Below are 144179 nucleotides of genomic sequence, written 5' to 3'. Positions count from 1 at the left end.
CTCAGGCACCAGACGTATCCCTCGGTAGTTTGGGCACAGCTGTTGGGATTGTCTACTAGCGTAGTACACAATCTCTCACCAGAAGGAGGTGCTGTACTCTGTTGTAGAGTAGAGAATACACGTGCTTGACGAAATGTTTTGATTGCCCAGTTTTCTCTTCCTCTCCTGAAGGTGCTGACTCGCACAGCAGTACGGTTCCATAATGCCTCGTGTGTGAGTCGTGACCATTTGACCAGCCCGATGTTCTCAACCAAGGTCCACCCTGGCCAGCCTCCCATCCTTGCAACCCTCCGTAAACTCGAGCTCCTCCCAGATCTCTGCGTTCTTCCAATTCTGGCTGGCTGCCTGCACACCCCACGGTTTCCATCACCACCATTGGTGGCTGTACCTTCAGCAGCCACGGCCCTCAGCTTTGGAATTCCCTCCCAATTTTTTGACTCGCATCTACTGGGTTAGCTACCTCACTTGAGAGCAGATCCCCTTTTCCGTGGTTGTATCTCCCAAATTGTATTTTCAAGTGTGGGGGACCCTGGCTGATTTCTCCATCCACCACATCCCCCCCCCCCCCCCTCCATCTACCCTAGCTCAGGAGTGCTGGGACCATTTGCTGTCCCCCAACTGCTACTTTGACTGAAATTTAAAACAGAAAATGCTGGAAACTCTCACGCAGCATCCGTGGAGAGAAAAACCGAGTTAGCGTTTTGTGTCGACAACCCTGCATCGGAACTGGTTCTCCCTGAATGAAGTGCAACATCCCCACCGACACCTAACCGCCCTAAGTGGAGGAAGTGCATCCGGGAGGTCGCTGAGCACCTCGAGTCTCGTCACCGAGAGCATGCAGAAATCAAGCGCAGGCAGCGGAAGGAGTGTGCAGCAAACCAGACTCCCCACCCACCCTTTCCCTCAACGGCCGTCTGTCCCACCTGTGACAGAGACTGTAATTCTTGTATTGGACTGTTCAGCCACCTAAGAACTCATTTTTAGAGTGGAAGCAAGTCTTCCTCGATTCCGAGGGACTGCCTATGATGAGGTTGACCATTGAACCAGGGACTTTCCTGCTGTGCTCACTGCGCAATCGGGCAAGGACGCTTTGTGGAGAAGTACTTGATCTCCACTCACCACTTTGCTCTCCCTGAGCGCACTGCTGCCGTTGAGGAACTGACTGCGTGGGAACTCGCGGCCACAGACTCATTTCTGTGATGTCTTCTGGGCCGCCTCAAGATATTATCAGGCAGTCTAAATGCCCACATGGTGAGTTTCAAGTGAGCATGTTGGCAGAGATGAGAGAGGTAGAGGCGGAGGTGAGATGTATCCTCCTACACGCTAGAAATGTGGACAGTTTCAGCAGAGCTGCTTCTGCACATCTCCCGAGTGCATAGGTCTTCAAATTGGGCTCCATATAAAAAAAGACATTTATATAGCACTTTTCACGTCATCCCAAAGCACTTTGCAGCCAATTTGTACTTATTTTATTTGAAGCGCTGTCACTATTGTAATGTAGGAATCGTGGCAGCCGATTTGCGCACAGCAAGCTCCCACAAACAGCAATGTAATAGTGACCAGATAATCCGTCTTAGTGGTGTCGGTTCAGGGAAAATTGCTGGCCAGAACACAAGGGATGATTTCCCCAGCTCTTCTTTGAAATATTGCCTGGGATCTTTTACATCTACCTGAGAGAGCAGACTGGCCTCAGTTTAACATCTCATCCGAAAGACGGCACCTCTGAAAGTGCAGCGCTCCCTCAGCACTGCACTGGGGTGTCAGCCTGGATTATGTGCTCAAGTCTCTGGAGTGGGAATTGAACCCACACCCTTCTGCACTTGACGTGAGAGTGCTACCCACTGAGCCGCAGATATGTAAATCTATATTGCCTAGCAACCAAAATTTGGCCGTGTGCATGAAATATCTGGGCTAGCATGCCACAAGCCGAATCCTTATACTATTGGGAAATGCACTAGAAATAGTACCGGATACTGCCCTGCACTCTTGATCTTTGAACTGGGAGAAAAATGCCACAGTAGTGACTGTAATTCAGGCTAAGCTGCTAATCAAATTTATTATAAATTGAATTTACAAAGACCAAAAAATAAATCCGGTTCCAAGGACCTTTGAAACACGAGTCTATACTGATCTGCAAGTATGTAGGAAGTGATCTTCAGGGAGTCCCAACCTAGTGGCACAGCAAAATAATGAACTGGAGCACAAAGACCAGTAGCCTAGCTGTATAACTCTTTGTTTGCTGGAATATTAAAGCTGGCGGAAAGGAAGGTTAAAAAGGCATCCTTCACAATTAGACAAAGCTGTCTCGCTCCAATGACCTCTTGCAACGACAGACAATAAACAGACAATAGGCATCAGCAGCTGTGAACAACATTTGCTTCAATTCCATTATGGATCTAATCATTTATTTAATCTCCATTTACGGCCCATAGATAGCAACAATTTGCATTAAATGTAATAAAATGCCCCCAAGGCGCTTCACAAGAAATGTTATCAAACAAATTTTGACATCGAGCCACACAAGATATATGGGCAGGTGACCAAAAGCTTTGTTTAAAGGGGTGGGTTTTAAACCAATAAGAATACAGCAATTAAAGCCATACAATATTTGTCATTTAATATGTAACCCTTCTATCAAGTAGAACATGGACTGATAGTGAAGTGTATGCTGAGAATCTACAATTCAATCAGCAGTAGTTTAAAGGGCAATTCAGGGTTCAAAGCAGATGACCTGTCAAGCTACAGAAACAATAATTTTCCACAGAGAATTAGTTTCAGATCCCAGGGCATGGGACCAGCTAAAATTGCATATGAAACGTTAAAATATAGAATTTCTTACAAAGTGATACAGCATGGGTCCTGGGATCGGTCACTCATATTAATAAATTGATAAAGGGTCTTGCTCAAAATGGATTCTGACAGGCCTGCTGGGCCTTTCGATCATTTTCTGTTATTTTTAATATAAAGTGCTGTGACAGCAGCATGCAGTTGTAAGTGAACCTACTGGTCTGACGGGAACGCCTGCGACACCTTCCTGAACGAACTCAGCAAAGCATTGCATAACCATTCCGGTTGTTTATTCAATTCTACAATAATTGGTGCTGTTGTCCTTGAGGGGGTTTTGATTACATCTCGATGCGAGGAACTGGGTGGTGCTTTGTGCTTAGAACAGTGGCCATTCATCGCTGGGAACGGGATCTGAATCCCAGCCAGATAGGGATGAAGGTCACCTGTCTCCAGTGGAGGAGTGGGTGGTACATTGTGTGAGAAAGCTTTGTCCTTAATACAGCCTTAGAGAGAGTACCCAGCGTCAAGAACTAATTAAAAAAAAATGTTGGCATTACATTGTAGGACAATAATTCACATTTGTATGAAATTTCTTTCTCCACTTTATATCCAGACTCAACTATTCTAATGCTTGTCCAAAAGTAAAATACTGCGGATGCTGGAATCTGAAATAACCATCTTATTTTTGCCCATCATCCCTTTTTGTCTCTCTCATCTCTCCTGCCTTCCACCCTATCACAGACCCTCCCTTTTGTTCTTTCATCCCCTCCCCCTTTCCCTGCCCCTTAAGAATCCTTAAGAATCTGTTTCATCTTGAACTTTTCCAGTTCTGACAAAGGGTCGTCGACCCGAAACGTTAACTCTGTTTCTCTCTCCACAGATGCTGCCTGCCCTGCTGAGGTATTTCTAGCATTTTCTGTTTTTACTCCATTTATCTATCATTGCTCCCTATCCTTTGATATTCTTGCCCAACAAAAATCTATGCATCTCAGACTTTCAAATTTCAATGGACCCAGTATCCCACAGCCTTTTGGGGAAACGAATTGTAGATTTCCACCACCCTTTGCATGAAAAACTGCTTCCTGATTTCACTCCTCAATGGCCCAGCTCAGATTATGCCCTCCTGTTCTGGATTTCCCCAGCAGATGACATTGTTTTTCTGCAGTATTTTGCTTTTGCATTAGTTTCTCTGGGCTGGATTTTAGGCTTTTATGTTTTCGGGGCGGAAAAGTTAGCAGGCGGGAATAGTTTGCATCTTAGTTAAGTTTGGGTAGAAACATAGAAAATAGGTGCAGGAGTAGGCCATTCTGCCCTTCATGCCTGCACTACCATTCAATAAGATCATGGCTGATCATTCACCTTAGTACCCCTTTCCTGCTTTCTCTCCATACCCCTTGATCCCTTTAGCCGTAAGGCCATATCTAACTCCCTCTTGAGTATATCCAATGAACTGGCATCAACAACTATCTGCGGTAGAGAATTCCACAGGTTAACAACTCTGAGTGAAGAAGTTTCTTCTCATCTCCGTCCTAAATGGCTTACCCCTTATCCTTAGACTGTGTCCCCTGGTTCTGGACTTTCCCAACATCAGGAACATTCTTCCTGCATCTAACCTGTCCAGTCCCATCAGAATTTTATATGTTTCTATGAGATCCCCTCTTATCCTTCTAAACTCCAGTGAATAAAGGCCCAGTTGATCCAGTCTCTCCTCATGTGTCAGTCCTGCCATCCCGGGAATCAGTCTGGTGAACCTTCGCTGCACTCCCTCAATAGCAAGAACGTCCTTCCTCAGATTAGGAGACCAAAACTGAACACAATATTCCAGGTGAGGCCTCACCAAGGCCCTGTACAACTGCAGTAAGACCTCCCTGCTCCTATACTCAAATCCCCTCGCTATGAAGACCAACATACCATTTGCCGTCTTCACCGCCTGCTGTACCTGCATGCCAACTTTCAATGACTGATGTACCATGACACCCAGGTCTCGTTGCACCTCCCCTTTTCCTAATCTGCTAATCAGATAATATTCTGCCTTTGTGTTTTTGCCATCAAAGTGGATAACCTCACATTTATCCACATTATACTGCATCTGCCATGCATTTGCCCACTCACCTAACCTGTCCAAGTCACCCTGCAGCCTCTTAGCGTCCTCCTCACAGCTCTCACCGCCATCCAGCTTAGTGTCATCTGCAAACTTGGAGATATTACATTCTGGTATCTGGACCCTGCATGAGGGGGCTCAGCGCTAAGGGAGGCATTGTACACCCCTCTTGGTGCTAGGATGAGAAACTCCTGAGCTAAAGAGCTGGGCCTGGAGCGCTCCGAGAGAGGCCTTGGGGGGGGGGGGAACTTAAATTCCCAAAACATTGCCCACGTCACTGCAACACAAATCGCACAAGAAAATTAAAAGAAAAAACAATCCCACTTACTTAGACCATTACCTTCCTCTGCGTCGCCGGCTATGATTTCCCAGGCGGTCGTTGCGGGCGTGCTTCCGGGCGGACAGGTCAGGCAAAACTCGCACCGGTGTCGCAACCGGGGCGTTGCACACCCGGCGCGGCTCTTCCCGGCAGAGCTGCTCAGCGCCGCCGCAAAACCCGACGGGAGGATCGCGGCGGGGTGTGGGAGACCTCTCCGCCGCCTTACCCCCCCCGCTCCGGGGCGAAACCTGGAGCGCAAAGAACCGAAAAATCCAGCCCTCTGTATCTACCCTATTGAATCTCTTTATCATTTTAAACCCCTTGATTAGATAACTCTTAAATCTGCTCAACTAAAGGGAATACAAGTCAAGTTTATGCAATCTGTCCTCATAATTTAATCCTTTAAACCCTAGTATAATTCTGGTGAATCTACACTGCACCCCCTCGAAGGCCAGTGTATCTTCTCTGTGGCTCCGATCCCAAACCTGCAGCTGGAGTGTGACCAAGGCTCTATAACTGAAACTTCACTTCCTCATTTTTGAATTACAACCCCTTTGAGATAAAGGCCACCATTCCATTAACCTTTGTGATTACGTTTTGTACCTGTGCACTAGCTTTTAGTGATTTGTGCACCTGGACATCAAAATCGCTTTCTCCCTCCACAGTTCCTTGTCTCTCAACATTACAAAATTTGTCTTTCTCGGTTCCAAAGTGCGTGACCTCACGTTTTGCCATAATGAGCTCCCGTCTGTCATAATTTTGCCCCCTCACTCAGAATATCTGTGTCGCTTTGTAACTTTCTGCCCTTACCTGCATCCTACTATGCCTCCTAACTTGTCATCTGCAAACTTGGATACAGCCGTGGCTCAGTGGGCAGCACTCTCGCCTTTGAGTCAGAAGGTTGTGGGTTGAAGTCTCATTCCAGAGACTTGAGGACGAAAAATCTAGGCTGTTTGGGGTGCCGTCTTTCAGATGAGATGTTAAGGTACAACTCCGTCTGCTTTCTCAGGTGGGTGTAAAAGATCCCAGGACACTATTTCGAAGAAGAGCAGGGGAGTTTTCCCTGTTGTCCTGGCCAATATTTATCCCTCAATCTGGTCATTATCATGTTACTGTTCGTGGGAGCTTGCTGTGTGCAAATTGGCTGCTGCATTCCTTGCATTACAGCAGTGACTACACGCCAAAAAGTACTTCATTGGCTGGAAAGTGTTTTGGGATGTCCAGTGGCTGTGAAAGGCACTATATAAATGCAAGTCTTTTTAATTCCTTCATCCATGTACAGTGTATATTATATACACATACACACACATGCACGTATACACACACATAAGTATACATATAAATAGACATGGTTCTTACAGCTGACTGGATCACAGACCCAGTAGAATCTGTCAGAAACCATTTCCTTACTCGGCCTAAAAACGAGAACGTAACTCATAGAGATCAGTCTCCCAAAATAAGCACAAACACGAAGGTTATGATCGCAAGCTTCCCTTTGTAGAGAAACTAAATATGCACGGTGACTGGTGAAGAGGATTTCCGGTGCCTATTAACTTACATGGCTCGTGAGTCACTGGTTGGGCAAAGACTGAATGTGTGGATTCTGATCTTTCATTGTTATCAGAATCCTATGGAACCAGTGCCCAGTGGAAATTGTCATATATGTATAATCTGTGTGTATACTATGCTGGTACCACTAGAGGGTGCAACTGTGGGAGGCCCAGGCAGGAGCTGTATAAAAGGCTGGTCACCATGTTGATGCCTCACTCTGCAGTTACAATAAAGAGACTAAGGTCACAGCAGTTCAAGCACAGCACTGGGCCTCGTGAAGTTATTCTACAGATAAGTAGAGACATATTAGAAATAATTGAACCATCTGGTGAACCAGTAAATGGGTGAATTGGGAGGGGTCACTAGAGAAAGTGGGAGAAAACACCAATCGATGGGGGATTGGAGGAGTCCACCAGTAAGTGAGGGAATTGGAAGAGGGGACCAGTAATTGGAATTCATAGAATCATAGAAAATTACGATACAGAAGGAGACCATTCGGCCCATCGTGTCTGTACCGATCGAAAAAAAAGTTAGCTAGCCTAATCCTATCTTCCAGCACTAGGTCCGTAGCCCTGTAGGTTATGGCTCTTTAAGTGCACATCCAAGTATATTTTAAATGTGATGAGGGTTTCTGCCTTTCAGGTAGTCAGTTCCAGACTCCTATCACCCTCTGGGTGAAGAAATGTTTCCTTTTCTTCCCTCTAATCCTTCTACCAACTACTTTAATCTATTCCCCCTGGTTATTGACGTCTCTGCAGAGGGAAATAGGTCCGTCCTATCCACTCTATCTAGGCCCCTCATCATTTTATATACCTCAATTAAATCTCCCCTCATCTTCCTCTGTTCCAAGGAAACCAATCCCAGCCTATCCAATCTTTCCTCATTGCTAAAGTTTTCCAGTCCTGGCAACATCCTCGTAAATCTACATCCACCCTATTGAACCCCTTCATAATTTTAAAGAATGGTGAGGGTACAACTCCATGAGCCTCTTTTTCCTCCCTTTCCCTCTCCCTCGCTCGCTTTCTGTCTATCATACTCTCCTCCTCTATCGCTTTCTCCTCTGCTGAAAGCGTTAACTTTTCGAAGGGTATTCAGTCACCCAGGTGGCCTGTTCTTCACCTGCGAGCTTGGACTGCGGTATTGGCAAGCTGTTCAAAAATGGGTGTTGCCATCACAGCTGGGGCTCAATTCTTGGCTCACCCCAACATCCACACATGGGTACTCACTCCCTTTCCAGCAGGGGCCGTTATCTCTCCCACCCCACATCATCATCATAGGCGGTCCCTCGAACGAGGATGATTTGGTTCCACATCAGAAGGGATGAGTTCACAGATGTTTCAATGAAGGACTCGATATTCCAGTCCTGAACTATGGGGATGGAAGATGCCTGAGCGTGGATTTTTTTAATGTGTGGTGACCGTTGCACATCAGCCACCACACGGGCTTGACGGAGCTAGGCCTTTATCCAGTGGCAAGGGTTAACCCGGACGACTGGAGACCTGATCTGCTGCACGGACCTAGTGCGCACACATATCGCAGTATGGGCTGACCCGTGCTGCCCCTGGGCCCTTGGCTCTTCTGGGCCCCGTACTCTCATTCACTGCTCCTCCGCCATGATTTCTCGCTGTTCCTCTGCCACAAAACACTTGCCGCACCTCTGCCACGATGTCTCGCCACTCCTCCACCATGATCTCTCGCTGTTCCTCTGCCACAAAACACTTGCCTCACCTCTGCCACGATCTCTCATCGCACCTCTGCACCAAACATTCGCCGCACCTCCGCCACGATCACTCGTCGAATCTCAGTCACGATCCCTCAACGCCCCTCTGACCCGATCATCCACCGCATTTCTGCCTCGATCTCTCGCCGCTCATCCGCCCCGACCTTCCCGCTCCTCTGCTGTACCTGGGCCATGACCTGGACATCATCAAAACCCAGGTCGCCGTTTGGAGCGTGGGCAAGAACCCACCCCACACCCCACGCCCCGGGACATCAATGCCAATTGTAGTTCCACAATTGCTGACACAGCTGCGATCGGCTAACTAGGCACAGGCTAGGGATTGAACCTGAAACATGTGCCAGCTCATTTAGAATATCCGGGGGAGCAGTGTAGCACAACTTGCGTTTCCTGTCTGGCCTGCAGCTCTCCTCCTCAAATTAAATGAACGTGCATGTCATCTTTTTTTCTTTCTCAGCACTTGATACTTCAGCGTTGCGCTTTCAGTTATGACGCTGTGGGAGCTGTTGTCCTTTCACAGTCTTCGTTGAAATCGTGGGAGTTGAATTATAAAATAAACCTGCAGAAATTGCCACTGTGAAACAGACAGCGGGCGAAAATTTAAAGCATGCACGGATAGGCCAAAACACGGGTATGATCAATGAAAACTTGGCACTCTTTTACAGTCCTTTTATGGTCATTGGTCATAGGTTTATATGTAACCTTCAGGGGTGCTGACCGAGGGCCGTGTGGCTCTTTGTTGGCCGGCGCGGACACCATGGGCCGAAATGTCGATTTCTATGTTTCTATTGTCCTCTGCAGGCTTGCAATAAAATACTCGTGATCTGATCCACGACTGTCCTTTGCAAATCATAGGTGCAAGCTTTTTGTCTTCAGTATAGGTTGTTATTTTCGTATCTTCATGCTCCTCCTTCGGAGAATTGAAGTATTGGAAGGATTTGCGGGCTGATTAACAGTCTTGACAAGTCGTGATGTGAACGCTCCTTCCATGGCCGTAACCATCTCTATACCAGCGGACTGGTGGGGTTAGTAATACGGTAGGGGGATTTTATGAGCTCCTGAAACCTATACCATAAGAGGCTACCACCCCACACCACCAGATGCGAGTAAAACAACAACTTGCATTTATATAGCGCCTTTAACATAGTAAAATGTCCCAAGGCGCTTCACAGGAGAGTTATCAACAAAATTTGACACCGAGCCACATAAGGAGATATTAGGGCAGGTGCTTAGTCACAGAGGTGGGTTTTAAGGTGCGTCTTAAAGGAGGAAAGAGGGGTGGAGAGCTTTAGGGAGGGAAGCGTTGAGCTTAGGGCCTTGGCAGCTGACGACACGGCCACCAATGCTGGAGCGATTGATATCGGCGATGCTCAAGAGGCCAGAATTAAAGGAGCGCAGAGATCTTGGAGGGTTGTAGAGATTAGAGATAGCAAGGGGATGTCAACCCAGGATTCAGAGCCAGAGCTCTGGTCTCCACTCACTGGGACTATCTGGAGCGGGTCTCGAACCCTCCACCTTTGACTCAGAGGTGGGAATGCTACCACTAGGCGAGATGCTCACTCCATTTCATATAAGTGTGTACCATGGGGGCTTCGCAGGCCATATCTAAAGTTTAAATTCATGTATCTATTGATTTGTGCACATCTTAAGCTGCTGATAGCAACAGATCTCCGTGTTCTGATTTAAGATTTTCCCACCAGTGAGGCAACAGCACCAAGAACAAGCCCCTACCATGCCCACAATGTTACAGACAAAGATGACAGGCCGGAAAAGACCGGTTGGTCCTTCAAGCCTGCCCCATTCCCATAATGGCTGGTGTATCATGACTGACATTCCCTACCCGCCACCCACCCATAGCCATGTAGAGTACTGGGAGAGGCAAAAAAACGGCCAATTTTCTCTCCAACCACCCCCGCTCCCCCCCCTACCTCAGGCGATCAAAACCAGTCCGGGACCTCATGCGACTGTTCAAACAGGATAAACCAACGAGTAAGAAATATAAGGGAAAACAGGACTGAGTTGCCTGGGCTTTAAGAACAAAGAACATAAGAACTCGGAGGAGTCGGCCATTTGGCCCCTCGCGCCTGCTCCGCCATTCAATAAGATCATGGCTGATCTGATCATGGACTCAGCTCCATTTCCCCGCCCGCTCCCCATAACCCTTTATTCCCTTATTGTTCAAAAATCTGTCTATCTCCGCCTTAAATATATTCAATGACCCAGCCTCCACAGCTCTCCAGGGAAGAAAATGGGCGGCCCCTTATTCTAAGACTATGTCCCCTAGTTTTAGTTTCCCCTATGAGTGGAAATATTCTCTCTGCATCCAACTTGTCAAGCCTCCTCATTAACTTATAAGTTTCAATAAGATCACCTCTCTTTGTGGGCACAATTGCTGGGATTCGTGGGGTGGGCGGGGGGGGGGTGCAGATTCAATATCCTGTCCTAAATCACTGCACCACACCATTGTAAGATATTTCCCCAACCCTTTCTTGGAAGTTCTGATTCAGTGACTTTACTGGACGGGCAGGATGTATAATAGACATCTGATCCAACATTACCTGTTTTACACCATCGCCAAAAGTCAAAATGACTTCCAGTGACGTCGCACCCACGATCAGAAACTCACCATATGAGGAACTATAGGATGACAAAGTAGCCAATGATTTTGTAACATGGAGCTTGTTTTGCATGCCTGGCCAGGAACACCTTATTTTTCAGATCTAGCATCCTGTGATCCAGTCCCACACTATGTGCTGCTCTCCCAATACTTCTGTCCTCGCAAATCAACACTGTCCCCTTATATTTATTACTTGTTTTTTGGAAGCGATGGAAAAAGCATGTCATGGCGGGAGTGCTACTGAGTCATAAAGGAACATGACCAGGAGTGCTGTGTTTTGTTGTTTCTCTCGCGAAGGAGATGTAAACTGTATGGGCTAGAAACGTAACTCATTTGCACCTCCCGTCAGCGAATCCGGGGTCGGGGTAGGGAATTTCAGGCATAAAACCGGTTGCCTATTGTGACGCCACTATTATAGCCAGAATGGAGATGATTGGGTGATTTCCCCATTGCTCAATGTGACTGCGATTGATCTTACGCACATAATTTACATTGTGCAACTATCCTCCCCTCACTGTGTTTTCCTGGAGGAATAATCCTGTTTTTATCAGAAGTTGCTGTAGTTTTTATTTTCTGTAGGCACTCTAGTGATGACTCCACGAGGCAAGGTATTGTACTTGAACTGTGGTGACCTTAGTCCATTTATTGCAGTTCCTGAGTGAGGGTACAGTATGGTGAGCTCCCTTTTATACCTGGTTACCTGTCGTGTACAGGTGACCCCTAGGTCTCCACCAGTTGCACCCTCTGGTGGTACAGGCATAGTGTACATCAAGTAGTCTTATGTAACTGTACATTGAGTGTACAGGGAGTATACTTATATTGTACATACACAACAGTTTTGGTCAGGAGATCAGTTTGTTGTAGTTCATAGGGACTCTTTTTGAATAGACTCCTTCCGTGGTCCGCTGTGAGACCGCAGATTACAGTCAGAGCAGAGGTTGGAGCACGGAATTGGTCTCAGCACCCCTGGAAGAGGGGGGCAGGAATCATGCCCAGATCACTATCTGGTGGGAAATGGGCACACTGGCATCGAGTGAGGTCAAGGATGCCTTCCAAAGGCTAGTTCAGGCCAAGATTCATTGGGTGCAGCTTGCATGACCAGTCACTTACTGTGTGGTCTCTATTGGTGGCCCCCTGACTTGCGAGAGAGCAGCTCCGCAGTTCGGGAAGTACAAGAGCTCGAGCGGCGTACCACTTCAACCTCCAGCGCGAGCTGCTCCAAGTGTGCGACGTTTTTGAGATGGGCGACTGGGTGACGTCATCAAAACCCTGGATGCCGTTTTGAAGCGTGGGCAGGAACATCAGCAGGGCCCTGGTACAGAGGAGTGGGAAGGTCGGGGCGGATGAGCAGCGGGTGTTTGTGGCGAGATGCGGTGAATGTTTATGGCGGAGGAGCGGCGAGAGGTCGGGCGGAGGTGCGACGGATGAGGGTACGGGGCCCAGAAGAGGCGAGGGCCCAGGGGCAGCACGGGCCCAGCCCACACTGTGCGATGTGTGCGCGCACTAGGTCCGTGCAGCAGAGCTGGTCTCCAGTCTTCTTGGTTAACCCTTGCCACTGGACCAAGACCTAGCTCTGTCAAGCCCCGTGTGGTGGCTGGTGTACAACGGCCACCCCACGTTAAAAAATTCACGCACGGGCATCTTCCACCCCTTCAATTGGAGTTCAGGACTGGAACATTGGGTCCTTCATCGAAACATCTGTGAACTCGTGGAAGCAAGTCATCCTCGTTCGAGGGACCGCCTATGATGATGATGGTCTCTAGGTGTGATTGACAGGGGAATTATCCAATGTTAGATGGGCACCAGAGGCTGACTGTGCCCATGGGTGCTGTACTCCAGCAAATAGTCAAAACCTTTAAGGAGGGGAGAAAATGGGAAAAATAAAGGCTACACTGTTCACTCAACAATTAAATTTAAACTCCTCATCTTTAGATCCCACCCCCCAGCCTTGCCCAATTTGTCTCTGCAACCTCTTCCAGCCTTTTAATCCCCACGCTCTCTACAGCCCGTATCCAGTCCTCAGACTTTGGTCTCTCATGTGTCCCCTCCCTTCACCCACCATTGGAAGGGCGAGCCTTCAGCCGCTTTCGCCCACTCTCTGCAGTGTCAGCTGTGGCTCAGTGGGTAGCACTCCCACCTCTGAGTCAGAAGGTTGTGGGTTCAAGTTCCACTCCAGGGACTTGAGCACATAAGTCTAGACTGACACTCCCAGTGCAGTACTGAGGGAGCGCCACACTGTCAGAGGTGCCGTCTTTCAGGTGAGACATTCCGAGGCCCCGTCTGCTCTCTCAGGAGGACGGAAATTATCCTATGGCACTAATCGAAGAAGAGCAGTAGAGTTCTTCCCGGTGACCTGGCCAATTATTTATCCCTCAGCCAACATCACTGAAAACAGATTCACTGGTCATTGCTGTTTTTGAGAGCCTGCTGTGCACAAATCGGCTGCCGTGTTTCCTGCTTAACAACAGCGACCACACCTCAAAAAGTACTTCATTGGCTATAAAGTGCTTTGAGACGCCCTGAAGTTGTGAAAGACGCTATATAAATGCAATTGTTTCTTTGTGCAGTGTCAGAAAATATGATCTTGTTAGTTACACTGATCTCTGTAAGACAGGATATCTGTCTGATCGCGTGTGGTTACTGTTTACCTGGAATGTAACTTAGCCAGCTTGAGAGAAAAGGGAAGTAGTTTGAGATTTGAGGATATAATTGTAACCAGTAATCTTGCTTTGATACATTTTACAGAAGTGATGGGATATGCAAGGAAAAGCTTCTGAAAATCAAAACTCGTGGCTCCATCTCTTACTGTATGACCTTCTTAAAAATCTTGGATGTAAATTGCTTTTCATCTCACTCCATCCCATTCTCCCTTCTGGCTTCTTCTCCTCTCTCGCTAGCTGTTGCTAGGGTACAGTACAACACATGGAGGCCAGGGTTAGAGTACCACAGATGGACCCGGGGTAATATTGTGTCTGTAAGCACTCTAGTAATGACTCCACGAGGTATGTTGTGACCGTTTATTGCAGCACCTGAATGGGGTTACAGCATGGTGAGCTCCCTTTTATACTTGGTCACCTGCAACGTGCAGGTGACTCCTAGGTCTCCACCAGTTGCACCCTCTGGTGGTACAGGCACAGTGTGAAGATACACTCAGTGGTCTTATGTAACTGTACATTGAGTGTACAGCGTATATTCATACACAACAGGTACAGTCCCAAAAATGGACACAGAGGCTGAACTCCAGGACATAGTCGACGTATTTACTGTGGCGTAAGAAAGCATGGGCCTCATGCTGGACATCCGTAAGACAAAGGTCCTCCACCAGCCTGTCCTCGCCGCACAGCACTGCCCCCCAGTCATCAAGATCCACGGCACGGTGCTGGACAACGTGGACCATTTCCCATACCTCTGGAGCTTGTTAACAACAAGAGCAGACATGCGGAGGAACTTCTTCACCCAGAGAGTGGTGAACCTGTGGAATTCTCTACCACAGAAAGTTGTTGAGGCCAATTCACTAAATATATTCAAAAAGGAGTTAGATGAGGTCCTTACTACTAGGGGGATCAAGGGGTATGGCGAGAAAGCAGGAATGGGGTACTGAAGTTGAGTGTTCAGCCATGAACTCATTGAATGGCGGTGCAGGCTAGAAGGGCCGAATGGCCTACTCCTGCACCTATTTTCTATGTTTCTATGTTGATGGCGAGATTCAACATCACCTCCAGTGCGCCAGTGCAGCCTGCAACCGCCTGAGGAAAAGAGTGTTTGAAGACCAGGCCCTCAAAACTGCCACCAAGCTCATGGTCTACATGGCTGTAGTAATACCCGCCCTCCTGTATGGCTCAGAGACGTGGACCATGTACAGTAGACACCTCAGTCGCTGGAGAAATACCACCAGCGATGCTTGCGCAAGATCCTACAAATCCCCTGGGAGGACAGACGCACCAACATTAGCGTCCTCGACCAGGCCAACAGCCCCAGCATTGAAGCACTGACCACACTCGATCAGCTCCGCTGGGCAGTCCACATTGTTTGCATGCCAGACACGAGACTCCCAAAGCAAGCTCTGAACTCCTTCACGGCAAACGAGCCAAAGGTGGCCAGGGGAAATGTTATGAAGGCACCCTCAAAGCCTCCCTGAAAAAGTGTAACATCCCCACTGGGAATCCCTGGCCAAAGACCGCCCTAAGTGGAGGAAGTGCATCTGGGAGGCCGTCGAGCACCTCGAGTCTCATCGCCAAGAGCATGCAGAAATCAAGTGCAGGCAGCGGAAAGAGCGTGCGGCAAACCAGTCCCACCCACCCTTTCCTTCAACCACTGTCTGGTCCCACCTGTGACAGGGTCTGTGGTTCTCGTATTGGACTGTTCAGTCACCTAAAGACTCATTTTTAGAGTGGGAGCGAGTTTTCCTCGATTCCGAGGGGCTGCCTATGATGGTGATGACAGTACAACAGATGGAGGCCAGGATTAGAGTACAACAGATGGAGGCCAGGGTTAGAGTACAACAGATGGAGGCCAGGGGTATAGTCCCACAGATGGACCCAGGGGTACCTCACACAAAGGGCCATTTTCTTTGTGTGCCTTCATGGTGAGACTTGACAGAATATTCAGCCTCGATCGCCGCCATGTTTGATCCTGCCCACATTCAGCATCTGCCCACACTTCTAGCAAGTGTTGCCAGATAGTGTTCAGGAGTGGGAACATTTGCCGATCATAGAATCATAGAAGTTTACAGCACAGAAGGAGACCATTTCGGCCTGTTGTGTCCGCGCCGGCCAACAAAGAGTTATCCAGTCTAATCCCACTTTCCAGCTCTCGGTCCGTAGCCCTGTAGGTTACGGCACTTCAAGGGTACATCCAAGTACCTTTTAAATGTAGTGAGGGTTTCTGCCTCTACCACCCTTTCAGTCAGTGAGTTCCAGATCCTCACCACCCTCTGGGTGAAGAAATTTCGCCTCAAATCCCCTCTAAACCTTCTACCAATTACTTTAAACCTATGCCCCTTGGTTGTTGACCCCTCTGCTAAGGGAAGTAGGTCCTTCCTATCCACTCTATCTAGGCCCCTCATAATTTTACACACCTCAATCAGGTTTCCCCTCAGCCTCCCCTGTTCCAAAAAAAACAAACCCCAGCCTAGCCAATCTTGCCTCGTAGCTAAGATTCTCCAGTCCAGGCAACATCCTCATAAATCTCTGCACCCTCTCTAGTGCAATCACATCTTTCCTGTAATGTGGTGACCAGAACTGCACGCAGTATTCCAGCTGTGGCCTAACAAGTCATCTCCCTGATCTTGTATTTCTATGTGTCGGCTAATAAAGGCAGGTGTTCCGTATACCTTCTTAAGCACTTTATCTACCTTCAGGGATCTGTGGACCTGCACTCCAAGGTTCCTCTACACAATGTTTGGTTTTTCTTCCCATCCTCCCCTCCTCAAAACAGAGACATTTGAGGTGAGTTCCATCACTTTTGCTGTCTCCTTTGCTGAGAGAGTAAAAACCTCACACAGGACAGGGGGTGGAACCTGATCTCTGTTAAGTATGCAATAAAGGTTCAAACTGAGTACTGTTTAACTAAGCAAGGTACAACCTTGGCTCTGCTTTATTTAGGCCCAAAGTGCCTGACTCTCAAAATGGCTGACCTTTTATACCAGATCAGCACCATGTGCGAGCTGCTCAGTGGCCTCCAACAATAACGCCATCTGGTGGCTACAAGCAGAATGTACATACATGACAATGATCTCCTGTTCTATATGACCCAATGAGCCACCGAGGTTACTGTGTGGGGTACTTCACAACTTTGACCAATAGTGTCACCCTTCCCCCCCCTCCCCCCCCCCCCAATCTGCATATTCCTTATTACATAATTGTGCCACATAGTCCAAGGCCAACAACAAACACTTGCATTCATATAGCGCCTTTAACCGAGTAAAACGTACCAATGCGCTTCACCGAAGCATCGTCAGACTAAATTTTCACACCAAGCCATAAGGAGATATCAGGGTAGGCCTTGGTCAAAGGTAGGTTTTAAGGAGCATCTTAAAGGAAGAGAGAGGGGCGGAGAGGTTTAGGGAGGGAATGCCAGAGCTTTGGGCCGAGGGAGATGGAGACATGGCTGCCGATGGTGGTGTGATGAAAATTGGGACTGCACCCAGTTCTGTTACACTTTACTCGGTGTCTATTTGACACCACCGTGCCAGCCAACGAGTTGAAACAAATTGGAAGCAGGACAAAGAATTTCAATTATTTATCTGTCATAGAAACATAGAAACATAGAAAATAGGTGCAGGAGTAGGCCATTTGGCCCTTCTAGCCTGCATCGCCATTCAATGAGTTCATGGCTGAACATTCAACTTCAGTACCCCATTCCTGCTTTCTCGCCATACCCCTTGATCCCCCTAGTAGTAAGGACCTCATCTAACTCCTTTTTGAATATATTTAGTGAATTGGCCTCAACAACTTTCTGTGGTAGAGAATTCCACAGGTTCACCACTCTCTGGGTGAAGAAGTTCCTCCGCATCTCGGTCCTAAATGGCTTATCCCTTATCCTTAGACTGTGACCTCTGGTTCTGGACTTCCCCAACATTGGGAACATTCTTCCTGCATCTAACCTGTCCAACCCCGTCAGAATTTTAAATGTTTCTATGAGGTCCCCTCTCATTCTTCTGAACTCCAGTGAATACAAGCCCAGTTGATCCAGTCTTTCTTGATAGGTCAGTCCCGCCATCCCGGGAATCAGTCTGGTGAACCTTCGCTGCACTCCCTCAATAGCAAGAATTTCCTTCCTCAGGTTAGGAGACCAAAACTGTACACAATACTCCAGGTGTGGCCTCACCAATGCCCTGTACAACTGTAGCAACACCTCCCTGCCCCTGTACTCAAATCCCCTTGCTATGAAGGCCAACATGCCATTTGCTTTCTTAACCGCCTGCTGTACCTGCATGCCAACCTTCAATGACTGATGTACCATGACACCCAGGTCTCGTTGCACCTTCCCTTTTCCTAATCTGTCACCATTCAGATAATAGTCTGTCTCTCTGTTTTTACCACCAAAGTGGATAACCTCACATTTATCCACATTATACTTCATCTGCCACGCATTTGCCCACTCACCTAACCTATCCAAATCGCTCTGCAGCCTCACAGCATCCTCCTCGCAGCTCACACTGCCACCCAACTTGGTGTCATCCGCAAATTTGGAGATACTACATTTAATCCCCTCATCTAAATCATTAATGTACAGTGTAAACAGCTGGGGCCCCAGCACAGAACCTTGCGGTACCCCACTAGTCACTGCCTGCCACTCATATAAATGTGGTGCAGTGTAATCCAGATTTACCTGTATAATCTTTTTACAAACTGCGTAGGCATTTGTTTATAAAGGAAATAATTTGCATTTTGTACAGCGCCTTTCAGGATCTCAGGACGTCCCAAAGCACTTTATAGCCAATGAAGTATTTTTGAAATGTAGCCACGGTTGTAATGCAAGGGAAACGCGGCAGCCACTTTGCACACAGCAAGATCCCACAAACAGTAATGAGATACACGACCAGATAATCTGTTTATAGTGATGAGTATAGAAGATTAAGGGGTGATCCAGTTGCGATGTTTGATGATTAAAGGAGTTGATCGGGTAGACAGAGCGAAACGATTTCCTCTGGTGGAGGATTCCTGAGCCTTAAAATGAGAGCTAGGCCGTTCAGGGATGATGTCAGGAAGCACTTCTTCACGCAAAGGGGAGAGGAAATCTGGAACTCTCTCCCCCAAAAATCTGTAGAGGCTGGGGGTCAATTGAGAATTTCAAAAATCAGATTGATAATTTTATGGGGGGCTAGGGTGTTGAGCGTTACAGAACCAAGGCGGTAGATAAAGTTAAAATACTGAATGGCGGAACAGGCTTGAGGGGCTAAATGGCCTACTTCGAATATGTTCGCTATTCCAGCATCATCCTGAATGCAAAGATAACCCCTGCTTCTCTTCTCCACTACACTGGTGGGGGAGCCTAGAACTAGATGGCATGATCTTAGAATAAGGGGCCGCCCATTTAGAACTGAGATGAGGAGAAATTTCTTCTCTCTGAGGGTTGTGAATCTGTGGAATTCGCTGCCTCAGAGAGCTGTGGAAGCCGGGACATTGAATAAATGTAAGACAGAAATAGACAGGTCCTTAAACGATAAGGGGTTATGGGGAGCGGGCGGGGAAGTGGACCTGAGTCCATGATCAGATCAGCCAGGATTTTATTAAATGGTAGAGCAGGCTGGAGTATGGCCTACTCCTGCTCCTATTTCCTATTTCTTATGTTCTTATATTAAACCTCTTTCCCCTGCCTCCTCTACCCTCGCCTCCAAAAACAAGTGTGAGGAGGTCATGGACTTCTTTATCATAGCAATTGAGACCATTTGTTCAGCTGCCTCTGAGGCTTCCCCTACCCACTAGGCCAAACTTCCCCTAAGGTTCTCCCCTGCCCTAGCCCTGAACTTGCATCTTTCTCTAGTTTCTCTCCTAACTACTCATCATGTCTTCTCCAAGCTCATCTTGTCCACCTCCTGCACCCTCAACCCTATTCCCACCAAACTGCTGACCATCCAACTTCTCTTCCTGGCTCCCATGTTAGCTGATATTGTTAGCCTCTCCTCAGGTACTGGCTCTACGCCCTTCAAATCTGCCGTCATCACCCCTCTCCACAAAAAACCCACCCTTGACCCTCTCTGTCCTTGCAAACCACCTCCAACCTCTCTTTCCTCTTCAAAGTCCTTGAACGTGTTGTCACCTACCAAATCCATGGCCATCCTTCCTGCAACTCCATGTTTGAAACCTGTTGTGTCTTTAATACTCTTATGAATGACTCCACGAGGTCTAGTATTGTACTTGAGCTGTTGTGACCTTAGTCCCATTTATTGTAACTCCACAAGCATGGTGGGCAGCCTTTTATACTGGGCCCTGCACACCTATGCAGGTGATCCTCGGGTCTCCCACCGCAGTGCCCTCTGGTGGTGCACGTTATGTGACTATACAGTTAGTATACATGGTCTACATACATGACAAAACCCACTGCTTTTTGTTTCCACCCTTACCAAAGTACTGAAACGGCCCTTGTCAAAGTCACAAATGACATCCTATGTGACTGTGACCGTGGCAGATTACCCCACCGCATCCTTCTCGACCTGTCTGCAGGCTTTGACATGGTTGGCCACACCATCCTCCTCCAATGCCCCAGCATCATTGTCCAGCTGGGTGGTGTAAAGTCCTGACCCTGCAGTACAGACTTACACGAGGCACATGCTGAAGTCAAGGTCACTCAGGACCTGCACCTTTATTTCACAGCTCTGGAATGCTACACTTGCCTGAGACCTGCCTTTATATACCTATGTGGGACAGGTGTGCAGTGTCTCCTGCAAGTGCACCCCTGGTGGTAAAGTATGCTTGTGGTTACAGGCCATATCTGGTTACAGTCATGTATAGCATGGTAAGATACAGATATATACAGTGGTGTGAGATACATGACATCACCCTCCCCCTATGTCTTATTGTCTTTATAGATTCAGTCTCTCAGGTGGTCTATGCTCTCGCGTGGAGCGTCTTAGTTGTGGTTCAGTTGTTTGCCTTGGTGCCTGTTTTTCTTTCAGTGTGATTGCTGGTATCTCGCCTGGGCTGTCTGTTTCGTTCAGTATGATTGCTGGTCTCTCGCCTGGGTTGTCTGTTGAGACTGCCCTTTCCTCAGGTTGTTCCCTCTGTCTGTCCACCAGGTGTGGTGTGAGTTCCACATTGTAGTCTGCCTCTGGTTCTGCGGTGTTGTTGGTGAATCTGCTTTTGACTTGGTCCACATGCCTCCGACAGGTTTGGCCATTGTCCATTTGTACAACCAGTAGCCTGTTTCCTTTCTTGCCTGTTACTGTCCCTGCAAGCCATTTGGGAACCCTGCCATAGTTTAGCATAAACACTTTGTCCCCTATCTCATTCCACCTCCCCCTCAAATTTCGGTCATGGTACTCAGTTAGCTTCCGGCGCTTTGCCTCAACAATTTCATGCATAACGAGAGCCTAGTCTTTAAGGTCCGTTTCATCAATAGTTGCACGGGGGGAACCCCAGTCAACAAATGTGGACGAGATCTGTATGCCAGCAGCAGTCACGACAGGCGGCTCTGCAGCATGGGACCTTGGATTTTAAGCATGCCTTGTTTAATTATTTGTACTGCTCGCTCCGCCTGGCCATTGGAGGCCGGCTTGAACGGTGTCTTCTTAACGTGATTTATGCCGTGGTCAACTATAAAATCTTGGAATTCTGCGCTGGTGAAGCACGGACCATTATCACTGACCAATATGTCAGGAATTCCGTGCGTTGCAAACATGGTTCTAAGGCTCTCCACAGTGGTGGAGGTTGTGCTCGAGTTTAAAATGGTGCATTCAATCCACTTTGAAAATGCATCGACAACTACGAGGAACATTTTGCCCATGAATGGGCCCGCATAGTCTACGTGCACCCGCGACCACGGTTTGGTGGGCCAGGGCCAGGGGATCAGGGGGGCCTTCCTGGGGGCATTGCTGAGTTGGGCACAAATGGTGCACTGTCGGACACAGAGCTCCAAGTCCGCGTCAATGCCAGGCCACCAGGCTATGGTCTTCATGAGAAGGATCCCCGGGTGCTCATGGTGGAGCTCCCGGACAAACGCCTCTCTGCCTCGCAAAGGCATGACTACTCGGCTGCCCCACATCAGGCAGTCTGCCTGTAGTGATAGTTCATGCATGCGTCTATGGAAAGGTTTGATCTCCTCGGGGCAGGCATCGCGAGCCTCTGCCCAGTAACTGGTTAAAACACATCTTTTGACTAAGGATAACGTGGGGTCGCTGGTCGTCCAGGCTCTGATTTGGCGAGCCGTCATGGGCGAACCTGTGGACTCAAAGGCATTGATTGCCATGACCATCTCACAGTCCTGTTCGTCGGACCCTTCTGTGATCGCCAGGGGTCTGTGCCTGGTCTGTGCCTTATTGTGTAGTCGTAAGACGTCAGCATGAGTGCCCACCGTTGAATGCGCGGTGAGGCGTTGGCATTTATTGCCTTGCTCTCGGATAGCAGGGATGTGAGGGGTTTGTGGTCGGTTTCTAATGCGAACTTGGCCCATCTTTGGTGCATCTTTTTGACACCGTACACGCACGCGAGCGCCTCCTTCTCAACCATACCGTACCCGCGCTCCGCCCGCGAAAGTGACCTGGAGGCATAAGCACCATTGACATGCTGTAAAACGCACCCGACCCTGTATGCTGACACATCACATGTAAGAACTAGCTTTTTACCTGGGTCAAAAAAAGTCAAAACACTGTTGGAACATAGAAGGTTGCGTGCCTTATTGACGGCGCGTTCTTGGGCGTCCCCCCAAAACCAATCGCACCCCTTTCTGAGTAGCACGTGGAGAGGCTCCAGCAGCGTGCTCAAGTTCTGCATAAAGTTCCCAAAGTAATTGAGTAGCCCGAGAAAGGCGCGCAGTTCCGAGACATTCCTGGGCCTGGGTGCCAGACGAATTGCTTCGGTTTTGGACTCTGTTGGGCGGATTCCATCAGCGGCAATCCTTCTGACAAAAATTCAACCTTGGGTGCGAGAAACAGACACTTGGATTTCTTAACTCTTAGGCCTATCCGACCCAATCGCTTTAGTACTTCCTCCAAATTGCGGAGATGGGAGTCGGTGTCCCTGCCCATGATGAGTATGTCGTCTTGAAACACAACCGTCCCCGGGATGGACTTGAGCAGACTCTCCATGTTGCGCTGGAATATAGCGGCTGCCGACCTGATGCCTAATGGGCATCGATTGCACATGAAAAGGCCTCTGTGTGTGTTGATGGTGGTGAGTAGCTTAAACTCTTCGGTCAGTTCTTGCGTCATATACACAGATGTGAGATCTAGTTTCGAGAAAAGTTTTCCTCCAGCCAATGTGGCAAATAGGTCCTCCGCTCTGGGCAGTGGGTATTGATCCTGTATGGAGACTCTGTTTATGGTAGATTTGTAATCCCCACAGATTCGTACGGATCCATCAGGCTTCATGATGGGGACGATGGGACTTGCCCAATCGCTAAATTCCACGGGTGAGATAATGCTTTCCCGCAGAAGCTGGTCCAGTTCATGTTCAATATTTTCCCCCATCACATAAGGCACAGCTCTAGCCTTGTGATGGACCAGTCTAGCATCCTGTGTGATGTATATTTTAACTTTAGCCCCTTTGAAGGTGCCCACACCTGGCTGAAAGAGATGTTCAAATCGACTTAGAACTGTTGAGCAGGAGGTCTGTTCCTCTGACGACATGGCGTGAACATCATCCCATTTCCAATTTAGTTTTGCCAGCCAGCTCCTCCCCAACAGGGCTGGAAGATCCCCGGGGACAATCCACAGGGAAAGTCGGTGCACCATCCCTTTGTGTGTGACTGAGAGCATGGCGCTGCCAAGGACTGGGACGATTTCTTTGGTATAGGTCCTTAGTTTGGTGTCGATCCTTGTGAGTTTTGGTCTGTTGCTTTTGTGCGGCCACAGCTGTTCAAATTGTTGGACGTTCATGAGAGATTGACTCACTCCCGTGTCCAGTTCCATGTTGACGGGTATCCCGTTTAGTAGGACCCCCATCATTATTGGAGGCGTCTTGTTGTAAGAACAGTGGACATTGATCGTGTTGTTGCAGTGTGCAGGTGACCCTTAGGTCTCCACCAGTAGCACCCTCTGGTGATACAGGTATAGTGTATAAAACGTGAAGATACATTCAGTGGTCTAATGTTACAATACATATATTATGCATACACAACACATCGAAAACTCCTGTATCCTGTCTCCCACCAACAACCATTCACCCATTACCTCTCTGATCTACATAGGCTCCCAGTCAGGCATTGCCTCAGTGCCCAGCTGCCTGGCCCCTAAGCTCTTGAATTCCCTCCCTAAACCTCTCCGCCTCTCTCTCCTCCTTTAAGATGCTCCTTAAGAACATAAGAAATAGGAGCAGGAGTAGGCCATTTGGCCCCTCGAGCCTGCTCCGCCATTCAATAAGATCGTGGTGTCCTGAGGCCTGCGTTCAGGGTGTTTAGAAACATAGTTTGGGGGCTGTCGACTGTTGTTGGGCAATGCAATAGAAACAGAAAGTGCTGGAAACGCCCGGCCGGTCAGGCAGCATCTGTGCAGAGAGAAACAGAGTTAATGTTTCGGGTCGCTGACTCTTTTGTAATGATATGTAATGTTTGTTAATAAATATATACATTTACCCGAATGTGGTGTGTATCTGTGTGTGGCGTTGTCTGCTAAAGTCAGCGTGTGAGGTTAAAACAATGTCATGGTAGCCACACCTCTGGTTGGTCAGCAACACTTCTCTCTGTATCAACTATTCAGCCTCTGGCCTCCTTACCGTGCCCAATGTGATAGTACAAGGAGCGGTGAGCGGCGGCTATGGGCAGCGTGAGCTGGTGCAGGAGGGCGACGGCTGCGAAGAGGGACATCATCAAGGTCCAGGTCAGTGATTGGAGCGCGGGCAGGTACAGCAGGAGCGGGCGAGGTCGGGGCGAAGGAGCAGTGAGAGACTGTGGAGGGACGTGATCGGGGCCCAGGAGAGGCGAGGGCCCAGGGGCAGCACGGGCCCAGCCCACACTGTGCGATATGTGCGCGCACTAGGTCCGTGCAGCAGAGCTGGTCACCAGTCGCCTTGGTTAACCCTTGCCCCTGGACCAAGACCTCGCTCTGTCAAGCCCCGTGTGGTGGCTGGTGTGCAACGGCCACCCCACGTTAAAAAAATCCACGCACAGCCTTCTTCCACCCTTCGGGATGTAGTTCGGGATCCGGAATATTAGTTCCTTCATTGAAACACCTGTGAACTCAGTCCTTTTCGGCTTGGAAGCAAGTCATCCTCGATACGAGGGACTGCCTATGATGATGATAGCTGATCTGATCATGGTCTCAGCTCCACCTCCCTGCCTGCTTCCCATAACCCTTTACTCCCTTTTCGCTCAAAAATCTTAAATATATCCGAATGACACAGCTTCCACAGTTCTCTGGGGTAGAGAATTCCAAAGGTTCACGACTCTCTGAGAGAAGAAATTTCTCCTCAGCTCAATTTTAAATGGGCGGCCCCTCGTTTTAGTTTCCCCTATGAGTGGAAATATCCTCTCTGCATCCACCTTGTCTAGCCCCCTCATTATCTTATATGTTTCGATAAGATCACCTCTCATTCTTCTGAACTCCAAAATGTAGAGGCCCAAACTTCGCAACCTGTCCTCATAAGTCAACCCCCTCATCTCCGGAATCAATCTAGTGAACCTTCTCTGAACAGTAAGTATATCCTTCCTTAAATACGGAGACCAAAACAATACGCAGTACTCCAGGTGTGGCCTCGTCAAAACCCTGTAGCAGGACTTCTGAGCCAGAAGGTTGTGGTTCAGGTCCCACTCCAGGGGCTCGAGCACAAAACCTGCCTCTTTGTCCAAGCGTTTGGCCATCTGTTCTAATATCTCCTTATGTGGTTCAGTTTGATAACGTTTTCTTACGCTCAAGCCAAGTAGTTGTTCCTGTCGTTGTTCCAATGTTGGTGGAGGAATGAATGTTTGCTTCACAACTGCCTTGTCCAGAAAGATTAAGGGCTCGACTTTTTTTTGGCAGTTTTCTCGGCGGTACAGCTGTTTTTTAGATGAAAACCGCCCTCGAAAGTTTCTTCTTTGTTGTTTAAAAAGTTCCGCCCATATTTTGAAAAGACCGCCCACGTGCACCGCCGAGAAAACTGCCAGGATCTAAGTTTTGCCTCAACAGGGACCCATACACACCGCCGAGGAAATCGCCCACGAAAAGCTGCCGGAAATAGTACGGTGAGTGAGTATCCTGCAAAGAAAGGTAAGTTAAATTTTTTAAATTCTAAAACGCCGATTATGTTTAAAAGTGTCATAAGAAATAGGAGCAGAAGTAGGCCCCTCGAGCCTGCTCCGCCATTCATGGCTGGTCCACTTCCTTGCCCACTCCCCATAACCCCTTATTCTCTTATCGGCTAAGCTCGTTATAGGATTTAAAATATACTCATTCCAATTACAGGGCCTCGAAAGAGTCCTGTCTTGAGAAAGTTTTATAACTTTTTATTTTTTGTTTAACTGAAAAAATATTTTTTGACTTTTCCCCCCCTCCCAAGGCCCAACCGCAGCCTAGGACTAAATTTTAATGATTACCGCCCATTCCAGTAAGAACCGCCCGTTTCACCTAGTTTTGCCTTTAACCGCCGAGAATATTGGTGTAAGATCCATTTTCTCGCCGGGCGATATTTCTTACCTTAATTATGGAAAGTTTCACCAGCGTTAGCTGCAGAACGATGGCGTTTTTTTCTGGGCTGCAATCGGGCGTTGAGGGGCTTTAGGAAAGGCCTAGCCCTGCTGGTTTCACATTGGATCTATTTCAATGAGTTGAATTGAGCCTCTGAAGGCACAATTCGTTATTGCACTGTTGAGTATGGCACTTGTTATGTATGAATAAAGAGTCTGACCAGATACTGTGAGCTCAAAGTAAAGTGTGACCGTAGTCTTTTATTACAGGTCTCCAGAGTGCACCTCCAGCCTGTGAGGCCTCCGTAAATACCTGTGCTCCCAAGGGATTGTGGGATCCCTTGGGACTCCAGGGGATGAGCCCTCTGGTGGTTAAACAAGGTATTTACAGATTTACATCTATAACAGTACTGAGCCACACAGAGTACTTTCTTCTGAGCCAGAAGGTTGTGGTTCAGGTCCCACTCTGGGGACTCAAGCACATCATTTAGCAGACGTTTCAATGCAGTGCTGATGGAGTGCCACATTGTCAGAGGTGTTGTCTTTTGGATGAGGTGTTAAACCCCACTTGCCTGTTAAGATGGATGTTGAGGATTCCATGGCACTATTTAATCAGGGAGTTTTCTTCCAGCATTCCTCCCTCCCCCAACACAACATTAAAAAAAAATCAATTATAAGAACATAAGGAACAGGAGTAGGCCATGGTGGGTGGGGGGGGGGGGGGGAGGGGGTGGCACGGTCTTGTGATGGGGGGGTGGGCTGTTTGGGGCTGGGATGGGGAGAGATTTCTTCACTCGGGGAGTTGTTGGCCTGTGGGGTTCCCTGCCACGGAGAGTTGTTGATGCAAGTTCGAGAGGGAGTTGGATGTGGTCCTTGTGGCTGGGGGGGTCGGGGGGTGTGGAGGGGGCGTGGGGGCGGGGGGTGCTGGGGTGGGTGATCAGCCATGATCTTGTTGAATGGCGGTGTAGGCTCGAAGGGCTGAATGGCCTACTCCTGCACCTATTTTCTATGTTTCTATGTTTCTATTCGGCCCCTCGCGCCTGCTCCGCCATTCAATAGCATGGCTGATCGGATCTTGGCCTCAAAGCCACTTTCCTGTCTGTTCCTCTTCTCCCTTGACTCGCCTATTGTTCAAAAATCTGTCTATCTCAACCTTGAATATATTCAATGACCCAGCCTCCACAGCTCTATGGGGTAGAGAAATCCAAAGATTCACGTCCCTCCGAGAGAAAAAATTCATCCTCATTCCGCCTTCGATTATCTTGTTATCTATTACTGTTTCTTCCTGTGGGATCTTCCTGTGTGCAGATTATCTTCCTGGATGGCCTGCACAACAATATGCTACTCCAGCAAAGATTATTTCAGCAGGCATGCAAGACAGAGCGGAAATACCAGCATTGAATCGCCCACATAGTCTGTCTTATCTGACCACTGTCAGTGCACACAAACCTCAAGAGAAAGTCCCGTTTGCCTATCAACTCTTCCGATCTGCATTTTATGAGACCTCTTGTGCTAAGTCATTCTTTTTAAAATTTCTATATCATCTGAGTTAAATACGGACTTGGCATATGCCTAGCACCTTATCAAATCCACAGAAGACCCAAAGATAGATTACGTATGATTATTCATGTGTTAGCTGTGGCTCACTGAGTAGTGCTCTCGTCTCTGAGTCAGAAGGTTGTGGGTTCAAGTCCCGCTCCATATTCTGCACACAATCCAGGCTGACACTCCCATTGCAGTTCACTGGAGAACTTCCTTGTTCTTCAAAATCTTCCTTCCTAAAGTGTGGTGTCCAGAATTGGACACAATCCTCTAACCAGGGACTTGTAATGGTTTAGCAAAACGTCTTTGTTTTATATTCAATGCCCCTATTTACAAAACCCAGTACCCCATACGCTTTCTTAACTACCTTAGCCAGGAGTGTGATGGATAACTCTTCACTTGCCTGGATGAGTTGCAGCTCCAACAACACTCAAGAAGCTCGACACCATCCAGGACAAAGCAGCCCGCGTGATCGGCACGCTACCCACCACCTTCAACACTCACTCCCTCCACCACCGGCGCACCGTGGCTGCAGTGTGTACCATCTACAAGATGCACTGCGGCAACTCACCAAGGCTTCTTCGGCAGCACCTCCCGAACCCGCGATCTCTACTGCCTAGAAGGACAAGGGCAGCAGGCGCATGGGAACACCACCACCTCCACGTTCCCCTCCCAGTCACACACCATCCTGACTTGGAAATATATCGTCCGTTCCTTCATCGTTGCTGGGTCAAAATCCTGGAACTTCCTCCCTAACAGCACTGTGGGAGCACCTTCACCACACGGACTGCAGCGGTTCAAGGCGGCGGCTCACCACCATCTTCTCAAGTGCAATTAGGGATGGGCAATAAATGCCGGCCTTGCTAGCGACACCCACATCCCAGGAAAGAATAAAATAAAAAAATTATCAACTAGCCCTGCCATCTTCAAGAATTTGTGAATATGCACCCCCAGGTCCATCTGGTTTGCCAGCATCCTCAAAATAGCACCATTTAGATGATACTGCCTCTCCATGTTGTTCCTCCCAAAATACATTATTTCACGCTTATCCGCATTAAACTGCATCTGCCATGAGTCTGCCCATTTCCCCAGTCTGTATATGTCCTCCTGAAGTCTGATACCATCCTGCTCACTATTTACTACATTGCCAAGTTCTGTATATCTGCAAACTTCAAAAATTGTACTCCCGATACCCAAGTCCAGGTCATTTATATACAACAAGAAAAGCAAAGGTGCCAGTACCACCTCCTGGGGGGACCCAACTGCGTACTTCTCACCAGTTAAGAAAAATATCCGTTCACCTCCTATCCCATAGCCAGTTATGTACCCAGGTTACCACCGTCCTTTAAACCCACATGCTTCTATTTTCCGAATAAGTCTGTAACGTGCTACTTTTATCAAATACCTTTTGAAAGTCCATATATACAACATCCACTGCATTACCTTCATCGACCGTCTCTGTTACTTCATCAAAGAACTCAATCAGGTTAGTCAGGCACGATTTGCCTTATAACAAATCTCTGCTGGCTGTCTGTCCCCTATTAACCGTTGGGCAGGCCACATGGTCCGCATGCCCGACACAAGACTCCCAAAGCAAGCGCTCTACTCGGAGCTCCTACACGGCAAGCGAACCCCAGGTGGGCAGAGGAAACGTTTCAAGGACACCCTCAAAGCCTCCCTGATAAAGTGCAACATCCCCACTGACACCTGGGAGTCCCTGGCCAAAGACCGCCCTAAGTGAAGGAAGATTATCCGGGAGGGCGCTGAGCACCTCGAGTCTCGTCGCCGAGAGCATGCAGAAACCTAGCGCAGACAGCGGAAGGAGCGTGCGGCAAACCAGACTCCCCACCCACCCCTTCCTTCAACCACGGTCTATCCCACCTGTGACAGAGACTGTAATTCCTGTTTGGACTGTTCTGTCACCTGAGAACTCACTTTTAGGGCCCAAGTTTCCACACAATAAAAAACGGGCGCCCCTCCGAGCTGGGCGGACGTTTTTCGCGCCTAAAACGGCGCCTAAAAGAAAAATCGCAATTCTGGAGCGTTCTGCAGCTCCTTGTCTGCCTGGCGCGGCGCCCAGGAGGGCGGAGCCTACACTCGCGCCGATTTTGTAAGTGGGAGGGGGCGGGTACTATTTAAATTAGTTTTTTTCCTGCCGGCAACGCTGCGCGTGGGCGTTGGAGCGTTCGCGCATGCTCAGTGTGAAAAAAACATTGGCACTCGGCCATTTTTGTAGTTCTTTGTAGCTGTTTAATTTTTGAACATTTTTAAAATAAAAACACATTGCCATCAGCGCATCAGCACTTGCAGCCTTCTCACTGTCTCCTTTCTCCCCCTCCCCCCGCCGCGGGAAGAACGGGCGCCTCCTCTCCCCTCTCCCCCCACCCCCCCCCCCCGCGGGAAGAACGGGCGCCTCAGGCTGACTGCAGAATTCTCCGTGCCTGAAGCACTTTCACACAGGTAGGAAAATGGTTTATTTAATCTTTTCTTTGCTTATAAATGTTTATTCAGGTTGGATTTATTTGTATAATATTTGTAGAAGTATAAATAAGGATTTATTATAGAATTTAAGGAGTTCTCTTCCCCCCCCCTCCCCTCCCACCTCGTTCTGGACGCCTAATTTGTAACCTGCGCCTGATTTTTTAATGTGCAGAACAGGTTTTTTCAGTTCTACAAAAATCTTCACTTGCTCCATTCTACTTTAGTTTGGAGTACGTTTTCACTGTGGAAACTTTCAAATCAGGCGTCAGTGGCCGGACACGCCCCCTTTTGAAGAAAAAATTCTGTTCCAAAGTAGAACTGTTCTACCTGATTAGAACTGCAGAAAAAAAAATGTGGAGAATTGCGATTTCTAAGATAGTCCGTTCTCCACCAGTTGCTCCTAAAAATCAGGCGCAAATCATGTGGAAACTTGGGCCATTAGAGTGGAAGCAAGTCTTCCTCGATTTCAAGGGACTGCCTATGATGATGATTAACCCATGTTCCTCTAAGTGATAATTAATTGTGTCCTTGACAATGGTCTTTGGTAGTTTTCCCACCATTGACGTTAGCCTGATTGTTCTCCAGTTACCAGGTTTATCCCGCTCGCCTCTCTGATACATTATAGCACGTGTGTGTCTTATAGACAGAAAGACTTGCATTTATAGCGCTCCTTTCACAACCTCAGGACGTCCCAATTAAGAACGTTGGAAGTGTAATGTAGGAAATGTGGCAGCCTATTTGTGCACAGCAAGCTCCCACAAACAAGAAAGTGATAACTTTTGCCATTCCCATTTGAATTGGGGCCATCATCCCTTTTATCTCTCTAATCTCTCCTGCCTTCCACCCTATCACAGACCTTCCCTTTTGTTCTTTCCTCCCCTCCCCCTTTCAGTGTTTTTTAAGAATCTGTTCTTTTCGAACATTCGCCAGTTCTGACAAAGGGTCGTTGACCTGAAACGTTAACTTTGTTTTTTTCTCCACAGATGATGCCTGACCCGCTGAGATTTCCAGCATTTTCTGTTTCAGATTCCAGCATCCGCAATTATTGCTTTTGTGGTCCATTATTGACCAGTTATCTTGCTGGTTGAGGGATAAATATCGGCCAGGGCACCAGGGAGAGTGCCCCTGCTCTTCTTCGAATAGTGTCCGTGGGATCTTTCCGTCCAGCTGAGAGGGCAGACGTGGGCCTGAGTCTCATCTGAAAGACGGCACCGACAATGCAGTACTCCCTCAGTACATCATCATCATAGGCAGCCCACTCTTAACATGAGTCCTTAGGTGGCTGAACAGTCCAATACGAGAGCCACAGTCCCTGTCACAGGTGGGACAGACAGTGGTTGAGGGAAAGGGTGGGTGGGACTGGTTTGCCGCTCACTCCTTCCGCTGCCTGCGCTTGGTTTCTGCACGCTCTCGGCGACGAGACTCGAGGTGCTCAGCGCCCTCCTGGATGCCCTTCCTCCACTTAGGGCGGTCTTTGGCCAGGGACTCCCAGGTGTCGGTGGGGATATTGCACTTTATCAGGGAGGCTTTGAGGGTGTCCTTGTAACGTTTCCTCTGCCCACTTTTGACTCGTTTGCCGTGAAGGAGTTCCGAGGAGATGCGGCCCGCCCAGCAGAGCTGATCAAGTGTGGTCAGTGCTTCGATGCTGGGGATGTTGGCCTGGTCCCTCGGCTCTGCACTGGGCGTGTCAGCCTAGATCTTGTGCTCAAGTCTCTGGAGTGGGAATTAAACCCACGACCACGTAACTCAGAGGCGAGAGTGCTACCCCCTGAGCCACAGCTGACACATAGCTGCTGTCGTATTCGTTAATTACACAGCGGCCTGAAAGGCAACGATTGTTGATTCTGATTATGACTGACATTACCCGAGGCAACAAATTGGAGGCTCATTAAAAACTCAACACGCATCCTGTTGGGTGAGGACAACGTTGCCGACAGGAACTGTCACTATGGGCCTTGCTGGCGACGCCCGCATCCCGTGAACGAACTTTTAAAAATTATTGAGGCTCGGAATGAAGACTGTCAACCTGTTGCATAACATTCAGTTTACAACAACAACTTGTATCTATATAGCGCCTTTAACGTAGTAACACGTCCCAAGGCACTTCACAGGAGTGCTGTAAGACAAAACAAATAAATTTGACACCGAGCCACATAAGAAGACATTACGGCAGATGATCTAAAACTTGGTCAAAGAGGTAGGTTTTAAGGAGCATCTTAAAAGAGGAAAGAGAGGTCGAGAGGAAGTTCTAGAGCTTAGTTTAAAAGAAATTGTCTTAATAAGCAGAATTGGAGACTTTTGTTAGCAAAGAGACCCCTCCTTACAACATGTACCCAAAAAGGAAGTTGTATGATTTCATTATTGACGTTAACACAACTCGGTTCCTAAGTCCCTCCGACTGTTATTGCCTGATTATCACGGCACTGCCGGTGGCAGATATGAGGCCCCCACTCCCACTTGACTTTTTCTTTAAAAGGGTAGGGTACAACTTGAGGAAGTCACGTCACTCTGTCGGGACTTTCCTGTTGTCAAACCTTTTTCCACAGTTTGTTCAACACGATCCAGAATCGAGGAACGCCCCTCAAACAGGAAAATCGAGTCATCCCTTTAAAAAAAAAAAATTACTCATCACAGATGTCGATACAGCGCGAGGTTGTTTGTGGTTGCCAACTCTCCAGGATTGGCCTGGAGTTTCCAGGAATTAAAAATTAATTTCTCGGACGCTGCGAGAAGCAAAACACCAGGGAGAAAAAAAATCATAGGGGCGTTAAAAAACAAAACGGTTTTTCCCATTTTCTTTTAACACTTTTGTTTATCAGTTATAAAAATATCGAAGCTGGTGGGGTGGGAATAAAGGCTGTTTGACGGACTCTCAGTTATTATCCAATTAGGTAACGAGCAGTGCGTTCGCTTTCCACTTGGTGTGGGAGGGTGGGATGCTGTGAGGACGGACATGTTGGCAAACCAATGGCGGGCGTGTGGGGGCCAGGGCAGCTGGAGCCGAAAGGTCACATCATGAAACCTCCAGGAATACGTCCAACCGGAGTTGGCAACCCTATTTGTGGCTGCCTCCTCAAAGCCTCCTTGATAAAAATGCAACATCCCCACCGACACCTGGGAATCCCTGGTCCGAGACCAGCCGAAATGGAGAAAGAGCATCTGGGAGGGCACTGAGCACCTCGAGTCTTGTTGCCAAGAGCATGCAGAAACCAAGCACAGGCAGCGGAAGGAGCGTGCGGCAAACCAGACTCCCCACCCACCCTTTCCCTCAACGACTCTCTGTCCCACCTGTGACAGGGATTGTAATTCCCAAGGCGTATGAAATCATGGGCCTGACGCTAAACATTAGTAAGACAAAGGTCCTCCACCAGCCTGTCCTCGCCGCATAGCATTCCCCCCAAATATCAAGATCCACGGCGTGGCCCTGGAAAACATGGACCACTTCCCCTATCTCGGGAGCCTCCTATCAACAAGAGCAGGCATTAATGATGAGATCCAACACCGTCTCCAGTGCGCCAGTGCAGCCTTCGGCTGCCTGAGGAAAAGAGTGTTTGAAGATCAGTCCCTCAAAACTGCCACCAATCACATGGTCTACAGGGCTGTAGTAATACCCGCCCTCCTGTATGGCTCAGAGATGTGGACCATATACAGTAGACACTTCAAGTTGCTGGAGAAATACCACCAGCGATGTCTCCACAAGATCCTGCAAATCCCCCGGGAGGACAGACGCACCAACATCAGCGTCCTCGTCCAGGCCAACATCCCCAGCATTGAAGCACTGACCACACTCGATCAGCTCCGCTGGGCGGGCCACATCGTTCACATGCCAGACACGAGACTCCCAAAGCAAACGCTCTACTCGGAACTCGTCCACAGCAAGCGAGCCCCAGGTGGGCAGAGGAAACGTTACAAGGACACCCGCAAAGCCTCCCTGATAAAGTGCGACATCCCCACTGACACCTGGGAGTCCCTGGCCAAAGACCGCCCTAAGTGGAGGAAGCGCATCCGGGAGGGAGCTGAGCTCCTCAAGTATCGTCGCCGAGAGCATGCAGAAAACAAGCGCAGGCAGCGGAAGGAGCGTGCGGCAAACCTGTCCCACCCACCCTTACCCTCAATCACTGTCTGTCCCACCTGTGACAGAAACTGTGGTTCCCGTATTGGACTGTTCAGCCACCTAAGAACTCATGCTAAAAGTGGAAGCAAGTCTTCCTTGATCCCGAGGGACTGCCTATGATGATGATTGTGGCTGCCTCACTCTAAACGCATCCCGGCACCGTGACTTGCCTTTAACTCGGGTTCAGTTTCCTATTGAGAAACCAAATTTGAGTGTCGCAGTACAGGGTGCCAAGCTTGAATAAAAAAGGCAGGAGAGAAGACCAGGTCACAAGAGAAATGGGTGATAACGAGAAGGGTTTTTTTAAAGGTTTTTGGATTGCAGGAGGAAGTGACGACTGGAGATGGTTTGGGATTGTGGCAGCATATGGGACATCTGCAATGGGGATCCCTCTGAGCCGACAGCTACGTACACACCACACGGGCCTCCTCCGATTCTAATGACCTCTTCCAGACCCATTCCCAGTGTCTCTCTCGCCCCTCCTCTCTGATGCATGCATCAAGCCGGCCGGTAACAACAACAGCTTGCATTTATGTAGCACCTTTATGTTAGCGTCCTCAACCAGGCCAACATCCCCAGCATCGAAGCACTGACCACACTGGACCTGCACCGTTGGGTGGGCCACATTGTCTGCATGCCCGACACCAGACTCCCAATGCAAGTGCTCTGCTATGAACTCCTGCACGGCAAGCGAGCCCCAGGTGGGCAGAGGAAACGTTTCAAGGACACCCTCAAAGTCTCCTTGATAAAGTGCGACATCCCCACCTGGGAATCCCTGGCCAAAGACCGCCCTAAGTGGAGGAAGTGCATCCGGGAGGGCGCTGAGCACCTCGAGTCTCGTCGCCAAGAGCGTGCAGAAAGCAAGCGCAGGCAGCAGAAGGAGCGTACGGCAAACCTGTCCCACCCACCCTTTCCTCCAACCACTGTCTGTCCCACCTGTGACAGAGACTGTAATTCCGGTATTGGACTGTTCAGTCACCTGAGAACTCATTTTTAGAGTGGAAATAAGTCTTCCTTGATTTCGAGGGACTGCCTATGATGATGATTAACATAATAGAACATCCCAAAGTGCTTCACAGGAACAATTATCAGACACATAAGGAAGTATTGGGACCGGTGACCAAAGAGATAGGTTTTAAGGAGCGTCTTAAGGAAGGAGAGAGAGAGGTGCGGTGCTACTAAAGATAAACGTAACTGTTCCTCGCATACTCGCCAAAGCAGCTGAGACTCTGCTCACGGCGGGTCTCCCGAACTCCAGCTGATTCCTGGCTCTTCCCGGAGAGTCCCGTACTTGCGCTGAACTTGCTGCGTTAGGAATTCCGCAGATGTGAGAATGTCCTGGCAAGTGCCTGAGCCTTCCGCCCCATGTGTTCATTGAAAATAGTTCAGGCCCAGCCCCAGGCACGCATCCTACCATCATCATCATCATCATCATTGGCAGTCCCTCGAAACGAGGATGAATTGCGCCCACGCCAAAAAGGGATGAGTTCACAGGTGTTTCAATGAAAGACCTAATATTCCAGGTCCTGAACTACATCCTGAAGGGTGGAAGATGCCTGTGTGTGGATTTTTTTAACGTATGGTGGCCAGTGCACATCGGCCACCACACGGTCTTGACAGAGCGAGGTCTTGGTCCAGTGGCAAGGATTAACCAAGACGACTGGAGACCTGCTCTGCTGCACGGACCTAGTGCGCACACACATCACGTGCTGGCCCTGGGCCCCTGGCCCCGAACTCATGCCTCTCTTGAGGCTCGATCATGTCCCTCTATAGTCCCTCGCCACTCCTTCACCCCGACACACCCTATAACGAAGGTGAGGCTGCAGTCTATGAAAGAAAGAAAGACTTGCATTTCTGTAGCGCCTTTCATCACCTCAGGCTGTCCCAAAACACTTCACAGCCAATGAAATACTTTTTGAAGTCACTGTTGTAATGTGGGAAACGCGGCAGCCAACTTGCGCACAGCATGATCCCACAAACAGCACCGTGATAATGACCGGATAATCTTTTTTTTATTGATGCTGGTTGAGCGATACATATTGGCCCAGGGCACTGGGGAGAACTCCCCTGCTCTTCTTCGAACGTGCCATCTGATCTTTTATGTCCACCTAAGAGGGCTGACAGTTTAATGTCTTATCCGTAAGACGACACCTCCGCTAATTAGGTGCCAGCCGTGGCTCAGTGACACTTTCAGGCATAAAACTGGTTGCATATAGTGACAGCACTGTTATGGCCAGAATGCAGATGATTGGATAATTCTCCTGTCAGTCACATCTGAAGCCCGCACTGCTGTAAGTGACCGGAATTTATTTTACGCTTATAATTTGTATTGTGTAACTATCCTCCACTGACTGTATTCTTCTGGAGAAATCACCCTGCTTTAATCTGGAGAATTTGCTGCAGTTTCGCTCATGAGTTCTGGTTGCTGCAGTTCGTAGAGACTCTTCTTAAGTAGACACTGTAGACTGTTTGATGCAGTGCGCTGTTTAAACAGACTCTGTTTACAGAGTAAGTAGACTGCTTGAGTCCTGTCATAAATCCCGCCACGCCTCCAAGTCATTGGTTGGCACAGTGGTGTCTCCGCCAGATCCTGCAAATCCCCTGGGAGGACAGACGCACCAATGGTAGCGTCCTCGATCAGGCCAACATCCCCAGCATCGAAGCACTGACCACACTTGACCAGCTCCACTGGGCGGGCCACATCATTCGCATGCCAGACATGAGACTCCCAAAGCAAGCGCTCTACTCGGAACTCCTTCATGGCAAACGAGCCAAAGGTGGGCAGAGGAAACGTTACAAGGATACCCTCAAAGCCTCCCTGATAAAGTGCAACATCCCCACTGACACCTGGGAGTCCCTGGCCAAAGACCAGTCCACCCTAAGTGGAAGAAGTGCATCCGGGAGGGCACTGAGCACCTCGAGTCTCGTCGCCGAGAGCATGCAGAAACCAAGCGCAGGCAGCGGAAGGAGCGTGCGGCAAACCAGTCCCACAACGACTATCTGTCCCACCTGTGACAGGGACTGTGGTTCTCGTATTGGACTGTTCATCCACCTAAGGACTTACTTTTAGAGTGGAAGCAAGTCTTCCTTGATCCCGAGGGACTGGTGTCAATGGACACTCGGAAGGAATTTACCATTTTTTTCTGAATTTCTGTAGTTTTAAAAAAAATTTCGCCTGTACCTGGAGGGAGCGGAGAATGAAAGGATGGCGAAAGAGGTTGCAAGGTTGGGGTGAACTTAATGAGCTACTGGTCCTTTCTTGTCCTTTTCATATGTTGTTCAGAGTGTGTAGAGATTAGCCCAACTTATTCACATTCCACTTGTTCCATCAATTCAAAGTATCTTGCCTGGGAACTTTCTACCCTGGGAGTGCAATTTTTATGTCCGTCAAGCTGAAGAAAGCTTGCGCTTAAGGGAATCAAGGGATATGGGGATAGTGCAGGAAAGTGGAGTTTAGGTCGAAGATCAGCCATTATCTCATTGGATGGCGGAGCAGGCTCGAGGGGCTGAATGGCCTACACCTGTTCCTAATTCTTAGGCTCTTGTGTTTTGTCATGTATGTACTTTTGGGATCACTAGCCACTAGATGGCATCACTGTTGGAGGCCATTGGGCTGCACATACCTGTGTGCAGCCCAAGTATAAAGGGCCAGCCATTTTGTATATTAGTCACTTTTGAGCCTTAATAAAGCAGAGCCAAGATCATAACTCTTGGAGTTAAACAGTACTCACTCTAACAGTTATTGCATACACAACATTTGGCGACGAGACAACAAGAATCTTTGCATGCAAAAATGAGCACAATTGGATTGTTGGAGCGATTCATGGAAGGAGAAGATTGGGCAGACTTTGTGAGCCGGTTGAGCCAGTTCTTCGTGGCCAACAAAATGGAGGAGGTCAGCGTCGCAGATGGGCGCGGGGCGGTGTTCCTCACGGTGTGCGGTCCAAAAATTTATGGTCTGATAAAGAATGTACTCCTGCCTGTGAGTCCAACAGAGATGACATATGAAGAATTGTGTAACTGGTACAGGACCACCTTAAGCCAGACGAAGGCATCATCATCTCGAGATACATATTTTACACGCATGTTCGCTCAGAGGGCCAGAATGCGTCAGAATTTGTTGCCGACCTGAGACGTCTAGTGGGATCGTGTAAGTTCAGGGCAGTGTTGGCAGACATGCTGTGGGACTTCTTTGTAATCGGTGATCCTGCTTAAACTACTGGCGCTGGAGACGTTGGACTTGAACAGGGCCATCACGATCGCTCAGTCATGCATGACGATGGATAGAAGTCTAAAGCAGATATCAGTGAAAAATTGAAACTCTGCAAGTACTGTAAATATGATTGATTCAATGTTTGGCAGAGCGGCACATGGCAAGGCCTACCTGACTGCGTACACAAAACCTATGGCTGCCCAAAGTCCGCCAGTGGGAATGCATCCGATTTCTCCGTATTGGCATTGTGGGGGAAATCACCGGCACCAGCAGTGCCGATTTAAGCAATATAGTTGCAAAGGCTGTCTGAGAGTGGGGCATCTCCAGCGCAAGTGTCCGCAGATGAGCAAGCGTGCTGCGACACACCACGTGGAGGATGGTGGTCAGACTAGCGTGGATCCGGATACGCAATCCGCGATACCAGAAGAGGAAGTGTATGGACTGTACTCATTCCTAACTAAGAGCAAACTGATAATGATCAATGTAAAATTTAAAGGGGGCGAGTCAATCGATAATGAGCCAGAGGGCATTCGACAAGCTGTGGGATACTAAGGCTGTGAGGCCCAGGCTGAGTCCAGTCTATGCCAAGTTGCGCACGTACACCAAAGAACTCATAACGTTGATTGGCAGTGCCACAATTAAAGTGTTGTATGACAGTGTGGTCCACGAGTTACCACTATGGATTGTCCCAAGCAATGGCCCAACGCTGATTGGCAGGAACTGGCTTGAAAAAATCAGATGTGATTGGAACGACATCAAGGCGTTGTCATCGGAGAAAGATACATGTGCCCAAGTACTGAGCAAGTTCCCCTCGCTGTTCGAACCAGGCATCGGCAACTTCACAGGAGCCAAGGTGCAGATCCACGTGGACTCAGATGCAAGACCCGTCCATCATAAAGCTCGGGCAGTTCCGTATATGATGAGGGAGAAGGTCGAAATCGAACTGGACAGACTCCAATGTGAAGGGATCATATCACCGGTTGAATTTAATGAATGGGCCAGCCCCATTGTTCTTGTGCTAAAAAGTGATGGCACAGTCAGAATCTGTGGCGACTACAAGGCTACGATCAACAGGGTTTCGGAATACTATCAGTACCCGTTACCGAAGACTGATGACTTGTTTGCAACACTAGCCGGGGGTAAGTCGTTCATCAAACTGAACTGACACAGGAACTGGTTGAGATGTCGAAGAGACTTACGTGTATTAACACGCATAAAGGATTGTTTATTTATCATAGATGCCCTTTTGGAATTTGCTCGGCTGCAACAATATTTCAGAGGAACACGGAGAGTCTACTGAAGTCCATTCCCAGAACCGTCGTGTTCCAAGATGACATCCTCATCACAAGTCGTGACACCGAGGAACATCTGAACAACCTGGAAGAGGTTCTACATTGTCTGGACAAAGTGGGACTCAGACTGAAACGCTCGAAGTACATCTTCATGGCACTGGAGGTCGAATTCCTGGGGAGGAAAATTGCTGCTGATGGCATCAGGCCCACGGACGCGAAAACCAAGGCCATCAAGAATGCACCCAAGCCGCAGAATGTGATGGAGTTGCGTTCGTTCCTGGGTCTACTTAACTACTTTGGTAACTTCCTACCTAAATTGAGCACCTTATTAGAACCACTGCACATGCTGCTAAGAAAAGGCGACAACTGGGTGTGGGGCGCGTCTCAAGACAGAGCTTTTGAGAAAGCCACTAACAAGCTCTAACAAGCTGCTGGTACTTTATGACCCATGTAAATGTTTAGTATTGACCTGTGATACTTTGTCATATGGAATTGGTTGCGTACTCCAACAAGCTATTGAGTCGGGTAAACTTCAATCAGTCGCATATGCTTCAAAAAGTTTGTCCAAATCGGAAAGAGCCTACAGCGCCTACCTCTGGATGCGGGATGAAGCATTGCTATTGACACCTTTGTTTTCAGAGAACAGTGAAATGATAGGTATGGTAGAGAAAGAAGCACTAGTCTGTGTGTATGGGGTTAAAAAGATGCATCAGTACCTGTTTGGTCTTTAGTTTGAACTGGAGACAGATCACAAGCTGCTCATTTCACTGTTCTCTGAAAACAAAGGTATCAATACCAATGCTTCACCCCACATCCAGAGGTAGGCGCCGACATTATCCGCTTATGATTATGTCATTCACCATAGACCTGGCACCGAGAATTGTGCCAATGCTTTGAGCCGTCTGCCGTTGCCCACATCGGAGGTGGAAACGCCACAACCAGCGGACCTATTGTTGGTTATGGATGCTTTTGAGAGTGAAGGAACCCCTGTCACGGCTCAACAAGTTAAGACCTGGACCAGCCATGACCCGATTTTATTGGTGGTAAAGAGTTGCATCCTCAAAGGTGATTGGTTTGCCATACCCAAGCAAATATGCGAGGAGACCAAACCTTACATTTGTCGCAAAGACAAACTGTCTATTCAGTCGGATTATATACTGTGGGGCAATCGTGTTGTTATGCCCAAGAAAGGGAGAGAGAAATTTGTACGTGAGCTACATAGCTCACATCCCGGCATTGTAGATGTCATGTATTTTACATTATTGTATATAACTGTATCCTAACATGCTATACATGACTGTAATAAGATATGACCTGTAACCACCAGCATACCTTACCACCAGGGGTGCACTTGCAAGAGACAGGTATATAAGGACAGTTCTTAGGCAAGTGCAGCATTCCAGAACTGTGAAATAAAGGTGCAGGTCCAGAGTGACCTTGACTTCACGACATGCCTCGTGTGAATCTGTACTGAGGGGACAGGACTTTACAGTGGCGACGAGGATGGGATCGGGTGCGTTTTGCAACATGTCAATAGTGCGGGCAAATTACAACTGTGCCGACGCGCTCAGCAGGCTACCCCTGGCGACCACGGAAGGGTCTGATGAACAGGACTGTGAGATAATCATGGCAATCAATGCCTTTGAGTCCACAGGTTCGCCCATGACAGCTCGCCAAATCAGAGCCTGGACGGCCAGGGACCCCACGTTATCCTTAGTAAAAAGATGTGTCCTAACCGGTGACTGGGCAGAGGCTCGCGATGCCTGCCCCGAGGAATTAAAACCCATTCACAGGCGCATGCATGATCTATCACTACAAGCAGACTGCCTGATGTGGGGCAGCCAAGTATTTGCGAGGCAGAGAGGCGAGCACCCGGGGATCGTTCTTAATATGTCCTTACTACACATTATAAATGCACACGAGACCCATGCTTGAGAGAAGGTCAGTCTGTGACCTTCAAGTGATGAAGGTGGGTGGAGCTTCCCCTTTTATACCTGAAGGTCCAGGTTAGGAGTGTCTCCCAGCTAGTGGTCAGTGTTCTCACGGTGTACAACTTAGGTCAGTTTATACATGGGTTACAATGCTGGTTGAATATATGACATCACCTCCCCCCCCAAAGTCTTATTGGGATCACAGGTTGAGTCTCTCTGGTGGTTTACGCTCCCTTGTAGAGCGCCTGAGTTGGGGCTCCGGTTGTTGGGCGCTGGCCTGAGTGTCTGCTGTTTGCAGTGCCTCAGGCCTGTCCGGACTGCCCACAGTGACTGGGCTCTCCTCCCTTTGGTTCCGGTGTTCGGTCACCTGTGGTGGAGTGAACTCTAAATCGTGTTCTTCCTCTGCTTCTTCTGTGGGGTTGCTGAACCTCCTTTTTGTTTGATCCACATGTTTGCGGCAGATTTGTCTATTGGTAAGTTTAACTACCAGAATCCTATTTCCCTCTTTGGCAACCACAGTGCCTGCGAGCCATTTGGGCCCTGCAGCGTAGTTGACGACAAAAACAGGATCATTTACATCAATACATCGCGCCCTCGCATTCCTGTCATGGTAGTGATATTGTGACTGGCGCCTGCTCTCGACAATTTCTTTCATGGTGGGGTGTATAAGGGATAATCGGGTTTTGAGCGTCCTTTTCATTAGTAGCTCTGCAGGTGGAACCTCTGTGAGCGAGTGTGGTCGGGATCTATTGGCCAACAGGAGGCGTGATAAGCGGGTTTGTAGGGAACCCCCTTGGAATCTGAGCATCCCATTTTGATTATCTGCACTGTTCGTTCTGCCTGGCCGTTTGAGGCCGGCTTGAACGGTGCCGTTCTAACATGGTTAATTCCATTGCCTGCCATGAAGTCCTGGAATTCAGTGCTTGTGAAGCACGGGCCATTGTCGCTGACCAAGATGTCTGGTAGACCGTGGGCGGCGAACATTGCCCGTAGACTTTCTACCGTGGCAGAGGATGTGCTTGAATTTAAAATGTCACACTCGATCCATTTGGAGTAGGCGTCTACTACAACCAAAAACATTTTCCCCATGAAAGGACCTGCGTAGTCCACATGGATGCGTGACCAAGGCTTGGTGGGCCAAGGCCAGGGGCTAAGGGGGGCTTCCCTGGGGGCATGGCCCAGCTGGGCACACGTGTTGCACCTGCGAACACAAAGTTCCAGATCTGCGTCTATCCCTGGCCACCAAACGTGTGACCTGGCAATTGCCTTCATCGTGACAATGCCCGGGTGCCCATTGTGAAGTTCTCTGATGAACTCCTCTCTGCCCATCTGGGGCATGACTACGTGATTTCCCCACAGTAGGCAATCGGCCTGAATCGAGAGTTCATCCTTGCGCCTGTGAAATGGTTTAAATTTCTCAGGGCATGCCCTGTACGTGACTGCCCAGTCCCTATTCAGGACACATTTCTTGACTAGTGACAATAGCGGGTCTCTATTTGTCCAGACGGGCTGTCACGGGTGAGCCTTCGCTTCCGAAAGCTTCAACAGCCATGACCATCTCAGCACCATGCTCGGTAGCCCCCTCAGTGGTGGCTAGTGGGAGCCTGCTGAGTGCATCGGCGCAGTTTTTGGTGCCCGGTCTGTGCCGAATTGTGTAGTCATAGGCAGCTAACGTGAGTGCCCACCTCTGTATGCGGGCCGATGCGTTTGCATTTATGGCCTTGTTGTCGGCTAAAAGGGACGTTAGGGGTTTGTGATCTGTCTCCAGCTCAAATTTCCTGCCAAACAGGTACAGGTGCATTTTCTTTACCACATATACACATGCGAGCGCCTCCTTTTCTACCATCCCGTAGCCCCTTTCTGCCTGGGACAGACTCCTGGAGACATAAGCTACCGGCTGTAACTGACCCTTGGCATTGACATGCTGCAACACACACCCGACACCATAGGACGACGCATCGCACGTTAACACAAGTTTATTACATGGGTCATATAGCGTTAACAGATTGTTGGAACATAACAAATTGCGTGCTCTATTAAAAGCCCTTACCTGGCTGTCCCCCCAGACCCATTCGCGACCTTTGCGTAAGAGCACGTGTAGCGGCTCTAGCAGCGTGCTCAATTTGGGAAGAAAGTTACCAAAATAGTTCAGGAGCCCCAGGAACGAACGCAGCTCCGTCGTGTTACGGGGTCTGGGTACTCTCTGGATCGCTTCCGTCTTGGATGCAGTAGGGCTGATCCCGTCTGCTGCTACCCTCATCCCCAGGAATTCTACCTCTGGAGCTAGGAAGACGCACTTCGCCTTTTTCAGTCGCAGACCTACCCTGTCCAGTCTGCGTAGCACCTCCTCCAGGTTGTGGAGGTGTTCTTCAGTATCGTAACCCGTAATGAGGATGTCGTCCTGAAAAACCACCGTCCCTGGAATCGACTTGAGGAGGCTTTCCATATTTCGTTGGAAGATCGCGGCGGCCGAGCGAATCCCGAACGGACATCTGTTGTACTCAAACAACCCCTTGTGTGTCGTGATGGTGGTCAGCTTCTTCGACTCACTCGCCAGCTCCTGGGTCATGTAAGCTGAGGTCAGGTCCAATTTTGAAAAAAGTTTGCCACCGGATAGCGTCGCAAAGAGGTCCTCCGCTCTCGGTAGCGGGTACTGGTCTTGGAGTGACACCCGATTGATGGTGGCCTTGTAATCGCCACATATCCTGACCGACCCATCTGCCTTGAGCACCGGCACAATCGGGCTCGCCCAGTCACTGAATTCGACTGGCAAGATGATGCCTCCCCTCAACAGGCAGTCCAATTCGCCTTCTATCTTTTCCCGCATCACGTACGGCACCGCTCTGGCCTTGTGGTGTACTGGTCTGGCATCCGGGTTTATGTGAATCACTACCTTGGTCCCCATGAAAGTGCCAATGCCAACCTGTTCTCCGAATCTTTGTGGGTCACGACTACCGTGGCGCTGCCTAGCACCGGAATGATCTGCTTTGTGTAAGTCCGTAGCTGTGCGTCAATCGGCGATAATTTTGGCCTCCTGGCCTTGGATGCCCACAACTTTTCGAACTGTTTGATACCCATCAGGGACTGGCTGGCATCCGTGTCTAACTCCATTGATACTGGGATGCAATTGAGGAGCACTTTCATCATTATCGGTGGCGTCCTGGTGTATGAACTGTATACGTGCTCCACATGAACTCGCTGAACTTCAGCTTCCAGCGATTTTCCCCAGTGTCCATTTCTGCAATTTCTGCAGGTATTTTGCTCATCTCTGCAAACTCTGGCTGAATGTATGCCTCCACGCCTCCAGCATGAGTTGCGGTTTGAAACAAAAGGTCCCTTGCCAGTCGATCGTCCCTGACTGTTCCTGTTATTGTCCTTGAGTGGACCATTAACAGGTGTTGATGGCCCCATTACTGGCCGCATTGTCCCTTCAATGGCGTGAATCGCTGTTCAGCTTGCCATTGTCTCTGTCGAACTCCCCCTCTGGGTTCGACTACATGTTGGGGCATGCCTGACTGCCCTTGTCTGCCTGGAGAACTGTGTGCTGCTTTCACAATGTTGAATCTCTGTCCCAACCATTCCTTAACACAGTACCTCTCGTCTGTTCTGCTAGTGGCCATGCTCTCGTGGTTTAAATCCCAGTTTCTTGTCGCCATTGATACGTCCTTACTACACAGTATAAATGCACACGAGGCCCATGCTTGAAAGAAGGTCAGTCTGTGACCTGTCCTTTATTCCTTAGCACTCAAGTGATGAAGATGGGTGGAGCTTCCCCTTTTATACCTGAAGGTCCAGGTTAGGAGTGTCTCCCACCTAGTGGTCAGTGTTCTCACGGTGTACAACTTAGGTCAGTTTATACATGGGTTACAATGCTGGTTGAATATATGACAGTTCTCATGAAGGCCATAACCAGATCCCACGTCTGGTGGCCTGGTATTGACGCGGACTTGGAGCTCTGCATCCGAAGGTGCACCATTTGTGCCCAACTCAGCAATGTCCCCAGGGAGGCTCCACTGAGCCCCTGGCTCTGGCCTACCAAACCGTGGTCGCGGGTGCACATAGACTATGCGGGCCCATTCATGGGCAAAATGTTCCTTGTAGTTGTCGATGCATTTTCAAAGTGGATCAAATGCACCATTTTAAACTCGAGCACAACCTCCACCACTGTGGAGAGCCTCGCAACCATGTTTGCAACGCACGGAATCCCTGACATATTGGTCAGTGACAATGGTCCGTGCTTCACCAGCGCAGAATTCCAAGACTTTATAATTGACCACAACATAAATCATGTCAAGACGGCACCGTTCAAGCCGGCCTCCAACGGCCAGGCGGAGAGATCAGTGCAAATCATTAAACAAGGCATGCTTAAAATCCAAGGTCCCACGCTGCAGGGTCGCCTGTCGCGACTGCTGCTGGCATACAGATCTCGTCCGCACTCACTGACTGGGATCCCCCCCGCGTAACTGTTGATGAAAAGGACTTTAAAAACAAGGCTCTCATTAATCCTCCCATACATGCACGAAATCATTGAGGCAAAGCACCATAAGCTGACTGAGTACCATGACAGAAATTCGAGGGGGAGATGGAATGAGATAGGGGACAAAGTGTTTGCACTAAACTATGGCAGGGGTCCCAAATGGCTTGCAGGGACAGTAATGGGCAAGGAAGGAAACAGGCTACTGGTAGTACAAATGGACAATGGCAAAACCTGCCGGAGGCATGTAGACCAAGTCAAAAACAGATTTACCAACAACACTGCGGAACCAGAGGCAGACTACAATGTGGAACTCGCACCACACCTGGTGGACAGACAGAGGGAACAACCTGAGGAAAGGGCAATCCCAACAGACAGCCCAGGCAAGTCAACAACAATCACACCCAAAGAAAAACAGACACCAAGGCAAACAACTGAACCACGCGAGAGCGTAGACCACCTGAGAGACTGAACCTATAAAGACAATAAGACCTTGGGGGAGGGTGATGTCATGTATCTTACATTATTGTATATAACTGTATCCTAACATGCTATACATGACTGTAATAAGATATGACCTGTAACCACCAGCATACCTTACCACCAGGGGTGCACTTGCAAGAGACAGGTATATAAGGACAGGTGCAGCATTCCAGAGCTGTGAAATAAAGCTGCAGGTCCAGAGTGACCTTGACTTCACTACATGCCTCGTGTGAATCTGTACTGAGGGGACAGAACTTTATAGTAATGATGAAAGCCATCGCCAGGTCTCATGTATGGTGGCCGGGAATTGACTCTGAGCTGGAATCATATATGCATCAGTGCAACACTTGTATGCAGCTCAGCAAAGCACCAGCGGAATTGCCGCTGAGTCTGTGGTCGTAGCCATCCAAACCATAGCCCAGGATCTACATAGAATTTGCAGGTCCCTTCCTGGGGAAGATGTTTTTAGTTGTGCTGGATGCATATTCGAAGTGTATAATCATGTCATCCAGCACATCCACAGCTAGCATTGAGAATCTCAGTGTCATGTTTGCGACACATGGTCTGCCTGACATCATTGTTAGTGATAACGGATCGTGCTTCACTAGTCAGGCGTTTCAAGAGTTCATGAAACTCAATGGTATTGATCATGTAAGGTCAGCACCGTTCAAACCTGCATCCAATGGCCAAGCAGAATGTGCTGTCCAAATCGTAAATCAGAGTATGAAGCGAGTAACTCAAGGGTGACTGCAGACCCGCCTGTCATGCATACTGCTGTTACAGGACAAGACCACACATGCTTACCGAGGTCTCGTCTGCTGAACTAATGATGAAGAGAGGTCTTAAGACCAAGCTATCTCTTGTACACCCTGACTTGAATAACCATGTTGAATATCGAAGACAAAGTCAACAAGGATATCACGATCGTGCAGCTGTGTCACGCGATATTTCTGTAAATGATCCTGTATATGTTCTGAATTATGGTCAGGGTCCCAAGTGGATCGCTGGTACTGTCATGGCCAAGGAGGGCAACAGAGTATTTATTGTCAAGCTCAAAATTGGGCAAACATGCAGGAAACATGTGGATCAGACAAAGCTGCGGCACACAGACAAACGGAACAGCCGGAGGAAGAGACAATCGACGACCAACCAACCTACCCACAGTCATCAGAGGACTCAGTGGTCATCAGTGAATCGGGATTGAAAGTCAATGAAAATGGACTTTCAGTCCCTGACATGTCACTCCTATCAGGTCAGCCACCCAGCCACCAGTCACAACAGACTCACCCAAGGCTGAAGTTGAACTGAGACGGCCAACCCGAGAGCGTAAAACACCGGACCGTCTCAATTTGTAAAAGACTGTGTTAATATCTCAGAGTGGGGTATTGTCATGCATGTACTTTTGGGATCACTAGGCACTAGATGGCGCCACTGTTAGAGGCCATTGGGCTGCACGCACGTGTGCGCAGCCCAAGTATAAAAGGCCAGCCATTTTGTATATTAGTCACTTTTGAGCCTTAATAAAGCAGAGCCAAGGTCATACCTCTTGGAGTTAAACAATACTCAGTCTAACAGTTATTGCATACACAACATGGTTCTAAATGCCTGTTGAGTAAAAGAATGTTTCTGTAACTCAGAGGAATATATTCCCTCGGGCTGCGGGGAAAAAAATTAAACATTGAAAACCAAAGGATGCAGTGCCAACCAACATGTGCATCGTTCCTGTAGGCGGGCAAACCCCTACCCTCCATGCCCTCTGGCAACTTGCCCACTCTATGCGCCTAGCTCACATCTCATCCGTCGTCCCTCGGTGCATCACGAACAACCCTGGATCCTATTTGTTGGCGAGAACCTGTCTAGTTCTTTGTTGGAACCCATTAAGATTTATGTTCCAACACCTACACTGCATGCTTTTAGTCAAAAAAGTTCTTCCAGCATTTCATAGAATCATACAATGATATAGCACAGAAGGAGGCCATTCGGCCCATCGTGACCTGCCAACTGTTTGGTCAAGCTATCCAATTAATCTCACTCCCTTGCTCTTTACCCAGAGCCCTGTCATTTTTTTTCGTTCGTGACCGCTCATAATTTTAAACACCTCTTTAATATCCCCTCTCAGTCTTCTTTCAATCTTTCCTCATACGTCAACCTCTTAAGTTCTGGCATTAACCATTTAGCTCTGCTCTGAACCTCCTTCAATAACTCAATATCCTTTGTGAAACGGGGAGACCAAAACTGCATGCAGTACTCCCAACGTGGTCTCGGCCACGACTCTCGCCTCTGAGTCGGAAGGTTGTGGGTTCAAGTCCCACTTCAGAGACTTGAGTGCAAAATTTAGGCTGACACTCGCAGTGCAGTGCTGGGGGAGTGCCGTCTTTTGGTTAAGATGTTAAACCGAGGCATTCTCGGGTGGACGTAAAAGATCCCATAGCATCATTTCAAAGAAGAACAGGGGAGTTCTCCCCAATGTCCTGGCCAATTTTATAACCAGCAACAAATATCACGAAAACAGATTGTCTGGTCATTATCACATTGCTGTTCGTGGAAGCTAGCTGTGTGCAAATTGGCTGCCATATTTCTTGTGTTAAAACCGTGACTGCACTTCAAAAGTACTTCATTGGCTGTAAAGCGCTTTGGGACCTCCTGATGTCATGAAAGGCGCAATATAAATACAAGTCTTTTATTCTTAATACTGAAATTGACCCTGAAATGAGCTTCCGACCATATATCCATGGCATAACTAAGACCGCCTATTTCCATCTCCGTAACATTGCCCGTCTCCACCCTTGCCTCACCTCATCCACTGCTGAAGCCATCATCCATACCTTTGTTACCTCTAGACTTGGCTATTCCAACGCACTCCTGGCTGGCCTCCCATGTTCTACCCTTTGCAAACATGAGGTGATCCAAAACTCGGCTGTCCGTGTCCTAGCTCGCACCGAGTCCCGCTCACCCATCACCCCCTGTGCTCGCTGACCTACATTGGCTCCCGGTTAACCAACGCCTCAATTTCAAAATTCTCATCTTTATTTACAAATCCCTCCATGGTCTCACCCCTCCCTATCTCTGTAATCTCCCCCAGCCCCACAACCCCCCGAGATATCAACGCTCCGCTAATTCTGCTCTCTTGAGCAGTCCCTGATTATAATCGCTCGACCATCGATGGCCGTGCCTTCTGTTGCCTGGGCCCCAAGCTCTGGAGCTCCCTCCCTAAACCTCTCCGCCTCTCTACCTCTCTTTCCTCCTTCGAGACGCTCCTTAAAACCTGCCTCTTTGACCAAGCTTTTGGTCACCTGCGCTAATTTTTACTTATGTGGCTCAGTGTCAAATTTTAAAATCTCATAATACTCCTGTGAAGCGCCTTGGGACATTTCACTACGTTAAAGGTGCTATATAAATATAAGTGGTTGTTGATATAAAAAAAACTTTCAATATTATCAGGATGATGAAAGGAATCTGTGCTTTTAATCAGATTGGGAAGAAGTCAGTGCAATAAATCTGTAGGAGGCAAAATCCTATCTCCTGAAAGATAGAGAGAATTTATTTCTGCTGGTTGGAGATTCTAGGACTAGGGAACATCATCTAAAAACTAGAGCCAGACCTTTTAGGACTGAAATTAGGAAACACTTCTACACACAGAGTTTGGAACTCTCTTCCGCAAACAGCAATTGATGCTAGATCAATTGTTAATTTTAAATTGGAGATTGATAAGATTTTTGTGAGGGACTAAAAGACAAGTGGCCAATGGAGTTAGGTCGCAGATCAGCAGTGATCTCATTGAATGGCAGCACAGGCTCGAGGGGCTGAATGGCCTCCTCCTGTTCCTATCTCTGAGTGTGAGAACCAAGAACAAAGTCCGCCTGATCAGCACTCATTGGCTGCGACAGACACAGGGCCCGCCTGCATGAGGACACGAGCAGACTTTTTGAATGGCTGGAGCGCTGTCTGTCAAGGAAGGGTCCGCCCCCTCTGCATAATAAGCTAATAAGTTATTGAAGAAGTCACAGAGGGCTGGGTGAGTGACAGGGTGTTTCCTGTTTTTATATTTGACGCCATTTTGTTGCTTAAAAGCATCAAAACAGAGTGAATGTGCAGCCGGGAGACTGTTTGTAAAGAAAAGGTTGCTTTGATGTAGTTTGAGGCAGTTTCTGAAGTTCCTTTGTGAATTTCTGCCTCGCCTTTCAGCCCCCATTAATTCTTTTCGTCTACCCTCCCTCCTGCCTGGCTCTGGGAGTCTCTGTCACTGGGGGTGCAGGTGATGAGTTCCGTGCCTGTTGCCTGTCCCTCCAGCCCCGCCACCCCCCCGGGACCAGGGCTCGGTAGCCCCTACACCCCAGGCTGCCTGGGCACCTCGTTCATCATCCAGATCGGACTGACCAGGGAATCGGTGCTGTTGCCAAGCTGTGTGGACAGCACCTTGGCGAGAGTCAAGGAACTCGCTTGCTCCATCGTGGACCAGAAGGTAAGAGACCAACTTGCTTTTTACAAGAAGTTACCAGACACTTGGGATGAGAAAGTTGGAGACATAAACAACGTTTTGTATTAAAATACAACTTTAAAACAAAAGGCAACTTCGGACTGGTTAGATGTGTCAATTTCACTTTGAAACTTACTTGAAAAAAAGTTTCCACGTAACTTGCAGAAAACTTTTTTTGTTTCACGTAACTTTTTTGGGAGGGAAGGGGGGCTTGTGTGTGTGTGTGTGTGTGTGTGTGTGGTTTGGGATCTTACTGAGGCTCTCGTGGCGTGTTTGGCTGGAAACTTGTCATCTCGCAGTCGCTAAGCGAGGATTTGATTTGCTCTGTTGGCAATTTTCAATCATTTCCTGACACTCCGCCAGTCAATTAAGGATCTAAACGCTGCGTGTGCGTGAGAGTTTCCAGTTGTTGTTCCAACTCGATTTGGCTTTTTAAAACAATGTATTCCCGATCTCTGCCTGGAATGTATGTGCTGGCGTTTGTAACTTCCAATTCTGTTGGGCTTTGTAAAGAGTTCAGTCTCTGAACGTAAGACAGATCCAGGATTTGAGATAAAAGATTTTTTTCCTCAAACAAACTTTTTAAAACAGTTCTATAATGTAATTCAGTGAGAAATACCTTTCCATTGAGATCTGATTATACGTTTTAAAAGTCTATATTTTCACACACTCTGCTGACAATCGCACGCTACGTTAGCGAGTGGGTTTGTAGGATGGGTTTCAAGTTGAATGGTTACAGTTGATTTCTTGCCTGACGACTGCGAGATGACAAGTTTCCAAGTAACACAGCGTCAATCGATCCCGGGTTGTCGGCAGGAGATGGGGAGGGAGGGAGGAGGGGGTTAGAAGTTGATGATGAATCTCTACACTCAGGTCCTGAAACGTGGGCTCCATGAGGTGATATTTGGTGGTGACGCCTATTCTGAGCAAGCACTGGGCACAGCCTTCCTGCAGCTGTTGATCTCAAATGCAGAGGGCTGCAGACACTCTTTTAAAAACAAAAGATAAGCAAAAGGACCAGAGGGGGAGATTTTTTTTTAACGCAGTGATCTGGAACACGCTGCCTAAAAGGGCGGTGGAACCAGATTCAGTAGTAACCTTCAAAAGGAAATTAGATAAGTATTTGAAAAGGAAAAATTTGCAGTTATTGAAAAAAAGACTTGCATTCATATAGCGCCTTTCACGACCACCGCACATCTCAAGTCGCTTTACAGCCAATGACGTCCTTTTGGAGTGTAGTCACTGTTGGCATGTACGAAATGTGGCAGCCAATTTGCGCACAGCAAGCTCCCACAAACAGCAATGTGATAATGACCCAGATAATCTGTTTTAGTGATGTTGATTTGAGGGATAAATATTGGCCCCAGGACACCGGGGAGAACTCCCCTGCTCTTCTTCGAAATAGTGGCCGTGGGATCTTTTATGAGAGGGCAGACGGAGCCTCGGTTTAACGTCTCGTCTGAAAGAAGGCCCCTCCGACAGTGCGGTGCTCCCTCAGTACTGCCCCTCCGACAGTGCGGCGCTCCCTCAGTACTGTCCCTCCGACAGTGTGGCGCTCCCTCAGTACTGTCCCTCCGACAGTGCGGCGCTCCCTCAGTACTGTCCCTCCGACAGTGCGGCGCTCCCTCAGTACTGTCCCTCCGACAGTGCGGCGCTCCCTCAGTACTGTCCCTCCGACAGTGCGGCGCTCCCTCAGTACTGTCCCTCCGACAGTGCGGCACTCCCTCAGTACGACCCCTCTGACAGTGCGGCACTCCCTCAGCACTGCACTGGGCGTGTCAGCCTATGGGGGAAGGAGCAAGGGAATAGGACTAATTGAATTGCTCTTTCAAAGAGCCGGCACAGGCACGATGGGCCGAATGGCCTCCTTTTGTGCTATATGATTCTAACGGCTGTTAGATTTACAAAAACTGCTTTTAGCATAAACCGGTTTAATTTCTTTTTGAAATTAATTTTTTTTTTCTTTCTGTTTTCTTGCTGCCTCCCCTTTAAGGCACAGACCCCCGACAGAGCTGCACTTTCTGGCCGCCTCCTCAAACGTTGCCTGTTGCTTAGGTGAGCCTAGATAGTGAGTGTTGGCAAGCTATTCAACCGTGGCATTTATTTGGCACCTTAATCACCATCGTGCGGACTGTCGCAATGCGCTTCACAACAAATTAATTATTTTGGAGTGTTTCGCAGGGAAAGGTGGCAGCCAGTTTGCGCACAGCAAGATCCCACAACAACTTGTATTTATATAGAGCCTTTAATGTAGTGAAATGTCCCCAGGTGCTTAACAGGAGTATTAAGCGACTTTTAAAAAATTGACACCGAGCCACGTAAGGAGAAATTAGGGCAGGGACCAAAAGCTTGGTCAAAGAGGTAGGTTTTACGGAGCATCTTGAAGGAGGAGAGAGAGGCGGAGAGGTTTAGAGAGGGAGTTCCAGAGCTTGGGGCCCAGGCAACAGAAGGCATGGCCACCGATGATTGAGCGATTATAATCAGGGATGCTCAAGAGGACAGAATTGGAGGAACGCAGACCTCTGGGTGGGGAGGGGAGTTATGCTGGAGGAGATTACAGTGATGGGGAGGGGTGAGGTCATGGACCCACAGATAACTGAGTTAATGTGCTGTTGGTTGAGGGGGAACCTTGGCCTGGACAGCCAGAGCACTTTGCTGCTGCTCTTGGTGCTATGGATCTAAACAGTCAATCAAGATTTTTATTTAGTTTCTTGTCCGAAAGATTACACCTCTGACAAAAAGAAGGACTTGCATTTATATAGCGCCTTTCACAACCTCAGGATTTCCCAAAGTGCTTCACAGCCAACGAAGTACTTTTGAAGACCAAATAATCTGTTTTTAGTGATGTTGGTTGAGGGATAAATATTGGCCTAGGACAACAACAATACCCTGTATTTATATAGTGCCTTTAACGTAGTATAACGTCCCAAGGCGCTTCACAGGTTGACACCGAGCCACATAAGAAGCAATCAGGTGACCAAAAGTTAGGACACCAGGGAGAGCTTCCCTGCTCTTCAATATATTGACCTTGGTCGTTTTGTGTCCACCTGAGAGAGCAGATGGGGCCTCGGTTTAACGTCTCATCTGAAAGATGGCACCTCTGACAGTGCGGCGCTCCCTCAGCACTGCACTGGGAGTGTCGGCCTGGATTTTTGTGCTCAAGTCTCTGGAGTGGGATTTGAACCCACGACCTTCTGACTCCGAGTCGAGAGTGCTCACCACAGCTGGCGCACAAGGGCATCACGGCCGAGCCTGCGTCAACTGTCTGTCTGTCAGTGTGGTCACTGGATAATGAACGGCATCGAGGCCCAGCTCTGGGGGGGTAGGGGGTGGCCAGGGCTCACCGTGGCCGCTCAGTTGCAGCCCTGCCTGAGGTGAGCGAACTCTGAACCTGGCAGGGGTCTGAACTGGGACCCGTGGTCTGTTTTAAGTTCTGCGCCAGATAGTGTCCTTGTCGCTGGGGGAGGGAGGTGGGGCTTTAAAAAAAATCTAAGATAGGTTTATTAAAACCACACCTCAGAACTTGCTGCTGCACATAACTGCAACACCCTGTTCTCCCTCACTGTGTGTCTGCCTGTGTCCCTCACTGTGTGTGAGTCTCTCTCTCTCTCTCTCTCTCTCTCTCTCGGAATCTGTGTGTCTCTGTATGTGTGTGTCTGCCCGTGTCCCTGTCTGTCTGCCTGTGTGTCTCTCACTCGCTCTCTCTCTCGCGCTCTCTCTCTCTCTCAGCCTCTGTGTGTCTGTGTCTTTCACTCTGTGTGTGTCCCTCTCTCTGAGCCTCTGTCTGTCTGTGTGTGTGTGTGTGTGTGTGTGTGTGTGTCTCTATCTGTCTCTCTCTGAACTTGTCTGTCTCTCTATCTGTGTGTGTGTGTCTCTCTCTCTCTGTCTCAGCTTCTCTTGTCTGTCTCTCGGTCTGTGTGTGTGTGTGTGTGTGTCTATCTGGCTCTCTCTGAACTTGTCTGTCTCTCTATCTGTGTGTGTGTGTCTCTCTCTCTCTGTCTCAGCTTCTCTTGTCTGTCTCTCGGTCTGTGTGTGTGTGTGTGTGTGTCTATCTGTCTCTCTCTGAGCTTGTCTGTCTCTCTGTCTGCCTGTCTCTATCTGTGTGTGTGTGTGTCTCTCTCTCTGTCTGTGTGTGTACGACTCTGTCTTTTTCTGAGCCTTTGCCTGTCTGCGTGTATGTCTGACTGTCTCTCTGCGTGCGTTTCTCTCTTTCCCTCTCGGCCGTTAACCATTCTGTTCCATGTCACTATCGCATTCTGGAAGTGTTCCATGTTTCCCACAAGGACGTGGTTCAAATTGGGTGGAAGGGAGCAGGGGCATGGAATGGAGACACGATTGGCATGACCCAAGTTCCCCCCCTGCTGCGTGTCAGCTGATCAATCTTGCATTGAAATTTAGGCTGATATTTTTTTAATGCCCTGTCAAATGAATTACCTTAATTAATCACCTCTCCCTGGCCCTGCAGAATTTTGCACAGCTCACTATCACATTCTGGAAGTGTCCACGTCTTGCCTGAGTTGTACAGGGTGGGACCTCTATTGTGTACCATCGAAGTATAAGGGAGAGACTTGCATTTATATAGCGCCTCCAGAGTTCCCAAAGCGCTTTCCAGCCAATGAAATACTTTTGAAGTGTAGTCGCTGTTGGAATTATCTGCCGGGCAATCTCGCAGACGGGTGAGGCTAACTCGGCACAGTCTTGGGATTGAACCTGGAACTTCCCTGATCGCAGCCGTGGTTCAGTGGGCACCCCTCTCACCCTGGTGGTGCGATAGTCCAGAGACTTGAGCACATAATCTAGGAGGCGGACTCTCCCAGTGCAGTGCTGAGGGAGTGCCGCACTGAAAGAGGTGCCGTCTTTCGGGGCGAGATGTTAAACCGAGGCCCCGTCTGCTCTCTCAAGTGGACGTAAAAATCCCAGGTGGCTGATGGATGGGTTTGATCCCGTGCAAAAAAAAAAAAATTTACACATTTGCGGGTTTGTAGGATATTCATCCTGCGGGTGAACCCAACTGAAGCATGTGAAAGATTTTGATAGAGAGAATATTTCCACTTGTGGGGAAGAGCATAACTAGAGGCCATCAATATAAGATAGTCACCAAGAAATCCAATCAGGAATTCAGAAGAAACTTCTTTACCCAGAGAGTGGTGAGAATGTGGAACTCGCTGCCACAGGGAGGGGTTGAGGCGCATAGTATCGATGTATTTAAGGGGAGGCTGGACAAGCGTATGGGGGAGAAGGGAATAGAGGGTTATGCTGATAGAGTTAGATGTGAAACCTGTGGAATTCTCTACCACAGAAAGTTGTTGAGGCCAGTTCGTTAGATATATTCAAAAGGGAGTTGGATGTGGCCCTTACGGCTAAAGGAATCAGGAGAGAAAGCAGGAATGGGGTACTGAAGTTGCATGATCAGCCATGATCATATTGAATGGTGGTGCAGGCTCAAAGGGCTGAATGGCCTGCTCCTGCACCTATTTTCAGTGTTTCTATGTTTCTATGAGGAAAGACTGGAGGAGGCGCGAGTGGAGCATAAACGCGAGCATAGGCTGGTTGGGTTGAATGGCCTGTTTCTGTGGCATATATCCCGTGTTATCTTATGATTTCTGATCTAGCCATTAGGTCAATATTGGATCTAAAAGCTTAGTGGTGCGTGCTTTTTCATTTCCAGCTTGGGTTACACTTTACATTGACTCAAAACAGCATAAACACCCTTGTTCTGTTGCGGTTTCGGTTGCAACTGTAGCTGTGTAGACACTTGGCTCATTTAAGTATTGGTCGCGATATGCGGTAGTCAGACTTTCTCATCTGTGGCTCTCAGTAGACTTGTTGCTTCATGCGCCTCTGTGTTTGGTGTCAGTCGTGGCTCAGTGGTCAGCACCCTCGCCTCTGAGTCAGAAGGTCGTGGGTTTAGGGACTTGAGCGCAAAATCCAGGCCGACACTCCCAGTGCAGTGCTGAGGGAGTGCCGCACTGCTGGGAGATGCCGTCTTTCAGATAAGACGTTAAACCGAGGCCCTTTCAAGTGCCCTGTCAAAAGATCCCGCGGCACTATTTTGAAGAAGAGCTGTGTCCTGGGGCCAATAGTTGTCCCTCAACCAACATCACTACAAACAGAGTATCTGGTCACTCGTGTTGCTGTTTTGTGGGAGCTTGGCTGTGCGCAAATCGGCTGCCGCGTTTCCCACATCACCGCAGTGCCTGCACTTGGGAAAAGTACTTCATTGGCTGTAAAGCGCTTTGGGACGTCCAGTGGTCGTGACCGGCACTATATAGATGCAAGTTTTCTTTTACTTTCCCTTCAATCGTGGCTTAGTCTGGCCGTGAGATGCTGATTTTGTTTGCCAGCAAAGGGTGTGGTCAGCACCCAGGGGAAAAGTGACTGAGCGCTGTTAATTAGAACAGTCCCTGACTATCTGCTTGGCTTAAAAGTAGCGCTCCCAGCTCTGTGTCAGAAGGCTGTAGGTTCAAGCCTCACTGACAGACTTGTGCTCATAACCTCGGCTTTGTGGTCATTATCCACGCTGTTACGCAACTGTTGGCAATGCTGGGAGGAACATTAAATTGACCATCAGCCTGTTCAGGTGGATGTAGAAGACACACTGTGTTTGCCTGTGAAACAACAGTGGCCACGATTCAACAAAACCAATGAGCACAGGGGTGAGCGGGACTTGGTGCAAGTTAGGACACAGGGCAGCCGAGTTTTGGATCACCTCTCGTTTACGTCGGGTAGAATGTGGGAGGCCAGCCAGGAGTGCGTTGGAATAGTCAAGTCTAGAGGTAATGGAGGCATGGATGAGGGCTTCAGCAGCGGATGAGCTGAGGCAAGGGTGGAGACGGGCGATGTTACGGAGGTGGAAATAGGCGGTCTTAGTTACGCTGCGGATATGTGGTCGGAAGCTCATTTCCGGGTCAAATAGGATAGCAAGGTTGCGAACAGTCTGGTTCAGCCTCAGACAGACGTTGGGGGAGAGGGATGGAGCCGGTGGCTAGGGAACGATTCTGATGCGGAGAGGTTGTTTCCCTGGCTGCAAAGTCTAGAACTAGGGGGTCACAGTCTCGGGATAAGGGGCCGGCCATTTAGGACTGACGTGCGAAATTTCTTCACTCGGAGGGTGGTGAATCTTGTAGAAATTCTCTAACCCAGAGGACTGTCAGCCGATGAGTATATTCAAGATTGCAATCGATAGATTTATGGGCACTAAGGGAATCAAGGGAGTATGGAGATTGTGGTAGAAGATCAGCCATGATCTTATTGGATGGCGGAGCAAGCTCGAGGGGCCGAATGGCCGACTCCTGCTCCTAATTCTTTTGCGTTTCTTAATTCATTGGCTGCGGAGCACTTTAGGCCATTCGCTATAAAAATGCCATCCTTTTTTTCTCATGGGGAAGTCAGTGAGTGGCCTGCCCTTTGCTAACTGCGCTTGGTGGTGGTAGGCCGTGAAGTCGGGAGCCCGCTGTGTGGGGAATTGCAAATCACGGAGCGCACTGTCCCATCAGTCTATGGTTGCGGCCGCTTGCAATATTCCTGAAAACAGCCTCGTCAGCACCTCCGCCAAATAGTAGCGAGTGACCCACCCTGAGCTACAGGAACAGGATTCTGCGTGCTGTAGTGATACCTGCCCTCCTCTGACCATATACAGCAGACACCTCAAGTCGCTGGAGAAATACCACCGACGATGTCTCCGCAAGATCCTGCAAATCCCCTGGGAGGACAGACGCACCAACGTCAGTGTTCTCGATCAGGCCAACATCCCCAGCATTGAAGCACTGACCACACTCGACCAGCTCCGCTGGGCGGGCCACATTGTCTGCATGCCAGACACAGGACTCCCAAAGCAAGCGCTCCACTCGGAACTCTTACATGGCAAGCGAGCCCAGGTGGGCAGAGGAAACGTTATAAGGACACTCTCAAAGCCTCCCTGATAAAGTGCAATATCCCCACCGACACCTGGGAGTCCTTGGCCAAAGACCGCCCTAAGCGGAGGAAGAGCATCCGGGAGGGTGCTAAGCACCTCGAGTCTCGTCGCCGAGAGCATGCAGAAACAAGCACAGGGAGCGGAAGGAGCGTGCGGCAAACCAGACTCCCCACCCACCCCTTCCCTCAACCACTGTCTCTCACCTGTGACAGAGACTGTAATTCCCATATTGGACTGTACAGCCACCTGAGAACTCACTTTTAGAGTGGAAGCAAGTCTTCCTCGATTTTGAGGGACTGCCTGTGATGATGATGCTACAGGAACGGGATTCTGCGTGAGGCGATTAAACTTGAAGTTGCTCTTAGTGCTGCCTCTACTCGTGGTGGATCGAGAACACACCAGTGCTTCACCCCAGTGCAGTGTTGTGTGTGTCCTGGCTAATTGGGAATCCAGTCGTGGCTGGCTAATTGGATTTCTGAATAGCAAATAAGAAATGAGTAATAGACGGCGTCGTTGAAAGAAAGACTTGCATTTATATAGCACCTTTAACGACTACTGGATGTCTCAAAACGCTTTAAAGCCAATGAAGTAATTTTGGAGTGTCGTCACTGTTGTAATGTAGCAAACTCGGCAGCCAATTTGCGCACAGCAAGCTCCCACAAACAGCAATGTGATAATTGTTATGTATTTAACCCGCATCACACCTGACCACCAGAGGGCCTACCTGTTGGAGTCCCAAGGGATCCCAGCATTCCTTGGGAGCACAGTATATAAGCAGACCACCCACGAGGTACCTGCTACTGGATAAAGGAGCTAAGGTCACACTTGCTCATTACACACAGTACTCAGTCTCACTATTTATTGAGTGTTACAATAATGACCAGATGTTCTGTTTTTGTTATGTTTGATTGAGGGATAAATATCGGCCCCAGGATACCGGGGATAACTCCCCTGCTCTTCTTTGAGATAGTGTCACTGGATCTTTTACATCCATCTGAGAGAGCAGACGGGGCCTCGGTTTAACGTCTCATCTGAAAGGCGGCACCTTCCGACAGTGCGGCACTCCCTCAGCACTGCACTGGGAGCGTCAGCCTAGATTTATGTGCTCAAGTCTCTGGAGTGGGACTTGAACCCACGACCTTCTGACTCAGAGGCGAGAGTGCTGCCCACTGAGTCACGGCTGATGCAGCACATTGGACCGATGATCTCAATATTCTAAAGAGTCCCGAAATTCTCCAGAGCCAGCACGGGCACGAAGGGCCGAATGGCCACCTTCTGTGCTGTAAGATTCTGTGTTCACACGGTGTACGTATGTGAACTTTAACCTCTGTGCGTTTGTTGGTAAAATGAAAAGCAGAGTGAGTGAGTGGTTGTGAGTGCTTTACTTCCTTGGTTACTGACTGGCGGTAAATGTTTGCTAAGTAAATATGTACATGTGAAGTATGATTACCTGTAGTGTGAGAGTGTATGTGAGGCATTTTCAACTAAAATAAGCACATGTGGCTAGGTCAGTAATCTCTATTGTACAACACTGACCTAGAGTTTTATCAACAAGGGCAGACATTGACAACGAGATTCAACGACGCCTCCAGTGCGCCAGTGCAGCCTTCGGCCGCCTGAGGAAAAGAGTGTTCGAAGATCAGGCCCTCAAATCTGCCACCAAGCTCATGGTCTACAGGGCTGTAGTAATACCCGGCCTCCTGTGTGGCTCGGAGACATGAATCATGTACAGCAGACACCACAAATCGTTGGAGAAATACCACCAACGATGTCTCCGTAAGATCCTGCAAATCCCCTGGGAGACGCACCAACGTTGGCGTCCTCGACCAGGCCAAGATCCCCAGCATCGAAGTACTGACCACATTCGATCAGCTCCGCTGGGCAGGCCACATTGTTCGCGTGCCCCGACACGAGACTCCCAAAGCAAGCGCTCTACTCGGAACTCCTTCATGACAAACGAGCCAAAGATGGGCAGAGGAAATGTTACAAGGGACCACCCTTAAAGCCTCCCTGATAAAGTGCAACATCCCCACCGACACCTGGGAGTCCCTGGCCAAAGACTGTCCTAAGTGGAGGAAGAGCATCCGGGAGGGCGCCGGGCACCTCGAGTCTCGTCGCCGAGAGCATGCAGAAATCAAGCACAGGCAGCGAAAGGAGCGTGCGGCAAACCTGTCCCACCCACCCCTTCCCTCAACCACTGTCTGTCCCTTCTGTGACAGGGACTGTGGTTCTTGTATTGGACTGTTCAGCCACCAAAGAACTCATGTTAAGAGTGGAAGCAGGTCTTCCTCGATTCCGAGGGACTGCCTATGATGATGAGAGTTCGAGCCTGGGCCAATTGATTTACAGAGACTGAGCTAAAGAAAAGAAAGACTGTGCATTTATATAGCACCTTTGATGTCCCAACGCGCATTACAGTCACTGTGTAATGTACACACATCAAGCTCCCACAAATACTAATATAATTTGTTTTTGGTGATGTGGGCTGAGAGTTAACTCTCGGCTGGGACACTGGGGGAAAGCTCTATCGGAATAGTGCTGCGGGATATTTTACATGCACCTGAGAGGGCAGGCGGGGCCTTGCATTAACACGTTATCCGAAGGACGGCATCTCCGACAGTACGGCACTCCGTCAGTGCTGCACTGGGAGTGTCGGCCTGGATTATGTGCTCACCTCTCTGGAGTGGGACCTTCTGACTCCGAGGCAAGAGTGCTACCCACTGAGCCACGGCTGGGCCTATTTTGAGGTAGTCAAATTCTTTTATCATTGCATCAGATTCCCAAGTTCTTTTTTCCGACCAATGTTTTTGGAATTGAATCTGCAGTTTTGTCCATTTTGCTTAAATTTCGGTGGAAACTGTTCTTGGTAGCACTGTGCAAAGTAATCTCTCCAGGTGCAAACCTGGCCTGTCACTCCAAGAGATATAAGTGTGTTGTTGAGAAAGAGGCTTCTGCAGTTCGAGTGGACACTATGAAAGTTTCAAAGCCACCATTGCGTTTTACTGAATCTGTACTGACAACGTGGGGCTGGGAGCATTTTAATTCGTAAGTTTATGTTTCCTGTTGCTAGGGGAACATTTTGTCAATGATGGGATTGTGGCTAGTGATGGGGAGTGGGGGTGGAAGAAAGACACCCACTCTAGCTGTATAAGGAGACAAAATGTTCGTCTGGGCTGACCGCTTTGGCTTCCCTACACACTTTTTGTTGATTGAGATCGCTTTGGTCCTTTTATTAAAAAAAAAAAATTTGTTCCTGGGATGTGGGTGTCGCTGGCAAGGCCGGCATTTATTGCCCATCCCTAATTGCCCTTGAGAAGGTGGTGGTGAGCCGCCGCCTTGAACCGCTGCAGTCCGTGTGGTGAAGGTGCTCACACAGTGCTGTTAGGGAGGGAGTTCCAGCGACGATGAAGGAACGGCCGATATATTTCCAAGTCGGGATGGTGTGTGACTGGGAGGGGAACGTGGAGGTGGTGGTGTTCCCATGCACCTGCTGCCCTTGTCCTTCTAGGGGGGTAGAGGTCGCGGGTTTGGGAGGTGCTGCCGAAGAAGCCTTGGCGAGTTGCTGCAGTGCATCTTGTAGACTGTGCACACTGCAGCCAGGGGGCGCCGGTGGTGGAGGGAGTGAGTGTTGAAGGTGGTGGGTAGCGTGCCGATCAAGCGGGCTGCTTTGTCCTGGATGGTGTCGAGCTTCTCGAGTGTTGCTGGAGCTGCAACTCATCCAGGCAAGTGGAGAGTGTTCCATCGCACTCCTGACTTGTGCCTTGTAGATGGTGGAAAGGCTTTGGGGAGTCAGGAGGTGAGACACTCGACACAGAATACCCAGCCTCTGACCCGCTCTTGTTGCCACAGTATTTATGTGGCTGGTCCAGTTAAGTTATTGGTCAATGGTGACCCCCAGGATGTTGATGGTGGGGGTTTCGGCGATGGTAATGCCGTTGAATGTCAAGGGGCGGTGGTTAGACTCTCGCTTGTTTGAGAGAGTCACTTTTGTGCGCCGCGAATGTTACTTGCCACTTATCAGCCCAAACCTCCTACACTTTCTGAGGAATTGCGAATGGCACTGAACACTGTGCAGTCATCAGCGAACATCCCCACATCTAAGATGGTGGGGAGGCCATTGATGAAGCAGCTGAAGATGGTTGGGCCTGGGATACTGCCCTGAGGAACTCCTGCAGCGATGTCCTGGGGCTGGGATGATTGACCTCCAACCACCACAACCATCTTCCTTTGTGCTAGGTGTGATGCTGGTGCGATACTGAGGCGGTTGGGCCAGGAGAGTGCCTGGTGGGGCTCGCTGGTTTGGATGGAGCTAGCTGAGCTGACACCAACCAAGGTAACAATTGGCAGAAAGCAAGGGCTTGCTTTTGTCCCATAGATTGCATTGAGATAATTTACCATATAAACTGCTTTTTAGGGTTAAATATTGGCCAGAACATGGTGGTGGTGGTGCAGAGCAGGGGGAAGAGAACTTTCTTGCTCTGAAATCTTGTCTGACACTCCAGTGCAATGCTGAGGGAGTGCCGCACTGTCGGAGGTGCCGTCTCTCCGATGAGGCGTTAAACCGAGGCCCTCTCGGGTGGATGTAAAAGATCCCACTGCACTATTTCAAAGAGAATCAGGGAGTTCTCCTCAGTGTCCTGGCCAATATTTATCCCTCAACGAACATAACTTTACATTTTATTTTTAAATGCGCAGATTATCTGGTCATTCTCCCATTGTGGGAGTTTGCTGTGCGCAAATTGGCTGCCGCGATTCCTACATTACAGCAGTGACTATACTTAAAGTATTTAATTGGCTGTAAAGCACTGTGGGACATCCTGAGGTTGTGAAAGGTGCTATATAAACACAAATCCCCTGGGAGGACAGACGCACCAACATTAGCGTCCTCGATCAGGCCAACATCCCCAACATCGAAGCACTGATCACACTCGACCAGCTCCGCTGGGCAGACCGCTTCGTTTACATGCCTGACACGAGACTCCCAAAGCGAGCGCTCTACTCGGAACTCCTACACGGCAAGCGAGCCCAAGGTGGGCAGAGGAAACGTTTCAAGGACACCCTCAAAGCCTCCCTGATAAAATGCAACATCCCCATCGACACCTGGGAGTCCCTGGCCAAAGACCAGTCCGCCCTAAGTGGAGGAAGTGCATCCGGGAGGGTGCTGAGCACCTCGAGTCTCGTCGCCGAGAGCGTGCAGAAAACAAGCGCAGGCAGCGGAAGGAGCGTGCGGCAAATCAGTCCCACCCACCCTTTCCCTCAACCATTGTCTGTCCCACCTGTGACAGGGACTGTGCTCTCGTATTGGACTGTTCAGCCACCTAAGAACTCCCTTTGAGTGGAAGCAAGTCTTCCTCGATTTCGAGGGACTGCTTATGATGATGAATATAAATGGAAGTTCTTTTCTTTGTGGCTGTGTATTTACACAAACATTCATTGACCGTTGGGGTATACCGTCTTCTAGATTACTGGTTTTCAAACATGTGTTATCGTGGGCAAGAGACCTTTGCAGCTATTGACCAAGTCCCGGGACCCATTGTCCTAGCTTCTGTAAGTTAACAGTCAGATTGCCCAAAAGTGAAACGGCGGATGTAATGTACCTGTACGCAGCAATGAACTAACCTGCAGGTAACATCACCAAAGCAATTTGTTAGAGCTCGAGGACTCTGTCTCTTGATCGTTACCCAGAGACCGCTGCCCCCCCCCTCCCCACCGCTCCTCTCCCTCCGCATGTATGCGATGACAGAGTTGGGCGCAGCAGCGATGCTCACTGTTGTCGAACAGCCCAAGCTCACACCCAATAACAACGTCGTGGGTGAGATAGCGGAGGGGCATCTGGCTCCTGTAGTCAATGCCTTCGAGAGGAACAAACGGACTACGAAAATCGAGCGACTAAATGAAGCAATCTTCGGGGTTGGGTTGGCGGGGTGGGGGGGGGGGGGAGAGGTGTGCATATAAAGGAACAGAAAACATTTCGCTTTCAATCCTGAGAGTTAAATATTAAGCAAAGTGCTTTAGCGTCAATGAGGAAATAATAAGTACCTCCTGTACATGACGGTAAATATGCAGCGCTCACATAAAATTTACAGCCCGTGAACTTAAAGGGACCTGCACCAAATCCATTGTGAAAGGGGCCTGAAGGCGCCCCTTTAAGAAAGTCCCAACTTTCAAGGCAGGGCTCCCAAGTTACATTTTCAACAAAGGGAGGATTTGACACCCAATTTGCGTGAATCGTTAGCCCAAGTAAAGGGCTCACTCGATCACTGTGTCAGCCGTGGCTCAGTGGGTAGCACACTCGCCTCTGAGTCAGAAGGTTGTGGGTTCAAGTCCCACTCCAGGGGCTTGAGCACATAAATCCAGGCTGACACCCCCAGTGCAGTGCCGAGGGAGTGGCGCACTGTCGGAGGTGCCGTCTTTCGGATGAGACGTTAAACCGAGGTCCCGTCTGCTCTCTCGTGTGGACGTAAAAGCTCCCACTGCCACTATTTCGAAGAAGAGCAGGGGGAGTTCTCCCCGATGTCCTGGGGCCAATATTTATCCCTCAATCAACATGACAAAAAACAGATTATCTGGGTCATTATCACATCGCTGCCTGTGGGAGCTTGCTGTGCGGCAATTGGCATTACAAAAGTGACTACACTTCAAAAGGAGTTCATGGGCTGGAAAGCCCTTTGAGACGTCTGGTGGTTGTGAGAGGTGCTATATAAATGCAAGTCTTTCTTTCGAAAAGTTGTTCCATTCTGGTCTTACTGACGTCATTGCTGAAACGGCGAGAGGGTTGCTCCTGTGCAAAAGGAGCATGAAATGAAACAATAAACCGGAACACCTGCTCTGCAAATGGGCACAAGGGCAAGCCATGGATCACTGTGTTCCACGACGTTATACACCAACGGGCAAACGAAAAGGTGTGCGGCTGGAGAACACACAGGGTGATCACGGCAACAGGCCTCGGCTTGTTCAACTCCCTCCCTCCCTCCCTCCCCTGCCTCCCATCTCGCACATTGGTTCACAACTCAGGGTGGCCAAGGCTCCAACAATCCAGGATTGGGCTGGAGGCTCCAGAACACCGCTGCAAGCAAGCCCCGGAGGAAATATCAAAGGCGCATGTATTTTCTTTTTTAAAGTATGTTTCACCCCCACCCCCTCCACTCATTTTCTTTTAATACTTCTGTTTGTTAGTTATAACAATCATCATAGGCAGTCCCTTGAAGCGAGGATGACTTGCTTCCACGCCAAAAAAGGATGATCTGTATGTAAACTTTACTCGTGTGTAAGACTTGCCACCAGGGGGCGCACCTGTGGGAGACCCAAGGATCACCTGCACACCCTGGGCAAGCAGGTATAAAAGGCAGTCTACCATGCTGCCTTCTCACTCTGGAGTTACATTAAAGAGACCAAAGTCTCAACAGTTTGAGCTTACAGCATACAGTCTTGTGGAGTTATTCTGAACATAACAGATAAGTTCACAGGTGTTTCAATGAAGGACCTAATATCCCGGATCCCGAACTACATCCTGAAGGGTGGAAGCTGCCTGTGGGTGGATTATTTTAACGTGGGGTGGCCGTTGCACACCAGCCACCACACGGGGCTTGACAGAGCGAGGTCTTGGTCCAGTGGCAAGGGTTAACCATGGCGAAGGGAGACCTGCTCTGCTGCACGGACCTAATGCGCACACATGTTGCAGTGTGTGCTGCCCCTGGGCCCTCGCCTTTTCCGGGCCCCGAACTCACGCCTCTCCTGGGCCCCGATCACGTCCCTCTACAATCTCTCGCCGCTCCTTCGCCCCGATCTTGCCCGCTCCTGCTGTACCTGCCCGCGCTCCAATCACCGGCCTGGATCTTGGTGACGTCGCTCTCCGCTGCCGTCGCCCTCCTGCACCAGCTCGCGCTGCCCCCTGATGTGGTCTGCACACTGCTCCCGGGAACGCTCGCTGCTCCCGGGAACGCTCGCCGCTCCTTTTGTGGCCCCGACCTGCCGCTGGGGTTGTCACGCAGGTCGGGGCCTCCAATAATATTGGAGATGTGGCAGTGGAGGGAGAAATGGGCTGTTTGGCCAACTGTCAAGACTCATCCAATTGGCTAACGAGTGTTTGTTTTCCGATTGGCCGAGGCGCCGTGAGTTTGGACGACCAAAGGCGGGAAACCTCCAGCAATGCACTCAACCCGGGTTGGCAACCAGCTCGACGATCTCAACCAGGTGAGCAGAGTCCAGATTATCAGACCTCTGTCTGCAGTTAGGAATACCACACAGCGTCTCAGTAATTTTGGGAGCTTGCTGTGTGCAATTTGGCTGCCGTGTTTCCTACATTACAACAGTGACTACAGTTCAAAAAAAAAAGTACTTCATTGGCTGTAAAGCGCTTTGGGATGGCCTGAGGTTTTATTTTTTAAAAATTCATACATTTAAATTCATATATTTAGTGTCAGCCGTGGCTCAGTGGGCAGCACTCTCGCCTCTGAGTCAGAAGGTTGTGGGTTCCAGTCCCACTCCAGGAACTTGAGCACATAAATTCAGGCTGACACTCCCAGTGCAGTACTGAGGGAGCGCCGCACTGTCGGAGGTGCCGTCTTTCGGATGAGACGTTAAACCGAGGCCCCGTCTGTCCCCTCAGGTGGACGTAACCGATCCCGTGGCCACTATTTCGAAGAAGAGCAGGGGAGTTCTCCCCGGTGTCCTAGGGCCAATATTTATCCCTCAATCAACATAATAAAAACAGATGATCTGGGTCATTATCACATTGCTGTTTGTGGGAGCTTGCTGTGCTCAAATTGGCTGCCGCGTTTCCCACATTACAACAGTGACTCCACTCCAAAGGTACTTCATTGCCTGCAAAGTGCTTTGAGATGTCCAGTGGTCGTGAAAGGCGCTATATAAATGCAAGCCTTTTCTTTCTTTACATGGGATGTGGCCGTCGCTGGCAAGGCCGGCATTATTGCCCATCCCTAATTGCTCTCGAATGTGGTGGTGAGTCGCCTTCTTGAATAAGTGGAATTTCAGAGGGCAGTTAAGAGTCAACCACATTGCTGTGGGTCTGGAGTCACGTGTAGGCCAGACTGGGTAAGGGCGGCAGATTTCCTTCCCTAAAGGGACATTAGTGAACCCGATGGGTTTTTAACCACAATCCGATAGTGTAATGGTCACCATTACTGACACTGGCTTTTTAATTCCAGAATTATTTGATTAACTGAATTTAAGTTCCCCAGCTGCCTTGGTGGGATTTTGACACGTGCCTCCAAATCATTAGTCCGGGTCTCTGGATTGCAAATATAAAAACCGAAAATGCTGCAAATCTCGGCGGCATCTGATGGAGAGAAAGCAAGAGTTAGCCTTTCAGGTCAATGACACTTCGTTAGAACGGTCTGGATTACTAGTCCAGTAAAATAACCGCTATGCTAACGTACTCCTTGAGGAGGTGAAAGATGCTAATATAAATGCAAATTTTAAAAAGTCTTTTTACAACTGGAAAATCTGTGTTGGGGGTAAAACTAGGCAGAGCTGTAACAGGATTCAACACCGATATCAGAGTGTCTGGATTAAACTCTCACCGGTGGTCGATTCTGACTAGAAAGCAGATTGTGTGCTAGTTTTTTAAACTTTCATTGCTGCATTCCTGTGAAGGGGGAAAGAGGTGGAAGTGTTTATGGAGGTCACTTCAGAGAGGCTGTGTTTACAATGTTCTGCATTCCACGAGGCAGGCTGCGGAGTTTTGCTGGAGGCTGTTAACTCTAGGAGGGCAGGAAACTGGGCAGGCAGCTTCACGCTGCAAACACAAGGGAGCTTTTTGTAAGGAACGGCCGAGGTCGGAGAGTCACGTTCCAAAGCCCACTGCTGGCTCCTGAGCACAGTTTTCCAGTGATGTGGGGAATGTGGGTGAACAATATGGCGACATTGTCTCTGTCCCACTAGGCCACACGCACAGCAGGAGTAGGCATTATGGCCAATATTTATCCCTCAATCAACATAACAACAAACACAGATAATCTGGCCATTATCACGTTGCTCTTTGTGGGAGCTTGCTGTGCGCCCGTTTCTCGCATTACAACAGTGACTACACTCCAAAAGTACTTCATTGGCTGTCAAGCGCTTTGATATGTCCGGTGGTTGTGAAAGGCGCTATATAAATGCAAGTCTGTCTTTCTTAATATCTCTCTCTCTCCCTTTCTTTCTCTTTCTCTCTCGCGTCCCCCTCTCTCTTGCCTCCCTCTCTCTCGCCTCCCTCTTTCTCTTGCCTCACTCTCCCTCTCTCGCGTCCCCCTCCTCTCTCTCGCGTCCCCCCCCTCTCTCTCGCCTCCCCCCCCTCTCTCGCCTCCCCCCCCCTCTTGCCTCCTCCCCCCCTCTCTCTCTCGCCTCCTCCCCCTCTCTCTCTCGCCTCCTCCCCCCCTCTCTCTCTCGCCTCCTCCCCCCCCTCTCTCTCTCGCCTCCTCCCCCCCCCTCTCTCGCCTCCTCCCCCCTCTCTCTCGCCTCGCCCCCTCTCTCTCGCGCCTCCCACCCCCTCGCTCTCGCCCCCCCCCCCCGCTCTCGCTCTCGCTCTCGCTCTCGCTCTCTCTCTCTCTCTCTCTCTCTCTCTCTCTCTCTCTCTCTCTCTCTCTCTCTCTCTCTCTCTCTCGTATCCCCCCCCCCCTCTCTCTCTCTTGTCCCCCCCCCCCCACCTCTCTCTCTCTCTCTCTCTCGTCCTCCCTCCAACCCACTGCCGAGGACAGTTACTCTGGGCGAAGGCACCATGGAGACCCTCCAAATGCAGCGCTCGAGTGCCACGACAGCGAGCTTTGGGAAGTGCTATTCAACTAGTGAGCATCGCAGTCCAGCCCGAACTTGCCCAATGGCCACAACACCTGCCCTTTACAGCAGTAAATCATAAGTAATAGGAGTAGGCCCTATGGCCCCTCGAGCCTGCTCCACCATTCAATGAGATCATGGCTGATCATCGACCTCAACTCCACTTTCCCGCCCGATCTCCATATCCCTTGCTTCCCCTAGACTTCAAAAATCTAGTAATCTCAGCCTTCAATATATTCAGAGACTCGACATCCACAGCCCTCTGGGGCAGAGAATTCCAAAGATTCACCACCCTCTGAGAGAAGAAATTTCTCCTCATCTCAGTCCTAAATGGCTGACCCCTTACCCTGAGACTGTGCCCCCTGGTTCTAGACACTCCAGCCCGGGGGAAACAATCTCTAGGCATCTACCCTGTCAAACCCCTCGGAGTTAGTATGCAGGTACAGCAAGTAATCAGGAAGGCCAATGGAATGTTGGCCTTTATTGCAAGGGGGATGGAGTATAAAAGCAGGGAAGTCCTGCTGAAACTGTATAGGGTATTGTGAGGCCACACCCAGAGCACTGCGTACAGTTTTGGTTGCCGTATTTAAGGCAGGATATACTTGCATTGGAGGCAGTTCAGAGAAGGTTCACTAGGTTGATTCCAGAGATGAGGGGGTTGACTTATGAGGAGTAGGTTAGGCCTATACTCATTGGAGTTCAGAAGGATGGGAGATGATCTTATTGAAACATCTAAGATAATGAGGGGCTTGACAAGGTAGATGCAGAGAGGATATTTCCACTCTGAGGGCAATCTAAAACTAGGGGGTATAGGCGGCAAACCAGTCCCACCCACCCTTTCCTTCAGCCACTGTCTGTCCCACCTGCGACAGAGACTGTAATTCCCGTATTGGACTGTTCAGTCACCTGAGAACTCACTTTTGGAGTGGAAGCAAGTCTTCCTCGATTTCGAGCGACTGCCTGTGATGATTATGTAAATCCAAGTCTCTTTACTCCTGCTCCTATGTTCTTATGTTCTTGCCTAACCCTCGTGGCCCTGAGAAAGCGCTGGTGTGCTACTTTCTTGAAGCAATTGTACGTGCTTTTTAGAAGGCATTAAAAGTTGGCCAGACTCTTTCGGAGGCAGCAAGTTCCCTTCCCTGAAGGGCATCGGTGAATCAGTTTGGCTTTCGCAATTTTCAACCACGGCATTTGAATTCACAACCTCGGGGTTGCCAGAACCAATTCTCTACGGTGTCCCATAGAGACTGTTGGCTTGAGTTGCCTTGGGGATATGCGTCACGGCGATATTGGGTTTAAAGCTGCGGAGATGCCATCCTTCAGAAGAAATGTGAAACCGAAGGCATGTCCAAAAAAAAACCTTAAAAGACTTGCATTTACAAAGTCTCGGGACATCCTCCAGTGATTTGCAGCCATTGATGTACTTTTTGAAGAACTGTTGTGATGTGCTAAACGCAACGGCCAATTTGCGCACAGCAAGCTCCCACCAACAGCCATGAGATCATGACCCGATCAAGCAAGCAAAATGCTGCGCATGCTGGAATCCGAAATAAAAACCAAAATCTCAGCGGGTCAGGCAGCATCTGTGGAGAGAGAAAAACAGAGTTAGCTTTTCGGGTCGATGACCCTCCGTCAAAACTGACCAGATCATCATCTGTTTTTTTTGAGGTTTTTAAAAATTCGTTCCTGGGATGTGGGTATCGCTGGCAAGGCCGGCATTTATTGCCCATCCCTAATTGCCCCTTGAGAAGGTGGTGGTGAGCCGCCTTCTTGAACCGCTGCAGTCCCGTGTGGTGAAGGTGCTCCCACAGTGCTGTTAGGGAGGGAGTTCCAGGATTGTGACCCAGTGACGATGAAGGAACGGCCGATATATTTCCAAGTCAGGATGGTGTGTGACTCGGAGGGGAACGTGGAGGTGGTGGTGTTCCCATGCACCTGCTGCCCTTGTCCTTCTAGAGGGTAGAGGTCGCGGGTTTGGGTAGTGCTGTCGAAATTACTAAACTACAGGGAATCGGAAAACAACACTCATTTACAGATTCAAACTGCATTTTATAAAGAATAAACCCTGGATTTAAAAAAAGACTTGCATTTATATAGCACCTTTCACCACCACAGGACATCCCAAAGCGATTTACAGTCAATGAAGTACGTTTGAAGTGTAGTCAGTGTTTTAATGTGGGAAACGCAGCAGACAGTGTGCGCACAGCAAGCTCCCACAAACAGGAATGTGGTAACCAGATAATCTGTTCTAGTGATGTTGATTGAAGGATAAATATTGGCCGGGTCTTCGGGGGAGAACTCCCCTGCTCTTATTTCAATAGTGTGTTGGGATCTTGGACTTGCACCTGAGAGAGCAGACGGGGCTTCGGTTTAACGTCCCATCTGAAAGACGGCACCTCCGACAGTGCGACGCTCCCTCAGCACTGCACTGGGAGTGTCCGCCTGGATTATGCGCTCGAGTCTTAAGTGGGACTTGAACCTGTGACCTTCTGACTCTGAGGCGAGAGTGCCATGGCTGTCCACGTTGGTTTGAAGGCTGCTTTATATTGGTATTATAGTGGGCTGTTAGCTGGATTGGTCCCGGGGGCAATGAGTTGTGGATTGTTGCCAGCGCCCTCCACTGCAAATCACATCGGCTTCACTCAGGCGGCCACCAGTGAAAATAAACCTGGCGAGATCTGTATTTTAGGGAGCTTTGGCACAAACCTCAGCACGAACACCAATATAAAGGCAGCTCGAGGTCCCATGACGCTGTCTGATGAGTTCGTCCCTGGCGTCCAGGTCACCATTCACCCTTCAACCAATGTCACCAACTTAACTGGTCACTCATCCGGAGATTAAGGGGTTGACGTATGAAGAAAGGTTGAGCAGGTTGGGCCTTTACTCTTTGGAGTTTGGAAGAATGAGCTTATTGAATCGTTTAAGATTCTGAGGGGGCTCGACAAGGTAGATGCAGAGAGGATGTTTCTCCTCGTGGGAGAGTCTGGAACTAGGGGACATAGTTTCAGAATAAGGGGTCGCCCATTTAGAACCGAAATGAGGAATTTCTTCTCTGAGGGTTGTGAATCTGTGGAATTCTCTGCCCCAGAGAGCTGTGGAGGCTGGGTCATTGAATATATTTAAGGTGGAGATAGATTTTTGGACTACAGGGGAGTCAAGCGTTATGGGGAGCGGGCGGGGAAGTGGAACTGAGCCCAAGATCATATCGGCCATGATCTTATTGAATGGCGGAGCAGGCTCGAGGGGCCTAATGGCCGACTCTTGCTCCTATTCCTTGTGTTCTAGAATGGGGAGCGGGGGACATTCTTCCCGGTATCCTGGTTAATATTTATCCCTCAACCGACATCACTAAAAGCAGATATGGTCATTTGGAGAAGAGAGAGTTGAAGGGGGCTCTGACTGAGGTTGGGGCAGAGTAAAAGGAAGATTGGTCTGTATCTAACCCTTGCATGGGACTGATGGGACATCACAGAACGAAGCTCCCTCTCTCACTCTGCATCTAACTCTGCTATACTTTGACCTGGGGCCTCCACGCTGTCCAGGGACCGCTTGCTGCCTCTTTTATGGCCCCGAACCTGCCGCTGGTGTTCTCACGCAGGTCGGGGCCATAAAAGGAGCGGTCCCTGGAGGCATACTACTTCAGGTCGGGGCGAAGGAGCGGTGAGAGATTGTAGAGGGACGTGATCGGGGCCCGGGAGAGGCGTGAGTTCCAGGGCCCAGAAGGGGCGAGGGCCCAGGGGCAGCACGGGGCCAGCCCACACTGTGCGATATGTGCGCGCACTAGGTCCGTGCGGCAGAGCTGGTCTCCGGTCGTCCTGGTTAACCCTTGCCACTGGACCAGGACCTCGCTCTGTCAAGCCTCGTGTGGTGGCTGGTGTGCAACGGTCACCCCACGTTTAAAAAAAAAAAAAAAATCCACGCACAGGCACCTTCCACCCTTCAGGATGTAGTTCGGTATCCGGAATATTAGGTCCTTCACTGAAACTCCTTTTTTTGGCATGGAAGCAAGTCATCCTCGTTTCGAGGGACTGCCTGTGATGATGACGACCTGAGATCGCTTGGGCAACTCTGTCCTTCAGCCCACCATGGGTGCCTTCAGCCGCCTAAGCCCTCCGCTCTGGAATTTGCTCCCTAAACCCCTCTCGCCTCCTCTAAGACGCTCGTTAAAGACCGACCTCGGTAAATGTTTAGATTCTCGATGACAACTATGAGTAACACCCTGCCCTTTCTCGCCAATGCTGTAAACTTTCTCGTTTATTGAATTTCCAAATAAGTTCATCGGACCGTTCATAAACTGCATAGCGAACATTCCCAGACCATGGCAGTGAAGGCTCAGCAAAGCGAGGCCATTCGGCTCACACCAAAAATAGGCCAAAATCACAACAGCCTCCTCCCTGGCTCCAACTCTCGGCCTGCCTTTTGCACCCGACCTCGTTCCGCAATTCCCGTGACTCCGCCCCGAGGAAATGAGTGAGTGCCTGTCGGCCGTGGCTCAGTGAGTAGCACTCCCACCTCCAGAGTCAGGAGGTTGTGGGTTCGAGTCCAGCTCCAGAGACGCAATTGGGCCAAAAAAACCCAGGCTAACACTTCCAGTGCCAGTACTGAGGGAGTGCTGCACTGTCGGAGGTGCAGTCTTGCAAATGAGACATTAAACCGAGGCCCCCGTCCGCTCTCCAGCTGGACGTAAAAGTTCCCGTGGCACTATTTCGAAGAAGAGCAGTGGCAGTTCTCCCCGGTGTCCTGGGTCAATATTTATCCCTCAACTGACTTCACTAAAAACCGATCTGGTCATTATCACGTTGCTGTGTGTGGGAGCTTGCTGTGCGCAAATCGGCTGCCGCGTTTCCCACATTACAACAGTGAAAAGTACTTCATTGGCTGTAAAGCGCTTTGGGATTTCCTGTGGTCGTGAAAGGTGACATATAAATGCAAGTGTTTCTTCACCAATCTTGGCACACAGCACCCAGGGGTCACTGAATAACATTGGAGGTGGTCAAAAATCCTGACTGACCCCCATTTTTCCCGCAAGCAGCTTTCTGCAGCGGTACTTCAGCCAGATGTAGCAGCGCTCGCATAGAGGTCGGTCTTAACAGCACAAACTGATCATTCGAAGCGGGTTCCTAGCTATTCAGCAATGGAGGAAGACACGCCGTTTCCTGCCGAGAGTGACATGCCTTTCACTCGCTTGATCTGCACCACCGGCGCTCTGTCACCACGGCAACTCCAGCCCGCAAACTAGCCCCCACCCCCCCCCCCCCACCCTCCTACCCCCCCCATCATACTGGGAGGAGGAAGCGGTATGTAGCTCCCTGCAGCAGGAAACTGATTTGAGGTCAGAACGAGGGGAAGGGAGGGTTTGATAAGTTGAGTCGGGCAGCCACATCCTCATGTGGGCTGAGTCTGCTTCTGCCTCCAGAGAACCTGCAGTTAGAACACGAGAACACGAGAACACAAGAATTAGGAGCAGGCCATTCGGCCCCTCTAGCTTGCTCCGCCATTCAATAAGATCACGGCTGATCTGCTTTCTATGCACCGGCTGAGTTAAAGAAAAGGAAAGTGGGCATTCTATTCTCTTCCCAGCTTTCACCCTCCCTCTGCTCATAGAATCCTAAAAGTTTCAGCCATTTCAGCCCATGTCCGTGCCGGCTGACCAAGAGCCTAATCCCACTTTCCCGCTCTCGGTCCGTAGCCCTGTAGGTTACGGCACTTCAGGTGCACATCCAGGTACTTTTTAAATGTGATGAGGGTTTCGGCCTCTACCCACCCTTTCAGGCAGTGAGTTCCAGACCCCCACCACCCTCTGGGTGAGAACATTTCCCCTCATCCCCTCTAAACCTCCTACCATATACTTGAAATCTCTGCCCCCTGGTTGTTGACCCCTCTGCTGAGGGAAATAGGTCCGTCCTATCCACTCTGTCCAGGCCCCTCATAATTTTTATACACCTCAAATAGGTCCCCCTCAGCCTCCTCTGTTCCAAAGAAAACAAACCCCAGCCTATCCAATCTTTCCTCATAGCTAAAATTCTCCAGTCCAGGCAACATCCTCGTAAATCTCCTCTGCACCCTCTCTAGTGCAATCACATCTTTCCTGTAATGTGGTGACCAGAACTGCACGCAGTACTCTAGCTGTGGCCTAACTAGTGTTTTATACAGTTCAAGCCTAACCTCCCTGTTCTTGTATTCTGTGCCTCCTTCTGGGTGGTCCCACTGGCTACCATCCGTCCATCAGAGCCTCATCCAAGTAAACCAGCTTTTGCTTGTGCAGGTCTTGTGGATTTTGGTTTAACATGGCAGCTGAGAGATTCTTTTCTGTAATGTATTTGCTTCTTTGCTTAAGAATTCATAGCAACACATTGCTATTGAGAACTAGTTGGTTTATTAGCAAAAGGTTTAACAATCACACTACACATTACCAGTTCATCCACTAGGCTTACAACAGCATACCTCGTTGTGGATCCCCCGGACCCAACTGGCTGGGGTTTTATTGAGTCTTGTGAACATCATGTGACTGGCTATGCCACTCCCAACTCAACAGCTCTACAACTATTTTTAGTAAAACTATAGATCAAGTGCCCCCCCTTAAAAGGGGGCACTAAAACCGACAAATTCACAAATTAAACTTTGAGACAATAAACGGTCAAATTAGAATTTGGTTGCCAGGGGTGATGATGCACTCCAGTTCCTCCGGCGCCCACCTCTCGCGGAAGGCCGCAAGCGTACCGGTGGACACCGCGTGCTCCATCTCCCAGGGATACCCTGGCTCGGATGTATCAACAGCTCTGCAACCCTGGTGAGCAGGCTCACCGGTGCATATGTTGCGTCTTCCTTCTCCCTAACATCCTATGGTCCCAGCTAGCCATCATTGCATGGTGATCGAGAGCAGGGACTCTGACATTTAGTGACTCAGCTGAGTGGGTAGTGTCTCGATTCTTCAGCATTGAGTCAGAAGATTGTGGGCTCCAGTCCCATGCCACAGATTTGGGCTCAAATTCTAGGCTGACACTCCCAGCGAGGGGGTGCAGCTTTGTCAGAGCCGTCTTTCGGATGAGACGTTAAACATCAGGCCCCGTCTGCTCACTCCATCGTATGAGGAGCGATTGGGTCGACTGGGCCTGTATTCACTAGAGTTTAGAAGAATGAGAGGGGATCTCATTTAAATGTATACAATTCTAACTGGGTTGGACTGATTGGATGCGGGGAGGATGTTTTCCCCGGGGCTGGGAAGTCTAGAACAAGGGGGTCACAGTCTCAGGATACGGGGTAGGAAATTTAGGACTGAGATGAGGAGAAACGTTTTCACTTAGAGGATGGTGAACCTATGGGAATTCTCTACCACAGAAGGCTGTGGAGGCCAAGTCAGTGAATATATTTAAGAGGGAGAAAAATAGATTTCTAGAAACAAAAGGCATCAAGGGGTATGGGGAAAAAGCGGGAATATGGTGTTGAGATAGAGGATCAGCCATGATATTGAATGGCGGAGCAGGCTCGAAGGGCCGAATGGCCGCCTACTGCTCCTATTTTCTATGCTTCTATTGCATGAAAAAGATCAGGACGTCCCAAAGCACTTTACAGCCAATAAAGTACTTTTGGAGTGTAGTCACTGTTGTAATGTTGGAAACCCGGCAGCCGATTTGCGCACAGCAAGCTCCCACATAAAGCAGTGTGATAATGACCAGATAGTTTATTTTAGTGATGTTGATTGAGAGATTAAATATTAGCCAGGGCACTGGGGAGAACTCCCCTGCTCTTCTACAAAACAGTGGCCGTGGGATCTTTTACGTCCACCTGAGAGAGCAGACGGGGCCTCGGTTTAACGTCTCACCCGGAAGACGGCACCTCCGACAGTGCGGCACTCCCTCAGTAACGGCACTGGGCGTGTCGGCCTGCATAGTATGCGCTCAGATCACTGGAGTGGGACTCGCACCCACAACCTTCTGACTTGGAGGCGTGTGCTCCACGGGAGCCCCATGCGCTGGGTGAGAACAGCACGGGCTTTGCTGTGACCGCGCCTGTGCACTCGACGCGCGATGTCCGTGTCGTCAACACTCGGGTGAGCATCGGCGGGGCCCTGCTGCAGCAGAGGAGCGGGAAGGGTCGTGGCGGACTTGCGACGAGTGATCGGGGCGGAGGAATCCCTGAAGGATCGTGGCTGAGATTTGGTGGCTGATCGTGACGGAGGTTCGGCGAATGTTTGGTGCGGAGGTGCGGTGGGAGATCCTGGTGGAGGTGCGGCGAATGAGGGTACGGGGCCCAGAAGAGCCGAGGGCCCAGGGGCAGCACGGGACCAGCCCACACTGCGATATGTGCGCGCACTAGGCCCGTGCAGCAGAGCAGGTCTCCAGTCATCCTGGTTAACCCTTACCACTGGACCAAGACCTAGCTCTGTCAAGCCCCGTGTGGTGGCTGGTGTGCAACGGCCACCCCACGTTAAAAAAATCCACGCACAGGCATCTTCCACCCCCTCAATTGGAGTTCAGGACTGGAACATCGGGTCCTTCATTGAAACATCTGTGAACTCATGTGGAAGCAAGTCATCCTCGTTCGAGGGACCGCCTATGATGATCATGAGGTTCAGGAGAGGAGAGAGTGACGTTTGTGTTGGTCCTGTGCGAGCACAGCAACACACAGGACTTGGTGCAAGAGCAGGGAGGTTATGCTTGAACTGTATAAATCTACAGCTAGGCCACAGCTGGAGTACTGCGTGCAGTTCTGGTCATCACATTACAGGAAAGATATGATTGCGCTGGAGAGGGTACAGTGGGGATTTACGAAGATGTTGCCTGGACTGGAGAATTTTAGCTATGAGCAAAGATTGGGTTGTTTTCTTTGGAACAGAGGAGGCTGAGGGGCGACCTTATTGGGGTGGATAAAATGATGGGCCTAGATAGAGTGGATAGGAAGGATCTATTTCCCTTAGCAGAGGGGTCAACAACCAGGGGGCATAGATTTAAAGTAATTGGTTGAAGGTTTTGAGGGGAAGTGTTTTCACCCAGAGGGTAGGGGGGTCTGGAACTCACGGCCTGAAAGGGTGGTAGAGGCAGAAACCCTCACCACATTTAAAAAGCACTTGGATGTGCACTTGAAGTGCCGTAACCTGCAGGGCTACGGACCGAGAGCTGGAAAGTGGGATTAGGCTGGGTAGCTCTTTGTCGGCCGGCGCGGACATGATGGGCCGATATGGCCTCCGTCCGTGCTGTAAACCTCTGACTCTCTGGTGCTAAGCCGCCCCCTTTTCTCTGGTTTCCGGTATAGTTTGCCTGCCGGCTCGGTGGTTTTCACCTTGGACTAACTCTCTGGTTTCCCGACTGCCTGTTCAGTGCCCGCCTGCGGTTCTGAGTCATCCGCCGTCGCTTTAACTCCCCTTGGCATGAAAGCGAGTCTTTTTTTTTTTTGCGTGTGTTCGTGGAAAGGAAGTGACTCATCTGTTCACTGACGCGATAGTCGACACCTTGTTGCTCGTCGGAAGACCAGGATGTTCCTGGGTTCATTCTGCTCGTTGTGCCCGCTGCAACTGGCATCGGTGCCCCTGGGTGAACATAACATAGGAATTAGGAGCAGGAGTCAGCCATTCGGCCCCTCGAACCTGCTCCGCCATTTAATACGATCATGGCTGATCATCTTCAACCTCAACTCCACTTTCCCGCCCGATCCCCATATCCCTCGATTCCCTTAATATCCAAAAATCTATCGATCTTAGCCTTGAATATACTCAACGACTGAGCCTCCACAGCCCTCTGGGGCAGAGAATTCCAAAGATTCACCACCCTCTGAGTGAAGAAATTTCTCCTCAGCTTAGTCCTAAATGGCCAACCTCTTATTCTGAGACTCTGTGACCCCTGGTTCTCGACTCCCCAACCCGGGGGAAACATCCTCCCTGCATCTGCCCTGTCAAGCCCTGTAAGAATGTTGTATGTTTCAATGAGATCACCTCTCATTCTTCCAAACTCTCGAGAATATAGGCCTACTCAATCTCTCCTCATAGGACAATCTCCCCCCCATCGCAGGAATTTTGCAGTCAAAGAGAGGGACCTTGAGGAACCCTTTGACGGTGGGGAAGAGAGGTGGTGCGGCCGAGTGTGTTTAAGGGGAGTGTTCCAGGGCCTGGGGGACACGGCGGTGGGATGGGGAGGTTGTCCATCGGAACAGCCATTCTTTAGAGATTGCACAGTCGATGGTTTGTGGCCGTGAATATCAGTCAAAGAAAAATGAAGAAAGATTTGCATTTGTATAGTGCCTTTCACGACCACATGATGTCTAAAAGTGCTTTACAGCCAATGAAGTACTTTGGGAGAGCAGTCACTGTTGTGCACAGCAAGCTCCCACGAACAGCAATGTGATGATGACCATATCATCTGTTTTTATTATGTTGATTGAGGGATATATATCGGCCTTGGACACCAGGGATAACTCCCCTGCGCTTCTTTGAATTAGTGGCCATGGGATCTTTTATGTCCACCTGAGGGAGCAGACAGGGCCTCGGTTTAACATCTCATCCGAAAGACGGCACCTCCGACAGTGCGGCGCTCCTTTAGCACTGCACTGGGAGTGTCAGCCTAGATTCATGTGCTCCGGTTCCAGGAGTGGGACTTGAACCCACAACCTTCTGACTCTGAGGCGAGAGTGCTGCCCACTGAGCCACGGCTGACAAGTGTGTTATAATTACAGATTGTTGTTCTTCCCGTTTGGGAACTCAGCAGTCCTTGTGCCGGAGGCCACTGTACTGTCACTGTTTATCTGGGTTTAAAATTTCCTCGGGTCCTGGGTGTGAGGAGGTTCATCTCTGGGACCAAGGCTTGAATTGTGCCTCGAACTGATGGGACAGAGGTCTCCTCTCTGCCGACTCCAAGGGTCCTACACTAAACCATCTCTGGACCTTCTCAACCCAGGACCACACGACAAAGCTGTCACAAATTGCCCCGACAGTTTCTCTGTCTGAGAGGTGAAGTGAGGATGTCCACTGTACCCTCCTTTTAAACATAGCTCTTTGACCAAGCTTTAGCCCAAAGAGGTAGCTTTTAAAGGCATGTCTTAAAGGAAGAGAGTGAGATGGGGAGGTTTAGGGCCAAATTCCTTCCTCCTTTGGCTTGGTGTCGATTTTTGTCCGGTAATGCTGCTGTGAAGCACCTTGGGACGTTTTATTACAACATATCATCATAGGCAGTCCCTCGGAATCGAGGAAGACTTGCTTCCACTCTAAAAGTGAGTTCTCAGGTGGCTGAACAGTCCGATACGGGAATTACGGTCTCGGTCACAGGTGGGACAGACAGTGGTTGAGGGAAAGGGTGGGTGGGACTGGTTTGCCTCACGCTCCTTCCGCTGCCTGCGCTTGCTTTCTGCCTGTTCTCGGCGACGAGACTCGAGGTGCTCAGCGCCTTCCCGGATGTACTCCACTTAGGGCGGTCTTTGGCCAGGGACTCCCAGGTGTCAGTGGGGAGGCTTTGAGGGTGGTCCCTTGTAACATTTCCTCTGCCCACCTTTTATTATTCCGTGAAAGGTGCTGTATAAATGCCAGTTGTTGTTGCAACGTCAGATGGGGGTGCAATTCTGGGGCCAAGTCGCATTGTTTGGCTGGTGTAAAGGGAGCTTTACTCTGCGTCTAATCTACTCTGCATCTCATAACATAAGAAATAGGAGCAGGAATAGGCCATACGGCCCCTCGAGCCTGCTCCGCCATTTAATACGATCATGGCTGATCTGATCATGGACTCGGGTCCACTTCCCTGCCCGCTCCCCATAACCCCTTATCGGTTAAGAAACTGTCTATCTCTCTGTTAAATTTATTCAATGCCCCCCCGCTTGCACAGCTCTCTGAGGCCGCGAATTCCACAGATTCACAACCATCGATTATGTATAGTATAGTGTAGTAGCGGTGAGCGGCGGCCATGGGAGGCGAGACGGCTCCGACCTGCGAGAGACCATCAGCAGCAGGTCGGGGCCATAAAAGGAGCGGCGCGCGGAGGCCCGGGAGCGGCGTGGAGGCCTCTGGGAGCAGCTCTAGCTGGTGCAGGAGGGCGACGGCAGCGAAGAGAGACGTCAGCAAGGTCCAGGTCGGCGATTGGAGCGTGCGCAGGTACAGCGGGAGCGGCGAGGTCGGGGCAAAGGAGCGGCAAGGGATTGTGGGGGGATGTGATTGAGGCCCAGGGAAGGCGTGAGTTCGGGGCCAGAGGCCCAGGGGCAGCACGGGCCCAGCCCACACTGCGATATGTGCGCGCACTAGGCCCGTGCACCAGAGCTGGTCTCCAGTCGTCCTGGTTAACCCTTGCCACTGGACCAAGACCTCGCTCTGTCAAGCCCCGTGTGGTGGCTGGTGTGCAACGGCCACCCCACGTTAAAAAAATCCACCCACAGGCATCTTCCACCCTTCAGGATGTAGTTCGGGCCTGGAATATTAGGTCCTTCATTGAAACACCTGTGAACTCATCCTTTTTTTTGGCGCGGAAGCAAGTCATCCTCGCTTCGCGGGACCGCCGAAATTGATGATGAGTATAGTAGTATTAGGCAGTCCCTCGTATCGAGGATGACTTGCTTCCACACCAAAAAGGGATAAGTTCACAGGTGTTTCAATGAGGGACCTGACATTCTAGGTCCTGAACTCCAATTGAGGGGGTGGAAGATGCCTGTGGGTGGATTTTTTTAACGTGGGGTGGCCGTTGCACACCAGCCACCACACGGGGCTTGACCGAGCTAGGTCTTGGTCCAGTGGTAAGGATTAACCAAGACGACTGGAGATTGTTATGTATGAATAAAGAGTCTGACTAGATACTGTGAGCTCAAAGTAAAGTGTGACCGTAGTCTTTTAATGCAGGTCTCCAGAGTGCCTCTCCAGCCTGTGAGGTCTCCTTAAGTACAGGTGCTCCCAAGGGATTGTGGGATCCCTTGGGACTTCAGGGGATGAGCCCTCTGGTGGCTACATAAGGTAATTACAGGTTTACAATGACCTAACTCTGCTGCACGGACCTAGTGCGCACACATGCTCCTACTATCCATAGATCGCAGTGTGGGCTGGCCTGTGCTGGCCCTGTGCCCCGAACCCTCGCCTCTCCTGGGCCCTGATCTCTCTCCGCTCCTCTGCCCTGATCAAAAATGGAGCAGTCAGAAAAAATACATCAATTAGTCTTCTCTTATCTTGGAGACGCAGACTGTTATGTATCTGAACTGGGAGTGCGTGACATAGAAACATAGAAACATAGAAAATAGGTGCAGGAGTAGGCCATTTGGCCCTTCGAGCCTGCACCGCCATTCAATGAGTTCATAGCTGAACATGCAACTTCAGTACCCCATTCCTGCTTTCTCGCCATACCCCTTGATCCCCCTAGTAGTAAGGACTACATCTAACTCCTTTTTGAATATATTTAGTGAATTGGCCTCAACAACTTTCTGTAGTAGAGAATTCCACAGGTTCACCACTCTCTGGGTGAAGAAATTTCTCCTCATCTCGGTCCTAAATGGCTTACCCCTTATCCTTAGACTGTGACCCCTGGTTCTGGACTTCCCCAACATTGGGAACATTCTTCCTGCATCTAACCTGTCTAAACCCGTCAGAATTTTAAACGTTTCTATGAGGTCCCCTCTCATTCTTCTGAACTCCAGTGAATATAAGCCCAGTTGATCCAGTCTTTCTTGATAGGTCAGTCCCGCCATCCCGGGAATCAGTCTGGTGAACCTTCGCTGCACTGCCTCAATAGCAAGAATGTCCTTCCTCAAGTACCAAAACTGTACACAATACTCCAGGTGTGGCCTCACCAAGGCCCTGTACAACTGTAGCAATACCTCCCTGCCCCTGTACTCAAATCCGCTCACTATGAAGGCCAACATTTGCATTCTTAACCGCCTGCTGTACCTGCATGCCAACCTTCAATGACTGATGTACCATGACACCCAGGTCTCGTTGCACCTCCCCTTTTCATAATCTGTCACCATCCAGATAATAGTCTGTCTCTCTCTTTTTACCACCAAAGTGGATAACCTCACATTTATCCACATTATACTTCATCTGCCATGCATTTGCCCACTCACCTGACGGTAATACTGAGCGTTGGATGCCCAGCTGTATCACCCGTAATCTTGATTAACTCCAACTTCCCTCCCCCGCCCCCTGCCCCCCCCACCCCCCCCCGTACATCGAGAGAATCCGACGGCTGCAATGACGTGCAGATAGTTTCCCGCCAACGCGCCTCCGACTTCGCTGTGAGAGGGCCTGTGATCTTCAAAGGCACAGATTGTTGATGGACCTGTTCCTGAAAGGAATGTTTGTGTGGGAGGGAGTTGGCTGCTCCCATGAGGAGCTCCGTGGGTCACTGCCAGGGGAGATTCCTACACCACCACACCCAAGGCTCTTGCGTTTTCGAGATGCAAACTCGATACAGATCCCTTGTTCAACTTCATAACTTCTCACCAGGTGCAGTGTTGGTTTGGCGGGTAACTGGTGCGGTACAGGGCAGGCGGGCCTAGGTTGGGTCCCCTGGCCAGTGTTTATAGAAAAGTAGGGTATTTTTAAATGCTGAGCGGTTGGTGTTCAGAAGGACCTGGGTGTCCTTATACACGAATCACTGAAAGTTAACGTGCAGGTACAGCAAGCAATTAAGAAAGCAAATGGTATGTTGGCCTTTATTACAAGAGGATTTGAGTACAAGAGTAAACGCATCTTACTGCAATTATATAGGGCCCTGGTGAGACCGCACCTGGAGTATTGTGTACAGTTTTGGTCTCCTTGCCTAAGGAAGGATATACCTACCATGGAGAGAGTGCAACGAAGGTGGTTCCATCAACCAGACTGTTTCCTGGGATGGTGGGATGGTCCTATGAGGAGAGATTGAGTAGACTAGGCCGATATTCCCTCGAGTTTAGAAGAATGAGAGGTGACCTCATTGAAACATACAACATTTTTGACCAGGTAGATGCAGGGAGGATGTTTCCCCCGGGCTGGGGAGTCCAGAACCAGGGGGTCACACAGTCTCAGGATAAGGGGTCGGCCATTTGGGACTGAGATGAGGAGAAATTTCTTCACTCAGAGGGTGAAGAATTCTCTGCCCCAGAGGGCTGTGGAGGCTCAGTCTTTGGGTATATTCAAGACAGAGATCAGTAGTTTTTTGGATATCAAAGGATATGGGGATAGTGCAGGAAAGTGGAGTTGAGGTCGAAGATCAGCCATGGTCTTATTAAATGGCGGAGCAAGCTCGAGGGGCCGAATGGCCGACTCCTGCTCCCATTCCTTATGTTCTTGTGCCACCCAGTTGGATTCATCGTCACTATTGGCGAAAATGCCTTTTTCCCCCCCATCTCCAATATTTTTATAACTAATAAATGAAAGTGTTCAAAGAAAACGCTGTTTTGTTTAATGCCCCGGATGGGTTTTTCTCCTGGGGTTGGGGGGGGATATTGCTGACAGCAGTGTACTGGAGGTCAGTCTTCAATCCCTGTAGCTGGAGACGAGCTATCTTGGCCTCTCCAGTGTTGGGTGGCACCCTGGATCTGTTGTCCAGGCGGTTTGCAGAAAGCTCTTAACCTTTCGAACATGGCCCAAGAAAGGAATTTCTGACGGCAGAGTCTTTGGCGTTACGCCAGGCTGCTATTCTGCAATGTTTTTTGACGTGTTCTCTCCACCCCAAACAATGGTCAGACTTCCCCTCTGCGTAATCTGCATTCTTCAGCAGCCGGCGAATGCGTAGAGCGCACAAAAGAATCCCGACCGTCCCAGGGCTCTGAGCCAGCCGCGAGTGTGAAGCGGGGATCAGGGACCGAGAGCCGCCGCTGGTCACGCGGGCCGACGAGCAGCTCGTACGTCAAGCCTCCGTGAAACGGCTGCCGCTGTCCTCTCTGCTCCGAGCTCCAGGCTCCGGAAATGCGAGGCTGCAAATGGCTCAGGAATTTAACCCCTCGCGGTAAACCGGGAATCCTTCTCGCTTTTATCTCCCAGGGCTTTGGCTCTCCACCACCAGCATTAAATACCAACAACTTGTATTGATATAGCGCCTGTAACAACAACTTGTATGATATAGTACCTATAACAACAACAACTTGTATTGATATAGCGCCTGTAACAACAACTTGTATGATATAGTGCCTATAACAACAACAACTTGTATTGATATAGCGCCTGTAACAACAACTTGTATAATATAGTGCCTATAACAACAACAACTTGTATTTATATAGCGCCTTTCAATGTAGAAAACCGCCCCAAGGCGCTACACAGGAGTGTTTTAAGACGAAACAAATACATTTGACACCGAGCCACTGAAGAAATTGGGGCAAGTGACCAAATGCTTGGTCAAAGAGGTAGTGTCTTAAAGGAGGAGGGAGAGGTTTAGGCTGGGAGTTCTAGAGCTTGGGGCCCAGGCAGCTGAGGGCAACAGAAGGATTTTGATTGGTTCGCCCGCTGCACTGCTGTTTGCGGGATCTTGCTGTACTCAAAATAATCGGCCTCGCTTTCCCGAATAGTAACTGCACGTCAGCGGAATTTGCTGCGTCTGAAACACTTTGCGATGTCTGAGAGACAGGGACAGGCCGCTATATACATACAAGGCCTTTGCTTCTGTTTTCTCTCTGGGCCCCAAGCTCTGGAATTCTCTCCCTAAACCTCTCCTCCTCTCTCTCCTCCTTTTGAGACGCTCCTTAAAAACCTACCTCCTCCTGTCCTAATACCACCTCCTGTGAATTGGTGTCAAATTTTGTTTAATTACGCTCCCCAAGAAGTGCCGTGGGACTACGTTATAGGCACTATATAAATGTAAGTTGGTGTTGATCTTATTCCCCATTCCACCTCAACAATTAGATGAGTTAATACAATGAGAGTTTTGTTCTGAACTTCCTCTCGTGCTAGGACATGTTTCCTGGTTATTTGTTGGTACAGGTCTGTCACTGTTTAACACTGGGTACAGTACTGGTGGGTACAGGTCTGTCACTGTATAACACTGGGGTACAGTACTGGTGGGTACAGGTCTGTCACTGTATATCACTGGAGTACAGTACTGGTGGGTACAGGTCTGTCACTGTATAACACTGGGGTACAGTATTGGTGGGTACAGGTCTGTCACTGTATAACACTGGGGTACAGTACTGGTGGGTACAGGTCTGTCACTATTACACTGGGGTACAGTACTGGTGGGTACAGGTCTGTCACTGTATAACACTGGGGTACAGTACTGGTGGGTACAGGTCTGTCATTAACACTGGGGTGCAGTACTGGTGGGGACAGGTCTGTCACTGTATAACATGGGGTACAGTACTGGTGGGTACATGTCTGTCACTGTATAACATGGGGTACAGTACTGGTGGGTACAGGTCTGTCACTATAACAATGGGGTACAGTACTGGTGAGTACAGGTCTGTCACTGTATAACACTGGGGTACAGTGCTGGTGGGTACAGGTCTGTCACTGTATAACACTGGGGTACGGTACTGGTGAGTACAGGTCTGTCACTGTATAACACTGGGGTACAGGACTGGTGGGTACAGGTCTGTCACTGTATAACACTGGGGTAAGATACTGGTGGGTACAGGTCTGTCACTGTATAACACTGGGGTACAGTACTGGTGGGTACAGGTCTGTCACTGTATAACACTGGGGTACAGTACTGGTGGGTACATGTCTGTCACTGTATAACACTGGGGTAAGGTACTGGTGGATGCAGGTCTGTCACTGTATAACACTGGGGTACGGTACTGGTGGGTACAGGTCTGTCACTGTATAACACTGGGGTGCAGTACTGGTGGGTACATGTCTGTCACTGTATAACACTGGGGTACAGTACTGGTGGGTACAGGTCTGTCACTGTATAACCCTGGGGTACAGTACTGGTGGGTACAGGTCTGTCACTGTATAACACTGGGGTACAGTACTGGTGGGTACAGGTCTGTCACTGTATAACACTGGGGTACAGTCCTGGTGGGTACAGGTCTGTCACTGTATAACACTGGGGTACAGTACTGGTGGGTACAGGTCTGTCACTGTATAACACTGGGGTACAGTACTGGTGGGTACAGGTATGTCACTGTATAACACTGGGGTACAGTACTGGTGGGTACAGGTATGTCACTGTATAGCACTGGGGTACAGTACTGGTGGGTACAGGTATGTCACTGTATAGCACTGGGGTACGGTACTGGTGGGTACAGGCCTGTCACTGTATAACACTGGGGTACAGTACTGGTGGGTACAGGTCTGTCACTGTATAACACTGGGGTACAGTCCTGGTGGGTACAGGTCTGTCACTGTATAACACTGGGGTACAGTCCTGGTGGGTACAGGTCTGTCACTGTATAACACTGGGGTACAGTACTGGTGGGTACAGGTCTGTCACTGTATAACACTGGGGTACAGTACTGGTGGGTACAGGTCTGTCACTGTATAACACTGGGGTACAGTACTGGTGGGTACAGGTCTGTCACTGTATAACACTGGGGTACAGTACTGGTGGGTACAGGTCTGTCACTGTATAACACTGGGGTACAGTCCTGGTGGGTACAGGTCTGTCACTGTATAACACTGGGGTACAGTACTGGTGGGTACAGGTCTGTCACTGTATAACACTGGGGTACAGTACTGGTGGGTACAGGTCTGTCACTGTATAACACTGGGGTACAGTACTGGTGGGTACAGGTCTGTCACTGTATAACACTGGGGTACAGTACTGGTGGGTACAGGTCTGTCACTGTATAACCCTGGGGTACAGTACTGGTGGGTACAGGTCTGTCACTGTATAACACTGGGGTACAGTACTGGTGGGTACAGGTCTGTCACTGTATAACCCTGGGGTACAGTACTGGTGGGTACAGGTCTGTCACTGTATAACACTGGGGTGCAGTACTGGTGGGTACAGGTATGTCACTGTATAACACTGGGGTACAGTACTGGTGGGTACAGGTCTGTCACTGTATAACACTGGGGTACAGTACTGGTGGGTACAGGTCTGTCACTGTATAACACTGGGGTACAGTACTGGTGGGTACAGGTATGTCACTCATGGAATGGGCGCAATTTGAGGTGTTGATTTTAAGAGCTCATATATCAGAACTACTTTTTCTCTCTCTACCGCATTTGCAGAAAATAATACGACTGAAATGTACCCAGGTGTCAGGATTCTGAAGCTGCCAGGATCTTGTAGATTCTGCCCTGCAGATTGGAGGGGGCTGTGCTCTGTAAATTTCCCCGCCCCTGAATTACTGGTCTCATTGTTTGTGTCTCGATCTCTCTCCAGTTCCCAGAATGTGGTTTTTACGGGCTGTACGACAAAATCCTCCTCTTCAGGCACAATGCCACCTGCGACAATATCCTCCAGTTGGTGAAATCCGAGGGGGACATCCAGGAAGGGGACCTGATTGAAGTCGTGTTGTCAGGTAAGAGACCGTCACTGCCGTTGCTCGAACTATGCGGCTTGCATTTCTGTCGTCTCCGAATCTGCCCCCTCGCGCATCCCCCGATTTCCATCGCTCCACCATTGGCGGCCGTGCCTTCAGCTGCTTGGGCTCTAAGCTCTGGAACTCCCTCCCTCAACCTCTCCACCTCTCTCTCCCCACAGTGTCAGCCGTGGCTCAGTGGGCAGCACCCTCGCCTCTGAGTCAGAAGGCTGTGGGTTCCAGTCCCACTCCAGGAACATGAGCGCATAAAGCTAGGCCGACACTCCCCAGTGCAGTGCTGAGGGAGAGCCGCACTGTCGGTGTCGGATGAGACGTTAAACCGAGGCCCCGTCTGCTCTCAGGTGGCCGTAAAAGATCCCACGGCACTTTTTCGAAAAAGAGCAGGGCAGTTATCCCCGGTGTCCTGGGGCCAATATTTATCCCTCAATCGGCTTAACAAAAACAGATTATCTGGTCATTATCACGTTGCTGATTGTGGGAGCTTGCTGTGCGCAAGTTGGCTGCCGCACGTTTCCCACATTACAACAGCGACTACACTTCCAAAGTACTTCATTGGCCATAAAGCACTTTGAGCCGTCCGCTAGCCGTGAAGGGAGCTATATAAATGCAAGTCTTTCTTTAACATAATAAAACATCCCAAGACGCTTTACAGGAGCGTTATCAAAGAAAGTTTAACTCCGAGCCACATAAGGAGATATTGGGGCAGACGGAGGTTGGTTTTAAGGAGCGTCTGAAAGGAGGAAGGAGAGGTTTAGGGAGGGAATTCCAGAGCTTGGGGCCCAGGCAGCTGAAGGCCCGGCTGCCAATGGTGGAGCGATTTAAAATCGGCAAGAAGCCAGAATTGGAGGAGTGCAGAGATCTCGGGGGTTGTGGGGCTGGTGGAGATTACAGAGATAGGGAGGGAGCGAGGTCAGGGAGTGATTTGGCAATAAATGCCTGATGTTTATCACTTGCCCTGCACAGATTCCTGCGCAATGTGTACGCTGGGGCTGTATCTGTCAGCGCTGCTCCATTTTACACACTGTAGTAAAGCTCGGGTTGAAATCTGCAAGTGATAATGGAGCGGAAGAGGGCACAGATCTTACAGGAAACTCCTGCCAATGAAGGGCTGAAATGTTTTTTTTAATGATAATCTTGCCCTCCCCCGACCCCCATGTTAATTTAACGCCAAAGTTAAATCCACTGCTGAAGCCCTCATCCATGCTTTTGTTACCTCTAGACTTGACTATTCCAATGTACTCGTGGTGCCTCCCACATTCTACCCTCCGTAAACTCGAGATGATCCAAAACTCAGCTGTCCGTGTCCGAACTCGCACCAAGTCCCTCTCGCCCACAACCCCTGTGCTCGCCGACCTACATTGGCTTCCGGTTAAACCACGCCTCGGTTTCAAAATTCTCATCCTTGTTTATAAATCCCTTCATGGCCTCGCCCCCTCTCCTTGCACCTCTTCCAGAATCTAACCAGGCCACTCCTACTACCAGCCCAGGCTGAGTTCATGTCCCTGACCACAAGCCCGGAATGTAACACACCATCCTGATCTGTCAGGCCTCTGTGACGGGTGCTGAATGCTAGTCCGACATACCGTACTGTAGCAAGAGGGTTGGAGTATAAGAGTAAGGAAGTCTTGCTACAATTGTACAGGGCCTTGGTGAGACCACTTGGAGTACTTGCACAATATTGATCTCCTTAACTATGATGTCTGTACTGTACCTATGAATGACTCCATGAGGCAATGTGTTGTACTCAAACTGTAGTGACCTTGGTCCTTTATTCCTAACCCCAGAGTGAGGCAGCCGCATGGTGGCTCCCCTTTTATACAGCCCCTGCCACCAGGGCAGGAAACCCTGGTCTCCAACAGTTGCACCCTCTAGTGGTGCCAGCATGTATATACACAGTGTAAACCTTATTGATAGTACATCAGGTATCAAGTCTCCATCTTATACAACTATACAGTGACAACACAGAGAGTATATCTCATCATCATAGGCAGTCCCTCAAAACGAGGATGACTTGCTTCCATGCCAAAAAGGGATGAGTTCACAGGTGTTTCAATGAAGGACCTAATATTCCAGATCCTGAACTACATCTTGAAGGGTGGAAGATGCCTGTGGGTGGATTTTTTTAACGTGGGGTGGCCATTGACAGAGCGAGGTCTTGGTCCAGTGGCAAGGATTAACCAAGACTAACTGGAGACCAGCTCTGCTGCACGGACCGAGTGCGCGCACACATCGCAGTGTGGGCTGGCCCTTGCTGGCAGCAAATAGAGTATAGCTATAGGCTGCATATATCACATTATCTAAGGAAGGATATACTTGCCTTGGAGGCGGTCCAACGGAGGTTCACCAGACTGATTCCTGGGATGAGAGGGCTGTCTTATGATGAGAGATTGTGTAGAATGGGCCGATACTCTCTCGAGTTTGGAAGAATGAAAAATTCAAGATTCTGAGGGGGATTGACAGGGTAGATGCTGAGAGGTTGTTTCCCCTTGGTTGGTGTGTCTAGAACCAGGGGCACAGTCTCGGTATAAGGGGTAGGCTATTTAAGTATTTCATAGAAACATAGAAAATAGGTGCAGGAGTAGGCCATTCGGCCCTTCGAGCCTGCACCACCATTCAATAAGATTAGAACTGAAATGAGGAGGAATTTCTTCACTCGGAGGGTTGTGAATCTTTGGAATTCTCTGCCCCAGAGGGCTGTGGATGCTGAGTCTCTGAATATATTCAAGGTTGAGATCGATAGATTGTTGGAGTCTAGGGGAATCGAGGGATATGGAGATCGGGCGGGAAAGTGGAGTTGAGGTCGAAGATCAGCTATAATCTTATTGAGTGGTGGAATATAGCCTACTCCTGCTCCTACTTCTTATGTTCTTGTGTTCTTACAGCATGGTAATCCTGTCAGACGACATCTAATTCATAACTGATCAATAGTTGTAAATTTTTCTCTCTCGCCTTTTTGATGTCCATTTGCGAAGGCCCTTGATGCAACTAGATGCTTCTTTGGAACAGAGGAGGCTGAGGGGAGATTTAATTTGAGGAGTATAAAATGATGAGGGGCCTAGATACTGTGGATGGGAAGGACATATTTCCCTTAGCAGAGGGGGCATAGATTTAAAGTAATTGGTGGAAGGATTAGAGGGGAGATGAGGAAAAAAAAAATGTTTCACCCAGAGGGTGGTGGGGGTCTGGAACTCGCTGCCTGAAAGGGTGGAGGAGGCAGAAACCCTCACCACATTTAAAAAGTACTTGGATGTGCACTTGAAGTGCCGTAACCTGCAGGGCTACGGACCGAGAGCTGGAGAGTGGGATTTGGCTGGATGGTTCTTGGTCTGCCGGCGCGGACACGATGGGCCGAAATGGCCTCCTTTAGTGTCGTAATTGTTCTATGAAGGAATATTACAACCAATTAATTGAAGTATTTGGCTACTTCAGACAGAGAACGATGGGGAACTTGACTTTGTGTGTGTGTGTGTTTTAAACTGCTGCATTATTCATTAACCCAGCTCCTGATTTACAGTGTGTAATTTTACCAGTTGTCCATGAGATTGGCCCAATTAAGATGCATCGCAGAAAATGCTGCCACGATCCGTACTCAAACTGTGATTGTATTGCGACAAACTATGAGCCTGAGAGAACTTGGGATCTGGCTTTGCTCCTGTATTGGTAAATTATAGTCCAATACTCCGGTTAATTCTATAACCCTCATCCCGCGTCATTAAAAACAACAGATTATCTGGGTCATTATCACATTGCTATGTACGGGAGCTTGCTGTGTGCCAAACTGGTTGCCGCGTTTCCTACATTACAACAGTGACTGCACTTCAAAAAGTACTTCATTGGCTGTAAAGCGCTTTACGATGTCGTGAACGGTGCTATCTAAGAAAGAAAGACGTGCATTTATATAGCACCTTTCACATCCACCGGACAGCCAATGAAGTACTTTTTGGCGTGTAGTCACTGCTGTAATGTAGGAAATGCAGAAGTCAATTTGCGCACAGCAAGCTCCCACAAACAGCAATGTGATAATGACCGGATAATCTGTGTTTTTTTTAATGTTGATTGAGGGCTAAATATTGGCCCCAGGACACCGGGGATAACTCCCCCTGCTCCTCTTTCAAATAGTGCCATGGAATCTTTTACGTCCACCTGAGAGAGCAGACGGGGCCTCGGTTTAATGTCTCATCCGAAAGACGGCACCTCCGACAGTGCGGCGCTCCCTCAGCACTGCACTGGGAGTGTCAGCCTGGATTTATGTGCTCAAGTGTCTGGAGTGGGACTTGAACCCACAACCTTCTGACTCAGAGGCAAGAGTGCTGCCCACTGAGCCACAACTGACAGATGTTGCATAAATACAAGTAGTTGTTCTTGGTTCCTTGAAGGGAGTTTTGAAAAAAGCTCTTTCATTTTATTAACCCATCGAATCGAGGGGGAACAAGATAACAATAACTTGCATTCATATAGCGCCTTTTAACGTGGGAAAACGTCCCATGGAGCATCGCAGCAGCTCTTATCGGACAAAGTCTGACACGGAGTCTCAGAAGGAGATATTGGGACCAGTGACTATACGCTTGGTCAAAGTGGTAGGCTTTAAAGGAGGGTCTGAGAAGGAGAAGAAAGAGAAGCGGATAGGTCTAGGAAGGGAATTCCAGAGTTGGGGCCCACAACCTTCTGAATATATAAAAGCTAGTTCTGCGTGCTGTGCACAGTTCTAGTCTCCATATTATCTAAAAACCGCCGTAGAGGCACTGGAGAAGGTGCAAAAACAAGATTTACAAGGATGATAAGCAAGAGAGAACAAGCCGGGGCTCTTCTCTCTAGAAATATGCAAGATAGCCTCGAATAAATTAAATGGGGAATTCAGGAAAAAAGTCTTTACCGAGAGAGTGGTGAGAATGTGGAACTCGCTACCACAGGGAGTGGTTGAGGTGGATAGTGTAGCTGCATTTAAGAGGAAGTTGAGTGAACACATGGAGCAGAAGGGAATAGAAGGATATATTGTTGGGGTTAGATAAAAGAGGGTGGGAGGAGGCTCGTGTGGAGCATAAACACAGGAATGGCTTGTTTCTGTGCCGCACAGCCTAGGTAATGTTTTCTTTCATGGTTTTTGGAACTATTCTGGCTGCAGGGAGGGAGGGGGGTGAGGTTATTTTTCACTTGCAAATCGCTGCCTTTTTGCTTTGCAGCAGGAAGTCTCTGCTTCCTCTGTCACAAGCGACTTGTTCACTGCTTGCTCTGCACAGTGAAGCTCGTTTGGTTGACTCTGGGCGCCGACAGCGTCACGAGTGAAGGGGTTCAATGGAGGTCGGAGCGAGGAGCCCTTGGTTCCCAGCGACGCGCCTTGAGGTCCAGTTCTGCAGAAAGGTCCCGCCTTCAGTCCCCAGTCCCTGCTGCCTCAGCTGGACACCATTTCTGGGGTGTCATCATCACAGGCAGTCCCTCGGAATCGAGGAAGACTTGCCTCCACTCGTAAAATGAGTCCTTAGGTGGCTGAACAGTCCAATACGAGAGCCACAGTCCCTGTCACAGGTGGGACAGACAGTGGTTGAGGGAAAGGGTGGGTGGAACTGGTTTGCCGCACGCTCCTTCCGCTGCCTGCGCTCGGTTTCTGCACACTCTCGGCGACGAGACTCGAGGTGCTCAGCGCCCTCCCGGATGCACTTCCTCCACTTAGGGCGATCTTGGGCCAGGGACTCCCAGGTGCCGGTGGGGATGTTGCACTTTATCAGGGAGGCTTTGAGGGTGTCCTTGAAACGTTTCCTCTGCCCACCTTTTGGCTCGTTTGCCGTGAAGGAGTTCCAAGTAGAGCGCTTGCTTTGGGAGTCTCGTGTCGGGCATGCGGACAATGTGACCCGCCCAGCGGAGCTGATCAAGTGTGGTCAGTGCTTCAATGCTGGTGATGTTGGCCTGGTCGAGGACGCAAATGTTAGTGTGTCTGTCCTCCCAGGGGAGCGTAGTGGTTATGTTAGTGGACTAGTAATCCGGAGGCCCGGACTCATGAACCGAAGATGTGAATTCATATCCTACCACGGCAGCTGGGGGGAATTTAAATTCAGTTCATTAAATGAATCTGGAATAAAAATTACTATAAGAAATAGGAGCAGGAGTCGGCCATTTGGCCCCATTCAATAAGATCATGGCTGATCTGATCATGGACTCAGCTCCACTTCCCTGTCCGCTCCCCATAACCCTTTACTCCCTCATCGCTCAAAAATCTGTCTATCTCCACCTTAAATATATTCAATGTCCCAGCCTCCACAGCTCTCTGAGGCAGTGAATTCCACAGATTTACAACCCTCTGAGAGAAGAAATTTCTCCTCCTCTCAGTTTTAAACGGGCAGCCCCTTATTCTGAGACTATGCCTCCTAGTTTTAGTTTCCCCTATGAGTGTAAATATCCTCTCTGCATCCACCTTGTCAAGCCCCCTCATTATCTTATATGTTTCAATAAGATCACCTCACATTCTTCTGAACAATGTCTATAGGCCCAACCTACTCAACCTATCTTCATAAGTCAACCCCCTCATCTCCGGAATCAACCTTCTCTGAACTGCCTCCAAATGCAAGTATATCCTTCCTTAAATACGGAGACCAAACTGTACGCAGTACTCCAGGCGTGGCCTCACCAATACCCTGTAGAGTTGTAGCAGGACTTCTCTGCTTTTATACTGACCATGATTGTCGTAAAAACCCATCCAATGTCCTTTCGGGAAGGAAATGTGCTGTCCTTACCCGGTCTGGGCCTACATGTGACTCCAGACCCACAGCAACGTGGTTGACTCTCCTTCTCTCCACCTCCCTCCTCCTTCAAGACGCTCCTTAAAACCTGCCATAATTTCTACTTATGCGGCTCAGTGTCAAATTTTTATCTCCTAATACTCCTGTGAAGCACCTTGGGATGTTTTCACTATGTTAAAGGCGCTATATAAATATAAGTTGTTGTTGTTAACTGCCCGCTGAAAGGGTCTAGCAAACCACTCCATTCTATCACCAACAGACTGCAGCAGTTCAAGAAGGTTCACCAGCACCGTCTCCAGGGCAGTTAGGGATGGGCAATAAATGCCGGCCTTGCCAGTGACGCTGACATCCCGTGAAAGAATAAAGGAGGCTGTACAATGAATAGCACTGACCCAGGATTAGGAAGGGCACAAGGGATTCCCACCCCTGATTGACTACACGGTGGAGTTCGGGTTAAAGACCAGATTGGAATTTCGTGTGCACCCCACATGGTTGAATAGCATGTTGATGCTCACTGTCCCAGTTCACACTTATTGGACACTGGATTCCCTCTGTGGGTCAATGGTAATGGAAGATTACATTTTACCTTAACTCCTGAGGACCATAATGCTCATCCATTTTTCAACTTCATAGGCGGGGCTGTTTCAACTATGGCACAGTATTATTCAGAAGTTACCTTATTAGTTAATATATGTCAATGAAAGAACTTCATTTATATAGCACTTTTCACAACCTCCGGGTGCCCCAACCGTTTTACAACCAAGAAGTACTTTTGAAGTGTAGAAACACAACCATTTTGTGCACAGCAAGCTCCCACAAACAGCAATGTGATAATGACCAGCTAATCTGTTTTTTTTTTTTAGTTATGTTGATTGAGGGATAAATATTGGCCAGGACACCGGGGAGAACTCTTCTGCGCAATAGAGTGATAGGATCTTTTACGTCCACCCGAGAGGGCAGACGGGGCCTCGATTTAACGTCTCATTCGACAAATGGCACCTTTGACAGTGTGGCACTCCCTCAGCACTGCACTGGGAGTGTCAGCCTGGATTATGAGCTCGGGTTCCTGGAGTGGGACTGGAACCCACGACCTTCTGACTCCGAGGCGAGGGTGCTGCCCACTGAGTCACGGCTGACCGCTTCACGGACACTAGGCGAGCAGAATGACACTTAATTACACCACAAAACTGCCAAATCACTTGACCTACAATGATGTGCAGTCACTCAAATAGATGCACTTGGCTGTTTATGGTGCACAGCAAGATGCAACAAGCTCCAATAGAAATATCAGTTGATTCTTAAGCAATATTGGCCAGGAAAGGAGTAGTGGGAGGCATTTTGACCTCTTTACTCTGTATCTAACCCGTGCTGTACCTGTCCTGGGAGTGATTCACGCTGACGCTGTGTGCCGGAAGTAAGAAAGTGTTCCGTACCCGAGCACGAACATCACTCGTTTTGAGTGCAAAATTTTGAAGTGGAGTAACTGAGCGTGTGGGATCTTGCTGCCCGAATCCGTGAGCTAACCACGCTGAATCCCATCTCGCTTCTCCACTGAGCTGCACAGCGAAGGCCCCAGACCCTGGCCTGTTTACTCAGGCAGGCTGTTGAACTGAACGATGCCAAGTAGAATAAAAGCCTCTTTCTTTCCTGCTACCAGAGTCTCCTGTTGTGTCGATGCCAGGAGTGAGCTCATGTTCACTTTCATGTTAAGTGGGTGGGTTTCGGGAATCGGGATACAATCACAGTCTTCGTCTCACCGAAACTCCACTGATTAAAGAATCTGTGGTTAATTTAGCGTGTTTCCTTCTCTCTTTCCCTTTTTTTCCTCTTTCTCTCGCACTCTCGCCCTCTCTCTTGCCCGCTCTCTCTCTCTCGCCCGCTCTCTCTCTCTCGCCCGCTCTCTCTCTCTCGCCCGCTCTCTCTCTCTCGCCCGCTCTCTCTCTCTCTCTCGCCCGCTCTCTCTCTCTCTCTCGCCCGCTCTCTCTCTCTCTCGCCCGCTCTCTCTCTCTGTCTCTCTCGTGCTCTCTCTCGCGCGCGCTCTCTCGCTCGCGCGCGCGCGCTCTCTCTCTCTCTCTCTCTCTCTCTCTCGTGCGCTCCATCGCTCTCTCTCTCTCTCTCGCACTGTCTGTGTCTCTCTCGCTCTCTCTCGTGCTGTCTGTCTTTCTCTCTCTCTCGCACTTTCTCTCTCTCTCTCTCGCTCTCGCTTTCTCTCTCTCTCTCTCTCTCTCTCTCGCACTGTCTGTCACTCACTCTTACACTCTCGCTCGCACTGTCTCTCTTTTTTTCTCTCTCTCTCTCTCTCTCTCTCTCCTTTTTCTCTCTCTCTCTCTCTCTCGCTCTCTTTTTCTCTCTCTCTCTCTCTCTCTCGCACTGTCTGTCACTCAGTCTTACACTCTCGCTCGCACTGTCTCTCTCTCTCTCTCTCTCACGTCTGAGCTGAGCAGCAAAAGGGCCAGACCCTGACCCCTGTCTCTGTCTCTGTCTCTCTCTCTCTCTCTCTCTCTCTCTCTCTCTCTCTCTCTCTCTGTCTGTCTGTGTGTCTATCTCTTTCTGTGTGTGTGTATGTGATAAGTCCTTACTATACAGTATAAATGCACACGAGGCCCATTCTTGAGAGAAAGTCACTCTGTGACCAGTTACCTTTATTACCAAGAACTCAAGAGATTGACGGTGGGTGGAGCTTCCCTTCTTATACCGGAAAAATCCGGGTTAGGAGTGTCTCCCACAAGTTCGCCCCCTGTGGTCAGTGTTCTCAAGGTGTACAACTTAGGTCAGCTTATACATGGGTTACAATGATAGTTGAATACATGACATCACTTCCCCCCAAAAGTCTTAATGGGATCACAGGTTAAGTCTCTCTGGTGGTTTACGCTCCCTTGTAGAGCGTCTGAGTTGGGGCTCCGGTTGTTGGGCGCTGGCCTGAGTGTCTGCTGTTTGCAGTGCCTCAGGCCTGTCCGGACTGCCCACAGTGACAGGGCTCTCCTCCACTTGGTTCCGGTGTTCGGTCACCTGTGGTGGAGTAAACTGTACGTCGTGTTCTTCCTCTGCTTCTTCTATGGGGTTGCTGAACCTCCGTTTAGAATGATCCACGTGTTTGCGGCAGATTTGTCCATTGGTAAGTTTAACTACCAAAACCCTATTCCCCTCTTTGGCAATCACAGTGCCTGCAAGCCATTTGGGCCCTGCAGCGTAATTAAGGACAAAAACAGGGTCATTGACATCAATACATCGCGCCCTCGCATTCCTGTCATGGTAGTCACATTATGACTGACGCCTGCTCTCAACAATTTCTTTCGTAGTAGGGTGTATAAGGGATAACCTGGTTTTGAGCATCCTTTTCATTAGCAGCTCTGCGGGTGGAACCCCTGTGAGCGAGTGTGGTTGTGATCTATTGGCCAACAGGAGGCGTGACAAGCGGCTTTGTAGGGAACCCCCTTGGATTCTGAGCATCCCCTGTTTGATTATCTGCTCTGCTCGTTCCGTCTGGCCGTTTGAGGCCGGCTTGAACGGTGCCATTCTGACATGGTTAATTCCATTGCCTGCCATGAAGTCCTGGAATTCAGTGCTTGTGAAGCACGAGCCATTGTCGCTGACCAAGACATCCGGTAGACCGTGGGCGGCGAACATTGCCCGTAGACTTTCTACCGTGGCAGAGGATGTGCTTGAATTTAAAATGGCACACTCAATCCATTTGGAGTAGGCATCTACTACAACCAAAAACATTTTTCCCATGAAGGGACCTGCGTAGTCCACATGGATACATGACCAAGGCTTGATGGGCCAGGACCAGGGGCTAAGGGGGGCTTCCCTGGATGCATTGCCCAGTTGAGCACACGTGTTGCACCTGCGAACACAAAGTTCCAGGTCTGCATCTATCCCTGGCCACCAAACGTGTGACCTGGCAATTGCCTTCATCATGACAATGCCCGGGTGCTCATTGTGAAGTTCTCTGATAAACACCTCTCTGCCCTTCTGGGGCATGACTACTCGGTTTCCCCACAGTAGGCAATCGGCCTGAATCGAGAGTTCATCCTTGCGCTTATGAAATGGTTTAAACTCCTCAGGGCATGCCCCGTACGTGGCTGCCCAGTCCCCATTCAGGACACATTTCTTAACTAAAGACAGTAGCGGGTCTTTATTTGTCCAGACTTTAATCTGACGGGCTGTCACAGGTGAGTCTTCACTTTCGAAAGCTTCAACAGCCATGACCATCTCAGCATCATGCTCAGCTGCCCCCTCAGTGGTAGCCTGCTGAGTGCATCGGCACAGTTTTCAGTGCCCGCTCTGTGCCGAATTGTATAGTCATAGGCGGCTAATGTAAGTGCCCACCTTTGTATGCGGGCCGTAGCAGTGCGTCAATCGGCAATAATTTTGGCCTCCTGGCCTTGGACACCCACAACCTTTTGTACTGTTTGATACTCATCAGGGATTGGCTGGCCCCCGTGTCTAGCTCCATTAATACTGGGATGCCGTTGAGGAGCACTTTCATCATTATCGGTGGCGTCCTGGTATATGAACTGTATATGTGCTCCACATGAACTCGCTGAACTTCAGCTTCCAGTGATTTCCCCCAGTATTTATTTGGCCTCGTAGGGCTTACATCAGGCCTGTCCTCCTCGTGCATCAACCTGGCTGCAGGCTTCCTGCACATACGCGCCAAGTGACCGCTGACGTTGCAGTTTCTGCAGGTATATTGCTGATACCTGCAAGCTCTGGCTGGATGTTTGCCTCCACACCTCCAGCATGAGCTGGAGGCCCCCGTTGTTGGAAACAAAAGGTCCATTACTAGTCGATTGTCTCTGACTGTCTCTGTAACTGTCCTTAAGCGCACCATTAACTGGTGTTGATGGCCCCATTACTGGCCATTGTCTCTGCTGAATTCCCCCTTTGGGTTCTACTACATGCTGGGGCATGTCCGATTGCCCTTGTCTGCCTAGAGAACTATGTGCCGCGTTAACAATGTTGACTCCCTGGTCGTTTGCCACATTTGAGCCAAGATTTTTGCCATACATCATTCTGGTCTCTTCCTCCCCTGAGATAAATGTCTGGGCTATCAGAGCCGCCGCTTCCAAGGTCAAATCTTTGGTCTCAATCAGTTTTCTGAAAACCCCAGCGTGCCCGATGCCCTCAATAAAAAAAGTCTCGCAGCATCTCCGCTCTGCATGCATCTGGGAACTTACATAGGCTTTTCAGTCGCCGGAGGTCTGCCACGAAGTCTGGAACGCTTTGCCCTTCTCGCCGCCGGTCCGTGTAAAACCGGTGTCTCGCCATGTGCATGCTGCTCGCCGGTTTAAGGTGTTCCCCGATCAACTTACTGAGCTCTTCGAACGTCTTGTCCGCCGGCTTCTCTGGCGCTAGAAGGTCCTTCATCAGGGAGTACGTTCTGGATCCACAAACCGTCAGGAGATGAGCCCTGCGTTTGTCGGCCGAATCCTGTCCCAACCATTCCTTAGTGACAAAACTTTGCTGTAGTCTCTCAATAAAGTCGGCCCAATCATCACCAACACAGTACCTCTCTTCTATGTTGCTAGTGGCCATGCTCGCATGGTTTAAATCCCAGTTTCTCATCGCCAATGATATGTCCTTACTATACAGTATAAATGCACACGAGGCCCATACTTGAGAGAAAGTCACTCTGTGACCAGTTAACTTTATTACTCAAGAGACCGACAGTGGGTGGAGCTTCTCCTTTTATACCGAAAAAGTCCAGGTTGGGAGTGTCTCCCACAAGTTCGCCCCCTGTGGTCAATGTTCTCAAGGTGTACAACTTAGGTCAGCTTATACATGGGTTACAATGACAGTTGAATACATGACAGTATGCGTTTGTCTCTTCTCACATACACACACACACACACACACACACACACGTCTATAGATTGGAAGGTCGTTCATGATGGAATAATGGGTGAAGGAGGTTTGATGGGCCTTTTTCACTCCAGGATTTCTGTACCCCAGGTGCCTTTGTGCTTTAATATGTCCTGCGTTATATATTCTGACCCGGGATACCCTACAGAGCTGCCTCTGCATTGCCCCCTGACCCAGGATATTCTACACTGTCTTTGTGATGATTTAGAAAAGAAAGACTTGCATTTATATAGCGCCTTTCACGACCACCGGACTTCCCAAAGCGCTTTACAGCCAGTGAAGTACTTTTAGAGTGTAGTCACTGTTGTAATGTGGGAAACGCGGCAGCCAACTTGCGCACAGCAAGCTCCCATAAACAACAATGGGATAATGACCAGATAATCTGTTTTAATGACTTTGAGTGAGGGATAACTATTGGCCAGGACACCAGGGATAACTCCCCTGCTCTTCTTCGATGTAGTGCCATGGGATCTTTTACGTCCACCTGAGAGGGTAGGCATGGGCCTCGGTTTGACGTCTCCTCTGAAAAATGGCACCTCCGACAGTGCGGTGCTCCCTCAGCAATGCACTGGGAGCGTCAGCCTAGATTTATGTGCTCAAGTTCCTGGAGTGGGACTTGAACCCACAATCTTTGGACTCGGAGGCGAGGGTGCTGCCCACTGAGCCACTGGCTGGCGCTTCACATTTTTATCTTTTTTGTTTCAGGTGCTGCAACGTTCGAGGACTTCCAGATCCGCCCACACGCGCTGAACGTGCACTCGTACCGCGCTCCCGCGTTCTGTGATCACTGTGGCGAGATGCTGTTTGGGTTGGTGAGACAGGGGCTGAAGTGCGATGGTAAGTAAATGCCGAGATTGCCGACTCCCTCTGTCCCCTGCCGAGCCGGCGGCTGTGCCAGTTTCTAGGGCGGCGGAGGTTCCCGGTTCCCTCGCCCCAAGTGGCTCCTCTTCACAAGTATCGTCCTCTGGGCTCACGACTGCATACCTCATCGTGGACCCAAGTGTCTGTGTGGTTTTATTGGCCCAGAAATGCCTATTTCTTCTTCCCGCGGGCGTTCGACTAAATATAGGAGAGAAGATGCGCACTTACCTTTTGGTCGAATGCCCGCCAGAGATCCCAGACTCGAGGCCTCCTCTTCTTGCGCAGCGGAGCGCGTTCACGTTGGGATGTCCGCAGGAGTCACGTGAGCCTGGACACCCAATCTGTAATAAATGTAATGACTCAAAAGACTTGTTACTGTAAACTGCCTCATGTGTAAACCTGATTCAACTTTATTTGCGCCCAAAGTAACCCATGTGACATGGTACCCGCGCGCTTATACCAGTGACCGCGCACGCGCGTGTACAGCCCAATGACCTCCGACAGTGGCGCCCTCTGGTGACCCCAAGCATAAATACATAACACAATCACAGCTAAGTATTTTCTCATTCATTCATAAGAGTTTCGTAAGTCTGAAGCTCCTATTACTGTGAATGAGAAACACCCCCAAACACAACATAAAACGTGAAAAAAACACCTCACATAAATGCTCTAATAGAAATTAAAGTTGTTAGAAATGTTTTTTAAAGAAAAAAAAATTGCCGATTTAAAAAAAAAAGTATTAATTATGGTTAAAAATAAATGTAACGTAGTGGGCAGTCTTTAAAAATAATGTGTTTTTTTTACTTTAATTTATTTATATTTTTGTATGTTTTTAACCTCGTACGCCTGTGACAGTAGGCTATGTAAATCCCGCAGTCTTGCCCTGCAAGTGTCCTCGCTCCCGACATGTGGGAGATCTGTCAAGCCAGAAACTTGACAGATCGGAAAAGCCGGTTTTCAGCACACTTCCCGGATCCGTAGGCACTCCGTACGGACCAGGGGTGGCCGGGATTTCTGGGCCATTGAATCGTGTGAACATCACGTGAATGACTACGCCACGCACAGTGCAACAGCTCGACAAACGTATGAGCATACTGTATGCTCCTCCTCACATGGGTTCTTTGCTTCAGAATTAATAGCTATTGAGGGCTAATTGGTTTGGGAGTTTCGAGATGTAATTAAGTTTTCTTCTGCTCCCCTAGTGTCCCTGAAGCAGTCAGCTATGGCTCAGTGGGCAGCACCCGCACCTCCGAATCAGAAGGTCGTGGCTTCAAGTCCCACTCCAGAGACTTGAGCCCATAATCCAGGCTGGCTCTCCCAGTGCAGTGCTGAGGGAGTGCCACACTGTCGGAGGTGCCGTCCTTCGGATGAGGCGTTAAACCGAGGCCCGGTCTGCCCCCTCGGGTGGATGTGAAAGATCTCCTGATTCTCTCGCTCAGAAGGGGAATTCAAGGGATGTGGGCATAGTGCAGGAAAGTGGAGTTGAGGTCGAAGATCAGCCATGATCTCATTGAATGGCGGAGCAGGCTCGAGGGGGCGTCTAGCCTACTCCTGCTCCTAATTCTTATGTTCTTGCGTCCTCTGTCTCGCTTCTTTCTCGATCTCTCGTTGTCTCTTTCCCCCCCCCCCTCCTTAAAGACGGAATAGAAGTTCCCATTTAAGCCCCAAGAGATCAAAAAGGACCCCCCCCCCCACTGCCCCCATGAAGGCTGATCTCCTTTCACGTTGAAACAATCCGAATTGTGCGATTAAATAGCAGGCATTTCAGCTCCTTTTAATAAACTCTTAACTGGAGATTGCTGTTTTCTGGTGAGATCTCTGGCACCACCTGCTGGCTGAGTATTGTACAAAAGGTTAATCAATGGAACCCATTGGATAAATAAATCGGCACGTTTTCATCCTGAGGCAAGTGGCCGAAACCTTTTGGGAACCGGCTATTAAGCTCAGCAAGTTCTTTCCAACTCAATCCCTCCACCTTGCCGTCAATGTTCCCCCTCTTTTTTTGGGGGGGGGGAGGGGTGGGGTTCGTGATTCCTTTAATTGGCTGGGGGGGGGGGGCCCATTCAAATTGCACACGCGCGGTTTCTAGCATTGAAAAGCCGGTGAGCAGCCTGCATGGGACCGCCAGACCTCTGCGCGGCTTAACGAAAACGTTCCCTGCCGTACCCCTCCACCCCACCTGCTGCATTGCGCATGCATCACATATCTGAAAGCTTTCAAAGTCTTCATAAAAACATAAGAATTAGGAGCAGGAGTCGGCCATTCGGCCCCTCGAGCCTGCTCCGCCATTCAATAAGATCACGGCTGATCATCGACCTCAACTCCACTTTCCCGCCCGATCCCCATCTCCCTCGATTCCCCTCGACTCCAAAAATATCTCTGTCTCAGCCTTGAATATATTCAGACTCTCAGCATCCCACAGCCCTCTGGGGCAGAGAATTCCAAAGATTCACCACCCTCTGAGTGAAGAAATTCCTCCTCATCTCTGTCTTAAATGGCCGACCCCTTACCCTGAGGCTGTGCCCCCAGTATCAGTAATGGTGACCACGAAATTACCGGATTGTTGGAAAAATCCATCTGGTTCATTAATGTCTTTTAGGGAAGGAAATCTGCCGCCCTTACCCGGTCTGGCCTATATGTGACTCCAGACCCACAGCAAGGCGATTGACTGCCCCTCTGAAATGGCTGAGCAAGCCACTCCGTTGTCATTCATTCGTAGGCAGTCCCTCGAAATCGAGGGAGACTTGCTTCCACTAAAAGTGAGTTCTCAGGTGACCGAACAGTCCAATATGTGAATTACAGTCTCTGTCACAGGTGGGACAGACAGTGGTTGAGGGAAAGGGAGGGTGGGACTGGTTTGCCGCACGCTCCTTTCGCTGTCTGCGCTTGTTTTCTGCACGCTCTCGGCGACGAGACTCGAGGTGCTCAGCGCCCTCCCAGATGCACTTCCTTCACTTGAGACGGTCTTTGGCCAGGGACTCCCAGATGTCGGTGGGGATGTTGCATTTTATCAAGGAGGCTTTGAGAGTGTCCTTGAAATGTTTCCTCTGCCCACCTTGGGCTCGCTTGCTGTGTAGGAGTTCTGAGTAGAGCGCTTGCTTTGGGAGTCTTGTGTCAGGCATGCGAACAGTGTGGCCCGCCCAACGGAGCTGGTCGAGTGTGGTCAGTGCGTCGATGCTGGGGATGTTGGGCCTGGTCGAGAACTGACTTTGGTGCGTCTGTCCTCCCAGGGGAGTTGAAGGATCTTGCGGAGACATCGTCGGTGGTATTTCTCCAACGATTTGAGGTGTCTACTGTACATGGTCCACGTCTCTGAGCCATACAGGAGGGCGGGTATTACTACAGCCCTGTAAACCATGAGCTTGGTGCCAGATTTGAGCGCCTGGTCTTCAAACACTCCCTCAGGTAGCCGAAGGCTGCGCCTGGGATTATTAATGATTCACTCATTTGTACCCAACCGCTAGTCAGCAAAGTCAGCACTGTGGGAGCACCTTCACCACACAGGACTGCAGCGGTTCAAGAAGGCAGCTCACCACCACCTTCTCAAGGGGCAATTAGGGATGGGCAGTAAATGCCGGCCTTGCCGGCGACACCCACACATCCCATGAACGAATAATTAAAAATTGGGTCTTGGCTTGGAAACCACCTGAATTGCGCTAATTTAGTTTTATTTTGCCAACAGGGTGTGGGCTGAACTATCACAAGAGATGTGCGTTCAGTATCCCAAATAACTGCAGTGGTGCGAGGAAGAGAAGATTGTCCAACTCCTCGCTCACCGGATCTATCTCCTCCCGGTTGTCGGTTACGGAAATCGGGCCGGCTTCACCGAGTGAAAGTCAACTGGTAAACACCCGGGATTATTAATGATTCATTCTCTTTTATATTTACTCTGTTGCTGTGTAATGTTCTCTGGTGATTAGCTGTAGAGTCACTTGATTTTACACTACTAATTTCCAATTAAGAAAGCCTTTATATAGCACCTTTCACGACTACTGGACGTCCCAAAGCGGTTTACAGCCAATGAAGTTCTTTTTGGAGTGTAGTCACTGTTGTAATGTGGGAAATGTAGCAGCCAATCTGCACACAGCAAGCTCCCACACACAGCAATGTGATAATGACCAGATAATCTGTGATGTTGGTTGAGGGATAAATATTGGACAGTGCACCGGGGATAACTCCCCTTCTCTTCTTCGAAATAGTGCCGTGTGATCTTTTACATCCACCTGAGAGGGCAGACGGGGCCTTGGTTTAATGTCTCATCTGAAATACAGCACCTCCGACAGTGCAGTACTCCCTCAGCACTGCACTGGGAGTGTCAGCCTAGATTTTTGTGCTCAACTCCCTGGAGTGGGACTTGAACCCACAACCTTCTGACTGAGAAGCGAGGGTGCTGCCCACTGAGCCACGGCTGACACTGTAGGGGCCAGAGGATATTCCAGGGGACCCGATGGCAGTGGATGAGTGCTGTTCGTACATTGTTTCCTTTGCAGTTCATTAAGTATTTTCCGCAATGACCAAGGTTTCCCTTTGGGCAGCCTGGGGAACAGGGAGGGGAGTGAGCAAGATTGTTGGGCGAAGGGAGCAACAGACCGACAGAGCCCCTCTTCAAGGAGAAGAGGGAGAGAGAGGGATAGACTGAACGCCTCGTAAAGGTGGAGAGCAAGAGAAACGGAGAGACAGAATGCCTCCTTGAGGAGGAGAGAGAGAGAGATAGAGAGACAATCTGTGTTGTGGGAATGTAAAAGATGCTGCTTTGGTGTAAGAGGGAGAGACTGAGAGCAGAGGGGGAGAGAGAAACACTTGCATTGTAGAGGGCAGCTCTTGCTCTGTTGAGAGAGGGAGGGGATGGTTCCTATTGGGGCTTAGCAGGCCCCCATTATAAAATGACATCTCTGAATCGCGATGGGCAATGATCCCCATTCTCTACTCTTTTAATACAAGCTAGTGGACTTGCGATAGAGAGACATCTGATGGCTAATCTTTATTGATTAACACATGGCAGCCCATTACATGTAGTGCTCACGAGATCGACGTGAAAATTACTCACGGACAAAGAACTTCTGTACTCTGGGCTAGCAAACTACATCGCAGCTAAGCACTCCTCATAGAAATATCACCCACAGCCAAATACATTGATGTTATGTCAGCAAACACAGTAGCCATTTTACACACAGCAAGATCCCACGAGAGGAGTGCCCAGTGAATCTGAAGCCTCCCCCTTTTTTAAAGCACGGGCCCCTGATAACGCTGCACTTTCCCGGCTGCCCTCTCAAAACTTTACCTCGTCCGTACGTGAGCCGAGATGGTGAGCGTTGCCAAGCTATTCAACTGTGGCATTCATTTAGCGGCTTCTCCCATCCTCGGGGCATCCCAAAGTGCCTCACAGCGAATGAATTCATTTGGAGTGTCGCGTAGGGGGGCAAGTGGCAGACAGTTTGCGCACAGCAAGATCCCACAAACAACTACGAGGCAAATGACCAGTTTGGTGGCGTTGGTCGAGGGAGCAATGTTGGCCAGGAGAACTTCTGCTTGAAGACCACGATTGGATCTTTAATGTCTTTTGACTGGGTTAGACGCTTGGATGGAAATTAAACCCTTGGCCTTTTTTTTTTCTTCTTCTTCTTCCCAACCTTTCTCTCCTTCCTCTCGCTCTCTCTCTCTCTCTCTCTCTCTCTCTCTCTCTCTCTCTCCGCTCTTCTGGTTGTCTCGAAGTGCAGAAGAACTTGGCAGAAACGCTGTCGCTGAAGGAGAAGCGTTTCAATCTGGGCACCTACATTGGGCGGCCAATTGAGCTGGACAAGATGCTGCTGTCGAAGGTCAAGGTACCCCACACGTTCGCTGTCCACTCGTACACCCGGCCCACCGTCTGTCAGTACTGCAAGAAGCTGCTGAAGGGGCTCTTCCGGCAAGGGCTTCAGTGCAAAGGTCAGTATGTGGTTGGCTGCTGCGAGCCTTGTTCATCTCAACGACAAAGCTAGGTGGTGCAATGTATTTGCTTCATGGGTTCTTTGCTTAAGAATTCATAGCAACGCATTGCTATTAAGAACTAGTTGGTTTATTGACAAAAGGTTTAACAATCACACTACACATTACCAGTTCACCCACCAGGCTCACAACTGCAGACCTCATCGTTGATCCCCTGAACCCTGCCGCCATTCAGATAATATTCTGCCTTTGTGTTTTTGCCCCCAAATTGGATAACCTCACATTTATCCACATTATACTACATCTGCCATGCATTTGCCCACTCACCTAACCAGTCCAAGTCACCCTGCAGCCTCTTTGCGTCCTCCTCACCGCTCACACCGCCACCCAGCTTAGTGTCATCTGAAAATTTAGAGATATTACACTCAATTCCTTCATCCAAATCATTAATGTATATTGTAAATAACTGGGGTCCCAGCACTGAGCCCTGCGGCACCCCACTAGTCACTGCCTGCCATTCTGAAAAGGACCCATTTATCCCGACTCTCTGCTCCCTGTCTGACAACTAGTTCTCTATTCACGTCAGTACATTACCCCCAATACCATGTGCTTTAATTTTGCACACCAATCTCTTGTGTGGGACCTTGTCAAAACCCTTTTGAAAGTCCAAATACACCGCATCCACTGGTTCTCCCTTGTCCACTCTACTAGTTACATCCTCAAAAAATTCCAGAAGATCTGTCAAGTATGATTTCCCTTTCATAATCCATGCTGACTTGGACCGATCCGGTCACTGCTTTCCAAATGCACTGCTATTTCATCTTTAATAATTGATTCCAACATTTTCCCCATTACTGATGTCAGGCTAACCGGTCTATAATTACCCGTTTTCTCTCTCCCTTTTTAAAAAAAGTGGTGTGACATTAGCAACCCTCCAGTCCATAGGAACTGATCCAGAGTCGATAGACTGTTGGAAAATGATCACCAATGCACCCACTATTTCTAGGGCCACTTCCTTAAGTACTCTGGGATGCAGACTATCAGGCCCCGGGGATTTATCGGTCTTCAATCCCATCAATTTCCCTAACACAATTTCTTGCCTAATAAGGATTTCCTTCAGTTCCTCCTTCTCATTAGACCCTCGGTCCCCTAGTACTTCTAGAAGGTTATTTGTGTCTTCCTTCGTGAAGACAGAAGCAAAGTATTTGTTCAACTGGTCTGCCAGTTCTTTGTTTCCCATTTATAAATTCACCTGAATCTGACTGCAAGGGACCTACGTTTGTCTTCAGATCGATAGTTTGAGATCGATAGATTTTCGAATATTAAGGGAATCAAGGGATATGGGGACAATGCAAGAAAGTGGAGTTGAGGTAGAAGATCATCCAGGATCTTTGTGCGGCGTGTCCTCAATTTCTGGCTGCACTTCAGTCCCACACTCCTGATCTTTGGGCACCCTGTGCGGAGGGGAGCGGGCAGGTCGGAGGGCCTCCCCCGTAGGACTGCTCCTGGGCAGTCCAGGCAGCGGGCGTTCGAGCGGGTCATTCAGCCCGACTGCCTGCCTCTCTTCCGCGGCTACTTTCGCGCCAGGGTGTCCCTGGAGATGGAGCACGCGGTGTCCACCGGTACGCTCGCGGCCTTCCGCGAGAGGTGGGCACCGGAGGGACTGGAGTGCATCATCACCCCCGACAACCAAATTTTTATTTGATCTGTTAAAGTGTCCTTTAAAGTTTTATTTGGTAATTTGTGGGTTCTAGTGTCCCTTTAATAAGGGAGCACGCAGCTTTACCTGTTTATTTTTAAATAGTTGCAGAGCTGTTGCAATAAAACCCCGGCCAGTTGGGTTCGGGGGACCCACGATGGGGCAGGTGGTTGTGAGCCTAGTGGATGAACCGGTAATGTGTAGTGTGATTGTTAAACCTTTGCTAATAAATCAACTAGTTCTTAATAGCAATGTGTTGCTAGGAATTCTTAAGCAAAGAACCCATGAAGCAAATACATTACACTCCCCAATCTTGATATCCCTTGATTTCCCTGGAGTCCACATAATCTATCCTAGGATTACGTCGGATATACGGCACAGAAACAGGCCCAACTGGCTTTTATGCGCCACTCGAGCCTCCTCCCGTCTTTCCTCATCTAACTCTGTCACCATAACCCTGTATTCCCTTCTCCCTCATATACTTATCTAGCCTCCTCTAAACTATTTGCTTCAACCACTCCCTTTGGTAGTGATCTCCGCCTTGATTCCCTTAATATCCAAAAATCTACCGATCTCTGACTTTAATACTCTCAACGACTGAGCCTCCAAAGATTCACAACCCTCGGTCTTAAATTGCCGATCCCTTATCCTGAGCCTGTGACCCCTGGTTCTAGACTCTCCAGCCCGGGTGAAACAGCCTCTCAACATCTACCCCTGTCAATCCCCCTCAGGATCTTGCATGTTTAATACATAGACCATTCAACTGTTGTGGGGCTTTGATGAAGAGGTGGTGTTTCTGTAATTTAAATATTTTGTTTCTTTATCTGCCTCTTCCTCAGTGAGCTGTGATATAAAGTTGTGTGTGTGTGTTTTTTTTTTCCCTCCCACTTTGTTTTCCCAGACTGCAAATTCAACTGCCACAGACGATGTGTGGAGAAAGTGCCCAACGATTGCTTAGGAGAGTCGTTCATTAATGGAGGTGAGGAGCGACCATTTGCATATATTTTTTTATTAGTTCCTGGGATGTGGGCAAGGCCGGCATAAGAAACATAAGAAATAGCAGCAGGAGTCGGCCATTCAGCCCATCGAGCCTGCTCCGCCATTTAATACGATCGTGGCTGATCTGATCCTGGGCTCAGCTCCACTTCCCTGCCCACTCCCCATAACCCTTTACTCCCTCATCGCTCAAAAATCTGTCTATCTCCACCTTAAATATATTCAATGACCCAGCCTCCACAGCTCTCTGGGGCAGTAAATTCCACAGATTTACAACCCTCAGAGAAGAACTTCCTCCTCATCTCAGTTTTAAATGGCCAGCCCCTTATTCTAAGACTATGTCGCCTAGTTTTAGTGTCCCATATCAGTGAAAGCATCCTCTCTGCATCCACCTTGTCGAGCCCCCTCATTATCTTATAAGTTTCAATAAGATCACCTCTCATTCTTTGAACTCCAATGTGTAGAGGCCCAACCTACTCAATCTATCTTCATAAGTCAACCCCCTCATCTTTGGAATCAACCAAGTGAACCTTCGCTAAATATTTATTGCCCATCCCTAATTGCCCCTTGAGAAGGTGGTGGTGAGGCGCCTTCTTGAACCACTGCAGTCCGTGTGGTGAAGGTGCTCCCACAGTGCTGTTAGGGAGGGAGTTCCAGGATTTTGACCCAGCGACGATCAAGGAACGACCAATATATTTCCAAGTGAGGATGGTGTGTGTGAGTTGGAGGGGAACTTGCAGGTGATGGTGCTCCCTGTTGCCCTTGTCCTTCTATCATCAGTTCACTCTCATCAGCAGGGGACTCCTCTGCCAGTACAGTCCCCCCTTCATTCTCCCTTAAAGGAGGAATGAAAGGATTGTGTACAAGACTGGGGGTCAGAAACAGAATGAATTTATATAGCGTCTTTCACACCCTCAGGATGTCCCAACGCACTTCACGTTCAATGACGTACTTTTGGGGTGTAGCCACTGTTGTTATCCTCACTTGGAAATATATCAGTCGTTCCTTGATCGTCGCTGGGTCAAAATCCTGGAACTCCCTCCCTAACAGCACTGTGGGAGCACCTTCACCACACGGACTGCAGCGGCCAATTTGTGCACAGCAAGCTCCCACAAACTGCAATGAGATAAATGACCCATTCATTTCCTCCTTGGTGACTTTGGTTGAGGGACAGCTGCTGTCCGAGGGAACTTGCTGCTCTTCCTTGGAAAAAGTGCCACCAGATCGTTTGCTTGACAGGGCCTCGGTTTAACGTCTCGTCCGAAAGCTGTCACCTCCGACAGTGCAGCGCTCCCTCGGCACTGCACTGGGAGTGTGGGCCAACATTTGTGTGCTCCAGTCCCTGGAGTGGGGCTTGAACCCACGACCTTCTGGCTCAACTTGGTCAAGCTGATGCTATAAATGGGAAGATGAGGAGTATAGGTCATTCGACTCATGGACACTCAGCCCTGTCCTGCATTAATTCTCCCGTCATGGCGTCTAATTGTATTTTGAATGATCTCAGTATTTTTCCCTCCATGATATCACCTCGGAAACTATCCCAACCATTCCTTGATTTATTTTTCCCAATCTAATGGACTAAATTTACTGAAGGGAGATGGGCTTGCTGGGGCTGATGGCTCTTCACTCTTACGGATAAATAAACCAAATCATATGGTGGATTCTTAAAGCTCATTGTGTTGCGACTGAAATCAGGAGATTACATAGAATGTACAACACAGAAACAGGCCATTTGGCCCAACTAGATCCTGCCGGTTTTTGTGCTCCACATGAGCGTCCTCCCACCCTCCTTCATCTCATTTCATCGACGTAACATAAGAATTAGGAGCAGGAGTAGGCCAATGGGCCCCTCGAGCCTGCTCCGCCATTCAATAAGATCACGACTGATCATCGGCCTCAACTCCACTTTCCCGCCTGCTCTCCTTATCCCTTGATTCACCTCGAGTCCAAAAATCTATCTATCGCTCAGCTTTGAATATACTCTGACTCAGCCTCCACAGCCCTCTGGGGTAGAGAATTGTATAGACTGTGATCCCTGGTTCTAGACTCTCCAGCCAGGGGAAACAACCCTCTCAGCATCTACCCTGTCAATCCCCCTTAGAATCTTTCATTGAGATCACCTCTCATTCTTCTAAACACCAGAGGGCATAGGCCCAATCTACACAATCCACATAACCCTCTATTCCCTTCTCCCCATATGTTTATCCAGCTTCCCCTTAAATGCATCGATACAATTCGCCTCAACCACTCCCTGTGGCAGCGAGTTCCACATTCTCACCACTCTCTGGGTAAAGAAGTTTCTCCTGAATTCCTTATTGGATTTATTAGTGACTGTCTTCTATTGATGGCCCCTAGTTTGGACTGCCCCACAAGTAGAAATAGTTTCTCTGTCTATCCTGTCAGGTCGCCCCTCAGCCTTCTTTTTTTCTAGAGAAAGGCCCTAGCCTGTTCAAACCGAGATGATCATGGTTTCCAATGGGACCATTTTCCCCCCAGATTTTTACGCTAAAAGTTGTTCCTTTTTCTTTTGGGTATTTTTTTTTTCTTTGCCCTAATTTGGAGAAGCGTGAGGTTTGAATCTCCTTCCCTTCCAGATTTGCTGAGCCCGGGTATCGATGTGGACGTGAACATGGAGGACGTGAGTGAGTACGGGGACGGAGACAAGACCCTGACGATGGATGATTTTGACGATTCACCGACGATTCCCGGAGACGACGACGCCAGCAGAATGATGAGGTGATCTGGCCGAGGGGGGAAGAAGGGAAAGAGAGAGAGGGGGTGGTGGGGGAGAAGGGAAAGAGAGAGGGGGGAGAAGGGAAAGAGAGAGGGGGGTGCCGAGAAGGGAAAGCGAGGGTGGGGGGGGGGGCGGAGAAAGGAAAGAGAGAGGGGGGAGAAGGGAAAGAGGGGGGGGGAGGGGAGAGCGGAGGGGGAGGATTGCATTTCTACAGTACACTGGTATGAAAACTACAGCTCGCGGGCCATATCCGGCCCATCAAGTCATTCTCTCCGGCCCGCTGGATGCGAGAGAAATAGAACGCGAGCCGGAGCTCGAGCTGCACATTAGTCTATCCACTTTCACTTGTCACTGGGCAGAAACCGACCCGAACTGCAGCCAAGGCAAAAAACATGGTAATGCGTCATTCGAATTAATAATTTGCAAAAATGATTCCCCCTGGCCAGATCTTAAACGGATCCGTTCTGTGATATGGGGCACAATGGCGGATGCTGTACCCAGAATGCACTGCGTACTTGAATATGCCCTATCCATTTTAGAGTGGAGTCATGGCTGCTCACCTCCCCCAATCTTTTACCAAAGAAAGTGCTGCATCTTTCCTCTCCCGGTACCCAGAGTATGACGGCAGGGGGCGTTCTCATCTGGCACAAATTGGGCCGGCATTCGTAATCTTTGCAGCGGGACAGAAGGACGACTGAGGTGGAGAATTGATGCTGACACAGGCTCTAAAGAGGGTGCAGTTCTATTTCACAGCACTGATTTACAGAGACCAGAAGCTACCGCAATATTTTCAACTTTTAGCTTTGCTTCATTTCTAAGCAGTATCGAATACAAGTTGTGTATGTAAGATAGCATCTGACTGCTAACTGAATTTGTGTTTGTGCAATGTACCCTCTAATTTTTTTCGCGCGTGGTCCCTTTAAATTTGCCGCGCAGTCGGCTACTATGCAGCTGTGCATGCGCGGTATCACTTCCTGCGGCAGGAGCTGGGGAGCGGCCTGCACAGGGCCGCGCGATTGGTGGGCGGTCCGCAACAGCTCACCAACACTTGTTAATTGGCCCTGCAGCCCAAATAACGTCCTAAAGCGCTTTGCAGCCAAAGAAGTCATTTTGAATTCATAAAATCATTGAACGGTCACAGCACGGAAGGCGGCCATTCGGCCCGTCGAGCCCGTGCTGGCTCTCTGCAAGAGCCCTTCAGCCAGTCCCACTCCCCCACCCTTTCCCCATAGCCCTGCTAATTGTTGTCCTTTAGGTACTTATCCCAATTCCCTTTTGAAAGCCACGATTGAGTCTGCCTCCACCACCCTCTCAGGCAGCGCATTCCAGATCCTAACCTCTCGCTGCGTTAAAAAAAAAGTTTTTCCTCATGTTGCCTTTGGTTCTTCTGCCAATTGCCTTAAATCTGTGTCTGTGACCCTTTCGCCAATGGGAACAGTTTCTCTCTATCTGCTCTGTCCAGGGACCTCATGATAACTCCCCTGCTCTCGATTCTTTGGCTTGTCATAAAAACCCATCTGGTTCACTGATGCCCTTCAGGGAAGGAAATCTGCCGCCCTTACCCGGTCTGGCCGATATGTGACTCCAGACCCACAGCAATGTGGTTGACTCTTAACTGCCCCTCTGAAATGGCCCAGCGAGACACTCAGTTGTTCAAGGGCAATTAGGGATGGCCAATAAATGCCAGCGATGCCCACATCCCATGAACGAATAGTTTAAAAAAAGAACCTGACTTTCTCGGGATGGGCAACACTTGTGGTCTTGCCAGCGATGCCCATTTGTTAAGTGCCACCACTGTTTTGTGAGCTGTGTACGGGGTGGGAGGCGGAAGGATATCTGTGCAATCTCTTACCTGCATTTCTGTTTTCCCTTTCAGCGACCCCATGGCCAGCAACATCCCTCTGATGCGCGTGGTGCAATCTGTGAAGCAGACCAAGCGGAAGTCGAGCACGACTCTGAAGGAGGGCTGGATGGTCCACTACAGTAATAGGGATGCTCTGGTAAACAGACCAAGTCCAACTCTTCCCTCCTTCAGTACAGGGATGTTCTCTCGCTCCCTCAATGACCCTCGACTTTAAGAAGTACCTTCCAGTCCTTTGTTGGACCGCTTTCTTGCTCTTTTTCGTTTTGTTGCTTTAAATGTCAGATCACACACACACCATGTTGTAGTAGTGGCAGGATCAGACCTTTATTGAAAGTTCATACGACACAAAAACCAGTGTGAAAGTTACTGAGACATACACTTCCCAAAACCCGTGCGTGCTCCCAGCTCCTGAGACACACAAGCTCTGTTTTCCAGTGTCTCTGCTAAAACAATGTTCGCTCACATCTCTTGTACAAAAGCAGGTTTTTGAACTCTATATTCCATACATATTATCAATAAATCATGGTACAGCAAAAGTCCGTCCAAATACTGACAGACTGACAATGTAAACTAACCAGCCACTCAACCTCCTGAAATTGGTTTATTGCCACAATCAGCTCTTGCCCTGAATTTTATTACTGTGACCAAATTGATGCATTTGAATATGGCTGAATAAACTCTCTCACCTTGTTAGCATCTCCTTTCCTGTGGAGGCATCCTCTGCTTTGATCTAAACTTAACTTTTTAAATCCCTGCTCATGAGAAAAGCTGCTTAAACTTTTAACTCATCGTGTGTCATCTCGGACTGCGTCGAAAGCGAGGTATTCAGGCTTTCGCTCCCCTACCTGCCGTTGACATCTGCTTCAGATTTTGGTTTTGGTCCTGTTTTGTGGAGCACGACAGGGACACGCATCGAATCATGAGCACGAGCATCTTTATAAGCAATGGGGTTCCACTAGATGGCAGTATTCCATTCCGCTGGCTCGACTGTTCGTCTAATGGACCCATCCCTCCCATTCAGTCCCATAGGATGCAGTTACAATGGATCCATCCCTTCCATTTGGATAGGGGGTTACGGCAGCATTGTGGTTATGTTACTGGACTAGTAATCCAGAGGCCTGGATGAATAGTCCAGAGACGTGAGTTCAAATCCCACCATGCCAGCCGGGGGAAAATAAATTCAGTTAATTAAATAAAACTGGAATTTTAATAAAAAAGCTAGTATCATTAACGGTGACCATGAAACTACCGGTTTGTTGGAAAAATCCAACTGATTCACTCATGTCCTTCTGGCCTGGCCAATATGTGATTCCACACCCACAGCAATGTAGTTGCCTCTTATCTGCCCCTCTGAAATAGCCCAGCGAGACGCTACGATAAAGTCAGCGCTGTGGGAACACCTTCACCACACGGACTGCAGCGGTTCAAGAAGGCGGCTCACCACCACCTTCTCAAGGGGCAATTAGGGATGGGCAATAAATGCCGGCCTTGCCAGCGACGCCCACATCCCGTAAATGAATAAATAAGATAAAAAATCCCAATGGATCCATTCCTCCCCGTTCACTCCCGTTGGATAGAATTCTAATGGACGCAACCTTTCTCATTGATTCTAATTGGATAGAGTCCAATGAATTCACCCCTTCCCATTTACTCCCATTGGATAGAATTCCAATGGATCCAACCCCTTCTCATTCATTCCCATTTAGATCCATCTCTTCTTAACCTCTCCCATTGGATAGAATTCCAATGGCTCCAACCCCTTCTCATTCATTCCCATTCAGTGCAATTCCAGTAGATCCACCTTTTCTTAACCTCTCCCATTGGATAGAATTTCATTGCCTCCACACCACCACCTCCTTTCCCATTGGATAGAATTACAATGGATCCACCCCTGCTCGTTCATTCCTATTGGGATGCAATTCCATTAGATCTACCCATTCTGATTTCCTCCCATTGGATAGAATCCCCAGTGGAGCCATCCCTCCCTGGATGAATTGCACGTATGTGAATGTGAAGAATCTCCTGTTTGGTTCCTTGTTGCTCGTGTGCGAGTGGCTGAGCTCATTGGCAAGTAGTCATCTTCTGTCCTTCTCCTTTCAGAGGAAGAGGCACTATTGGAGGCTGGACTGCAAGTGCATCACTCTCTTTCACAATGACACAGGAAACAAGTATTACAAGGTAAAGTCGACTCTCCTCTTGCAAGGTGTGGAGCGGGGCGAGTGGGGGGGGGGGTCGCTCGGTCTGTTTCAAGCCTTCAGGCAGGGGGCTGGTCCTTGTGACACACTGGGGGCGAAATTCCCCGCTATGCACCTCCCGTTACAGGGAGCTTTACTCTGTATCTAACCCCATGCTGTACCTGCCCTGGGAGTGTTTGATGGGACAGTGTAGAGGGAGCTTTACTCTGTATCTAACCCGTGCTGTACCTGCCCCGGGAATGTGTGATGGGACAGTGTAGAGGGAGCTTTACTCTGTATCTAACCCCGTGCTGTACCTGCCCTGGGAGTGTTTGATGGGACAGTGTAGAGGGAGCTTTACTCTGTATCTAACCCGTGCTGTACCTGCCCTGGGAGTGTTTGATGGGACAGTGTAAAGGGAGCTTTACTCTGTATCTAACCCATGATATACCTGCCCTGGGAGTGTTTGATGGGACAGTGTAAAGGGAGCTTTACTCTGTATCTAACCCGTGCTGTACCTGCCCTGGGAGTGTTTGATGGGACAGTGTAGAGGGAGCTTTACTCTGTATCTAACCCCCTGTACCTGCCCTGGGAGTGTTTGATGGGACAGTGCAGTGTATCGAAACCTAACCTGTGCCTGAACCAGACATTGATGGGAGGGGTGAATGATCCCACTTCTAAACCTCTAATGATTTCCCCCCCCCTCTTTCCTGTTTCTGCTCAGGAAATCCCGCTCTCCCAGGTCCTGGGCGTGGACCCCGCCCAGAACTTTGTGTCTGTTCCCCAGGGCGGGATCCCGCACTGCTTCGAGATCCGAACTGGCAGTGTGGTGTACTTTGTCGGCGAGAGTCCGTCTGCCATCCCACGGGCGGCGCCCAACTGCAGCGGGCCGAGTGTCGTTGCGGGGACCGAGGAGGCCAAGGCGTGGGAGAGCGCCATCCGACAGGCCCTGAAACCCGTCATCTTCCAGGACACGGTCAACGCCCAGGGACAGACGCCGCGACGTAAGTGCCATTCATCTGGTCAACCCTTTCTCTGAGTTCCCCTCCCGTCCGCTGCTGAAGACGCTGTCTCGCCCCCAGAGAGTCGGGATAAACTGATCATTTTCCAGTTAGCAAACTGTAACTAGTGGGGGGCCGCAGGGATCAGTGCTGGGGCCTCGACTATTTACTATCTATATTAATGACTTGGATGAAGGAACTGAGTGTAAAGTAGCCAAGTTTGCTGATGATACAAAGATGGGTGGGAAAGCAAATTGTGAGGAGGACACAAAAAATCTGCAAAGGGATATAGACAGGCTAAGTGAGTGGGCAAACATTTGGCAGATAGAATATAATGTGGGACAGTGTGAGGTTATCAACTTTGGCAGGAAAAATAAAAAAGCAAATTATTATTTAAATAAAGAGTGATTACAAAGTGCTGCTATACAGAGGAACCAGGGGGTCCTTGAGCATGAAACACAAAAAGTGAGTATGCAGGTACAACAAGTATTCGGGAAGGCAAGTGGAATGTTGGCCTTTATTGCAAGGGGCATGGAGTATAAAAGTACGGAAATCCTGCTACAACTGTACAGGTTATTGGTGAGGCCACACCTGGAGTACTGCGTACAGTTCTGGTCTCCGTATTTAAGGAGGGATATACTTGCATTGGAGGCAGTTCAGAGAAGGTTAACTCGTTTGATTCCTGAGATGAAGGGGTTGTCTTATAAAGATAGGTTGAGCAGTTTGGGCCTGTACTCATTGCAGTTTAGAAGAATGAGAGGAGATCTTATTGAATCCTATGAGTTTCTGAGGGGGCTGGGCAGGGTCGATGCAGAGAGGATGTTTCCCCTCACGGGGGAATCTCGAACTAGGGGGCATAGTTTCAGAATAAGGGGTCGCCCATTTAAGATGGAGATGAGGAGGGATTTCTTTTCAGGGTGATGAATCTGTGGAATTCTCTGCCTCAGAGAGCTGTGGAGGCTGGGTCATTGAATATATTTAAGGTGGAGATAGACAGATTTTTGAATGATAGGGGAGTCCAGGGTTATGGGGAGCGGGCAGGGAAGTGGAGCTGAGGCCAAGATCAGATCAGCCATGATCTTATTGAATGGCGGAGCAGGCTCGAGGGGCCAAATGGCCAAAGGTTAAATTCCTCCTCATTTCCGTTTTAAATGCGACCCCTTATTATGAAATGATGCCCCCAAGTTCTAGATTACCCCATGAGGGGAAACATCCTCTCTGCCTCTACCCTGTCTAGCCCCCTCACATTCTTGTATGTTTCAATAAGATTTAAGATAGTTATGGAAAAGGACAAGGATAGACCAGGAATAAAAGTTCTAAATTGGGGAAAAGCCAACTTTGCTAAGCTGAGAGGTGATTTGGCCATAGTGGACTGAAACAGCTACTTGAAGGTAAGTCAGTGTCAGAGCAGTGGGTGGCATTCAAGGAGGAGATCCTTAGGGTTCAGGCCAAATATGTGCCCTTAAAGAAAAAGGGTGGGACTAACAAATCTAGAGCCCCCTGGATGTCTAGGGCCATACAGAATAGGATAAAGAAAAAAAGGAACGCTTATGACAGATACCGAGGGGTAAATACGGCAGAACCTCTCGGGAAATATAGAAAGTCCATTGGTGAAATTAAAAGGGATATTAGGAAATCAAAGAGCGAACATGAAATATTCTTGACAAGTAAAATTAAGGCAAACCCAAAGATGTTTTATAAATATATTAAGAGCAAGAGGATAACTAGAGAAAGGGTAGGGCCTATTCGAGACCATGAGGGTAATCTGTGTGTGGAGGTGGAAGATGTGGGTATGGTTCTTAATGAATACTTTGCATCTGTTTTCACAAAAGAGAGGGGCGATGCAGACACTGCTATCGAGGAGGAGTGTGAAATATTAGATGAAATAAACATAGAAAGAGGAGGTATTCAGGGGTTTAGCAGCTTTGAAAGAGGATAAGTACCCAGGCCCGGATGAAATGTATCCCAGGCTGTTAAGCGAAGCATAAGGGGAAGTAGCAGAGGCTTTGACCAGTTTTTTCCAATCCTCTCTGGCTTCAGGTGTGGTGCCAGAGGACTGGAGGACTGCTAATGTGGTACCTTTGTTTAAGAAGGGAGAAAGGGATAGACTGAGTCATTACAGACCAGTCATCCTAACCTCAGTTATGCCCCCTGGTTGTTGACCCCCTCTGCTAAGGGAAAGAGGCCCTTTCTATCCACTATATCTAAGTCCCTCATAATTTTATGCACCTCAATGAGGTCTCCCCTCAGCCTCCTCTGTTCCAAGGAAAACAAACCCAGCCTATCCAATCTGTCTAACGGGACCCCGATTTTAACCCTGTGCAGTTGGCTGCTGGTGCCCAGGATCCACGGAGTTCTGCTTCCCAATACCCCCGGGCCCCTATTACCCATGCTGCGGTAGTCACAGTGACGCCCGGCCCCCCTTCCAGTAGCTGAGCCAAGTGGCCATTCTTCATGGATGGATAGTGAGGGTCTGATGGGCTATTTGACTTTGGAGGGCATCACATTCTTTCCACCACTGCCAGTTAGTAACCAGGAGCTTGGAATCCCGTTCGTCCAGCCTCGAGGCACTGAGACCAACTGCGGCCCCCCGCAGGTTGTAAGTGGCTAAATGGGCACAAACCCGGGAAGCAGGTCTGGAATCTAACTGTGCCAGGGACCACGACGGGCAGTGCCTTTACCCAGCGGGGCCCCACTTGCTGTGTCTGTGTCTGATTTTCCTTTTCTTCCTTTTTGCAGGACAAGCATCCGTTAACTTCTCCGTGGCCAACAGTCAAATCCAGGAGAACGTGGTGAGTGTTGGGGGGGCTCCAACGGGCAGTCAGACCTGTTCACAACATGACAATCAATTCAATCTCCCAGAGAGAGCCCGAGAGAGGGCCATGCCTTGCTCGTCCAGTAGAGGGCGTTGTTCTTGGGTTTGGTTTCACATGCGATAATGGGACAGTGTAGAGGGAGCTTTACTCTGTATCTAACCCGGTGCTGTACCTGCCCTGGGAGTGTTTGATGGGACAGTGTAGAGGGAGCTTTACTCTGTATCTAACTCGTGCTGTACCTGCCCTGGGAGTGTTTGATGGGACAGTGTAGAGGGAGCTTTACTCTGTATCTAACCCCGTGCTGTACCTGCCCTGGGAGTGTTTGATGGGACAGTGCAGAGGGAGCTTTACTCTGTATCTAACCCGGTGCTGTACCTGCCCTGGGAGTGTTTGATGGGACAGTGTAAAGGGAGCTTTACTCTGTATCTAACCCGTGCTGTACCTGCCCTGGGAGTGTTTGATGGGACAGTGCAGAGGGAGCTTTACTCTGTATCTAACCCCATGCTGTACCTGCTCTGGGAGTATTTGATGGGACAGTGTAGAGGGAGCTTTACTCTGTATCTAACCCCATGCTGTACCTGCCCTGGGAGTGTTTGATGAGACAGTGTAGAGGGAGCTTTACTCTGTATCTAACCCCATGCTGTACCTGCCCTGGGAGTGTTTGATGGGACAGTGTAGAGGGAGCTTTACTCTGTATCTAACCTTGTGCTGTACCTGCCCTGGGAGTGTTTGATGGGACAGTGCAGTAGGATCTTTCTCAATTCTCTTTCCCTCATGTACACTGACTGGTGTGTCTCAATCCAATCTCTCAGGGAGATATCTGTACACTGACTGCTGTCTCTCAGTCTAATCTCTCAGCGAGATATCTGTATACTGACTGATGTCTCTCAGTCCCTCTCCCTCAGGGAGATATCTGCACACTGACTGGGGTCTCTCAGTCCCTCTCCCTCAGGGAGATATCTATACACTGACTGGGGTCTCTCAGTCCCTCTCCCTCAGGGAGATATCTGTACACTGTCTGCTGTCTCTCAGTCCCTCTCCCTCCGGGAGATATCTCTACACTGACTGCTGTCTCTCAGTCCCTCTCCCTCCGGGAGATATCTGTACACTGACTGCTGTCTCTCAGTCCCTCTGTCTTAGGGAGATATTCGTATTCTGACTGGGGCCCCTCTCACTCTATTTCTCTCTCACTAGGATATTGCTACTGTCTATCAGATCTTTGCAGACGAGGTGCTGGGCTCAGGACAGTTTGGCATCGTTTATGGAGGTGAGTGTGATTTTTAGTTGAGAGCTGTCTGTGTCTGGGAGCAGGCGACCCTAGATTGAGACGGAGGGCCAGAGTGAGTCCGTTGCTATCCGCTCGGGTTGGGATACTTCTCGAACATCGGAACAGGAGGAGGCCATTCAGCCTCTCGAGCCACTCAATTAGATCACGGCTGATCTGTACCTTAATTCCATCTACCCGCCTTGGTTCCGTAACCCTTAATACCCTTCCCCAACAATAATCTATCGATTTCAGTTGGGAAATTTAAAATTGTCCCACAAAATCAGCAGCTGTTTTGGGGGAGAGAGTTCCAGATTCCCTTTGTGTGAAGAAGTGATTCCTGACATCACCCAACGGCCTGGCTCTGAGTTTAAGGAGATACCCCCTTGTTTCTCCCCCACCGCCCCCCTAACAGAGGCAATAGTTTCTTTCTGTATCTACTCTATCGAATCCTTCAATCATCTTAAACACATCTCCCCTTAACCTTCTATACACACAGGAATACAGGCCCAGTCTGTGCACCCTGTCCTCATAATTTAACCCTTTTAGCCCCCGTATCGTTCGGGTGAATCTGCGTTGCCCCCACACCGAGGTCAAGATATCCTTCCGGAGGGACCAGCCCAGAACTGAACACAGTTACTCCCGACCAGAGCTTAGTACCACTTGCTCCCCTTTGTAATCCGGCCCTCTTGAGCTAAAGGCCAACATTCCATTAGACTTCAGTTCCGTGAGTAAATGTGTCACCCGGGGGTGGCACTGAACCCAACCAACCAAAGGGTCCCGGGCTTTGGACTGATCTCGATGGACCACAGCTTCCCCCCCACCCCGCCCCCGAGTTAGGGAAGAGTGAGATTAGCCAGGCCCCCCCCCCGCTCCTCCCCCGACCAGTACCTCGTGACCCCTGTGGACAGAGGCGAGGAGCTGGAGCATTGAAGACTGAGGTTGATATTGGGTGATGGCATCGAGGGATCTGGAGCAAAGGTGGGCAAATGGAGTTGAGGAGCAAGTCGGCCTTGATCCAATTGAATGGCGGAGCAGGTTTGAGGGGCTGAATGGCCTCCCGCGGTTCCTGAGACTGGGTCAGGCTCAGCCATGATGCCTTCTGCAGTCGAATATTCTACCGCTTTCCACTGGTTGGTCTGGCGCGTGAGGGTTGGGTGAGGTACTAGTCGGGGGGAGGGGGAGGTGGACCTGTGGAACCCAAACTCCAGCGAGGAGTCAGCACCTTAGGGAGAGGCGGTGGGGAGGAATAAACGGGTGGAGTATTAAATAGAAACAAAAAGGGTTTTCATTTAGGGCTGTTCTCGAGGGGCCACTGATGGTGTGCACTGACCGCTGTGGACAGGGGGGGGTTAAACAGAATGAGACTTGAGCCAGCTCTGAGGCAGGGTCGGGGGCCTGGGGGTAGATGACTTGCCTGGGGAATGTTGTCGGGAGTTCAGGGGAGGGGGGGGCGCAAGACTGTGTGTGTGTGTATGTGAGAGAGAGCGAGACTGTGTGTGTGTGTGAGAGAGCGAGACTGTGTGTGAGAGAGAGAGCGAGACTGTGTGTGTGTGTGTGAGAGAGAGCGAGACTGTGTGTGTGTGAGAGAGAGCGAGACTGTGTGTGTGAGAGAGCGAGACTGTGTGTGTGCGTGAGAGAGCGAGACTGTGTGTGTGCGTGAGAGAGCGAGACTGTGTGTGTGTGCGTGAGAGAGCGAGACTGTGTGTGTGCGTGAGAGAGAGCGAGACTGTGTGTGTGTGTGAGAGAGCGAGACTGTGTGTGTGTGTGAGAGAGCGAGACTGTGTGTGTGAGAGAGCGAGACTGTGTGTGTGCGTGAGAGAGCGAGACTGTGTGTGTGTGCGTGAGAGAGCGAGACTGTGTGTGTGCGTGAGAGAGCGAGACTGTGTGTGTGTGTGTGAGAGAGAGAGCGAGACTGTGTGTGTGTGTGAGAGAGAGCGAGACTGTGTGTGTGTGTGAGAGAGAGCGAGACTGTGTGTGTGTGAGAGAGAGCGAGACTGTGTGTGTGTGAGAGAGAGCGAGACTGTGTGTGTGTGTGTGTGTGTGTGTGTGTGTGTGTGAGAGCGAGACTGTGTGTGTGTGAGAGAGAGAGCGAGACTGTGTGTGTGTGTGTGTGTGTGTGTGTGTGTGTGTGTGAGAGCGAGACTGTGTGTGTGTGAGAGAGAGAGCGAGACTGTGTGTGTGTGAGAGAGAGAGCGAGACTGTGTGTGTGTGTGAGAGAGAGCGAGACTGTGTGTGTGTGTGTGTGTGTGTGTGTGAGAGAGAGCGAGACTGTGTGTGTGAGAGAGAGCGAGACTGTGTGTGTGTGTGAGAGAGCGAGACTGTGTGTGAGAGAGCGAGACTGTGTGTGTGTGAGAGAGAGCGCGAGACTGTGTGTGTGTGTGAGAGAGAGCGAGACTGTGTGTGTGTGTGAGAGAGAGAGCGAGACTGTGTGAGAGAGAGAGCGAGACTGTGTATGTGTGTGTGTGTGAGAAAGCGAGACTGTGTGTGTGTGTGAGAGCGAGACTGTGTGTGTCTGTGTGTGAGAGCGAGACTGTGTGTGTGTGTGTGAGAGAGAGAGCGAGACTGTGTGTGTGTGAGAGAGAGCGAGACTGTGTGTGTGTGTGAGAGAGCGAGACTGTGTGTGTGTGAGAGAGAGCGCGAGACTGTGTGTGTGTGTGAGAGAGAGCGAGACTGTGTGTGTGTGTGAGAGAGAGAGCGAGACTGTGTGAGAGAGAGAGCGAGACTGTGTATGTGTGTGTGTGTGAGAAAGCGAGACTGTGTGTGTGTGTGAGAGCGAGACTGTGTGTGTCTGTGTGTGAGAGCGAGACTGTGTGTGTGTGTGTGTGTGTGAGAGAGAGCGAGACTGTGTGTGTGTGAGAGAGAGCGAGACTGTGTGTGTGTGTGAGAGAGAGCGAGACTGTGTGTGTGTGTGAGAGAGAGCGAGACTGTGTGTGTGTGTGAGAGAGAGCGAGACTGTGTGTGTGTGTGTGTGTGTGAGAGAGAGCGAGACTGTGTGTGTGTGTGTGTGTGTGTGAGAGAGAGCGAGACTGTGTGTGTGAGAGAGAGAGAGCGAGACTCTGTGTGTGTGTGTGTGTGTGAGAGAGAGCGAGACTGTGTGTGTGTGTGAGAGAGAGCGAGACTCTGTGTGTGTGTGTGTGAGAGAGAGCGAGACTGTGTGTGTGTGAGAGAGAGCGAGACTGTGTGTGTGTGTGAGAGAGCGAGACTGTGTGTGAGAGAGAGAGCGAGACTGTGTGTGTGTGTGAGAGAGAGCGAGACTGTGTGTGTGTGAGAGAGAGCGAGACTGTGTGTGTGAGAGAGAGAGCGAGACTGTGTGTGTGTGTGTGTGAGAGAGAGCGAGACTGTGTGTGTGTGTGTGTGAGAGAGCGAGACTGTGTGTGTGAGAGCGAGACTGTGTGTGTGTGTGAGAGAGCGAGACTGTGTGAGAGAGAGAGCGAGATTGTGTGTGTGTGAGAGAGCGAGACTGTGTGTGTGTGTGTGAGAGAGCGAGACTGTGTGTGTGTGTGAGAGAGAACGAGACTGTGTGTGTGTGTGTGAGAGAGCGAGATTGTGTGTGTGTGTGTGTGAGAGAGAGAGCGAGACTGTGTGTGTGTGTGAGAGCGAGACTGTGTGTGTGAGTGAGAGAGCGAGACTGCGTGCGAGCATGCGCGAACGAGACTGCGTGCGTGCGAGAGCGAGCCTGCGTGCATGCGACTGGGCAGAGAAGGTTGAGGGGAGATTTAGTAGAGGTGTTCAAAATCATGAGGGGTTTTGATAGAGTAAATAAGGAGAAACTGTTCCAAGTGGCAGGAGGATCGGTAACCAGAGGAGACAGATTTAAAATAATTGTCAAAAGAACTAGAGGGGGAGATGAGGAGAATGTGTTTACGCAGCGAGTTGTTGTGATCGGGAACGCGCTGCCTGAAAGGGCGGTGGGAGCAGATTCAACAGTAACTGGCTAAATAATTGAGAAGTAAAAATGAGCGGGGCTGTGGAGAAAGAGCGGGAGGGGGGAGTGGGTCTAATTGTGGGAGGAGGCTCGTGTGGAGTGTTAACATCAGCAGGGACCAGTGGGGCCGAATGGCCTGTATCTGTGCTGCAGCTGGGATTGGACGGCTCTGTGGGAGAGGCGGGGCACCGGTGCGATGGGCCGAATGGCCCCCTTCCTGCGCGGTGTGCTTCTGTACGCTGACGGTCCCTGCTCTTCGATTCCAGGCAAGCACAGGGAGTCCGGGCGGGACGTGGCTATCAAGGTGATCGATAAACTGCGCTTCCCAACCAAACAGGAGAGTCAGCTACGCAATGAGGTGGCCATCCTTCAGGTGAGTTTTGAAAGAACGAAAGTCTTGCATTTCTATAGCACCTTTCACGACCACCGGACATCTCGAAGCGCTTTACAGCCAATGAAGTACTTTTGGAGTGTAATAGAAGGTTATGCCGATAGGGCGGGATGAATGAAGGTGGGAGGAGGCTCGTGTGGAGCATAAGCACCGGCACGGACCTGTTGGGCCGAATGGCCTGTTTCGGTGCTGTAAAATTCGACCTAAAAGGCGACATATAAATGCCAAGTTGTTGTAAATTAATCAAACGCTTGCAATACAAGCAAATCCCTCCTGGTGGCGATGTAGAGCCACAGCAAGCCGCAGGTCTCAGCAGCACCATCTGCTGGGACAACGCGACACTGCAGCTTAATTCGATTGCAAGCTCCCATTTATTTTGCCTGCCCGTCAGTGAATTAAAGAAAAGAAAGACTTGCATTTATATTGCACCTTTCACGACCACCGGACATATCAAAGCGCTTTACAGCCAATTAAGTACTTTTGGAGTGCAGTCACTGTTGTAATGTGGGAAACGCGGCAGCCAATTTGCGCACAGCAAGCTCCCACAAACAGCAATGTGATAATGACCAGACCATCTGTTTTTGTTATGTTGATTGAGGGATAAACATTGGCCCCAGGACACCGGGGATAACTCTCCTGCTCTTCTTCGAAATAGTGGGATCTTTTACGTCCACCTGAGAGAGCAGACTCGTATCTGAGTCAGAAGGTTGTGGGTTCAAGTCCTACTCCAGAGACTGGAGCACATATTCCAGGCTGACTCTCCCAGTGCAGTGCTGACGGAGTGCTGCACTGTCGGAGGTGCCGTCTTTCGGATGAGATGTTAAACCAAGAGCCTGCTCTCTCAGGTGTGGACATTAACGATCCCAGTTAATATAAGAAGAGCAGGGGAGTTATTCCCGGTGTCCTGGGGCCAATATTTATCCCTCAATCAACATAACAAAAAAACAGATTATCTGGGTCATTATCACATAGCTGTTTGTGGGAGCTTGCTGTGCGCAAGTTGGCTGCCGCGTTTCCCACATTACAACATTGACTACACTTCATAAAAAAAAGTACCTCATTGGCTGTAAAGCGCTTTGGGATGTCCTGAGGTTGAGGTAGGCGCTATAGAAATGTGGGTCAGTGATCAGTTTGTTGTGTATACTGTTGGTGCTAAATGGACAGATGGGACTCCCAGGGGGTACAGTTTTGGGAGGAGGGGGGAGGGGTGGAGCGCCCTTTTCCATCTGAAACCGGAGTCCGAATTCCAGGAAACCAGTTGGTCCGGGAATATAAACACTTATTTCCCAGTCAAAAGTCTAAATTTCTGCCCCGCGCAACCCTGTAAGTTGATTAAATCTGTATCGAGCCTTGGTTAAACCACACTTAGAGCACTGTGCACAGTTCCGGTCTCCATATACCTGGGTTAGACCACACTTGGAGCACTGTGCACAGTTCCGGTCTCCATATACCTGGGTTAGACCACACTTGGAGCACTGTGCACAGTTCCGGTCTCCATATACCTGGGTTAGACCACAGTTGGAGCACTGTGCACAGTTCCGGTCTCCATATACCTGGGTTAGACCACACTTGGAGCACTGTGCACAGTTCCGGACTCCATATTATGTAGACAAAGTACAAAAAAGGTGCACAAGAATGGTAACAGGACTGAGAGGTTATACCTATCAGGAAAGATTGAACTGGGGCTCATTTCTCTAGAAAAGAGATGGCTGAGGGATGACCTGATAGAGGTATTTAAAATTCTGAAAGGGTTTGATTGAGTACATATAGAGAAAATGTTTCAACTTGTTGGGGAGACCAGACCTAGGGGCTATCGATATAAGATAGTCACCACTAAACCCAACGGGGAATTCAGGAGAAACTTCTTTACCCAGAGAGTGGTGAGAATGTGGAACTCGCTGCCACAGGGAGTGGTTGAGGCGAATAGTATCGATGCATTTAAGGGGGAGCTGGATAAACACATGAGGGAGAAAGGAAGAGAGGGTTATGGTGATAGGGTGAGAGGAAGAGGGGTGGGAGGAGGCAGGTGTGGAGCATAAACCCCGACTTGGGCCGAATGGCCTGTTTCTGAGTCTCGATTTTAAAATTCTCATTCTTATTTTCAAATCCCTCCGTGGCCCTCGCCCCCTCCCTATCTCTCGTAATCTCCTCCAGCCCCACAATACCCCCCGAGATGTCTGCGCTCCTCTAATTCTGCCCTCCTGAGCATTCCTGACTATAATCGCTCCACCATCGGTGGCCGTGCCTTCTGTTGCCTGGGCCCCAAGCTCTGGAACTCCCCCCGCCCCCCCCCCCCCCCCTAAACCTCTCCGCCTCTCTACCTCTCTTTCCTCCTTCAAAGCGCTAATTTCCACTTATGCGGCTGGGTGTCAAATTTTTATTGCATAACACTCCTGTGAGGTGCCTTGGGATGTTACACTACGTTAAAGGCGCTATATAAATACTCTGGGCTGGATTTTAGTCTTTTCTGTTTTCGGGGCAAAAATGGAGGCAGGCGGGCGAGTTACCGGCCTTGAATAGTTTGCGCTTTAGTAAGGGAGTTTGGGCAGCTGGGCCCTGTCAGGAGGTGCAGCTCGAAGGGGGGGCGTTGTACACCTCTCGTGGCGCAAGGATGGGAAACTCGAGAACCAAAGTGCCGGACCGGGAGCGCTCCGAGAGAGGCCGGGAGGGGGTGCGTGGGGGGGGGGGGGTGAGAGGAACCTTAAAAAAAAAAACACACGCACATTCCCAAAACATTGCCCATGCCTCCACAACACAAATCGCTGAAAACATTCAAAGAACAAACACTCGCGCTTGCCTCCGGAGTATTTACCTTTCTCTGTGCCCGCCAGCTATGCCGAATGGGGTACTGAAGTTGAATGTTCAGCCATGAACTCATTGAATGGCGGTGCAGGCTAGAAGGGCCGAATGGCCTACTCCTGCACCTATTTTCTATGTTTCTATGAACCGCGCTGGTTTCCCAGGCAGTCATTGCGAGGCGCGATTCCGGGTGGACGGTCCGGGTCCGAGTCCAAACTCCTGCCGGTGTCGCGACCAGAGGCGTCGCGCACCTGACGCAGCTCTTCCCGGCGGTCCTGCTCAGCGCCGCCCGGCAAAACCCGACCGGCGGGACGCGGGAGGCCGCCGCCGCCGCCGCCTTTCACGCCGCTCCCGGGCAAAACCCGCAGTGCAAGGGACCGGTAAAATCCAGCCTGTTGCTACGCCGTTCGGTGCCGTGTTTGCCGCAAGTTAACGTGTGGCCCCTTTCTGTTTCTGGCCCCCTCCCATGTTGTTCCGCCCCGGACCGCAGGGTCTGCGACACCCTGGGGTGGTGAACCTGGAATGTATGTTCGAGACGCCCGAGAAGGTCTTTGTGGTGATGGAGAAGCTCCACGGTGACATGCTGGAGATGATCCTGTCGAGCGAGCGAGGAAGGTTGCCGGAGCGCATCACCAAGTTCATGATCACTCAGGTATCCGCTGGATGGTTCCCGTCCCGCTCTTTATTTTTTTTTTACTTGTTTAAACTGTGCTCCGTAAGTTGCTCTTTCCACATTCTGAGAACTTTATAGAGATGGGTTTTTTTTTTTCCCCAGTTGTGGCTCATGGGCAGCACTCTCGCCTCGGATGTCAGAAGGTTGTGGGTTCAAGTCCCACTCCCAATCCAGGCCTCCACTCCCACTGCAGTGCCGAGGGAGCGCCGCACTGTCGGAGGTGCCACCTTTCGGATGAGACGTTAAACCGAGGCCCCGTCTGCTCTCTCGGGGGGGGGATGTAAAAGATCCCACGGCCACTATTTTGAAGAAGAGCAGGGGGAGTTCTCCCCGGTGTCCTGGCCAATATTTATCCCTCAATCAACATCACATGCTGATAGGGCGAGCTGAATTAAGGTGGGCGGAGGCCTGTATGAATCTTGGACATTTTGGGCCGAATGGCCTGTTTCGGTGCTGTAAAATGCGACCGAAAAGGCAACATATAAATGCCAAATTGTTGTAAATTAATCAAACGCTTGCAATACAAGCAAATCCCTCCTGGTGGCGATGTAGAGCCACAGCAAGTTGCAGGTCTCAGCAGCACCATCTGCTGGGACAAAGCGACACTGCAGCTTAATTCGATTGCAAGCTCCCATTTATTTTGCCTGCCCATCAATTAATTAAAGAAAAGAATGCATTTATACAGCGCCTTTCACAGCCACTGGACGCCTCAAAGTGCTCTGCAGTCTATGAAGTACTTTTGGAATGTAGTCACTGTTGTAATGTGGGATACATAGCAGCCAATTTGCGCACAGCAAGCTCCCACAAACAGCAATGTGATAATGACCCCGACAATCTGTTTTTTGTTCTGTTGATTGAGGGTTAAATATTGGTCCCAGGACACTGGGGAGAATGCCCCTGCTCTTCTTCGAAATATGCTGCGGGATATTTTACATCCACTTGAGAGAGCAGACGGGGCCTCGGTTTAACGTCTCATCCAAAAGACAGCACCTCCGACAGTGCGGCACTCCCTCAGCACTGCACTGAGAGTGTCAGCCTGGATCAGAAGGTTGTGGGTTCAAGTCCCACTCCAGAGGCAAGAGTGCTGCCCACTGAGTCACTGCTGACGTGTGTAACTCTCCACACAAGAGCAGAGCCACCACCCTTTTGTCCCCAGGTCCAGTCTGTGTTGAGTAAATGTGGATGTTGGGGGTTTGGGGCGGGGGAGGAGAAGGGAATGTTACAGTGCGACGGAGAGCAGCGATGGGGGGGGCCTGAGAGAGCATCGATTTGTGGGGGGGGCCTGAGAGAGCAGCGATGGGGTCTCTAACCCCAGCACCTTCCTGATTAAAGTTGCCCGCCATTGACATGATGTCACCTTTCCTTTCCGCAGATTCTTGTCGCCCTCCGCCATCTGCACTTCAAGAACATCGTGCACTGCGACCTCAAACCGGAGAACGTGCTGCTGGCTTCAGCCGAACCCTTTCCCCAGGTAGGTAACCATGGAGTCCCAAGATGGCCGCCGCTGTCGCTGGCCTGTGCCCTCCATCCCTGTGTCCTTTTCCGGCGGTCCTCTCCTAAAGTCTCTGGGCTCCATGGGCACTGCCCGCTCTCCAGTACCTCGGCCAAGTGATCCCGCGGGGCGAGTGTTGGCGGGCTGTTCGGCTGCAGGGGCTTCACGGCAGAGTCCGATCCCGTCCCTCCCACTCCGTGTCCACGCGCTCTTTCCAGCCCGGGCGTCACTGGGGGAGCGATCAGGAGCAAGGAACCCCCTGGCTGATTTTTGTTGTTGTTGTTATCGCCATGGGGACGCCTCGGCTGAATGTGGCCCCGCCCACACTGGAGGGGCGCTGACTCAGCACAGACTGCAGGGGGCGCAGTCGAGCCTGGGGCCTTCCTGGCCTGGTCTGGGTTTCCCCACACGTGGGCCGTGCGAGGGAGCTGCTGGGTGTGATGTCCAGCAACGCTGCCCATGGACTGGGACTGGGCAACGCCTTTGGGGCTGGAGGCGGCAAAGGGAAGGGCAGTGGATTCTGCCAATGGCTTGTGCCAGGGGCAAGGTACCATGGCGATGGTCCTGAATCCCAGACTCCAAGGGTTAAGTTATGAGGAGGGATTACACAAATTAGGGTTGCATTCCGTAGAATTTGGAAGGTCGAGGGCTGATCTGATCGATGTTTTCAGGATATGAAGGGGAACAGATGGAGAGAGACTTCCGCTGGTTGGGGAGTCCAGGACTAGGGGACATTGCCTCATAATTAGAGCCAGACCTCTCCGGAGTGAAATTAGGAAACACTCCTACACACAAAGGGTGGTAGTAGTTTGGAATTTCTCTTCCGCAAACGGCAACTGATGCGAGATTAATTGGTCATTTTAAGTTGCCGATTGTTAGCTTTTTGTTAGCCAAAGGGATTGAGGGCCGCAGACGGGTAGATGGAGTTAGGTCGTAGGTCAGACATGATCTCATTGAATGGCGGGACAAGGCTCGAGGGGCTGAATGGCCGCCTCCTGTGTTGTTCGTTTCCACAGCGACCGAGTCGGACAGGCTGTCCGACTGTGGGTGACTCCTTGGTGATAAAGAGCTTTGGTGGTTTTGACCTGTCAATCTGGCTGTGGGAGATCCAAGACCTTATTTGCCCCCGTATATTGTATTCCGGAGTAGCTGGGAGAGGGTGGGGGGAGGGGGATCACTGTCTCCGGTTTCGTTCCATGTCGCTGGAGTTGGTTTGGAAACGTCAGCCTAACTTCAGGAATGCACGTCGGAAACTAAATTGGATGAAAATTTCTGCTCCATCGCTCCTAGTGCTTGCACGCGGTGTGTGACCAGTGCAGCCACAGCTGGTGGGAGGCTTTGTGAAACCTGTTTTGGGGGCAGGGAGGGGGCGGGGTTAGGGCCGGGAGGGGGAGGGGTTTGGGGCAGGGAGGGGTTAGGGCCGGGAGGGGGAGGGGTTTAGGGCAGGGAGGGGGAGGGGTTTGGGGCCGGAAGGGGGAGGGGGAGGGGTTTGGGCCGGGAGTGGGAGGGGTTTGGGAGAGGGGGTTGGGGCGGGGAAAGGGAGAGGGAGGAGGAGGGGGAGGGGGAGTGTAAGGGGGTGGAGGGGGGGAAGGGAAAGAGTTCTGAAAAGGAATAATTACATTTTTGACTCGGGTCAGAATTAAAATGGCTCCAAACCTGGGAGAGATTTTCTTCTTGTGGATTGTGACTAAAATCAAACTCCCAGAGGCCAGGGTTCTGAGGATTAGAATAATTTGCACCGCTTGCTGTAACTTCAGTCCATCAATAATATCTCTCAATCCATCTCTCTCCTCCTTGCCCCCTCTCAAACCCTCCCTCTCCTTCTCTCTACCTCAACCCTCCATCTCACTCTCTTTACCTCAACACAATCTCTCCCCCACCCTCCCCCTCTCTCCCTCCCCCTCGCCCCCCCGCTCCCTCTCTCTCCCCCTCCTCCTCGCCCTCCCGCTCCCTCTCTCTCCCCCTCCTCCTCGCCCCCTCTCTCTCTCTCCCTCTCGCCCTCTCTCTCTCTCTCGCCCCCCCTCTTTCTCTCTCGCCCCCCCCTCTTTCTCGCCCCCCCTCTTTCTCCCCCCCTCTCTCTCTCTCTCGCCCCCCTCTCTCTCTCTCGAACCCCCTTTCTCTCTCTCTCGACCCCCTCTCTCTCTCCGCCCCCCCTCTCTCTCTCTCGACCCCCCCTCTCTCTCTCTCGACCCCCCTCTCTCTCTCTCGCCCCCCCTCTCTCTCTCTCTCGCCCCCCCTCTCTCTCTCTCTCTCTCTCTCTCTCTCGACCCCCTCACTCTCTCTCTCTCTCTCTCTCGACCCCTCTTCTCTCTCTCGATCTCTCTCTCGACCCCCGCTCTCTCTCTCTCTCTCTCTCTCGACCCCTCTTCTCTCTCTCTCTCTCGACCCCCTCTCTCTCTCTCGACCCCCTCTCTCTCTCTCGACCCCCTCTCTGTCTCTCTCTCTCTCTCGACCCCCTCTCTCTCTCTCTCTCGTCCCCCTCTCTCTCTCTCGATCCCCTCTCTCTCTCTCTCTCTCTCGCCCCCCCTCTCTCTCTCTCTCTCTCTCTCTCGCTCCCGCTCCCCCGTGTCCAGGTGAAGCTTTGTGACTTCGGATTTGCCCGTATCATTGGGGAGAAGTCCTTCCGGCGCTCGGTGGTGGGGACGCCAGCGTACTTGGCGCCCGAGGTGCTGCTCAACAAAGGCTACAATCGCTCTCTGGACATGTGGTCGGTGGGGGTGATCATGTACGTCAGTCTCAGCGGGACCTTCCCCTTCAATGAGGATGAGGACATCAACGACCAGATCCAGAACGCCGCCTTCATGTACCCGCCCAACCCTTGGAAGGAGATCTCGAAAGAAGGTGGGGGGCCGGACTGAGGGGGGAGGGGGCTCTGTATCTAACCCCGTGCTGCACCTGCCCTGGGAGTGTTTGATGGGACAGTGTAGAGGGAGCTTTACTCTGTATCTAACCCCATGCTGTACCTGCCCTGGGAGTGTTTGATGGGACAGTGTAGAGAGAGCTTTACTCTGTATCTAACCCCGTGCTGTACCTGCCCTGGGAGTGTTTGATGGGACAGTGTAGAGGGAGCTTTACTCTGTATCTAACCCCATGCTGTACCTGCCCTGGGAGTGTTTGATGGGACAGTGTAGAGGGAGCTTTACTCTGTATCTAACCCGTGCTGTACCTGCCCTGGGAGTGTTTGATGGGACAGTGTAGAGGGAGCTTTACTCTGTATCTAACCCCGTGCTGTACCTGCCCTGGGAGTGTTTGATGGGACAGTGTAGAGGGAGCTTTACTCTGTATCAACCCCCTGTACCTGCCCTGGGAGTGTTTGATTGGACAGTGTAAAGGGAGCTTTACTCTGTATCTAACCCCGTGCTGTACCTGCCCTGGGAGTGTGTGATGGGACAGTGTAGAGGGAGCTTTACTCTGTATCTAACCCCGTGCTGTACCTGCCCTGGGAGTGTTTGATGGGACAGGGAGTGGCTATAACGAGATGTGGCCCAGCCGCCCCCCGCCCCTCGGAGGGGAGAGGTTTATTGATTTGCTGAAATCCCTTTTACAGGCACGGATCTGATCAATAACTTGCTGCAGGTGAAAATGCGGAGATACAGCGTGGACAAGTCTTTGAGCCATCCCTTCCTACAGGTAACTTGTGTGCACGGTTGGATGAGGTGGTCGGGGGCTGGTGTCAGTCTTTGAGTCGGAGGGACGTGAGTTCGAGCCCCACTCCAGGAACTGAGCACCTGACCTAGTCTGGCACTCCAGTGCAGTACCGAGGGAGTGCCGCCCTGTCCAATTCAGGTAAGGTGTTGGACTGAAGCCCGCTGTTTGATTCTGCAGATGGATGTTGGCGATCCCAAGTCACTTTATGATGAAGGGCAGTGAGCTGTTCTGGGGTCTGAGAGAAAAATTTACATTTATATAGCGCCTTTCACGACCACCGGACGTGTCAAAGCGCTTTACAGCCAATGAAGCACTTTTGGAGTGTAGTCACTGTTGTAATGTGGGAAACGCGGCAGCCAATTTGCGCACAGCAAGCTCCCACACACAGCAATGTGATAATGACCCAGATCATCTGTTTTAGTGATGTTGATTGAGGGATAAATATTGGCCCCAGGACACCGGGGAGAACTCTCCCTGCTCTTCTTCGAAATAGTGCCGTGGGATCTTTTACGTCCACCTGAGAGAGCAGACGGGGCCTTGGTTTAACGTCTCATCCGAAAGACGGCCCCTCCGACAGCGCGGCACTCCCTCAGCACTGCACTGGGAGGGCCAGCCTAGATTTCTGTGCTCAAGTCCCTGGAGTGGGACTTGAACCCACGACCTTCTGACTCCGAGGCGTGTGTGCTGCACGCGTTGCCCTTCCTGGGATTTACGCTCCATGCAAAATGGCGTCCACGTGTCCCCTCACTGAACCGCTGAGGGTTTACGTGGAGTTGCGTCAAATGTACGGGCACAGGCCATTCGGCCCAACTGGACCGTGCCAGTGTTTATGCTCCACACGAGCCTCCTCCCACCCCTCTGCACCTCACCCTATCAGCATCTCCTGTTCCTTTCTCCCTCGTGTGTTTATCCAGCTTCCCCTGGAATGTATCTCTGCTGTTTGCCTCGGGCGCACCATGTTTATCAGAGGAGTGATGGAGGCGTTGCCTCGATTTGAAGCCTCCGCAGTATCTCGGGGCAGCGGTTTCAGCAGTGCAGTTGCTGATCCATGCGAGACATTGGTCCGTCGCGACACAGACTGCCATGGTCTCTCTTCCCTCAGTCGGAGGTCGGAGTGCTGCGATAAGTCATGGGCACAATCCCACCTGTGCCTTGTGTTGGGGAAAGAGCGCAATGTTCTTCTTTCCGGTGATGAGCGAAATGTGGTGCATGTGCACACGTCAAGCCTTTAGGCTGAGCAAGGGGACACCCTCCCTCCCTCCCCCCTCCAAGTTGTGAGGAGGACACACAAAATCTGCAAAGGGATATAGAAAGGCGAAGACGTGCAAAAATTTGGCAGATGGAGTATAATTTGGGAAAATGTGAGGTTATCCACTTTGGCAGAAAAAATAGAAAAGCAAATTATAATTTTTCTCCATTTAAATTATAAAGTGCTGCAGTACAGCGGGACCTGGGGGTACTTGTGCATGAAACATAAAAGGTTAGTATACAGGTACAGCAAGTGATCAGGAAGGCCAATGGAATGTTGGCCTTTATTGCAAGGGGGATGAAGTATAAAAGCAGGGAAGTCTTCCTATAACTGTACAGGGTATTGGTGAGGCCACACCTGGAGTACTGCGTACAGTTTTGGTCTCTGTATTTAAGGATGGATATACTTGAATTGGAGGCTGTTCAGAGAAGGCTCACTCGGTTGATTCCGAAGATGAGGGGGTTGACTTATGAGGATAGGTTGAGTAGGTTGGGACTCTACACATTGGAATTCAGAAGAATGAGAGGTGATCTTATTGAAGCATATAAGATAATGAGGGGTCTCGACAAGGTGGATGAGGAGAGGATATTTCCACACATAGACTATGTCCCCTAGTTTTAGTTTCCCCTTAGAATAAGGGGCGCCCATTTAAAACTGAGATGAGGAGAAATTTCTTCTGAGGGTTGTAAATCTATGGAATTCTCTGCCCCAGAGAGCTGTGGAGGCTGGGTCATTGAATATATTTAAGATGGAGATAGACAGATTTTTGAATAATAAGGTGGTCGAGGGTTATGGAGAGCGGGCGGGGAAGTGGAGTTGAGGCCAAGATCAGATCGGCCATGATCTTATTGAATGGTGGAGCGGGCTCGAGGGGCCGAATGGCCGACTCCTATTTCTTATGTTCACTCCCCATCCTCTATGAAACGACGCCCTTTCAACTTAACACAGGAATGATTCCTGGGATGGGGGGATTGTCCTATGAGGAGAGATTGAGTAGACTAGGCCGATATTCTCCAGAGTTTAGAAGAATGAGAGGTGATCTCATTGAAATATTTAAGATTCTTACAGGGCTTGACAGGGTAGATGCAGGGAGGATGTTTCCCCCGGGCTGGGGAGTCTAGAACCAGGGGTCACCGTCTCAGAATAAGGGGTCAGCCATTTAGGACTGCGATGAGGAGAAACAACTTCACTCAGAGGGGGGTGAATCTTTGGAATTCTCTGCCCCAGAGGGCTGTGGAGGCTCAGTCCTTGAGTATATTCAAGGCTGAGATCGATAGATTTTTGAATATTAAGGGAATCAAGGGATATGGGGATGGGGCAGGAAAGTGAAGTTGAGGTCGAAGGTCAGCCATGGTCTCATTGAATGGCGGAGCAGGCCCGAGGGGCCGAATGGCCGACTCCTGCTCCTAATTCTTGTGAATGTGAGCCGCCTTTGATTGCAATCTTTGACCATCTCTCTTCTTCCCTCCACCCCCCCCCCCCCCACCCTCCATCCGCCACAGGACCACCAGACGTGGCTTGACCTACGAGAGCTGGAGTGCAAGATGGGTGAGCGTTACCTGACTCACGAGAGCGACGACTCACGCTGGGAACAGTTTGCCCAAGGTCGGGCCTTCCAGTACCTGCCCCACCTGACCGACCGGCTCCTTCCCGGGAGCGAGGAGGACATGCAAGGACTCAGCGAGAGGGTCAGCGTCCTCTGAACCCAGGCCGGAGTGGACCGGCCAGTATCTTCCTAACCTCTTCACACACTCGCACTCACTTACTCACACACGCACTCCATATCGCACCTCGTGTTGACACCTCGCGACGATATCCGGCCCCGAATCGAAGATGGGAGTACTGAGTCTCGACGATCCAAACCCCCCCCCCCCCCCAATCCCAACGGAGGAACTCGCTGGATTTTGATGGATGATGCCATTTGGACCGATGTTCCTCCTGCTGTCACTTGGGGACCACGTGACTTTTAACTCTTCTAACTGTTGAGAGTGCGCGAATGTATTTATCGGTGGCGTGAAGGTCTGGGGCTTGTACATAACTTCCTTCAAAACAAAACTGAATTGGGTCGTCTGGTCTGGTCGGGTGGGGCTCCTGGCGAATTGTTTGCGGCCAATGAGAGTCAAGCTACTGATCTTCTCCATCTGTGGTGGGGGCGGAATTGTGACCTGTATTGGGGGTCAAGGGGCAAAGTGCGTTGTTTGTCTTCAGCAAGTGGGGGTAAACGATCCGGAGGTTTTAATTGTTTTTAATGGTAGGGTTTAAAAGAAAAATTCCCCCCTCTTTTCCTTCCCTCCCACCGCCCCTCCCACTACCTGATCCTAAACGGCGAGTGTTGGCCAGCTCTTTGACCATGGGATGCATCACAGTCCAGCTGAAGCCTGACGTTCTACGCGGGTCGCTTCCTGAGCAGGATTCAACGGATCGCAATCGGGAGGGGGGGGGTGGTGGGGTGGTGGGGTATCGGCGGGAAGCCTTGTTTGTTACTCCCTTTCCCCTCTCCTCTCATACCTCCCCTCCCCCGCCCCCACTCCAACCAAATCACAGTGCTCCAACTGAGAGCCCTCCAACTGGGCACAGGTGGGGTGGGGTCGAACTCGGGACCTGATGGGGTCGTTTCCATGCCGACTCATTATGCGGGGGGTGGTTATGGGGGGGGGGGGGCAGTGCCCTAAACCCTGACCAAGAGGAGGCTTATGGGTTGCCCCCTGACCCTCGGAGAGTGTGGCCTTCGTCTTGACGCGCAGTGTGACCATGCGTTCGGACGGAACTGGCGCTGGGAGAGGGGACGCAGCATCACAGAGAGATACTAAACCCCCCCCCGCATCTGGTCCCCCTGACCCCAACCCGTTTCGAATCGGACGATGCGGGGGGGGGGGCGTTGGGGTTTGAAGGAGGAGCTCGCAGTGCCAGGTATGTATTGGAATGCAGCACTCCTGTCATGATCAGATCTGTCCGGGGGGCGGGGGGGGGGGCACGTGGAGGTCAGCGTGGCTTCGAAACCCGAGGCGAGGGGGAGGGAGGGAGGGAGGGAGTGAGGGTTGCGGGAAGGCTGTCTCCCTCCCTGTGGATGCTGCCAGCGTTTTCCGATTGTTTTGAATATTTATATATCTATTGTACATAAAACCGTGATTTCCAAAGCAGAGGTTCAAAGAATGTCGAGTATTTCTCTGCCTCTGGCAGTCGTGTGTCTGTTGCAGTGTGTTTCACCTGATGTCTTCCATGACTCATTGCGAACAAGTTTCACGGAATAGTACAATGCAGAAGGAGGCCATTTGGTACATTGATGCTGTGCCAGTTTTTTTTTAGAAGTTTATGCAACCTGTCCTTTTAATTTAACACACTAAGCCCCGATAATAATCTCTCCTGAAGCCATTGGACCCAGGAGGGATGGAGAGAGGGGAAAAAGAAAGACTTGCATTTAGATAGCGCCTTTCACGACCACTAGGTGTCTCAAAGCACTTTACAGCCAATGAAGTACTTTTTGGAGTGTAGTCACCAATGTAATGTGGGAAACGCGGCAGCCAATTTGCGCACAGCAAGCTCCCACAAACAGCAATGTGATAATGACCCAGATAATCTGTTTTTGTTCCGTTGATTGAGGAATAAATATTGGCCCCAGGACACCAGCCCTGCTTTTCTTCGAAATAGTGCCGTGGGATCTTTTAGGTCCACCTGAGAGGGCAGACGGGGCCTCGGTTTAATGTCCCATCCGAAAGACGGCACCTCCGACAGTGCGGCACTCCCTCAGCACTGCACTGGGAGCGTCAGCCTAGATTTTTTTTATTTTGTTGAAGTCCCTGGAGCAGGACTTGAACCCACAACCTTCTGACTCCGAGGCACGTGTGCTACCCACTGAGCTGCGGCTGACACTGTAGATTTCACGAGCATTCTCCAGCACACCCACCCACCCCAACCTGAATGGCCATGATACTAGAGTGTCAGCAAGCTATTTGGCTGTGGGGATCATCGCGACCGATCCGGAACCCTGCCCTGCATCCACGGAGACGCCCGACCCTCACGGAGGGGCGCAGGAATGTGGTCAGCAGCAGGAACCTGAGCTGACTCTCCGACTCTCCCTGCCGTGAGGTACTGGACAAGGTCGATTTTCAACATAAAAACATAAGAATTAGGAGCAGGAGTCGGCCATTCGGCCCCTCGAGCCTGCTCCGCCATCCAATGAGATCATGGCTGATCTTCTACATCAACTCCACTTTCCCGCACTATCCCCACAACCCTTGATTCCCCGAGAGTCCAAAAACCTATCGATCTCCGTCTTGAATATACTCAACGACTGAGCCTCCACAGCCCTCTGGGGCAGAGAATTCCAAAGATTCACAACCCTCTGAGTGAAGAAGCTTCTCCTCATCTCAGTCCTAAATGGCCGACCCCTTATTCTGAGACTGTGTGACCCCTGGTTCTAGGCTCCCCAGCCCGGGGGAAACATCCTCCCTGCATCTCCCCTGTCAAGCCCTGTAAGAATTTTGTATTTGCCCATTCCATCGGCCTTGGCCGAAATTGGCTCACTCTGGCGCGGGTTACGGCTCAAACGTGGGATCTTCCTGGATTGTGTGTCGCTCACCGGCATCATCATCGTAGGCAGTCCCCTCGGAATCAAGGAATACTTGCTTCCACTCAAAGTGAGTTCTCGGGTGGCTGAACAGTCCAATACGGGAATTACAGTCTCTGTCACAGGCGGGACAGACAGTTGTTGGAGGAAAGGGTGGGTGGGGTGTCTGGTTTGCCGCACGCTCCTTCCGCTGCCTGCGCTTGATTTCTGCATGCTCTCGGCGACGGGACTCAAGACCCAGATGCTCTTCCTCCACTTAGGCCTGTCTTTAGCCAGGGACTCCTAGGTGTCGGTGGGGATGTTGCATTTTATGAAGGAGGCTTTGAGGGTGTCCTTGAAAAGTTTCCTCTGCCCACCTTTGGCACGTTTGCCATGAATGAGTTCCAAGTAGAGCGCTTGCTTCGGGGGTCTCATGTCTAGCATGCGAACAATGTAGCCTGCCCAGCGGAGCTGGTCGAGTGTGGTCAGTGCTTCGATGCTGGGGATGTTGGCTTGGTCGAGGACACTAATGTTGGTGCGTCTGTCCTCCCAGGGGATTTGCAGGATCTTGTGGAGACATCGTTGGTGATATTTCTCCAGCGACTTGAGGTGTCTGCTGTATATGGTCCACGTCTGAGGGTAGGTATCGCTACAGCCCTGTCGACCATGAGCTTGGTGGCAGACTTGAGGGCCTGGTCTTCGAACACTCTTTTCCTCAGGCGGCCGAAGGCTGCGCTGGTGCACTGGAGGCGGTGTTGAACCTCGTCTGCCCTTGCCGATAATAGGCTCCTGAGATATGGAAAGTGGTCCACGTTGTCCAGGGCCGCGCCGTAAACCTTGATGGCTCACCGGCCTAACTCGCTGATCAACTGTGGGAAGCCTCACCCTAACCCTAACCCTAAAGGCTCTTGGTGAAACAGAGCATAGAAACATAGAAAATAGGAGCAGTAGTAGGCCATTCGACCCTTCGAGTCTGCACTGCCATTCAATATGATCATGGCTGATCCTCTATCGGAACACCATATTCCCACTTTTGGAGTTCGAGAGTGAACAGCAGGGGGCAGCAAAAAGCCAATTTTCCTTTAAACAATTACTAAGTGGGCGAGGAGCGTGATTGATTATTACACTTAAGGTCGTTTGTTTTTGCACTGTCAGGACGGGAGTGGTTTTAAATTATTCCAAACTAAATAGTTCCATTATTTACACCATGTGCTAATGGCTGCAACACCTTTTATTTGCATTCTGGTATATTTCAAACCATAGTTAAGGTGTCAGCTGTGGCTCAGAGGGCAGCACTCTCGTCTCTGCGTCAGAAGATCTTGGTTTCGAGCCCCGCTCTCGAGACCTGAGCAAATAATCCAGGCTGACAATCTCAGTGCTGAGGGAGCGCTGCACTGCCGGAGATGCCGTCTTTCGGATGAGACGTTAAAACCGAGACTCCGTCTGCCCTCTCTGATATAAAAGATCCCGTGGCACTATTTCGAAGAAGAGCAGGGGAGTTCTCCCCTGTGTCCTGGGGCCAATATTTATCCCTCAATCAACACTTAATGACCAGATCATCATTTGCTTTTTTTTTTATCACATTGCTGTTTGTGGGAGCTTGCTGTGTGCAAATTGGCTGCTGCCTTTCCGTGTAACAATGACTAGACTTGAAAAGTGCTTTGGAATGGTGAAAGGCACTGTATAAATGCATATCTGTTTTTAAATGAGGCGTGGGCTGGCCAGGGGAAAAAATGGTAAATGATCATTAGTGTTAAATCGAAAGGTTTTTTTCTTAAAAAGAAGGTAATGTTCACGAGTGGAGATTCAAATATGGCCGAGAGCCACCAGCAAGGAGTGTTTTTTTTACTAAATGGTAATTTTTTTAAAATTCCATGCCCCAAAGAGCCTTGGATAATCGAGTACAAAAGTGATGATGATGTACAAATAGTGTGAAAAAAAAAGAAAGACTTGCATTTATATAGCGCCTTTCATGACCACCGGACATCCCAAAGCGCTTTACAGCCAATGAAGTACTTTTGAAGTGTAGTCACTGTTGTAATGTGGGAAATACAGCAGCCAGTTTGTGCACAGCAAGCTCCCACACACCGCAATGTGG

At 49.9% G+C, this 144179-nt stretch overlaps 1 protein-coding gene across 4 annotated transcripts; it reads left to right on the top strand.

Moving 5' to 3' along the window:
* Window positions 1–50926: 50926 nt before the first annotated feature.
* On the top strand, window positions 50927–140489 carry prkd2 (protein kinase D2). Of its 4 annotated transcripts, XM_070867762.1 has the most exons (19): window positions 51034–51138; window positions 51180–51363; window positions 89266–89404; window positions 102727–102858; window positions 106565–106725; window positions 108600–108807; window positions 111408–111485; window positions 114097–114238; window positions 116113–116236; window positions 118201–118278; window positions 118999–119278; window positions 122015–122067; window positions 123286–123358; window positions 127550–127656; window positions 130964–131125; window positions 132519–132617; window positions 135212–135479; window positions 136186–136268; window positions 139038–140489. In XM_070867762.1, the coding sequence occupies exons 4-19, from the start codon at window positions 102819–102821 to the stop codon at window positions 139236–139238; spliced, it is 2157 nt and encodes a 718-aa protein (XP_070723863.1). In that variant the 5' UTR covers window positions 51034–51138; window positions 51180–51363; window positions 89266–89404; window positions 102727–102818; the 3' UTR covers window positions 139239–140489. The 4 variants fall into 4 exon arrangements, with proteins under 4 accessions (XP_070723860.1, XP_070723862.1, XP_070723863.1 ...); XM_070867759.1 differs by having other exon boundaries at window positions 50927–51363; XM_070867760.1 differs by lacking the exons at window positions 51034–51138; window positions 51180–51363 and adding an exon at window positions 67364–67486.
* The last annotated feature ends 3690 nt before the right edge of the window (window positions 140490–144179 follow it).

The sequence above is a fragment of the Pristiophorus japonicus genome, chromosome 26, assembly GCF_044704955.1.
Source record: "Pristiophorus japonicus isolate sPriJap1 chromosome 26, sPriJap1.hap1, whole genome shotgun sequence".
Classification (NCBI taxonomy): Eukaryota; Metazoa; Chordata; class Chondrichthyes; family Pristiophoridae; genus Pristiophorus; species Pristiophorus japonicus.
Note: the sequence above shows the minus strand (reverse complement) of the source record. Positions and strands in the feature narration are given on the sequence as shown.

Coding starts and splice junctions, on each gene's coding strand:
- prkd2 (XM_070867759.1), top strand. CDS start 51,160: ATGAGTTCCGTGCCTGTTGCCTGTCCCTCCAGCCCCGCCACCCCCCCG. Junction 89,405..102,726: donor GATTGAAGTCGTGTTGTCAG/GTAAGAGACCGT, acceptor TTTTTGTTTCAG/GTGCTGCAACGTTCGAGGAC. Junction 108,808..111,407: donor GCAAGGGCTTCAGTGCAAAG/GTCAGTATGTGG, acceptor TTGTTTTCCCAG/ACTGCAAATTCAACTGCCAC.